The sequence below is a fragment of the Lotus japonicus genome, chromosome 2 (genome assembly GCF_012489685.1).
Source record: "Lotus japonicus ecotype B-129 chromosome 2, LjGifu_v1.2".
NCBI classification, from domain to species: Eukaryota; Viridiplantae; Streptophyta; class Magnoliopsida; order Fabales; family Fabaceae; genus Lotus; species Lotus japonicus.
Window position 1 is genome coordinate 70,580,629 of NC_080042.1, and position 136,074 is coordinate 70,716,702.

At 35.2% G+C, this 136,074-nt stretch overlaps 13 protein-coding genes, 2 long non-coding RNA genes and 1 pseudogene across 16 annotated transcripts; 8 read left to right on the forward strand and 8 right to left on the reverse strand.

Moving 5' to 3' along the window:
- Positions 1–14,566: 14,566 nt before the first annotated feature.
- On the reverse strand, positions 14,567–18,817 carry LOC130739200 (F-box/kelch-repeat protein At3g06240-like). 2 transcript variants are annotated; one of them, XM_057591445.1, is made up of 5 exons: positions 18,509–18,817; positions 17,623–17,675; positions 16,976–17,273; positions 16,534–16,874; positions 14,567–16,006 (listed from the first exon to the last, which is right to left on the reverse strand). In XM_057591445.1, exon 5 carries the CDS (start codon positions 15,885–15,887, stop codon positions 14,733–14,735), a length of 1,155 nt encoding a protein of 384 aa, XP_057447428.1. In that variant the 5' UTR covers positions 15,888–16,006; positions 16,534–16,874; positions 16,976–17,273; positions 17,623–17,675; positions 18,509–18,817; the 3' UTR covers positions 14,567–14,732. The 2 variants fall into 2 exon arrangements, with proteins under 2 accessions (XP_057447428.1, XP_057447429.1); XM_057591446.1 differs by lacking the exon at positions 17,623–17,675.
- A 1,265-nt stretch (positions 18,818–20,082) lies between these two features.
- LOC130735611 (putative germin-like protein 2-1) lies at positions 20,083–21,376 on the forward strand. Its single transcript, XM_057587541.1, has 2 exons — positions 20,083–20,257; positions 20,686–21,376. The coding sequence occupies exons 1-2, from the start codon at positions 20,140–20,142 to the stop codon at positions 21,228–21,230; spliced, it is 663 nt and encodes a 220-aa protein (XP_057443524.1). The 5' UTR covers positions 20,083–20,139; the 3' UTR covers positions 21,231–21,376.
- Positions 21,377–23,915: 2,539 nt separating this feature from the next.
- LOC130735612 (F-box/kelch-repeat protein At3g23880-like) lies at positions 23,916–25,182 on the reverse strand. Its single transcript, XM_057587542.1, has one exon. It carries the CDS (start codon positions 25,093–25,095, stop codon positions 23,938–23,940), a length of 1,158 nt encoding a protein of 385 aa, XP_057443525.1. The 5' UTR covers positions 25,096–25,182; the 3' UTR covers positions 23,916–23,937.
- Positions 25,183–30,931: 5,749 nt separating this feature from the next.
- Positions 30,932–32,301, reverse strand: LOC130735613 (F-box/kelch-repeat protein At3g06240-like). The gene has a single exon (XM_057587543.1). It carries the CDS (start codon positions 32,173–32,175, stop codon positions 31,021–31,023), a length of 1,155 nt encoding a protein of 384 aa, XP_057443526.1. The 5' UTR covers positions 32,176–32,301; the 3' UTR covers positions 30,932–31,020.
- Positions 32,302–32,910: 609 nt separating this feature from the next.
- LOC130735614 (putative germin-like protein 2-1) lies at positions 32,911–34,178 on the forward strand. The gene is made up of 2 exons (XM_057587544.1): positions 32,911–33,098; positions 33,494–34,178. Exons 1-2 carry the CDS (start codon positions 32,981–32,983, stop codon positions 34,036–34,038), a joined length of 663 nt encoding a protein of 220 aa, XP_057443527.1. The 5' UTR covers positions 32,911–32,980; the 3' UTR covers positions 34,039–34,178.
- Positions 34,179–38,322: 4,144 nt separating this feature from the next.
- LOC130735615 (cyclin-dependent protein kinase inhibitor SMR6-like) lies at positions 38,323–39,202 on the forward strand. The gene has a single exon (XM_057587545.1). The coding sequence runs from the start codon at positions 38,549–38,551 to the stop codon at positions 38,867–38,869; it is 321 nt and encodes a 106-aa protein (XP_057443528.1). The 5' UTR covers positions 38,323–38,548; the 3' UTR covers positions 38,870–39,202.
- A 13,171-nt stretch (positions 39,203–52,373) lies between these two features.
- On the reverse strand, positions 52,374–54,286 carry LOC130736963 (uncharacterized). Its single transcript, XM_057588736.1, has 9 exons — positions 54,224–54,286; positions 54,031–54,051; positions 53,613–53,686; positions 53,404–53,525; positions 53,237–53,321; positions 53,024–53,120; positions 52,842–52,928; positions 52,661–52,711; positions 52,374–52,571 (listed from the first exon to the last, which is right to left on the reverse strand). The coding sequence occupies exons 1-9, from the start codon at positions 54,284–54,286 to the stop codon at positions 52,374–52,376; spliced, it is 798 nt and encodes a 265-aa protein (XP_057444719.1).
- A 6,115-nt stretch (positions 54,287–60,401) lies between these two features.
- LOC130736964 (uncharacterized) lies at positions 60,402–61,100 on the forward strand. The gene has a single exon (XM_057588738.1). The coding sequence runs from the start codon at positions 60,402–60,404 to the stop codon at positions 61,098–61,100; it is 699 nt and encodes a 232-aa protein (XP_057444721.1).
- A 17,975-nt stretch (positions 61,101–79,075) lies between these two features.
- LOC130735616 (uncharacterized) lies at positions 79,076–80,037 on the reverse strand (annotated as a pseudogene).
- A 491-nt stretch (positions 80,038–80,528) lies between these two features.
- On the reverse strand, positions 80,529–81,767 carry LOC130735617 (putative germin-like protein 2-1). Its single transcript, XM_057587546.1, has 2 exons — positions 81,598–81,767; positions 80,529–81,260 (listed from the first exon to the last, which is right to left on the reverse strand). Exons 1-2 carry the CDS (start codon positions 81,713–81,715, stop codon positions 80,716–80,718), a joined length of 663 nt encoding a protein of 220 aa, XP_057443529.1. The 5' UTR covers positions 81,716–81,767; the 3' UTR covers positions 80,529–80,715.
- A 1,556-nt stretch (positions 81,768–83,323) lies between these two features.
- Positions 83,324–85,994, forward strand: LOC130735618 (sirohydrochlorin ferrochelatase, chloroplastic). Its single transcript, XM_057587547.1, has 6 exons — positions 83,324–83,441; positions 83,546–83,760; positions 83,943–84,004; positions 84,572–84,682; positions 84,793–84,885; positions 85,577–85,994. Exons 1-6 carry the CDS (start codon positions 83,326–83,328, stop codon positions 85,676–85,678), a joined length of 699 nt encoding a protein of 232 aa, XP_057443530.1. The 5' UTR covers positions 83,324–83,325; the 3' UTR covers positions 85,679–85,994.
- A 1,637-nt stretch (positions 85,995–87,631) lies between these two features.
- On the forward strand, positions 87,632–90,954 carry LOC130739201 (uncharacterized). The gene is made up of 6 exons (XM_057591447.1): positions 87,632–87,800; positions 87,937–88,083; positions 88,403–88,474; positions 88,809–89,041; positions 89,344–89,388; positions 90,373–90,954. The coding sequence occupies exons 1-6, from the start codon at positions 87,677–87,679 to the stop codon at positions 90,583–90,585; spliced, it is 834 nt and encodes a 277-aa protein (XP_057447430.1). The 5' UTR covers positions 87,632–87,676; the 3' UTR covers positions 90,586–90,954.
- Positions 90,955–91,609: 655 nt separating this feature from the next.
- On the forward strand, positions 91,610–94,451 carry LOC130735619 (uncharacterized). The gene is made up of 4 exons (XR_009018515.1): positions 91,610–91,863; positions 92,060–92,150; positions 92,760–92,825; positions 92,922–94,451. It is a non-coding gene; the product is annotated as an uncharacterized LOC130735619 (long non-coding RNA).
- A 3,345-nt stretch (positions 94,452–97,796) lies between these two features.
- Positions 97,797–119,971, reverse strand: LOC130736965 (uncharacterized). The gene is made up of 8 exons (XM_057588739.1): positions 119,868–119,971; positions 115,458–117,948; positions 104,001–104,083; positions 102,995–103,396; positions 99,195–99,245; positions 98,852–98,930; positions 98,228–98,284; positions 97,797–97,874 (listed from the first exon to the last, which is right to left on the reverse strand). The coding sequence occupies exons 1-8, from the start codon at positions 119,969–119,971 to the stop codon at positions 97,797–97,799; spliced, it is 3,345 nt and encodes a 1,114-aa protein (XP_057444722.1).
- Positions 119,972–122,332: 2,361 nt separating this feature from the next.
- LOC130735620 (uncharacterized) lies at positions 122,333–123,483 on the forward strand. The gene is made up of 3 exons (XR_009018516.1): positions 122,333–122,860; positions 122,956–123,010; positions 123,245–123,483. It is a non-coding gene; the product is annotated as an uncharacterized LOC130735620 (long non-coding RNA).
- Positions 123,484–124,106: 623 nt separating this feature from the next.
- On the reverse strand, positions 124,107–134,502 carry LOC130739202 (polyribonucleotide nucleotidyltransferase 2, mitochondrial). Its single transcript, XM_057591448.1, has 16 exons — positions 134,119–134,502; positions 133,840–133,995; positions 133,447–133,617; positions 132,559–132,684; positions 132,320–132,481; positions 132,088–132,207; positions 130,124–130,261; positions 129,836–129,998; positions 128,731–128,856; positions 128,263–128,393; positions 127,606–127,819; positions 127,421–127,504; positions 126,539–126,618; positions 126,110–126,253; positions 125,295–125,975; positions 124,107–124,834 (listed from the first exon to the last, which is right to left on the reverse strand). Exons 1-16 carry the CDS (start codon positions 134,386–134,388, stop codon positions 124,718–124,720), a joined length of 2,883 nt encoding a protein of 960 aa, XP_057447431.1. The 5' UTR covers positions 134,389–134,502; the 3' UTR covers positions 124,107–124,717.
- Positions 134,503–136,074: the final 1,572 nt, after the last annotated feature.

Below are 136,074 nucleotides of genomic sequence, written 5' to 3' on the forward strand. Positions count from 1 at the left end.
ATTGGTATGTTTTGTCCAAAAACAATTGTTGGAACATGTTGCCATGCATTTTGTCAAAACCACAGATTGTCGAAGCAGATGTCGTGGCATCTGTCCTCGTGAAGCTAGGGCATCAATCCTTAGCTTGTGTTTCTGTTGTGGGCCCTCTGAAGATTTACTGAAGATATGTTTTTGAGTTACTTGAGGAGCAAGGAGTTATTCCAGAAGGGTTTTATTTGTTGGGTTGTTATTTGTTGAAACAATCTTTGTTAAAAGATTGATTTCTATCTTTACTTGTGCAATAAGAAACCGAATCTATCAAGATTGCGTTTTTGAATTGTTGTTACTGCAATCTGTTTCTTCAGCCCGTGCCAACCCTAAAGCCCATGCTACCGCTGCTGAAGTCTATAAAAGGATGAAGACCTAAAACATGAAGGGGGTCGAAGCTGATAGAGAGAGATCGAGTGTTTTAGGATTTGTTAATTGTGCTTTGTCCTTTGTTAGTTGTGAATCTGTCTTTGCTCACTGATTCTATAAAGCAAAGAGAGATTCTGTGTGTTTGATTGTGTTCAAACTCTACTTGTTCATTGTGTTCACCAATCACTGTGGCAGTGATTGAGAGAAAGTGAGAGGGGCTCTCATACTTAGGTTGAGATTCTAAGTAGAAATACACTGAGTAGATTAGGAAGTGAACTATGAACTGAGTTGTTCATGAGTGTCTGTAATTCCTGAATCTTGAGATAGTGGATTTCCTTTCTTTGGGTGCAAATCCTCCAGACGTAGGTGAAAGTTTTCACTGAACTGGGTTAACAATTACTGTGTGTTATTGTTTCTGTTGTTAAGTTTTGTTTTATTGATAAGCGATTGTCGAACCTCTTGTCCCAGCATCGTGCAGGACAATCGTATCAGAGGGAACCTGAATTACAATTGGCATCAGAGCAGGCACCCTGTTCTGGTTGGGTGAGCTCCAGGGAGTTTTATTCAAGTTCTCATGGATAACAAGGAGGGAGGATCAGTCAATAGGCCACCCATTATGGATGGTACTAACTATGACTACTGGAAGGTTCGCATGACAGCCTTTCTCAAATCAATTGACAACAAGACTTGGAAAGCTATTGTCAAGGGTTGGAAGCACCCCACTAAGACTGAGGTTGAAGGCACCTCTACTACTGTTGTGGAAAAACCTGAAGAAGAATGGACCAGTGTTGAAGATGAAGCTGCTCTTGGAAATTCAAAGGCTCTAAATGCTATCTTTAATGGAGTTGACAAGAATATGTTTAGGCTGATCAATACGTGTACTGTGGCAAAGGATGCTTGGAAAATTCTGAAAACTGCACATGAAGGAACTACTCGAGTAAGGATGTCAAGGCTTCAGATGCTTACTACTCAATTTGAAAATTTGATGATGACTGAAGAAGAAACTATTTCAGAATTCCACATGCGTGTCCGTGACTTGTCTAATGCTTCATTTGCTTTGGGAGAACCTATGTCAGATGAGAAGCTTATAAGGAAGATCTTGAGATCTCTTCCTCAGAAGTTTGCTATGAAAGTCACTGCAATTGAGGAGGCTCAAGACATTGAGAACATGAAGGTTGATGAACTTATTGGTTCTTTGCAGACATTTGAGTTGAAACTGAGTGGAAAATCTGAGAAGAAGAATAAGAGTATTGCTTTTGTGTCAAACACTAATGAAGGTGATGATGAAGATTGTGAGGGTGAAAATCTTTCTGAGGCTCTGGCCATGCTAGCAAGAAAATTCAACAGAGCATTGAGAAAGATTGACAAAAGAACCAGGCCTAATGTCCAGGACATGAAGTTCGATAACAAACCCAAGTTTTCTAGTTCACAGAGGAAGACCAAAGAAGAAGAAAGATCTGGTCAGAATAAAGGAGTGCAGTGTCATGAATGTGAATGATATGGCCATATCAGGTCTGAATGCGCCACCTATCTAAAGAAGCAGAAGAAAGATATGATGGTAACTTGGTCAGATGAAGACACTGAAGATGAGGAGGAGATATCTGCAAACAAAGTCAATGCTTTCTCTGGAACCATCTATGAGTCTGATACAAGTGATGAGAACATTACAGATGAGGAACTGACTGCGACTTACAAGCTGCTACACATCAAGTGGGAAGAAGCATGTAAACTTGTGAGAGAAAAGCAAAGTGAGATAGAACAACTTGTCTCTCAGAATGAAAGGCTGAAAAAGCTCAGCACAAAGCTGAAGGAAGATCTGGAGGAATGGCAAAGTAAGTTTAATAATGCTGATGTTATGGAAAAGGCTAATCTAGTGTTGATTAATGCAGGACTTCAAGAGGAAGTGGCAACTCTGACAAGAAAGCTTGAAGCTACTCACAAATCTGTTAGAATGCTGAACAGTGGTTCTGATATGCTTGATGAAATTCTGAAAGAAACTAGCAAGCAAGGAGGGAGTTTGAAGGGAATTGGCTTTGACTATAGAACAGCAAACAAAGAAAATCAGAAAGGTTCAAAGAAATTTGTGTCTGCTGCAAAACAAACTGAATTCAAGAAGCCCAGAAATTATCAGTTGTCAGATTCATTGCCTCGACATGTACCTCTGCATGTGAAACCCCAGCTTAAGCTTGACAAAACTGTACCTTGGAAGTGTCACTACTGTGGTAAGAATGGTCATATAAAGCCCTACTGTTACAGGTTATATGGTTATCCTCAGATGCACGATAAAAAGCCTGTTCAGATGAGGAAGCAATGGAAGCCCAAGGGTGGAGTCAGATGTCAGGTAGCCTACACGTCTTTCAGAGCATCATCAAAGGAAGATTGGTATTTTGATAGTGGCTGCTCAAAGCACATGACAGGGAATAAGAGCTTCTTGCAAGACATCAGAAGTCACTCCACCAACTATGTTACTTTTGGAGATGGAGCTAAAGGAAATATCAAGGGAGTAGGAAAACTTGTTAGCACAGAATCTCCTAACTTGAACAATGTGTTACTTGTAAATGGTTTAACAGCCAACCTAATCAGCATAAGTCAACTGTGTGATCAAGGATATGATGTGAAGTTCAATAAGATATAATGTGTTGTGATCACTGATGATGAGAGAGTTGTGATGAGAGGAGTCAGATCAAAAGACAACTGTTATATGTGGACATCAGAAGAAAAAGCTCATGTTTCCAGATGTTTGTTAACTAAAGAAGATGAGGTGAATGTATGGCATCAAAGACTAGGACATCTCAACTACAGGAGCATGCAAAAGATTCTTGCAGATGAAGCAATAAGGGGATTGCCCAATTTGAGCTTGGGAGAAGGAAAACTATGTGGAGAATGTCAGATTGGTAAGCAAACCAAGGTGCCACACAAGATGCTCCAGCATCAGACCACGACAAAGGTTCTAGAATTGCTTCACATGGATCTCATGGGTCCCATGCAGGTTGAAAGCTTGGGAGGAAAAAGGTATGTGTTTGTCTGTGTAGATGATTTTTCAAGGTATACATGGGTTGAATTTTTGAGAGAAAAATCAGATACTTTTGAAATATTCAAGAATCTATGTGTGAGACTTCAGAATGAGAAGGACTGTATGATTGTGAGAATCAGAATTCAAAATTCTTGGAGTTCTGTGGAACAGAAGGTATTAGTCATGAATTTTCTGCCCCCATTACTCCACAGCAGAATGGAATAGTTGAAAGGAAAAATAGAACTCTCCAGGAATCAGCTAGAGTAATGTTACATGCTAAGAAGATTCCACACCAGTTCTGGGCTGAAGCTATGAGTACTGCCTGTTACATACATAATAGAGTCACCATCAGGGCAGGGACATCCTCCACACAGTATAAGCTATGGAAAGGTAGAAAACCGTCTGTAAAATACTTTCACATATTTGGAAGTAAATGTTATATCCTTGCAGATCGTGATCCTAAGAGGAAGCTTGATCCTAGAAGTGATGAAGGAATTTTCATGGGATATTCTATGAACAGCAAAGCTTATAGAGTTTTTAACTCTCGCACAAGGACCATGATGGAATCTGTGAATGTGACTGTTGATGATGAACCAAGCAAGAAGGAAGAAGCGGTTTTGAATGAAGATGATGATGGTGTTGATGTTCCAGCCGATGCTCCAGCAACCGCCCTCGACAATGAGTCAGAAACAAGTGCTGATGAAAAGGAAGACAAAGATATCACATCAAACAAAGCTCCATCAATCAGGGTTCAGAAGAATCATCCTCAAGAAAACATTATTGGTAATCTTCAAGAAGGGGTGACTACCAGATCCAGAAGTATAATTGCTCACAGTTGTTTCATCTCTAAGATAGAACCCAAGAATGTCAATGAAGCTCTCACTGATGAATACTGGATAAATGCTATGCAAGAGGAGCTAGAGCAGTTCAGAAGAAATGAAGTGTGGGAGTTAGTGCCTAGACCTGAAGAAGTAAACATCATTGGCACTAAGTGGATCTTCAAGAACAAATCAGATGAAACTGGAACAGTCACAAAGAATAAAGCAAGGCTAGTTGCTCAAGGATATACTCAGATAGAAGGAGTTGATTTTGATGAAACCTTTGCTCCAGTAGCTAGACTGGAATCTATAAGACTCTTGTTAGGTGTTGCTTGTCTCTTGAAGTTCAGACTTTATCAGATGGATGTGAAGAGTGCTTTTCTGAATGGCTATTTGAGTGAAGAAGTTTATGTTGAACAGCCTAAAGGATTTACAGATCCACATCATCCAGATCATGTGTACAAGTTGAGGAAGGCCTTGTATGGCTTGAAGCAAGCACCTAGGGCTTGGTATGAAAGGTTAACTGAATTCTTTGTAAGCAATGGTTACAGTAAGGGTGGAATTGATAAAACTCTGTTTGTGAAGAATGACAAAGGTAAGCTCATGATAGCACAGATTTATGTGGATGACATTGTCTTTGGAGGAATGTCGAACTCAATGGTGGAGCATTTCGTCCGACAAATGAAATCTGAATTTGAGATGAGCCTAGTTGGTGAATTGAATTATTTTCTAGGACTACAAGTCAAACAAATGGAGGATTATATGTTCATATCACAGAGTAAGTATGCTAAAGGGTTAGTCAAGAAGTTTGGCCTTGAAAAGGCTGGTCACAAGAGAACTCCTGCTGCTACACACATCAAACTTTCCAAGGATGAGAAGGGGGAAGATGTTGATCAAAGTCTCTATAGAAGCATGATTGGAAGCTTGTTGTATCTCACTGCTAGCAGACCAGACATCACATTTGCTGTCGGAGTTTGTGCTAGATATCAGGCAGCTCCTAAAGCCAGTCATCTGCTACAAGTCAAGAGAATTATCAAGTACATCAATGGCACAAGTGACTATGTTATTCTCTATACTCATGATACAAATTCCTCTTTAGTTGGATTCTGTGATGCAGATTGGGCAGGTAGTACAGATGATCGAAATAGCACATCTGGTGGATGTTTCTTCCTAGGGAATAATTTGATTTCATGGTTTAGCAAGAAGCAGAATTGTGTCTCATTGTCTACAGCTGAAGCAGAATATATTGCAGCAGGAAGTAGTTGTACACAACTCATGTGGATTAAGCAAATGCTGAAGGAGTATGATGTTGAACAGGATGTCATGACATTGTACTGCGACAATCTCAGTGCAATTAATATTTCTAAGAATCCCATACAGCATAGCAGGACCAAGCATATTGACATTAGACATCATTTTATTAGAGACTTGGTGGAGGATAAAATTGTTAATTTGGATCATGTTATAACTGACAAGCAATTGGCTGATATTTTCACAAAACCCCTTGATGCAATCACTTTTGAAAAATTAAGATGAAGTCTAGGGATTTGTCTTTCTGATGCATAGCAATTAGCATGCCCCAGTGTGTTAACGGCTAGTTTATTCTTGGTCATCATTAACTGCCGTTGTGACATCAGCAGAGAGAAAGTTACTTCATGGTTCACTTATCCTATAACTACCTCCAACGGGCAAATTGTGTTCTCTCAACTGCTTGTGCATCTATCTTCTTCAAGACTTATCATCTCTCTTTTGCACTTCTGTTTCGTTGTTCTGTACTCTGTTTGTATTTACTCTCAATTCATCATGTCTCAAAGTTCAGGAAAGAAGGAATCTGTCAAGGCCAAGATTGAAAGGACTGCTAAAGGAGTCAAGTGTATAGGTTTGAAGAGTGATTCTTCTCAACCATCTTCTGTGTCCAAGAAAGCTCCCAAGAAGATGAGATCACGAAACCCAACGTGTAAGGTCTACAAATCACAGGTCAAGAATAGCAAAGCCCCAAATGTTCCTATCCTTGAGGATGTTCCTGACGAAGAGGAAATCAATGATGAAGATTCTCCTGTGAAATCGCCCCCTGATGTTGTGCCTGATGTTGAGACATCTGGGTCTATGGAAAGTTCTGCTCAAGAAAAACCTGGAAAGGATTCCACTTCTCATGAAGATTCAGGTGGTGCTACCCAGCCTGATATCTCTGTTTCATCCTCTTCAAAGGATGCTGATCCAAAGAATGATAACTCTGAGGGTATCAATTCTGAAGAGCCAATCCAGGCTCCAGCCTCTGTTCAGAACATCTCTGATGATGATTCTGATGATGTTCCTCTGACCGAGTCCTTTGCTGATAGTGTTGCTGCAAGGATGAAGAAGAAAAGAAGGGGTTCTTCTCCTGAAGTCACTCCTACTCCATCAAAGAAATCCAAGTCTTCACCTATAACCTACAAGTCACGACAGGCCAGTGTGAAGAGTAAGGGGAAGCAAAAGGAAGACAAGACTCCCACTGAGAAGAAGAAGAGGAAGATTCCAGTTGAAGACTCTGAGTCAGATGTTGAAGTCGGTGTCCAGGACATTCGATCTTCTGAGAAAAAGAAGTTTTCTGGTAAGCGTATTCCTCAGAATGTTCCTGTTGTTCCTATTGATAGAGTGTCTTTCCACTTAGAAGAAAATGTTCAGAAGTGGAAGTTTGTTTGCAAGAGGAGAATGACCAAGGAAAGGGAAGTTGGTTCTGATGTTCTTGAATGCAGAGATGTAATTGCACTAATTGAGAAAGCAGGTATGATAAAGACTATTCAGAATGTTGGAAGGTGCTATGAGAAGCTTTGTGAGAGAGTTCTTGGTGAATCTCTCTGTTGATGTGGGACTTCCTGATAGTGCAGAATTCAGGAAAGTCTATGTGCGGGCTGAATGTGTGATGTTCTCACCTGCTGTGGTCAATCAAGCACTTGGAAGAAGTGCTATTGAATTTGTTGATAAAGAAGTGTCCATGGATGATGTTGCCAAGGAGCTTACTGCAGGTCATGTGAAGAAGTGGCCGAGCAAGAAGTTGTTGTCTACTGGAAATCTCAGTGTGAAGTATGCTATTCTTAACAGGATTGGTGCTGTGAATTGGGTTCCTACTCAACATACCTCTGGTGTTTCTGCAACGCTTGCCAAATTGATCTATAGGATTGGCAAGTCTATTGCTTTTGATTTTGGAACTTTTGTGTTTGAGCAGACATTGAAGCATGCTGATACTTGTGCTATGAAGCTGCCTGTTTCATTTCCTTCCCTTCTCTCTGAGATCATTCTTAAGCAGCGTCCTCAGATTCTCAGGGCTGATGATGTGGCTATGTCTCGTGGTGTTCCAATCACTTTGGATCAACGTTTGTTTATGGAGCCACATGTTCTAGACATTGCCTTACCAACCAGCAGGACAACTGTTCCTCCTGTGACTGAATCTGGCACTCAAGCCATAATTGCTGAATTACAGGAAGTTTCCAAGGCTTTGCAGGAGACAATCAGGGTGAGCACTTCCAGGAAGCTCAAAGTTGATGCGTTGCTACACAAGCTTCAAGAAGAAGAACGTCAAGGTGGTGAGCACGGTGCTGCTGCTACAGCTGCTCAGAAAGCGAGTAATGAAGAGGAGGAAGGATCTGAAGAAAGTGCAGAAGGGTCTGGGGAGGAGTCAAGTTCTGAAGACTAGTTTGCTCTGATCTTGTGCTATTTTATTTTGTTTTTTGATGCACCCTTTGCAAATTTGTGCTAAAAAGGGGGAGTAGTTTGAGTTTTTGAGTTTGCGTTGAGATTGAAGATGTTTGAGTTTGCGTTGAGATTGAAGATTATATCTGCTATGTGGTCTGTAATATTTTGTGGTACTGCTGTGAAGACCTATGTTTCTACTGTGAAGTTGCTTCTGCTATGTGTGTTCTGATAGTGTTAGCTTTGGTCTGTTTAATTTGAAGACAAGTTCAAGACAATGGCTATGTTTGTATGTTTCTACTGTGAAGTTGCTTCTGCTATGTGTGTTCTGATAGTGTTAGCTTTGGTCTGTTTAATTTGAAGACAAGTTCAAGACAATGGCTATGTTTGTTTCAAGAGGCATTTTTTTCTGATAGCAGTATTTCTGAAACGTTGCCTCTGATTAGCAGTATTTCTGATAGCTTACGTGTTGCTAACTTCTGATGGCAGTATTTCTGAAACGTTGATGTTTTAAGCTGATCTATTTTGGTGTCATCATATGCTAAGGCCTGATTGTACTTCTGGTTGTGTTTGTGCTGCTAAGTGTTTTGTTCCAACTATGTCTTTTGAAGAATGGTAGTTGGTTGTGTAGTTGCATCAGTTGAGGGGGAGCTCTGACTAAGGGGGAGAATTGTTTCTCTAGTTTTTATCCTCTCTGGTTGTAAGTTGTTTTAGACAAAATTTGACAAAGGGGGAGATTGTTGGAACATGTTGCCATGCATTTTGTCAAAACAACCGATTGTCGAAGCAGATGTCGTGGCATCTGTCCTCGTGAAGCTAGGGCATCAGTCCTCAGCTTGTGTTTCTGTTGTGGGCCCTCTGAAGATTTACTGAAGATATGTTTTTGAGTTACTTGAGGAGCAAGGAGTTATTCCAGAAGGGTTTTATTTGTTGGGTTGTTATTTGTTGAAACAATCTTTGTTAAAAGATTGATTTCTATCTTTACTTGTGCAATAAGAAACCGAATCTATCAAGATTGCGTTTTTGAATTGCTGTTACTGCAATCTGTTTCTTCAGCCCGTGCCAACCCTAAAGCCCATGCTACCGCTGCTGAAGTCTATAAAAGGATGAAGACCTAAAACATGAAGGGGGTCGAAGCTGATAGAGAAAGATCGAGTGTTTTAGGATTTGTTAATTGTGCTTTGTCCTTTGTTAGTTGTGAATCTGTCTTTGCTCACTGATTCTATAAAGCAAAGAGAGATTCTGTGTGTTTGATTGCGTTCAAACTCTACTTGTTCATTGTGTTCACCAATCACTGTGGCAGTGATTGAGAGAAAGTGAGAGGGGCTCTCATACTTAGGTTGAGATTCTAAGTAGAAATACACTGGGTAGATTAGGAAGTGAACTATGAACTGAGTTGTTCATGAGTGTCTGTAATTCCTGAATCTTGAGATAGTGGATTTCCTTTCTTTGGGTGCAAACCCTCCAGACGTAGGTGAAAGTTTTCACTGAACTGGGTTAACAATTACTGTGTGTTATTGTTTCTGTTGTTAAGTTTTGTTTTATTGATAAGCGATTGTCGAACCTCTTGTCCTAGCATTGTGCAGGACAATCGTATCAGAGGGAACCTGAATTACAAAAATCTAACTGATTGCAGCCCACACAAACTAATAAATAACTAAATTTACAATGCGCACTTTGCATGGTAGGTAATTTTACTCTATTTTTTAGTGTAGCAAATGTTGAATTTACATATTTTATTCTCTCATTTTTCTTTTTATTCTCTTTTCATTTTTCCTCGATTTTGAATAATTTTAAAATCATCCCATTTTCTTCCTAACATGTGAGTTGGATGGGGAAGGTCTAGAGATGAATTCCTGGAGGGTGCAATCTATTTTTCTGATGTACCAAAAAAATTATATTTCCTCTTTTATTCTTTCCTCTTATGTTCAACCATGCATCTTCCTCGTCTCTTACATCCTAACAAGCTTTAATTTGAGCCCTTTGATTCTTGCAAATGATTTAGGATTTTGAAATATACACACTTAACTATTTATTCAGTTTCAATTCCACTTCTTCCCATTTCTATGTACTTTTTATATCACCTCACATCATATCTCAAGTTACAATTATTCACACTTTCTCTTCATGTACAGTTCACTTTCTATCTATCTTTTTTTCAATTGTATAGTCCATAACATCTTTTACTTTGTTCTTCTTATTTCCTTTTTCCCCACTCAATTTACTCTTGAAAATTAAAATAGAGTGTGGAATTTTTTCTATCCTCATATCTCTCATTTCCTTGTCATTTATTTACATCTCTTTCATAGGGTGTGAGAGAATACAGTGTGAGTGGATTATTAATGTATTATTAAATATAGTTTTATTTCTCTTCAACGAGGCTTTGTCGCAAAGACGGATTTCATCATAACCAATTAATAGTACTTCTTCCTTGGTTGTGCATACTCATGACTCAAGAGTCAGTTTGTGTTGGAATGTCTAAACCATCATCAGGTTATTTACACACCTCATTAACAAAACTTCACTCCTTAATTTTCCACAAGATGTTCACACTACCACGACAACCAAAACCATTTTTCAAGAGTAGTAACCAAACAAAAGTTAAGAGCTCAAGAGAACCTCCGCAGGCATTTCAAGAATGGTTGATGAGAATCAAGAACCGGTCAATCTAGAGATCCCGGAGGAGCAACAACAACACCTTCATCATGAAAATGGAAGAGGTTGAAAAGAATGAAGAATCGCTTAGAGGGATAAATGAGGAAATGGTGCGATGAAGTGATGTCGGAGGGTGAAGAACAAGAAGAAAAAATCATCATGAAGGAGCTGAAGTTGATAAAGCCTTGTCTCTGGTGTGGATTTGATCCTTCTAGATAAGATTTCATTTTCTTAGCTTAGCTTATGCTTTAGCTCTAATCTCTTTCCATATATTGCATATTATCTATTTTTGTATAGTGCGAGTATATTTCTATAATCAAATCATTTGGAGCTCGTTGTGTTGCCGTCCAAGGATAAGATTATATCATTTGTTCCACTTAAGTAAACTAATTCATAATATAGAAACACAACCTAGCAAAATAGAATTCATATAAATCAACATAAGATCTATTAAGCAAACTAAAAACCAGAAATTAGATTCGAATAACAATAGCACCTGTACTAAGTCACCCTTGTCGTAGCCCTTAATCCTGAATTCAACTTTGGCAAACAAATCCATATCTATACGATGGCTTATAAAAACAAAACAAAACCTAGTAAAATATAACTCAAACAAATTAGCATTCAAAATATGTCATGTGAAATATAACTTACAAAAATTAGATGGCTTATAAAAAAAATCAGATCGGCATACAAACAGATCTAGCGTAAGATAATGGATGCAATGGGAGGGCGACAGTGGAGCGACATGCAGAAATTGGGCGACAATAATGGGGTGGCGCACAAAAGTTGAGCGACGGACTGCAGTGGGAGTGGAACAATGACGAGGAAGTGGGCAAGAGACGCAGTGGTGAGGACATTATTAATTTCAAATGCTTGAGAAAAGAAGGAGATGACTATTGTAACGCCCCGATTTCTCGTGCGTCACGGAAAACCGGATACCCATTTTCACAAAGAATTTTCGTCGTTCAATTAATTATTCTTAATTAATGACAAACCATTCATTATTACGAAAACCTCGAATGTTAAACCTCCTTTGTACTCCAATTGATCGTAATAAATAAATCATGGGCGAAGAATGAAATGAAACGTAGGTTCTATTAGCAGAAGATAAACTGTTTGAACCGGAAATGAAATAAAATAGCAAAATGAGACACTCGCCCATGCGAGGCCAATTATTCAAAATTAAGGGTACTCAAATATCCCCATCCGTTACAAAACTGAGTTGATAAAAAGTAAATAAAATATCTCGGCACGAAGCTCACTCCGCCCCAAGGATACCCTCAACTCTCTTCTTGGCGTCCCTCCCTTCTGGATTGGCAGGGTCTCCATCAGAACCCTCAAGCCACCCATTCCGCTGCTCCTTGGCCGGCGCTTGAGGCTTGGACACTACTTCTTCAGATGGGTCGAGCTCCACAGAAGAGACCCTCGAACCATCATCCTGGGGAATCTGAAATCGTGGAGGTGCGTAGGGCATACGAATGGTTCCTCCATGTACGCGCTGGACCTCCATCACCCCTCCATACACGTCATAACTCGTCAACTCCGCGCCGCCGACATAAATCCTCCGAATCCCGGACGTGTCGGCCATCCAGGCTCGGTCTTCCTCCTCATTGAGGAGTTTCAGCTCCAGAATGTGGACTGACGACTATGAAGTCAGCACCATCTACCCGCCCCCAAGTAAACACATAGCAAGCAAGCAAGGGTCAGGTCTAAAAGGAAAACAACAAGAACATACAGTACAGTGGATATAAATGAACATCATCCGCTATCGAAATAATTCTCTTTCTCTTTAAAGTTTTAGATGTTAGTTAGTCACCTAACGATTCCTCACTTCTCACAACCCGCCAAACACTTCCATGGCCATCTTCGTGCTTCCGCAGAGGCACGGTAATCACGGTGACCGCAGTCAACCAAACACGTGGAGCCGCAATGATCCACAAAAATCACGGGTGACCGCAGTCGACCCAAAATCTCCCTCCCTCGCGTGCAAGCCCATCGTTCTCATGGACCATAGTCTACCCGACCTATGTCCGTAAATTAATTAATTTCACTTGCAAGCGAGTCACAACAATATTAGTTCTTTTTCTCTTTGTTCTTAAGGCTCTAAGTCAGTCACCCTAAGTCTTTAGCTTAACCGCACACATTAAATAGCACCATTCACGATAACAAGGGAATTACAGCTAGGTGAGCGACCCTTGTTACCAATAATCACAACTCATGCACCTTGAATCGTAGAAAGATCATCAAGTGATGTATCTTAAGACTTGTGCATCAAACGGTAGAAAAGAATTTACCGAACCCCCAAAAGTAGGGTTCGGCCGAACCTAAAGGAAGCCCTTAGGGTTTTCAAAAACATTTCTTTTCCTTCCCTTTGATCACATGTGTCCAAGTACAGCCCAAACAACACATTAGTCATACAAGATTTCAGCTTTCATCATCACACAAACATCAAGTTATGGCAAGTACTTCACTTAGCAAATTTTGCAAGCATGCATACAAATTTTCATGGCATCAAGACCTCAACAAGGATTTAAATCCACAATTTCATGCATCATAATTTACCATAAATTGTCCCAACGAGAACTCATACGATATGAACATGAAAACGGAAGAAAAAGTGGTCCAATACCCCTAAATTGGGTTCGGCCAAGCCAAGTTTTAGACCTTAGGGTTTTGCAAATTTTTTTCTTTCTTCCTTTTCATATTCACAAGCATAATATAGTCCCCAAACACCGTCATATTCTCCCAGAAATTCCAGAACTCAAGTTTTCACATTGATCATGTTAGGAACACACATTCCATGAACCAAAAATTAGCAAGTAAGCATGTGATCGTGTCATAGAAACATTGGACAGTAGAAACATGTCAAACAAGGCTTTGGAAGCATGAATTTCACTGCATAAAACGCAGAAACAAAAACACTCAGCCCTAACCTCATGAAATCGCATAGCAAGAATCACAATTTTTCAAGAAAGCTCATGTTATGACCTTATCCTACCCAAAAGATCCTAAGACCAGCCCTTACCTTGGGTTTTGGTCTGGAAAAAGAGGAGAATAATGAAGGTTGAAATAGCTTTCCTTGCTGTCCAAGTCTCCCTCTCTCCCAAACAGCTCTCTCTCGCGCACGGTCCTCTCTCTCTCGCGCACGGTCCGACGGTGGTGGCAAGGCTAGGAGCGGCGGCGGTTCAAGGGTGCAAAGGAAGGCTCTCTCACTCTTTTCTCTCCTGATTTTTTCACGTAAGAGGTATCCAACTTCTGTTTTCAGAACAGAATGAGAAAAGAATTCTTTTCCCCCCCTCCAAACCCTAAGCAGCTCGCGCCCCACCCTCCATCACTTGGGCTAGGGTTTTGTTTTTCCACAAGCCCGACCCAAGTCCAACCTTAACCCACCAGTCTAATTACCTAATCAGACCTGAAACTTACTAAAACCTAAGCCCTCAAAGGTAAATTCATAATTAAATACGGACTTAGAAGAAAAACAATGCAATAATTCTGCTGGCACTGTACAGCCGGAACTACGTTCACTAAAACGGGGATATCTGGAGCTACAGATATCGGATCGACGCGAAACCACTTGGAGAATTTTCTAGACTTGAAGGGCTACAACTCTCATGAAGGAAGTTTTCCCAAATGAAGTCGTTAAGACCCTCTAAAAATTCACACAAGTTGACAGTTCTAATCTGCCAGTTATCAAGCATAGCCAAAAACTTCAATTTTATTCAAACTTCCATAAAATTTGTTCCAAGTTGAACTTAGGGCCTTACAACTATAAGTCTGAACCATTTCTAGGTCAAGAATTTAGTTCAGCATATGAAGTCTACCAGTTTTATCATGCATATGAAGCATATGTGGGTTTTGGAGTCAGAATTGGTCAAGTGTTTGGTTCTAGGAATGATGGATCGATCACCATCCGTCGATGTGTGTGCTCGAAAGAAGGGTTCCAGCACCCTTCAAGAGTTGGTTGTGGGCCTTATTTGAAGATTCAGAGTCAACCATTAGGAAAACTTAAAAGTTATTTTAAAAAAAAGTTAAGAAAACTTAAATTTCATCAATATTGTATATCACAATAATGCAAATAAAAAGAGAAACCTCATTCTAAAGAGGCATACATGATATTACACAACCGCATTCTTCTTGTTTGTTCTTGTCACACATTTTCAGCTTGCTAGTGCTAGTTCTTAATCACCAACAACAGGGAGTGAAAGCAGAGACTCTGTATACATGACTAGGGAAACATAAGGATATTCATCATAAGAGTGATGCTCTAGTAGCTGTCCTTTGTCATTATACTTCACCAGTCCTTTATCACCATCTGTTCCAACAATGTCACCATTTTTTGTAGAGCATATTGGGGAAAAGTATTGAGTGGGAATTTCACTAAAAGATACAACAAGAGTAATAACCCAAGATGACTGAACTTTGTACCTCTCCATCACCCATATATTAATTGTATCATCGTCTTCCTGATGAACACACAAACTTAGAAGCCCTCCAAATACCCACAAATCATAATCTATTGGTTCATGCTCAAAATCATCTGGCAGAGGTATCTCAGAAACTCTCTTTTCAATTAAATCAAATGCAACAATAAGATCCACCAATGTATCATGATGAAAAGCCACCCAATGAATAGAATTATTCAAGAGCGACCCTACTTTAGGATCACCACCACCACCGTTCCAATAAAAACCAGCATTCATATAAGGCAAATGAGTATCCTCAATTTCTTTCCATGTATTAGCTCTCAATGAGAAAAACTCCAAATGGGTCAAAAAATCAGTTGTATTTCTTTCATATGATGCTAGAGCAACCAAATAGTCATCTTGTGACGGGTCATACCCAAAACCATATAGGAAGGCATTCACATTGGATGCAATAGGTGAACAAAGTATTTGATTGTGAACACCGGTGGATGGATTCCAAAGAAATAGATTTGTGTTACAATTCAGAAGCAGAAACCCTCTACACGAACCAACAATGCTAAGACTAAAATAAGATGATGGAGGAAGCTGCAGAAAATTAAGTTTTGCCGTACTGGAAGCAGAAGAATTAAGAGACATTGCATCATGATCTAAGTCTATAGATCGAGTTTCCGGAGCAGAATTTGCTATGAACAAGAGCCTGTGGGTGGGTGTGGTGGCAGCAAGTTTAAAATTTGATTCTGCAAAGTGGGGATCAGAGATTAGTGAAAGCCATGACTTACACACGCACTTGAAGCGCACAAGGGACTTTACTGGCAGCCTCAACAGGATCTGAATTATCAATTCTTCAGGCAGATTGAGGGTCTTTTTCTTCATGTTTACTAGTCCTCTGCTGCTACTGTTTCTCTTCATTTTGGTGCACTTGATCACTTTGTAGCATCAAGGCTGAAATGTTATAGTTTTATATAAAGATAGGAGAAAGAAACGTTGCCTCTTCCTTCTCTTGTACTCTTCCTTCTTTTGCACTCTTCCTATATGGACATGATCAACAGTCAACAATCAATAGTATGAGTCAACAAGCAACCATAAAAAGTTATTCGTAAGTAAAAATAAATTAAATATTCTTCAAATAATGTGTTACATTCGGCACATTCAAATACTCTTGCAGGATGAAGAGTTATATATATATATATATATATATATATATATATATATATATATATATATATATATATATGTCTGGGAGTTAGATGAAGAGCGCAAAGTGAGAAGACAACTCTCTTACTTAACTCTTTACCACCACAATGTGAAGTTTACTATATAAAGGGATAATTATATCTTCACACCTCAATTTTGAGGTGTGGAGAGGTGGAAGAAGAAAGAGATAGGAAGAAAGGAGAGAGAAAGTAAAGATGTGATATGTGATTTGATTGATAAAGAAGAGAGAAATAAATAGAATGAAGGTGGAAAAGAAGTTGAGAGGTGTGTGTATATATCATAACTATTAGCAGGTTTATCACATAGGCAACATCAAACATTGAACTTTTGAAATACTTACTAATTTTTCAATATGGATCGAATATCCCCTTTCAGCATCCAATCCATGAGTCCAATCTGATTTATTTTTTTTGGCTTTGGACCGATTTGAGTAGGACAGGTTGATTAGATTGATCTGACCAGTTTGCACCCCTAGACCCTAACTATCACATAACCAATGTGTAGATTTGAGGTCAGAAACTTCAAGCTTCAGCAGATTGTTGTCACGAGACCTGCCAATGAGGTGGAGGCACAGAAATTGCAACTTTTGCTTGAATCTCACTGTCTTGGCTGAAGTCTAGAGAAGCAGAATGCAATGGGGGTAATAAATGTTAAAAGACTAGGCTGGTGATCCTGTCATCCCTGGATTTCAAAAGAATTGAGGCAAGAACAGTTATGATATGATGCTGTTCAGTAATGATACACACATGTATATGGCAACTGAAAAAGAAGGGATGCACAACCTTGATTATTGATTTACTTTGAAATGTTAGTCCTCATTGTGCTTGAGCTTGCCATGTGACTGAGGTCACAAATTTAAGTCCAGCCTCTTGTGTGAAAAACAGGATAAGGCATACAATAGACCAAGTGGTCGGTCCCTTCCCAGACTTCGCCAATAGCTGGAGCTTTGATGCACTGAGTTGTCTTTTTATTTTGCTTGAGCTTCCATTGTATGATCTATTTATTGCTGACACTGAGGTGTCATTGAATAAATAGAGGGGGCCTTACTAGGATACTATAATCATCTTCCATCTGTCATACCTGCATATTATTTCTCTTGTAATTCTATGGAGATAGGAAGTAATAACCTATGTTTGAAAACCGCACATGTAATTAGATTATCCTTTGTTGGTACATGAACAGAACAACTCTGATTCTGATATTTGTGAAAGCTAGAGCTTTGTAAACTATCTTTCATTTTCTTTCGGAAAAAAAAAATCCATCCAGAGATCCAATTATACACATATCCACGATCCAAGTAGCAACATCATCAAATACATCATAGAGTTTTGCACTGTACAAAATATGACCGCTATATACTCCCTATAGCTGCACGATACCAAAAAGATCAACAAAAGACATCAACATGGACCAATCGAAGGGGGCCTACCAAAAAGAAGTAATTGTACAATCTGTAACTGAAGCAGCCTCCTGCTCAGCTGCCTGTGAATTTGAAATGGAAATAAAGGAAGGGGTAAGTCACAAAGACTTAGTGAGGCCTATCAACCACCATGAACTAGAAAGGGAACATCATAAGCACGAATTGTTTTTATTTAAAACTCAGGAAACATATGATAAATTATCGAATCAAGTAACTCAAATCACTTACAGAAAATCATTTATGTTACGGTAAAAGCATCATGCTTTACTAAGTCAAATAAATGTCGCCTTAACATAGGGAAAACTTAAAGAAAAGAACCAAAGAATGCGGTTAAATCATTTCCAATTTATAAAAACAATCAAAATCCGATAATTCAACACAATAGGGGTCACACATGAGAGAACCAGAATCATAAGGTGGTTCCATCTCGTTGATAGCCCATTCCTCCAACGGGGTGGCCTTTCCCCAGCTCCACCTAACGGATAGTCATTTCCTTTCTCAAGTCACATCGTGTCATCGGGGGAAGCTAATCTCGTTGATAGCTCTTTCCGTACATTGACGGCTCCATCTAACGGATAACTTTCTCCACTCGGAATCAAATAACTACGTGCACCTAGGTCGTTCCCGCTAACAGTTACAGAGTTCTAACACGAATTCCCCAAATCAATCTTTCAAAACCATAATCAAACTCATATCAAAGTTCCAAACATGATTGTTCTCAATAATTAACAAAGCTCATCAAGATGTCATTCTCAATTTCACATGATTCAATAATATTCTAAGTTTGTAACTTCATAGCTTGAAACAAATTATAAACAATCTCAAATTTATTAATTCAAATGCATAACCTTAAATAACTCAATAAAAAAGATAATCATGTGGATTGTGAATATACCTCAACTGAATACTCTTTATTAGATGAGTACTCTTCTCCTCTTTTAGAGCATAAATCCTAGCACCCAAAAATTATCCAAGAGCTTCTTGAAAGAACAAATTTTTCTTCCAATAATTGTAGTTTAAAGGTGGTATTTGAGGTTGTTTTGGGTGAAGAAAGAAAGAAAGATGAAGAAGAGTGTGGGGAAGTGAGAATCGCTGCAGCTGGAAAAAGAAAGGAAGAAGTGGTCGAAGGAATTAGGGAGAAAGAAGGGAATATGAGTTTTTTTTTTTTTTTTGGTAGATGAGCGGGGCTAGGCCCCAAGAAACAACGGGAAGAAAAAGTAGTTTTGTTTTAATTTAATCTGTGTTCTTTTTTAGTAGATTCGAAAATACCAATAAAGTGTAGCACAACTGATAGATAGTTAGACTCGTTAACCATTTAGTTCAAGTGTAGCACAACTGATAGATAGTTAGACTCGTTAACCATTTAGTTCAGGGTTCGATTCCTGGACGGTGGGTATAAAGAAGCATTTGTTGGGAGAAGCTACCCACTTAACGTGATCTCAGAGCCTCGAATGACTAGTCTCATGATTGTCAGCCGTGGGATATTTGGGAAACAAAACAAAAAAATTGATAAAAAGTAGTGAAATTATTTGATTTACTAATATATTTTGTATTTTACGATTGAGTAGATTGGAAAATTGTATCTTTGTAAAAGGGAAGAAGAATTCATTGTACTTCAATTTAATAATAGTTCTTTGTCTATTGGACAAAACCAATTCAAACTTTCTTCTGCTTCCTACGATTCTTGGCATCAACCTGAGTGTTTGTAATTAGGAATGCATTACTAGAACAAGTTTTCTAAAACAATTCCTCGTACTTAACGTAATTGCATACTTAAAATTTGAACTCAAAATCATTGATTAAGCCAGATCAACCCATATTAGTTAATTCATGCGCTCCATGTACATGGACACTAAGTTATGTGGCTGAGAACATTTAATCTTTGTAAAAGTAAGAAAAGTCACTGCATAATTGTGTACAATTGTTTTTCAAGTAAAAAATTATATATGGAACATTTCAAATGTCTTCTGCATATATTCTGCATGCTAATTATAAAATACTAGTACTGCATAACAAATTTGTTACACAACCATAAGAAAACCTCATGTGAACTGTTTTTAGCAACAACATATGCTGCAGAAAAACTCAATTTTCGGGAGAAGAGACAAATTCAACTTCTAACATTAACAAGCTTCATGTTCAATTAGGACTCACCATTAATTATAAATTCAAACTACTAATCTTTAGTTAATTGACTATATCAATCAGTTGATTTTGATCATACAAGTTATAAAAATGTGCGGTGTATCAGGTAATTAATGTTGAGAAAGGAAGAAGAATAAGTAGCCTGCAGTTGTTGAAGAAAAATTGATCCAATGTCCAACTAATTAAAAATTTATTAGGAACCGTATTAACTAAGACTTATTACTAGGTCTTTTAATGTACTATTGTATAAGTAAAAAACATGGACTAGTTCAATGCCTCCTACTTATAAATAGATGTTGTTAGCACTTCTAAGTTCTCATCCCTCATAAACAAACGTACACCAGCAATTATACAACAAAAGAATTGCTTAAACATAACAATATGAAGGCTGGTTTCTTGATCCTTGCTGCCTTATTGGCTTTAACATCTTCTTCCTCTGCCTTTGATCCTAGCCCTCTGCAGGACTTTTGTGTGGCTATCAATGACTCCAAAAGCGGTGGTACGTATAATGTACTTTTAGTATGTTTTGTTCGGTTTCTCTTTTTTCAAAATCAATTTTGAACCAAAAGCTACTCACTAAAGCTTCTCTCCACAATTAATTCTTGATTTAGAATAAATTGTAGAACAATTTCTAAACGTGCATTTATCACTCAATTTATCTTTACATTACAACATATATATGTCCATATTACATGCACATGTGTTGGGCTGAGAGATGCCTAAAATATTGGGCTAAGAGAAAATCACAATAGTGAATTTGAACACAACATTTTTCACTCAAAACTTTAAGACATTAAGTGTATGAATCATTTCACTGATATATATATTGTTCAACACTTTACTTTTTTCCAATGTAAGACTTTCTTACTCACTTTGCATCCCAACAATATGAAAAGTACATGATTTGTCTTATAACTTTGATTGCAGTGTTTGTGAATGGAATGTTTTGCAAGGATCCAACACGTGCTACTCCAAATGATTTTTTCTTCTCAGTGAAAGAGGGAAACACATCCAATCCACTTGGTTCCAAAGTGACTCCTGTTGCTGTCACTGAGATACCTGGACTAAACACTCTTGGCATCTCCCTTGCTCGCATTGATTTTGCACGTAAAGGCTTAAATCCTCCACACTTTCACCCTAGAGGCACTGAGATCCTAATAGTGTTGGAAGGCACTCTGTATGTTGGTTTTGTCACATCCAACCCAGAAAACCGTCTCATCACAAAAGTGCTTAATAAAGGAGATGTGTTTGTGTTCCCAATTGGTCTCATTCACTTCCAATTAAATGTTGGTTATGGAAATGCTGCTGCTATTGCTGGACTTAGCAGCCAGAACCCAGGAGTTACAACAATTGCTAATGCTGTGTTTGGCTCTGATCCAAGCATCTCTTCACAAGTTCTCACCAAGGCTTTCCAAGTAGACAAGAATGTAGTGGATTATCTTCAAAAGCAATTCTGGTGGGATAACAATTAGCATTTATAGCAAGTTGTCATGTTGTGTGCTTGAATAATCACTAAATTTATCTGAATTGTTAGCTTTGTTGTTGCACTTACCACCATATTTGAATATTCACTAATGTTGGATGTACCTTATAATCATACTTGAATAAAAAAGTTTATTTCGCTAGCTGTTTATTTTCTACACACAAAATTAAAAGTTCGCCCTGTACAAATAGAAGCAAAATAATGTTTTTTAAAATGAAGCCAAAGAAGCAAGAGAAGACAAATGTATCTCTACAAAATAGTGATTGATTGATTTTTGTCCCTCAAAAAAGTTTTCCTTGAAATGCATCCTCAATTTCTGAAAATACACCTTGAAAAAAAGTAATTTTGAAGATAGTTTTCTTAGTAATTTTCAGTTATCAAAAATTATATTTTTAGTCATCAAATGATGAATTTTTGAGTAAAATGATGAATTTTCAAATAAGATGATGACTTCCTAAAATTAGGAATAAGATTATAAATCTGTGATTTTTGGGTGGAGGAGAAAATCTAGTTTTATAGCTTAATTAAGATTTTAGTCCTTTTAAAATTATAAAAAATGGTTTTAGTGACTCAAGTGACACGTGACTTATCATGTTAGTATGCATCATAAGCTCCTACCGAACATGTAAGTAAGTCACCAGAGTTTATTTTTCAACGAGGACTAAAACGAAAATATCTCCACAAACATACGTTTTTACTACTTTGCTCTAAAAAGATACAAAAACTAAACTTTACTATTAATACAAGAACCAAAAACATATTAACCCAAAAATTATCATAAAAATAAATTTTATGTATAGTTAAAAATTATTATAAATGAATTGTTTTGATATATTTGAGGGACTAAATAGTAATTATAAATCAAACTTATTTTTTTTATTATTTAATTTTTTATCATCTCTCTTCGTTTTCTCTCATTTCAAATAATTTAGAAATTGTTTCATTTTCCACGAAATGATTCATTCACACCTCATCTTTCATCTCATTTTCAATTATTTTTCTTGCTATCTCTCTACATTTCATGTCACATCACTTAGAGCATCTCCAATGATAAGATCTTATTTTGGGACTTAACTCACTTTTTGTAGGTCCAGACTACCACATAAGATTTAAGACACTCATAAGATCCCCATGCACATTTCACACCAACAAGGCTTTGTCGCAAATACGGATTTCATCATAGCCAATTAATAGTTCTTCCTTGGTTGTGCATGCTGATGACTCAAGAGTCAATTTGTGTTGGAATGTCTAAACCATCATCAAGTTATTTACACACTTTATTCACAAAACTTCACTCCATAATTTTCCACAAGATTTTCACACTACCACGACATCCAAAACCATTTTTCCAAAGTAGTAATCAAACAAAAATTAAGAGTTCAACCGAACCTCCGCAGGCATTTCAAAAATGGTTGATGAGAATCAAGAACCGGTCATTCTAGAGAAACCGGAGGAGCAACAACGGCACCTGCATCATGAAAATGGAAGAGGTAAAGAAGAATGAAGAATCGCTTAGAGGGATAAATGAGGAAATGGTGCGATGAAGTGATGTCGCGGGGTGAAGAACAAGAAGAAAAAATCATCATGAAGGAGATGAAGTTGATAAAGCCTTGTCTCTGGTATGGATTTGATCCTTTCTTGATAAGATTTGCTTTTCTTACCTTAGCTTAGCTTATGTGTTGACTCTAATAATTTTTTCATATATAGCATATTATCCATTTTTGTATAGTGCGAGTATATTTCTATAGTCAAATCATTTGGAGCTCGTTGTGTTGTCGTCCTAGGATGATATTGTATCCTTCATTCCCCTTTAGCAAACTAATTCATCATATAGAAACACAACCTAGAAAAATAGAATTCATATACATCAACATTAGAATCTATTAAGCAAACTTAAAACCACAAATTAGATTCGAATACCAATCGCACTTATGCTAAGTCGCCCTTGTCGTAGCCCTTAATCCTGAATACCACTTTGGCAAACAAATTCATATCTATATGATGCGTCTATTAAAAACAAAACAAACATATCTAGTAAAATAAAGCTCATACAAATTAGCATTCAAAATATGTCATGTGAAATATAACTTACAAATTAGATGGCTTATAAAAAAATATCAAATCGGCATACCAACAGATCTAGCGTAAGATAGTGGATGCAATGGGAGCACGACAGTGGAGCGGCATGCAGAAATTGAGCGACAATAGTGGGCTGACACACAAAAATTGGGCGACAGACTAGAGTGGAAGTGGTACAATGACGAGGAAGTTGGGAAAAGACGCAGTGGTGAGGACAATATTAAATTCAAATGCTTGAGGAAAGAAGGACATGATGGACAATCTAAGTTTGAACCATTTCTTGGTCAAGAGTTTAGTTCAACTCATAAGGTCTACAAGTTTTATCATGCATATGCAACATATGTGGTTTTGGAGTCTGAATTGGTCAAGTGTTTTGTTCTAGGAATGATGGATCGATTACATTCTGCACCCTTTAAGAGTTGGTTGTGGGGCTAATTTGAAGATTAAGAGTCAACCATCAGGAAAACTTAAAAGTTCTTTTAAAAAAAGCTAAGAAAACTTAAATTTCATCAATATTGTATATCACAATAATGCAAATAAAAAGAGAAACATCATTCTAAAAGGCATACATGATATTACACAACTGCATTCTTCTTGTTTGTTCTTGTCACACATTTTCAGCTTGCTAGTTCTCTACCACCAATAACAGGGAGTGAAAGCAGAGACTCTGTATACATGGTCAGGGAAACATAAGGATATTCATCATAAGAGTGATGCTCTAGTAGCTGTCCTTTGTCATTATACTTCACCAGTCCTTTATCACCATCTGTTCCAACAATGTCACCACTTTTTGTAGAGCATATTGGGGAAAAGTATTGAGTGGGAATTTCACTAAAAGATACAACAAGAGTAATAACCCAAGATGACTGCACTTTGTACCTCTCCATCACCCATATATTAACTGTATCATCCTCTTCATGATGAACCCACAGACTTAGAAGCCCTCTAAATACCCACAATTCATAATTTATTGCTTCCTGCTCAAAATCATCTGGCAGTGGTATCTCAGAAACTCTCCTTTCAATTAAATCAAATGCAATAATATGATTCACCACTGTATCATGATGAAAAGCCACCCAATGAATAGCATTATTCAAGAGCGACCCAACTCTAGGATCACATCCGTTCCAATAAAAACCGGCATTCATATAATGGGTATCCTTGATTTCTTTCCATACATTAGCTCTCAATGAGAAAAACTCCAAATGTTTTAACAAATCAGCTGTGTTTCTTTCATAGGATGCTAGAACAACCAAATAGTCATCTTGTGATGGGTCATACCCAAAACCATATAGGTAGGCATGCACATTGGATGCAATAGGTGAACAAGGTATTTGATTGTGAACACCGGTGGATGGATTCCAAAGAAATATATTTGCGTTACAATGCAGAAGCAGAAACCCTCTACACGAACCAACAATGCCAAGACTAGAATAAGATGATGGAGGAAGCTGCAGAAAATTAAGTTTTACTGTAGTGGAAGCAGAAGAATTAAGAGACAGTGCATCATGATCTAAGTCTACAGATCGAGTTCCTGGAGCAGAATTTGCTATGAACAAAAGCTTGTGGGTGGGTGTGGTGGCAGCAAGTTTAAAATTTGATTCTGCAAAGTGGGGATCAGAGATGAGTGAAAGCCATGACTTACAAACGCATTTGAAACGCACAATGGACTTTACTGGCAGCCTCAACAATATCTGAATTATCAATTCCTCAGGCAGATTGAGGGTCCTTTTATTCATGTTTACTAGTCCATTGCTGCTACTGTTTCTCATCATTTTGGTGCACTTGATGACTTTGTAGCTTCAAGTCTGAAATGTTATAACTTTATATAGAGATAGGATAAAGCAACGTTGCCTCTTCAATCTTCCTATATGGACATGATCAACAATCAACATTCAATAGTATTGATCTTTTAAAAGCATTGTCAAAAATTATCTCAGTTATCAAAATAATATATTGTATGATATGTTAACTCCATATTTCCATAAAAGAAATATCCAACAACGCTTGGAAAAAATATGATAAATGCCATAAAATGTGTGGGTTACTAGAATGACAATCTCAACAAGTTTAACAATATTATGTTACACTCTAGATAACTAATTTAACCTTGAATCAAGCATCTCCAAAACATATACTTCATGCTAGTCAAAAGAAAACAAATCCATATACATCAAACATGATCTTTCTAGATTCTCCTAACATTTTCTAAGGACGTACAAACCATCAATAAGTCACAAGAATGAGTGATCATAATTACAACTTTGAGGAAAATCACTCACATGAATTCATAGTTCCAAGGGTAACTTTCTTTGCCATCTTGATTCTTAATTTTGTAAATGTGATTTCTATTCACTTAAATTATAATTGTTATTTTTTTTCGAACGCAAAATATTATATTGATGAGGATAAGATTGTCAGAGATATACAACCCTCATCCAAAATGGATAAAAATCAGCAAAACCCAAAACAACCCGACCTAGCAAAGAATAACCCCCAAAGTCAGGCAAAGAAGAGAATTCCCCATAACCAAAAATCAAAAACCCTAAAGCACCCACCACCACCCACTCCTACCCTAAGAAAAGTATCCGAGCATTGATCAGGAAAGCAATTTGAAAGGCGGCTACCCTAAATTGTAATCACTATAAGAATAAATATCAGGATAAACCACTCATGCAAGATCTACCTGAATAAATTGATTCTAAAAGAATTTGGGGCCATCAAATAACAAATTTGAGTCTAAAAGTCATACATAATGTCTGTGATACCAAATGCAAGATCTAAATGATAATTCATATATGATTATAGAAAACCAAATATATAAAATCTGATTTTGCACCTGTAGAGAATTGAAAATGTGGGGGATCTACGTCGAAAGTCGTCTTGCTTTGATCTCTGAATCTTGCAATAGTGTATAGATAAGGGCTTTCACTGTATGTCTCACTCTCCTTAGGAGAGAGTTGCAGCGCCGTAAGTTTTCATGACCACGAAGGAGAACAATCGAGATAACCCTATCTCCTTCCTTATATGGGCCTATCCTGAATGGATCACTTAAATCGTCAAGTGGGTTTACGTAAGAACCCCTTCCCAAAGTATAACACCCCTAATTTTATACACTATAAAGTAACATATATTTAAATTGACGTGTAAAAAGAAAGAATCATAATTGTGTTGAAATACTTAAATACTAAAAATTGAGTGGACAAATAAATTTATTTTTAATAATTCTTTCAAAACTACATTATCAGAGTCATGAAAATAATTTAAGGACTCCTTATACACGTGGGACCTATATTGTGACCATGATCCGACTACCTGACGTGTCTCTAACTAACTACATATGATCCTGCGTACATGACACATACTCCCGTCTACTATCTGGAATGTCTCAAGCAAGTTGCTTTCTTTTTCTGAAAAAAAAAAAACATGAAAGTAAAGGAATGAGAATTTTACAATTCTCAGTGATAACAATATCCACTCCAAAAACAAGAAAAACTTACATAAACGTAAATTAAGTAGTTATATCAGCGGTAAACATTTCAAAAATAACTACTAGCTTCACCAATGAAAATAACATAGTTAAATCTCTTTCAAATTAAAGGTCATTCTTTAATTCATTGTTATCACTTGTTTTTCTTGGCCCTTCGACCACTTTTGCATATTCCAACTGCGGCTTAGAGCTCTATCCGAATGCAAGGGCGTCCCCTTGCCTAGGAACCTGTGTTCCAGGAACTATGCAACTAGATCACCTCAACTGCTGGAGGATCATTTCACTTAAAGTGTTTTAATTAAACATTTTATACTTAAGTCTTAACACCCAGAATTTGCCTTTCCACTGGAACGACCTTTGAGTATCTAGGTTTACCCTGCAGTATTGTTCTTAAATAACATTCGAGATTTACCTATACTGGTTATCTTAATGTCACCAAGTTTGCCCCGCAATGTTACATGATCTCTTAAATGATATCATATAAGTCAAATTAGGAAAATACAAAGTTTAAAATATGAAACTAAAACAACGGAGAAATCGTCTATGACCATTTTCATTTCAGGTAAAACAATTAAATAGTAATAAACTTAACTTTAAAGTAATCAGAGAGAGGCGGTAGAGCCAACCATTTAAAGGCATAGAAATATAACAACAAGTTATATTCACTAACAAAAGAGAATAAATAGATCAAAATAGTAATTATAAGGTAGACAAAGTTAAATAAAATTGACATGGATAAAAGAGAGTATATGTAATCATAAAATTAAAGTTGAATATACATAATTAAAAATGGCTAGACATACTTATAAAATTATAGAGTAGATTTAATTAAAAGGAGTAGATATAGTTATCACCTTATAATTTATCTTCCCCTTTCTTTCATCTTTTCCCCCTCCTTCTTCTTTTCTTCTTCCTTAACTCTCATTTTCTTTCTTTTACGTGACTCTCTCTCTCATTACTTTTTAACCAACTTGATATCTATTATTTGTTTTCTCTCATCTCTCATTGCACTCACACACCAATATTCTTGTGAGGTTGCTGATGGTATATCCCCCTCCTTCTTAAGCCTATTTATAGGCAAATTTCAAATCATGCACTAAGTCCACGTTTCCTTCTTCAACAATTTATCTAGAGATATTTTTCTAAACTAATGATTATAAGTCACACCCGTCCATCCACGTGGCATCTCATCATTTTCTTTTACTTAAATCAAAGATTTTTATCTTGTAAACCATGCTAAGCTACCCACGTAGCCTAAGAGGCAAGATAATTGTCTAAAGATTCATATTTACCACACCCACGTGGTTCATTAGTTTCATAGAGCTATATGGTGCATACTGCATAGTATACTTCCTCTTCCATCTATTATATTTTTCACTTATTTCTCTTTTATTCCTATATCTCTTATGTGAATGAGGTATATTAATGTGAATTTATTTATCTATTAAAGTTAAGGTTTTCTTTTAAACTAATATTATTTTAATCAAAGATATTTTACAAAACTAGATCTTTCTCTATGAACCCATTACATGTCACAAACGTGGCCTTTTATAAGGTAAAATGTAATATTCTAATCAAAGATAATTTACACACTAAACATATTTTTTTTCATATTAATATTTAACATATTTAGATATTTAATATTTTGTAATTTAATTAAAGGGTTTCTTACTTATTTTTAATTAATTAAAAAATTGTATCATGTTGAGCTAACTTTCAAGACCTAAAAATATAACTATTTAATTAATTTAATGTTAAGGCTTTACATAATCTTTTGAAAGCTATTATTATTATTATCATTATTTTTAAATGGGGATGTTACACAAAGCATGAATTGGTATGTTTTGTCCAAAAAAAATCTAACTGATTGCAGCCCACACAAACTAATAAATAACTAAATTTACAATGCGCACTTTGCATGGTAGGTAATTTTACTCTATTTTTTAGTGTAGCAAATGTTGAATTTACATATTTTATTCTCTCATTTTTCTTTTTATTCTCTTTTCATTTTTCCTCGATTTTGAATAATTTTAAAATCATCCCATTTTCTTCCTAACATGTGAGTTGGATGGGGAAGGTCTAGAGATGAATCCTTGGAGGATGCAATCTATTTTTCCGATGTACCAAAAAATTTATATTTCCTCTTTTATTCTTTCCTCTTATGTTCAACCATGCATCTTCCTCGTCTCTTACATCCTAACAAGCTTTAATTTGAGCCCTTTGATTCTTGCAAATGATTTAGGATTTTGAAATATACACACTTAACTATTTATTCAGTTTCAATTCCACTTCTTCCCATTTCTATGTACTTTTTATATCACCTCACATCATATCTCAAGTTACAATTATTCACACTTTCTCTTCATGTACAGTTCACTTTCTATCTATCTTTTTTTCAATTGTATAGTCCATAACATCTTTTACTTTGTTCTTCTTATCTCCTTTTTCCCCACTCAATTTACTCTTGAAAATTAAAATAGAGTGTGAAATTTTTTCTATCCTCATATCTCTCATTCCTTGTCATTTATTTACATCTCTTTCATGGGGTGTGAGAGAGAATACAGTGTGAGTGGATTATTAATTTATTATTAAATATAGTTTTATTTCTCTTCAACGAGGCTTTGTCGCAAAGACGGATTTCATCATAACCAATTAATAGTACTTCTTCCTTGGTTGTGCATACTCATGACTCAAGAGTCATATTGTGTTGGAATGTCTAAACCATCATCAGGTTATTTACACACCTCATTAACAAAACTTCACTCCTTAATTTTCCACAAGATGTTCACACTACCACGACAACCAAAACCATTTTTCAAGAGTAGTAACCAAACAAAAGTTAAGATCTCGAGAGAACCTCCGCATGCATTTCAAGAATGGTTGATGAGAATCAAGAACCGGTCAATCTAGAGATCCCGGAGGAGCAACAACAACACCTTCATCATGAAAATGGAAGAGGTTGAAAAGAATGAAGAATCGCTTAGAGGGATAAATGAGGAAATGGTGCGATGAAGTGATGTCGGAGGGTGAAGAACAAGAAGAAAAAATCATCATGAAGGAGCTGAAGTTGATAAAGCCTTGTCTCTGATGTGGATTTGATCCTTCTTGATAAGATTTCATTTCCTTAGCTTAGCTTATGCTTTAGCTCTAATCTCTTTCCATATATTGCATATTATCTATTTTTGTATAGTGCGAGTATATTTCTATAATCAAATCATTTGGAGCTCGTTGTGTTGCCGTCCAAGGATAAGATTATATCCTTTGTTCCACTTAAGCAAACTAATTCATAATATAGAAACACAACCTAGCAAAATAGAATTCATATAAATCAACATAAGATCTATTAAGCAAACTAAAAACCAGAAATTAGATTCGAATAACAATAGCACCTGTACTAAGTCACCCTTGTCGTAGCCCTTAATCCTGAATTCCACTTTGGCAAACAAATCCATATCTATACGATGCGTCTATTACAAACAAAACAAACAAAATCTAGTAAACTATAACTCATACAAATTAGCATTCAAAATATGTCATGTGAAATATAACTTACAAAAATTAGATGGCTTATAAAAAAAATCAGATCGGCATACAAACAGATCTAGCGTAAGATAATGGATGCAATGGGATGGCGCGACAGTGGAGCGACATGCAGAAATTGGGCGACAATAATGGGGTGGCGCACAAAAGTTGAGCGAAAGACTGGAGTGTGAGTGGAACAATGACGAGGAAGTGGGCAAGAGACGCAGTGGTGAGGACATTATTAATTTCAAATGCTTGAGAAAAGAAGGAGATGACTATAAGTTTGAACCATTTCTAGGTCAAGAGTTTAGTTCAGCATATGAAGTCTACCAGTTTTATCATGCATATGAAGCATATGTGAGTTTTGGAGTCATAATTGGTCAAGTGTTTGGTTCTAGGAATGATGGATCGATCACCATCCGCCGATGTGTGTGCTCGAAAGAAGGGTTCCAGCACCCTTCAAGAGTTGGTTGTGGGGCTTATTTGAAGATTCAGAGTCAACCATTAGGAAAACTTAAAAGTTATTTAAAAAAAAAAGTTAAGAAAACTTAAATTTCATCAATATTGTATATCACAATAATGCAAATAAAAAGAGAAACCTCATTCTAAAAAGGCATACATGATATTACACAACCGCATTCTTCTTGTTTGTTCTTGTCACACATTTTCAGCTTGCTAGTGCTAGTTCTCAATCACCAACAACAGGGAGTGAAAGCAGAGACTCTGTATACATGACTAGGGAAACATAAGGATATTCATCATAAGAGTGATGCTCTAGTAGCTGTCCTTTGTCATTATACTTCACCAGTCCTTTATCACCATCTGTTCCAACAATGTCACCATTTTTCGTAGAGCATATTGGGGAAAAGTATTGAGTGGGAATTTCACCAAAAGATACAACAAGAGTAATAACCCAAGATGACTGAACTTTGTACCTCTCCATCACCCATATATTAACTGTATCGTCCTCTTCCGGATGAACCCACAGACTTAGAAGCCCTCTAAATACCCACAAATCATAATCTATTGGTTCATGCTCAAAATCATCTGGCAGAGGTATCTCAGAAACTCTCTTTTCAATTAAATCAAATGCAACAATAAGATCCACCAATGTATCATGATGAAAAGCCACCCAATGAATAGAATTATTCAAGAGCGACCCTACTTTAGGATCACCACCACCACCGTTCCAATAAAAACCAGCATTCATATAAGGCAAATGAGTATCCTCAATTTCTTTCCATGTATTAGCTCTCAATGAGAAAAACTCCAAATGGGTCAAAAAATCAGTTGTATTTCTTTCATATGATGCTAGAGCAACCAAATAGTCATCTTGTGACGGGTCATACCCAAAACCATATAGGAAGGCATTCACATTGGATGCAATAGGTGAACAAAGTATTTGATTGTGAACACCGGTGGATGGATTCCAAAGAAATAGATTTGTGTTACAATTCAGAAGCAGAAACCCTCTACACGAACCAACAATGCTAAGACTAAAATAAGATGATGGAGGAAGCTGCAGAAAATTAAGTTTTATCGTAGTGGAAGCAGAAGAATTAAGAGACATTGCATCATGATCTAAGTCTATAGATTGAGTTTCCGGAGCAGAATTTGCTATGAACAAGAGCCTGTGGGTGGGTGTGGTGGCAGCAAGTTTAAAATTTGATTCTGCAAAGTGGGGATCAGAGATTAGTGAAAGCCATGACTTACACACGCACTTGAAGCGCACAAGGGACTTTACTGGCAGCCTCAACAGGATCTGAATTATCAATTCTTCAGGCAGATTGAGGGTCTTTTTCTTCATGTTTACTAGTCCTCTGCTGCTACTGTTTCTCTTCATTTTGGTGCACTTGATCACTTTGTAGCATCAAGGCTGAAATGTTATAGTTTTATATAAAGATAGGAGAAAGAAACGTTGCCTCTTCCTTCTCTTGTACTCTTCCTTCTTTTGCACTCTTCCTATATGGACATGATCAACGGTCAACATTCAATAGTATGAGTCACAAGCATTATATACCATAAAAAGTTATTCGTAAGTCAACAAAAATTAAATATTCTTCAAATAATGTGTTACATTCGGCACATTCAAATACTCTTGCAGGATGAAGAGTTATATATATATATATATATATGTTTGGGAGTTGGATGAAGAGCGCAAAGTGAGAAGATAACTCTCTTACTTAACTCTTTACCACCATAATGTGACGTTTATTATATGAGAAGAGAGAGATTCAACTTCTAACATTAACAAGCTTCATGTTCAATTAGGACTCACCAATTATAAATCCAAACAACTAATCTTTAGTTAATTGACTACATCAATCAGTTGATTTGATCAGACAAGTTATAAAAATGTTCCGTGTATCAGGTAATTAATGTTGAGAAAGGAAGAATAATAGGTAGCCTCTGCAGTTGTTGAAGAAAAATTGATCCGATGTCCAACTAATTAAAAATTTATTAGGAACCGTATTAACTAAGACTTATTACTAGGTCTTTTAATGTACTATTGTATAAGTAAAAAACATGGACTAGTTCAATGCCTCCTACTTATAAATAGATCTTGTTAGCATTTCTAAGTTCTCACCCCTCATAAACAAACGTACACCAGCAATTATACAACAAAAGAGTTACTAAAACATAACAATATGAAGGCTGGTTTCTTGATCCTTGCTGCCTTATTGGCTTTAACATCTTCTTCCTCTGCCTTTGATCCTAGCCCTCTGCAGGACTTTTGTGTGGCTATCAATGACACCAAAAGCGGTGGTACGTATAATGTACTTTTAGCACGTTTTGTTCAGTTTCTCTTTTCTCAAAATCAATTCTGAACCAGAAGCTACTCAATGATGTTTTTCCCCACAATTAGCTCTTGATTTAGAATAAATTGTAGAACAACTTCTAAGCGTGCATTTATCACTCAATCTATTTTTACATTACAACATAAGTCCATATTACATGCATATTGGGCTAAGAGAAAATTACAATAGTGAACTTGAACACAACATTTTTCACTCAAACTTTAAGATATTAAGTGTATGAATCATTTTATTGATATATATACTGTTCAACACTTTACTTTTTTCTAATGTAAGACTTTTTTACTCACTTGGCATCCCAACAATATGAAAAGTACATGATTTGTCTTATAACTTTGATTGCAGTGTTTGTGAATGGAAAGTTTTGCAAGGATCCAACACGTGCTACTCCAAATGATTTTTTCTTCTCAGTGAAAGAGGGAAACACATCCAATCCACTTGGTTCCAAAGTGACTCCTGTTGCTGTCACTGAGATACCTGGACTTAACACTCTTGGCATCTCCCTTGCTCGCGTTGATTTTGCACCTAAAGGCTTAAATCCTCCACACTTTCACCCTAGAGGCACTGAGATCCTAATAGTGTTGGAGGGCACTCTGTATGTTGGTTTTGTCACATCCAACCCAGAAAACCGTCTCATCACAAAAGTGCTCAATAAAGGAGATGTGTTTGTGTTCCCAATTGGTCTCATTCACTTCCAATTGAATGTTGGTTATGGAAATGCTGCTGCTATTGCTGGACTTAGCAGCCAGAACCCCGGAGTTACAACAATTGCTAATGCTGTGTTTGGCTCTGATCCAAGCATCTCTTCACAAGTTCTCACCAAGGCTTTTCAAGTAGACAAGAATGTAGTGGATTATCTTCAAAAGCAATTCTGGTGGGATAACAATTAGAATATATATATATATATAGCAAGTTGTCATGTGTGCTTGAATAATCACTAAAATTATCTGAATTGTTAGCTTTGTTGTTGCATTTAGGACCATATATATTTGAGTAATCACTAATGTTGGATGTACCTTATAATATTCAATTATACATACTTGAATAAAAAAAGTTATTTTTTACATTCTTCTTTATTTTTCGCTGTTTATTTTCTACACACAAAATTAAAAGTTCTCCCCGTACGTTATTGAAATAGAAGCAACAGAACTAAGACAGAGGCATCTCTACAAAATAGTGGTTGATTGATTTTTATCCCTCGAAAAAGTTTTCTATGCATCCTTAAATTCTGAAAATACTCATGCATGTTTGAGTAACTGGAAATACCAATACCTTAAAAAAAAAGTAAATTTTAAGATCACTTTCGGGTGATGAATTTTTTAGTAAAATGATGTATTTTCAGATAATAGGAATAAGATTATGAATTGGTGAATTTTGGGTGGAGAGATAGTTTTATAGGTTAATTAAGTTTTAAGTTACTCTAAAATTAGAAAAAAAAAATGGTTTCAATCACTCAACGGACAACTCACATATCATGTCAGCATGCCTCATAAGCTATGGCCGGGACATGGAGATATTTCTTTATGTTTTTTTTTTAACTCAAATAGCATGATATAAATTAAGCGGGCAAAGATGCCAAACAATCAGAGTCAACAAAACGGATAGCGCCAGGCGGAACCTCCTCCACCCAGACAGATTCGTCATAGGTGGAAGCGTTCCTAGCTAAATAATCCGCCACAGAATTACCTGAGCGTCTAGTAAAAGTAAAAATAGCATAATCAAAATGCAAACTAAGCCTACGACAATCACTAATGATAGTAGTCAAATAGTTCCTCCCAGCTACTCCTGTCCTCCAAGCCTTGAATAGTTGTAAACAATCAACCTCAAAAATCACTTGTCGGAACCCCAAGTCAATAGCTAGTGACATAGCCCAACGGAGACATGAAGCTTCAGCAAGAAGAGACGATAAAACAGAGCAAGAAGATGATGTTGCAGAAGTCATGACCTCCCCACTCGAGTTCCGCGCCACCATGCCTAGATCCACATCCGTTGGAGCTCGAAAGGATGCATCACAATTAATCTTGATCTGGTCCAATGCTGGCCTCTTCCAAACAGCAGCCACCTGACGCGACTGGGGATGAGAAACCACTCCAATCGCAGCACTAGCGAGAGCCCCAACCTTCTGAGTAAGCCGATTGATGCTCACATGTTGCTGGTTAAAAAAACTCCGGTTCCTAGCCTCCCATAGCTGGTATAGCACACACTGGACCATGGCCACCACTTCTTCATCATCAATCCGCAGAATGTCTCCCCAAAACTGATGGAACGCCGGGTACCTCTTCACCCGCAAAGCTAGCGGAGACCCATACCAGACAGCTACAACAATCGGGCAGCGAAGGAAAATATGCTCCACCATTTCCATGTCCTGGCCACAGAACCCGCAAGATGGATCAACATCCATGTGTCTCTGAAAAAGCTTGTCCCGCACTGGAAGAAAGCCACGAATAGCTCGCCACGCTGTCTCTTTGTACCTGGGAATAGCTGGGCTGGCCCAGAACTTCCTCCATAGGCTCGGGCACAAAGAAGAAGAAGTGGAAGAAGAAGGCTCCTTCTCAACAAACAACTCTCGAATCATTGAATAACCTACTTTTGAAGTGTAATGCCCATCAGCAGTGCTTGGCCAAAAGAGATTATCCTGACCTCCTCCCATACTCAACGGAATAGCTAGGATAGCACTAGCTGTAGTAGGATGAAAAACACCCTCAACTATATCTCTATTCCAACGACCCTGTCCAGAAACAAGCAAGTCAGAGACTTTAGATATCCTTGCCTCATGTGTTAGATCCTCTCTATAAATCAGAGGTGAACCCTGTGTCACCCACCTATCTTTCCACACATCAATGCTCTCACCATTTCCCACACGCAACATGGCCCTTTTCTCAAATAACCAGCTTGTTTTGAGAATGCTTGACCAAGCATAGCTTGGGCGATAGCCTCTCTTCACCCCCCAAATAGTACCATTACGGAAGTACACCGATTTATAAATTCTGGCTAGCAAAGACTCAGGCCTGGTGTAAATTCTCCACCAATTCTTCCCCACAAGAGCAATATTAAAAGATTTAAAATCCCGGAAGCCTAGGCCCCCTTGGACCTTGTTATTACACAAATTCTTCCAACTCGTCCAGTGTAAGCCACGCTTCGTGACATCGCCACCCCAGAAAAAACGGGCAATCATGCCATCAATATTTGCACAAAGGCCATCAGGTAAAACAAAGCAGGACATAACATAAGAAGGGATAGCTTGAGCTACAGATTTAATTAAAACCTCCCTTCCTGCCCTTGAAAGAAAACTTTCCTTCCACCCCTTAAGTTTTTTCCAAACTCGTTCCTTAACAAAATTAAATATTTGAGTCTTAGACTTACCAATGACAGTCGGCAGACCCAAGTACTTATCATAGCTTTCCACGGCCTTTACTCCCAATAGTTGTTTAAGCTCAATAAATCTCGGTTCAAGCACATTTCGGCTAACGGAAAGCATGGACTTGTCAAGGTTGACAACTTGCCCAGAAGCTTGCTCAAAGGTGGTAAGAATGTCTTTCAAACACTCTGCCTCAGCTACCTCTGCTCTAGCAAAAAGAATGCTATCATCAGCAAAAAGCAAATGAGATATCACAGGAGCAGACCTGGCAACCTTAATACCTCGAATGCTAGATGCCATAACAGCCTTATTAATTAAAGCAGAAAACACTTCACCACAAAGGATAAATAAATATGGTGACAACGGGTCACCTTGTCTCAATCCTCTTCTTGGGGAGAACACAGGTTGGGGGTTACCGTTCAACATAATTGAAAAAGAGACAGTTGAAACACAACTCATAATTAAGCTTACCCAACTTGTTGGGAATCCCATCTTTTGTAAAACTGCTTCCAGAAAGGACCATTCAATTCGGTCATAGGCTTTGGACATGTCCAATTCAGAGCCATGATGCCATTTCGGCCAGTAATACGCTTTTTCATAAAGTGAAAGCATTCATGTGCAATTAATGCATTATCTGTGATCAACCGCCCTGGAACAAATGCACTCTGGCTCTCACAAATCAGATCAAGTAAAATAATCTTAAGCCTATTCGCAATAGCTTTCGTAACGATTTTAAAGATAACATTGCACAAGCTTATAGACCTAAAGTGTGTAGCATGCTCAGATTTTTTTATTTTCGGAATAAGCATACTACTTTACTCCGATGCGAAATGAAAACTATATTTTATTACAAATACCAAAACGAAAGAAAAATGTATTTAACACAAAAAATTATCCTAAAGGAAACAAAATGTTAATGTATAGTTTAAAAATTATATATGTGAGGGGCTACATCATAATTATACATAACTTATTTTCATATCATCCAATTATGAAAGGTTTGTAATGCTTATATAAAAAATGAAGGCAAATTCTGTGGTACTCTGAATTTTTTTTGGGTACGGTACCTTGATTAGATGAAATTGTGAAATTGAATGACAGAGAAAGAGAGAAGATTAGACTTTTTAACTTTTGTTGGAATCTTAGACGTCATGCAGGTTGTTGTAGCTCTTTTTAAGTCAGAATCTAGTTGTGGAAGTGGAAAAGTATGCGATGTAAGAACAAGAGAGTTATTGACCACTATAAGGGTGAGATATGAAAATTTGTGTCTGGCGAACGACCAGATAATGAGATAATCTACTAAAATGCTCATGAATGATGGTGCTAGAGGCTTTTAGAAGTTAAAAAAAATTGGAGATAAAGAGGTTTTACATCATTTAAGGTACGGTTCCCTCATTTAAATTAAGGTACCACAACAAACACAAAAAATGAAAGGGGTGTAATTCACCGTAATATTATTCAATTATTCATAATAAAGGGGCCCACAGGTAATAAAGGTTCTCAAATTACACGTCATCAGCTGCTTAAACGACGTCGCATGACTTCTTCACTCTCTCCCCTCTCACGCGCCGGTCATCGTGCCCACTGTCTACACCACACCACCACCAACATCACTCCCTAGAAAACTATTCACTTAAACAAATAAATAAAAACTCAAAGGGCAAAACCGGAAATCCACACAACAAAACCAAAGGCGGGAAAAAGAGCCGTTGCAACCCAAAGCACTGAAAATTTGGCGCCAATCTTCTCCCTCTGCCCGTAAAATCACGGGCACCCACCCCTCTCTCTCTCTCTCTCACTTTCTTTTTAATCTTTCTCGGAAAATTTTCCTTTCCATTTTCCCACGAAAACTCAAACTCAAACTCAAAACCCCTTTTACTTCTTCTCTCCTCTCCTTCCTTCCCACCTTCTCACAAAGTTCAAACAACAACCCTTTTCTCTGATTCCTCCTTCTTCCTCTGATTCCATTGATTCTGATCCATACCCACTTTTCCTCTTTGCTGTTTTCATCAACCATAACCAAAACCTGCAAAATTTTCGACATGGGGTTTTCGAAGAAGGCGCAAGCAGAGACTGGTTTGGAATCTGAAGCCAAGAAATGGGTAATTGCTGGAATTTCAGTTCGGTCTCTGAAGCCGATAAACACCAAGCAGAGGGGGAAAGAGAATGACTGCGTTGAAGAGGAGGAGGAGGAGGCAGGGCGTTCGACGACGCCGACGGCGAAGGAGGCTAGGATACCGGAGAAGCTGCGGTGCCCTCCAGCGCCGAGGAAGAGACGACCTTCGAGGTGCAACAATTTCAGTGGTGTGAGGGAGTTCTTCACTCCTCCAGATTTGGAAACTGTGTTCAAGTGCCATGTATGAGTGGCTTTTGTGTGTGAGGAGCTTATTCAACTAACAGAAATTGCAGTGGTTACTTAATCATGGGGTTTTCTTCTGTACTCAGTGTTTGGCTCTCAAGTTCTAATACAAGAACCTGTGTATAGAGGGAAATTTGATACTATTTAGAAGTTAGTTAGAAAGTAGTAGTAGCACTTGAAGTTGTCTTTGTTTTGTTTTTAGTTTAGGGTAGTCTTTGTTTTGAACTTTTGATTTTACTTGTTTACTATGATTAGAGGCTATGTAGTATGTAGTGTTTTTTTTGTAATTTTTTTTCCGATTAATGAGAAGTTTTAGGTATTTTTGGTTTTAGTACTATTCAGAATTTGTCTGCCAATTCATGAGCTTGAGCCATGGCCAATGTGTGGTTTTGGGTTTGTGTGCTTTCTATGTGCAGTAGCAGGGTTAAGTGGTTAACACTTTGTTTTGTGAGCATTCAAAAGTATGATTTTTTTGGTTTCTCGGGTAACGATACTTGAGCAATTTTTAACCTTTTGAAGAACATGTAGTTAGTTTGTGTCATGTGTGCAATTTTTGTTTCCTTTTTTTGAGCTAGCTAGGTTGGTTCTATTGTTGTTACTTGCTCTGCTAGCTGAACACCTAACTGTTAGGTGAACTTGGAGTGTTGATGTTATGAACCAAAGTAGCTTAATCTTATCACCTAATAGTTCTAAGCCTTGTTTGTTTCACTTAGTCATTCACTGATATGAAACTAGCTAGGCATCTGGGCACTCTCACATGGCTGCCAAAGTTCAAGTTCTTAGTTTCACATGGCTACTGAAATTCAAGTTTAATGTTTTTGACAGCTAAAACTTTCAGAGTTAGTTAGCAAATGTAGCAAATTTTGATGAAATTGTGTAATACTCTAACATGCTGTGCTCTGCTCTCACAATCTTTGGAAGCTTTTTTTCTGATTCATTCTTTCTTTGTGTCACAAATTATCTGTACCTCCTATCCTTAGTTGCAGTCAAATCTCGTGATAAATAGCTGCATATTGCATTCACCAAAAAAAATATAGCTGCATATTGAATTTGTTTAAATTTTAAGATTTTTTAGGTTGTGTAAATATTGGGAACTCAATATTGAGTAAAATCACTATAGATTAAGTGGTCAAGTAATATTTTGATATGTGTTTAAGGAAATTTCAGTTCACATGTCAAAATAATTGTGGGTCACTTACGGCTAAGGTGATTTTACATCATATTTACCGAAAGAGATTTAGAAAGAAAGAAAAAAAAAACTTAAAATTTAAACAAATCAAACTAGCATCTCTAGTTACCCACTACCTTCAAAACATGACTTCATATATGCAACTCATTCAACTAAAGTTTCTAGTTACTCACTAGTTTCAAAACATAACTTCGAATATGCAACTCATCCAACTAAAACCTCTTGTTACCCTATAGCTTCAAACCATGACTTCGAGTATGCAAGGGTTGTGCAGGAAGTGAGCACAAAGAATTATAATTTCTTAAATTAACATCTCCAATTTCATTCCGTAGTAGCTTCTAGCATCCATCAACCAAATATGTACCTTGTGTTCACTTTCTCTTTTCTAAGGCAATATTGAATTTGTTTGAAAATCAGTAGCAATTTATTCCAATTTTTTTTATAATTTAAATGTGTTTTTACTCTTAGTATAACTTGTAATATCTTGTTTGTTCTTTGAATTTGAATTTTCATTGCAAAATAATTTAGCGGATTAATAGTCAAATTAGTCCCTGAGGTTGTAAGCGAATTTTATTTTAGTCTCTCTGAAAGAAAATGACATTCAGTGGCGGTTATTTACTTATTTTTACAATTATTGGCGGTTTCTAACCGCCACTAAACATCATTTTTTCTCAGAGTGATTAAAATCAAATTCAGCTTACAAACTCAGGGACTAATCTGACCATTAACCCAAAATTAGCCAAACAACAAATAATTAAAGAAAATGTCAAGGGATTTCCTCTCTCTCCGCGTTAAATTGCATCTTCTTACAATTTCTATCCTCTTCTTGGACCTCCTAGAATATTTTCAACTCAATATTTTTTCTCCACTAAGCCCCATTCCCAAAACACAAGCGTGTTAACACCATGCAGGGGTCAAAATGTTTAGCTAATTAGCCAAAAGTTTCCTTACACTTGTAAAAGAAAAATCTTTTCAATGGCTAAGATGCTGCACAAAGAAAATCTTTTTATTCAAATTAAAGCCGCACTCTCGCTTTAACCTTCTTCCATGCCCCTATGCACCCACCTTTGTTCTGCCTTGCACACTATGGCCAAAGTCAAGCCTCAGATTATTAAAAGAAAAACACTTATTTAGGCCTACTTATCAGAATCCTATGTGATTGCTACTGTTAAAAAAGAAATGGTTTTAATGAGAAAAAGTTTGGTTGTGACTCAAAATACACTAAACACTAGCATAGAGATAAAAATGCAAGAGAAATTTGAGATGAAAATTCAGACCTACTGCTTCAATTTCTCCTGATCATGCAGCCATACAAATATATGTTCATGGTAGCGGAAGCAGAAATTTGAAACTAAGGAGGTCAAAATTAAAGAATATAGTAGCCCTATAATAATTTATAGCTCACAAGTATATGTATACATGTAAAAAAATCAAAATTGAAAAGCTTGGAGCGCCTAGCATGGGTGAGTCCCCTCCCTTCGCCACTTATTATTAACTATTTAACTGGGCAAGTTAATTATTTTTTTATTGATGAGGCTACAAATATATTTGTTGGATTGAGGTAGAAAGAAAAAATGAATGAAAATGAGCTATAACGTATAATTAATGAATCAAAATCTCAACTAACGCCATTGACACTCAGTACATTTTAGGGCTATTGAGTATATTAGTCATTAGATATTCATGTGGATAAGAATTAAGATTTTGTGCATGTTCTTATCATGTACTAGAATTTCAAATAGTTTATGAAGTGGTCAGTATGCATTCTGCAACTTTTCATGACCAGGGGATTGTTTAAGAAAAAAGAGGATGATGATGATGATGATAATAGTGTTCACAGTTTGGTTTCACAGTTTACCTAATCTGTGGCTCTTGTATAATAAGAAAGTTTTCTAGGGATTAGGATCCTTTTAAGAAAGCACACAGTAAAGTTATATAGTAAGCTAAGGTCTTAATTTGTCACATTGTGGTCATTTTAGGATTGGGTAGGCAATGGGTTTGGATTTCTACTATGATGGCCTAAATGGGCACCACTTGATGCACTTTCTGATACGTGGGGAAAAAAATATTAATCTCATAGATATTACTTTTGACTTTGCCATTGCCTCATTCCAGGAAGCAACTTGTTGTTTAATGACATTTTGGTTTCTGCTATTTAGTTAAAAAAATAATTCTTAGTATATATCAAGCCAAATTAGTTAGCATGGCTAAATTTTAAACATTTTTTTTATAGCTTTGCAGCACAAATCGGTTGGCTGCCTGTCAAAATCATTTACCTTCATTTAAATTCCAATTAGGTCTACCAAATAGCTAGTGTCAATAATGTGATAGCAGTCACTGTATCTCTTAAAAGAATAGGCAAAAGCCAACAATTTGTGATTCTTTCCCTATCAAAGAAACATTAATAATTCTCAATTCTGCTTCCTCCATTGGAATCATCTTGTTTTCCAAAATGGAATTGTTAATTAATGGGAAAAAATAATATGCATTTAAATATATAAAGAGCGCGCAAATGCATTATATTGGTTTCATGTTAGATTTAAAAATTAAGTATGAAAATTATTCTCAACCCTTCTTACATTAACAACTTCAATTTGATTGAGTGATTTTGATATATGTACAAGGACGTCATCGGCACCTGCACACATAAACAAATGAACACGCTGCACCTGCCTAGATACTAGTTATTTTTTAAAATAGCTAATGGTCAAAATTAGTCCTTAATTTTATTAATGAATTTAATTTTAGTCATGTGGTAGAAAATAACGTGATGGTAAAAAACAACCCGTAATTATAAAAATGACCTCACTAAATATCATTTTTCGTTAAGAGACTAAATTTAGTCTCATTTATAAAATCGGAGACTAATTTAACTATAAACCTTTTTAAGAATTACACAAGGAATGGTTAATTAGAAATATTGTATATAATTATTTATGTATCTTCCTGAAGTTTGATTGGTTGATTCATTATATGTTTTCAGAAGCTTCTGTGATAAAGTGATTTAGAGTTAGGTCATTCTTGCCCTTGTTTTTCTAGTAAAAAAAGTTAAAGTTTCAAGATAAAATAATACTACTAAAAAATGCTAGTTAGCGCGACCTACAAATTGATGTTGCAGTGGATTTAGCAAGACTTAGCGTCAGCGTCATTAGGGGTGTTCATCGGATTGGATCGATCCAATTAAACCGACGAACCGAACCGAACCAACGCAATTGGATCGGTTTTTTTTGGTATTCGGTTTAAAACCGATCCAAACCAATAAAAACCAATGAAGATTGGTTCGGTTCACGGTTTGAAAAATTAAAATCCAATGAACCGATGAACCTAACCGATGATATATATTTATTTATAAAATTTGTATATATATATTTATTAAAGAAATGTTTTGAAGAAATATTGTTTATGTTAGACTTATTATGTTTTGTTTTCTATTATTAATTGGGTAATGTTTGTGTTTGCAACAAAAGCACCCTCTTATTGATTGAGAACTTTGATTGATTCATAATGGTACTAATATTAAACACTATTTTAAGCATTTCTACATTGTTAAGTACTTACGTTGTTGATTATGGATTTGTGATTAAACTATGATTGAGTTACTAATTTGTCGTTTTTATGCATTGTTAAGTTGTGAATTATATGTGATTGCTATATATTTAAAGTTGTGGTATTGATATTAACAAAAAAGAAGTTGTGAAACCGATGAACCAAACCGATCCAAACCGTTTATCATTGGTTCGGTTCGGTTCGGTTTTGAAAATATTTTAGCTAACAATGGATAGAAACCGAACCAATGAATTTTGATTGAATCAATTTTTGGTTTCACCTAAAACCGGTCCAAACCGAACCGTGAACACCTCTAGTCATGACTTATGTTAAAGGCTCAAAGCTAGCATGTATTGTCAGCCATGAGGACAATGCTATCGACCTTCTATTAGTGCATGTCAGTCTTATAGGTTGACTCTAACCTTAATGATTGGATAAAGTTTCATACACACCTCTCCTTTTAGACTATCTACAATGGTTTCAACATTCAACACCCTCAACACCCCACTTTTCATCTTCTCTCTCCAGTTCAACACTTCATTCAACTTTTACCCACTCCAATGGTTTTTCATTCAACACCCTACCCCCTACCCCACCACTTTTTTTATCTTATATTTTGATTTAATTTTATATTTTTCTTTTTATGATTTCATAAATTTAAAATTTGCAATAAAAATTAAATTAAATAAACGATTATCGATTTGGATGTGGATAATTGTTGGGATTTTGGTGGTTGGAATACTGATTTGGATGTTGATAGTCTGGATTTTGGTTGGAAGAATTCTGGGAGTTGAAATGGCTATTGTTGGGATCCATTTCAAAGCAAAGGTGATAATAGAAAGATAATAAGCTGAATAAGATGATGGAAAACTTGGTTTTTTTTTCTGTGTCCAAATCAAACAAACCAAGTCTCTATTTATAGAGAAAAAAAAATCATGAATTTTGGTATTTTTTTTATATTTTTTTAAATTTTTTTTTTCGAAATAATTGAGTTGGAAAGATTAGGATAAATGAAAATCGCCCGGACCAATCAGAACGAGACACGTGGCATTGGCGGTGCACTCTCTCTCTCCTGTCGCGCGTGCGTGGCACGCATCTGTCGGTGGCCAACCGAAGCGTGCCACGCGTCCCACTACGCAGCCCCCTTACCCCACCCTGACACATAACGCGCCTTGTCTGCACGTGTGTGGCACGCGCCTGGCGGTCACCAACCAGGGCGTGCCACGTGTCTCCGGATACCCCTTTAAACAAGTGTTGAAACTCTTCAACACTTCTCTCTCCCTTTCAACAATAAACTACCCCTTTCAACACCATTATACTACATTTTCAACATTAAACACATCATATTCAACACCATTGTAACCAGTCTTAGGTGGAGAGGTGGAATGAGGAGAGAGATAGGAAGAAAAGAAAAGGTAAGAGAGAGAAAGTATGAGATGTGATAGATGATAAAAAGAGAGAGATAGAAATAAAAAGATGTGAAAATGAAGTGTTTAAAAAAAGAGGTGTGTATATATCATTACTCTGTTTACAATATTTTAACAGTATAAATACCACATTTAACTTACAATCGATATGCATCAATATGAGAATACTCATATAATTCCTCTATATAGTGTTTCCCACTTATGCAAACAAATCATCAAAATATGAGAATATGCTTATAATTCCTATCAATAGTGCTTCCCCATTTGACCAAGAAGACAGTAAATGAGCAACATATGATCGGTAATCGGGCTTCATAATTCTTTATATGTATAATTTGAGAGATGTCATTTTCCAAATATTGCGCATCGTCTCTTTTCATATAGTGTAGAACTGTAGATGCATTTTTATAGCCAAATCATTTAGACCTCTTTGTGTTGTTGTCCAAGGACAAGGTTGTGTCCTTCGTTCCACTTTGACAGACAAATTCATAATATATAAAACTCATAAAAATCAACATTCAAATTATGTTAAGCAAACTAAACTCACAAATCAGATTAAAATACTAGTACTTGTGCTTAGATGCCCTTATCATCGCTCTTGATCATGAATTCCACTTCGGCAAACTAATTCATAACTTATGCTACTTCATACGTCTATCACAAACAGACACAACCTTAGCAAAGTAAAACTCATATAAATCAACATTTAACATATGTTAAGCAAAATAAAGCTCACAAATTAGATGGCTTATATAAAAAAATTGAATCAACATACAAGTCGATCCAACGAAAAGAAGTGGGTGTGTTGGGAGCGTGATAGTGGGACGACGCACGACAATTGGGCCGCAACAAGGGGAGGCGCGTGGAAATAGGCTAGGGTGATGCGTTGGAGTGGGACGACAATGTTTAATTGGGGCAACGACACATATGAAAGAAGGAGGTGAGTCTGGTGGTCGAGGGAAAAGGTGGGTGGCAGAGGAGGGAGGGGCGAAACAGGTGGCGTTGCGGGAGGGAAGGTGAGGGTTAGGAAGAAGTTGAGAGAGTGTGGAAGATAGTGATAGTGATAGAGGAGGAGGGAGAACAGGAGATCATAGCTTAGTCAACAGGAGGGTAAGGGTTGCCGGAGTAGGGTGAAGGGCGATAAAAAAATAGAGTAAATAAAAGGGTGGGACAAATAATAAGAAAAGAAAGAGGGAAAAAGGCTCATATAGAAAATGAGGCGGAGAAGCCCATGATGATTACGCTGACGCTAACTTTTGCGCCCATGAAATTTGTCGTACCCAGTTGAGATTGGCGTCAATGGGAGCCGACACTAAAGTGATCGATGAATGTAGCGTTAGCCTTCAGCCGTTGCTAATTGATGGTGGGCAGACACTACATTAACAAGTGATTTTTGCATTCGTTTGAACCGACGTCAGTTGATTAAAAGTCCAGGCTAAGTGGTGTTAGAGGGGCCCACGATTAGTGCAGACTGAGTTTTTTTTTACTAGTGCTGGTTGAGACAAAATTAGCCTCACCATCAAGGCCGACCCAATTTTGAACTCTAATTCAAACATTCCTTGTAGTGTAAGTGTGTTTGTGCATCGTTCATTTTCCAAGCTTTTAGTAGATTGAATTTTGTTTTTCAGTTAGCATAACTGAGCTATGTGGTGGTCAATAATGAAAAAGCTCTTAGCAAGTTCTTGGAGCAATGTCCTTAATCTATTCTCTTGTGGGGACCGAAGGGAAAGACATCCGAAGAGAAAAATACAAAGTTACAAGCCTCACAGGCACCTGCAATTGTAGAATAAAATCTTGTTCCCAACACGCAAGATAGGACAGACAGAACATCACCGATTGGTGCTTATAAGTCTGTGTCCCCAACGTCTATTGTTCTACAATAGTGGACATGCATGTGTATTGGTGTTTATGAGAAGGATTGGATGTTAATTTTCTCCTAATTAAGATTTCAATAGTGCTTTTGCTCTGGGAACTATTCTGGTTGAGGAAGTTGAAGTTCATCTTGGTTAGCAAATTGTGTGACTGTGTGAGTTTCTACATGTCAGGCTTAAAAGTGATGATTCGAAGAACAACTTTTGGTTCAAATTTGATTGTTCCAGTACAAAGTACTAGTTCAGTTCTAATTTATGTGCATAGTAATTTGCTGGTCTGGGGTTTCTATCATTGTACTGATCTGCAAAAATAAGAAGACAATTAATTTGAGCGCGCAGGTCATGATGCAATCGCAAACAAAAAGTAGTTTCCATCGGTTTTCTCCCATTGCTTTTTGCGTCGCTAGTTAGTAGCATTTCTCGAGTTGATGACTATGATGTTTGGCATCAGAGTGGGTTTATTGGGTGTTTAGCTGCAGCAGACAAAGGATGCTGAGTGCTGACACATAAAACCACTATATGTGTCGTGATGCTTGTTTAAATCATCTTTTAACTATGAGGTTAAACGTTTGATCATTACTCATAAAAATAAAGTATATTTTATAATGAGTTGTTTACTGTGTATAGAGGATTGTAGTTCGGGTTGTTAAACCCGCCCCCATTCATGGAAAAAAAACCTGTGATGGGAAAAAAAATGCTGACACATACTCATGTCATTTAAGGGCATTTATGATTTATGGCTCATGGACCAATTTATGGCTTGTGATTTTTTCTTATTATCTCAAGAATTGATCATTTGATCCAGAACCAGATGGAGAAAGTTTGCAAATTATCTCTTCCTTCCTTCCACATGACTTGCCGTACTTCACAGTTCAATAGCAGTATTCACATATCAGGCCCCACCTGAAGCATACCCTGTTTTTCAGCTGATGTCTCAGTGACTCCTTGTGAGATTGTAATTTTTTCGTTATGACCATACATTTTTTTCACATGAGATGTGAGATGTAATGTTTTGTTTGGTTTAAGAGTGAAGAGAAAGAAAGATCAAAGAAGATGAGAAAAATAATCGATTTTGTAGACTACCGATTGACATGATAGTAAAAAGAGAATGAGAGTTGATATAGTCTTTTTTTTTTGTCAATTTGATCTAGCCAAAAAGTAAATAAAATTTTTACCGGAGCGAAGTTGATAAATTAAGTGTCACACCTCATTCTCATTAATTTGGAGAGACCTAAAAAATATGATGAAACTCATCAACGCATCTCTCTCCACCTCTCTCTTATAAGTTATAATTAAACTCTCTCCATCGTTTTTCTCTCTTCTGAAAGTTATCTCTACCAAACATTGTCAAGCATTTGTCTTAATGGAGTTTAGTAAAATATATTAGAGTAAAAGTTAGTTAAAAGTAAAGTGTTATTAAAATGGAACTTTTGTTGGGCGGTGTTATGAAATTTAGTACACAAAATCTCATAATTAATTATCTTCAATATTGAAGTTACTCTCTTTTATTAAATAAATATGTAACATTTGAATCAACAATTCAAGGTTTGTTTTTCTGTTGGTTCCCTCGACAAAGTCCATTCGCACACATTACAACTTAAAAGGCCCTAGTCAATATATGTGAAATGTTTGATTGAGCAAACATCCTTTTACATTCACCGAACATTAAATATACTCAATTTTTTTCGCCCGATGCCAAAAAAGTAATGTTACATGTGTCATTAAATATCACTAAATAGTGTATACACCTTGGAAACATTTTACTCTCTAACTGTATCTTTTGGTCACATCACAAAATATCTTCAAACACATCTATCATTTATCTCTTCTTTCTTCCTAACTCTTTAATAGTATGTTGTCTACACCCAAACCGTGCACATGAAACAAAAATTGGTGTCAAATATGTATTCACATAGTAAAACAATATGTAGATCACATCTGTATAGTGCAGACATTCAATAAATACCTAAACTGAAAAAAAAAGAGAAGAAAAATAAGTTATTAATGTGATAAATGTATAAATAGGGAGACTACGAGAAAAATAATATGTCGCTTGTGTCTTTAAACTGTTTGTATATTCAAGTAACATTATGTTAAAATTGAAAAAATTATGAATAATTGATTGATAATAGATAAAAAATACTTACCCATATTTATGCTTTTTTTTTTTAAGGAAGAAGAATAGATTCGTAATGCCTTGAGTCTTGAGATATGAAAGCTAATTAATAATCTTAATACTAATTAAATAAATGAGCATATCAATTTAATTAAGAAATAAATTAAATTACCTTAATTACTTTAAGATAATAAAAAGATACTCTACGATAATATTAAAAGATATTTTTTTCATATTTTTTCATAACTTATATCCGGTAGTCATGATATTAATTTCTCGCTCCAAAATTGGTACACTAAACAAAAGAAAACTGATAAATAATTTTTTTCCATTTACATGAAATTATGATATGTTCAAAGGAAAATGTTTTCTTCACACCTCATTTTGAGGTGGAAGGAGGTGGAGGAGGAGAGAGATAGGAAGAAAAGAAAAAGTAAGAGAGAGAACGTATGAGATGTGATAGATGATAAGAGGAGAGAGGTAGAAACAAAAATAGGTGAAAATGAAGTGTTTAAAAGATGAGGTGTGTATATATCATTACTCCATTACTTTTATGTTTGGTTGGGTGGAAGGAAAAAGGGAAGGAAAAAAAAACACAAAAACCGATGAATGAACCATGTTTTATTTCCTTCCCCCTTTCATTCCACCCAACCAAACAAAGCACGGATCTCTCAAAAAAATGTAAAGGTAGATCAGCTGAGATTTGAACGTCCATCCATTGTCACTACGCAAATGTGGAGTTTCATATATTGAAACACATTACTGATTCACATGATGTGAGCTAGCTAGGTAGAGAGATTGAGTGGTATGGGTGAAATTAATGTGCAAGTACAGACCGCTGAAGAGTTTTGACGTAGAGTTGAGTCACTGATTAGCGTTATTGGCAGAATTGCAGGATTCTCAGAGCCCCAATCTACTAGTTTATGCAATGACGTGACTACTCACCCCTGATTGTAGTCTGGTCCTCACTATCAACGCCTTGGATTTTTCCTAGCTACCCTTGCCAGCTTAAAACAAAAATCCACATATGTATAATCACGTACGTACGTAATCAAAATCATACTAATATGCGTATCTCGTAGCAGAATATTACTCTATCAATATATATCTAATATAATCAACAAGTGCTCAATTTCATCTATTAAACTGTAAATGTTGGAATTTTAGCAACCAAAAAAAAAAGTAAATGTTGGAAGTTTTCATAAAAGAATGAGATACCTCATGCAATCCCCAATTCCATCTACATATCAAGTTAGTTCTTATAAATTATAATCAAACAAAAGACTGAACAAATTAATTTTATAGAGACTAACTTAACCGATATTTGAGATAAAAAATATATTTTTTTCCTTAAAAAAATAACTTGATTGCCACATACTTTTCTAGAGGCGAAATTGAGGATCACTTTGTAGTTAAGCAACAAACATTCCACACACCAATTGATCAGCAAACATAGCATGAAAAAGGGGTCATTAATTGGTTTGTGTCCTACTAATTGCTATTTAATTATCTATTTTTCCCTTTAGGTATGAATTTTGAGACAAAACAAGAAAATCAAACCAAAAAAAAAACTCCATGAAAGTCAATGGAATTTACTACTACTGAGCAAAAAAATGGGAGTACTGCACAGTACACACAGCAATTAATTGGCAGCAAAGCTTGTGTGCATCTATATAGAGAAGTATGAAGAAAATAAATAAAGGAGAGTATTAATTAGAGGATGAAATGGAAAGAGATCATAAGTGGGTAAAAGAAGGAAGAGGAATCCAATGTATGAAAGAAAGGAAGAAGTAGAGACACGTACACATGGGGTTCTGAGGAATCCAAAGCATATAAAAGATTCTAAATTTGGAACCCAACCGTGAACTCACTCAAACATGTATCAATGACTCAATGTTATGTTACTCACACAAACAACACACACTCTCTCTCTCTCTCTCTCTCTCTCCCTCTCTCTTTCTGTCTAGTTTTGACTAATTTTTCTTTATTTTTATGACGCGGTTTTGGTCTCTGCCCGAACTGCCCGTGAAATTGGAAAAATTTGGACCAAAGTCGGTTGGCGCCAAAACTTGAAGACAGACACAAACAAAGTTTTGGAGCCCGCGAAATGCGGGGTGTGGCGGCTGTCTAGTATTACAAAAACAAAAAATGTCTATGGCGTGGAGTGAGAATTGACGGAATTGCCCTTTATCCTCTGTCGGTGTGGGTCCCGTGTCCTTTACGTCTTCAGTCTTCACCGTCCAATATTTTTGTGTTACGTCACAAAGCACTTTTGTAAATTCTACTGACAAGAAAACAAATAAAAATGAAAGCACTTTTAATTTGTTCTATCTTTCTCTATTTCACTTTCATATATATCCCTTTAGGTGTAGTGATAAAAATGATTTTCTGAAATGTCATTTGTTAGAAGGATGGCCCTGAACAAATTTAGGACAACATGGACCTAAAACATCTCCCTCTATTTGTTTTTTGTTCGGTCTTTAACCAGGATAATTATCATGTTGTTCTTTGTTAAATATGAAAATATTGAAAAAAAAAATCGCAAAAAGAAATTTTTGACATAATCACTTTTAAGGAAAAATTAGTAGGGATATTTTGTTAGATAGTTTGCATGAAATCAACTTTGCAAGGTAGTTCAAAAAAAAACTTTGCAAAGATTTTAAGCTGCCACATATATTTTATCGGGATTAAAATTTATACTATCATCCTTATAAAGATTTAGCTTACTTACTACTAAACCGACATTTTTCAGTAGGTAACTACATTTTTTTAACATATTGGAAAACTAAATTACATCATCCATGATCTCCTCTCTCCAACCCATACATCATATAACTCTTATTAGTTATTACCACTTGTGTTGTTATTCGGGGACAATTGTTAAATAAGAACTAGGTTTGAGTTCTTATATAAGAAGTTTTACTATTTGAGTTCTTAGCATAAAAAATTAATTTTTTTTCTCTCATTCATTTAATTTAAGTATTGAATTAAATTTCAATTTAAATCAAAATTATATAAAAATAAAAAATATTAATACAATGATATTGTGGGACCGGATGAATAGTGCTAAGAACTCATGGTTGGAGCAAAAACTGTAAAGAGTTGCTTAAGCACATGTGGCGGTACAAACCCACATGAATAGGGATAATAACTACGAATTAAGAACTAACATTAGAGATTCTCCAAAGAATGTAAATATTACTAGTGTTTTTTACCCGTGCGTTGCACGACGATTTAGTTTATTGTGTAAATATATTTGTATAATAGTTGTACAGCAGAGAATATGTTCAAGAATATATGTGAATAGACCAACTTAAAAATTTGAAATAGAAAACGTTGTTTAGCCCACCAATGTCATATTAAGGTAAACTAATTACAGGCAGGAAGGTCATTGCCGCTCTGAATTGATTAATAATTTTTTGATCAGCACAAAGTTTTTTGACACGGTATGATTTCTCAAACTTAGAATGGAAACTATTTGCGACTTCAATCTTGAGTAAAAAGGTTCTGTCAATCAAATTCAGAATTTCCGTGGGAATTGTTAAAGGATCAGAACCCTGCAATTGTGGGAAAAAATATTAAAAACTTGTTAATAATATACACATAAATTCTAAATTGAATCATACGCTACCAAAAATATACATACAGTAGTTTCAAGCAGATATGCACAGAATTTGCCTAGAAGCGCAGTAGCCTCCTGATAAAAATGACAAAGGTAGCAGTATCTTTTGAATCCATCACACGAAGTTGTAGTCTAACTTGTGAGCCGGAGAAACAACGTGACGATTACATTGCTCACATAAATACATTCCGTCAGCAAGATATACCTTCTTGCTACATTTGCACGCAGGGTAACACCAACCCATACCCTCTGCAATATTCTTAACAGTACCAAGAACAACACAATAGGACTTCTGCAAAATTAAATTCGAAGATAAAAACGTGTAATATATGTTGTAACTAAATATGGAATATAAATTATTACTGAATTGTAAACTTAAGAGTATACCTCAGCAAGATCTTTGAGTTGCTCAATGGTTTTTCCATCACTATGTTTTAGGAAATCATCTTCAGGGGTGGATTTTTTTGCCGAGTCCTGCAACGGGCTAATCACATGTGCAACAGTATCATTTGATTCCAAGAATCTGGAAGATAGCCGATTGAACTAATTTGATATGAATAAAAAAAATGAAAGAGATTTAAAAATCAGAATAAAACTCACCGAGCTCGGAAAGGGGCAGCTTCTTGTGTGAGAGGATTAAAAAGAACCCTTGTAGCCCCATAAACATTTTGGAGACTTGTCTTACCTGTAAAAAAAATTAGGATTAAAGAAAAAAACACCACCAACTATATTTTGATTATTCGACACCAGATCAAACTTTTAAATACCTTTAAAGGGCTTGATCTTTGCCCATTGCACAACCACAACAGCATTTGTTGCATCTCTCGATGCAAGATAACCTACGACTTCAGCAACATACTTGCCAAAAAAGGCGCATTCAACCCGAACCCTATTCAAAAAAATGGGAAAATATAAAACCGATTTCATAATAATAAAGATGGATTAAATGTGAATAAGCATTGAACATTAAGTGTACCCATCTTGGTCAAGTTGAATAGTAATTCTCTTCTGTTTTTCCCCATCCTTCTCATTCTTGCTCACCAGTTGCACCTGTGAGAATTCCAATCACATCTGCTAAATCAGAAAAATATTAATCCAACTTTTAGAACGGTAATTTAAAATCAAAAATCTTTGAAAAGAGTATATACTTATAAGAAAAGACGTATAAATGTCCTTAAACATTATATCAGAGAGTGGCACAAAATTGTAAGGGCATAAGTTGATAGCCTTGTTGGGAACAATCACACAAAAGTATGAGTATCAAAGTTGATCTTGAATGGATGCGAGGTTGGACGTAAATCACGACCACTTTCACCAACACCAAAAAACGAAATTTGATACACACGTCCTTCACTTAACAAAGATTGAAATCGGTATATAAGAGTCTTTCTAACCGAAGTGTGAATCTTACAACCCTGAAATTCAATAAACAGATAACATAAGGGATTTACCAACCATTAAAAAAAATAACTTAAAACATGGTGATTATGTGAAAAAGTAATATACATTGTCATCCATAAGAATCATGTCCATGGAAAATGGAAGCTTCGAGCCATATAAGCTCGGACTAAGTCATAAACGGTTCACCTTTGCAATAATAGTCCAGCTCTCCTTTGAGGCATAGAGGGTGGCGAGATCGTCAATTGCCATTAGAACAAAGTATATTTCAAAGCTAATAGTTGGTGAAAAATGGAAGGTCTCATGAAGTTGAATAAATAACTACTCGTGATTTATATAGTAATCAGCTAAGTGGGGCTCACAATGATGAGAGAAAGTGATGATTCTTATTAGAAAACCAAAATTATTTGAATTTGAATTGAATAAGATGACTAAATGAAAATTTGATTCCATTCGAACATATGCTCAAATTTGGATAGCAGTAAATAGAATCAATGCTAATTTGATTTTTCCAATTAAATTTGCGGTTTTTATTTAAGAGAATTAAATCAAATAAATAAATGCAAATCAATACTTTTTTGATTGATTTGCGGTTTTTTTAATCCTGTTTGTATTCCATAGTTGTTTGTTTTAAATGCTACCCATTTCAATTTGTCTTTTTCATTCAAAATATCCGTTTTATTTTTTATAAAAATAAATCAAACAAATAAATGGAATCAATGCTGCTCAATGCCAACGAAGAAATTCATTAATGAGGGGGTCAATTTCAAATTCATTTAAGCATTCAAAATGTTTTCAATAATTGTAAAAAAAAAAAAAACTTTCAATAATGGGTCTCCATACAAAACTCAAATAATTTTTTTAACCATTAATGGGTACACTCAATTTTTTTTAAAAAAATATTAAAAAATAATAATTTGATTATAAAAATAAAGAGTTTAATGGATATGCACTGATAGTGTAAAATAGTTTTACACAGTCATCCAATCAAAGCATGCCACATAGGAGAAATAATTACATTTGACTTTAATTTTAATTAAAAGAATAATATATTTTCTGATTTGGCGGAATTCAATTGGATGTCTGTGTAAACCTATTTTGCACTGTCAGTGCATATCCATTAAACTCAAAAATAAATATCTACATAAGATTTTGATTTAAATAATTTTAACCATTAATGGTTCAATATTTGATGAAATGATGCTTCTCCTAATTTAATCTGTAACGTTATTTAATTATTACTAACTTTGCTAATCAAGTAGATTGCTTAAAATTTTGAAGGAAAATAGGGAGTTCTGAAACCGATCATAAATTGTAGTGTTTTAAAAAAAACGACAATCAATCACTGATTAATCAACCAATGCCAACGGAGAAACCAATTAATGAGTGAGGGTCAATTTCAAATTTGAAATAAGCATTATAGTATAAATTTCGAAATGAAATTGTTTCTCAAAGATGGAAACAATTGAATACAGTAGTCATTGAAATTAATGTGTAACGTTTTTTATTTATTAACATTTTTCAAATTCGAGTTCAATGCTTAAATTATGAAAGGAAAATAGAGAGTTTTAAATATATGGGTCTCCATACAAAATGCAAATGATGATGGGCTTGTAATGTTTTGATTCAAATGAATAGGAGTGTGACACCTGTCATGTAAAGAGGGAGTTGGATGAGAGTCATTCTTAAAGTGCCATATCATCTAAGTGGGGCTTACAACCTTCCTTTTTTCTAAAGTATATAGATGTCAAAGTCATTATTATGACGTGGCTTGTCCTGCACTCCCATCCACGTTCAACCAACCGGCAACATGAGGAAATGAAGCCCAAAGGCCCAAACTTTGTAGTCCGAAGTAAAGTTGGATGTGATTTTTGTACACACTTAATGGGCTTATAGTTGGCCAGTAAAATCTAATACTATATAGTTTAAGACTCATCAGAATCCTACGTGTCAATCATATAGAGCTTCATCTTGAATGGACACGTGTCAATCAATCAAAATTCAACAAATAATCAATATGGAACTTAGATTAATCATACACTAAACCTATTCTTTTTGAAAATTTGAAAATTCATAACTATTTGAAATTCAAAATAATAAAATACATAACAACCATCAAGAATGATTTTTTTAACTTCGGTGGTCAAAAGTTTTGAATTTTGAATAAAAAATCTGAAAATATAATATTATATTTTGAATTTAAATGTCTTACTTTCCGGTAAAAAATATTTGAATTTAATTCCTTTGATATTGTTTAGAGCCTAACGTGATAGGCATGTTTTCCAAAAGAGAATATATGTACATATATATATATATATATATTTATTTATAATATATATATATATAACTTGATATATGTACCAAAAAAAAACTTGATATGATGATTAAAAAAAAACAAAACTTGATATGCATACGTAAGGATGGTTACGTAAGATCAGTTTAAAAAAAAAAAAAACTTACGTCAGATAATTAATTGATAAAAGAGAGATTAATATTTTTTTGCATTAGGAGTATTTGGTTTCAAAAAAATATTTTTTTATTATTTGAGAGTTCAAAAAATATTTTTGTATTGTACTTTCGAAAAAAAAAATTGTATTGAAGAATTTTATTTTGAACGTTAAATTTACTAACTTTTTTTTTGACAAATAAAAATATACTAACTGAAACAATCCAATCTGGTAGGCTGTAAATAATACAAAAGGAATTTGAATTCAACTTTTTTTCATATTAAAATTAATTTAAGTTTTAACCATAGACAATATTATTGTTCAAAAAAAAAAACTATAGACAATATTAATTTCAAAAAAAAAAAACTATAGAGAATATTCTATTAGAATCTTAAAATATGAGGTTAAGTTGTTAGGAGAAGTGGAATGTAGATTTGGAGTAAAAATAGAGCTAAGTTTATTTTAACAAACCGACAAAATGAGGACTTCAATGGACGAATCTGGTCACACATTGTCCCTTCCCCCATTAGATTAGTTATAATATTAAACTAATAATAATATAATATTAGATCATTAAAAAGGTGTGCGACGGTTTTAATTACTAAGTAAAATAAAAATAAATTTTCAAACCATTTAATAAACAATTTTTTTGCATTTACTAACTTAAAATAATCCAAGTGAGTACTTAACAGATTTTAAATCAATATGTTAGGCTCTAAACAATATCAAAGGAATTTAAATTCAAATATGTTTTTTTTACGGGAAAGTAAGACATTTAAATTCAAAAAATTTGAATTTTGAATAAAAAAACTGATACTATAATATTATATTTTGAATTAAAAATCTCACAATTTAAGGTTTCCGATGCACCTGGTCAAGAATATAAAGCTTCATCACAAAAAGTACAGGTGTCTAATTTTTTTTTTGAACGTACAGATGTCTAATTTTAAACAACCTCAATCTTCCATTCTAAGACCATCCACAATGGATGGTTGAATTGTTTGTTGAAGTGTGTTGAATTTTGTTGAAGGGGTTTAGTGGTTGTTGAAGTTGGTTGAAAGGGAAGAGAGAGAAGGAAATTGTTGAAGATATTCAACAAAATTAAAGAGCCTGTGGTGTGCCACGTGGCGCGAGGCCAGTGGCCACCATAGGCGCGTGGACCACACGCGCAGACAAGGCGCGTGTCTGCAGGAAAGGGAAAGTTTTTTTTTTCTCCTGCCACGTGGCTTCCTTTGATTGGTTGCTCCAGATTTCGTTTTTACTTATCTTTTGAACTCAATTATTTCATCAAAAAAAATATTTTCTGAAAAAAAAAGTTATACCAAAATTCATGATTTTTCTCTCTCTATAAATAGAGACTTGGTTCGTTTGATTTGGACACAGAAAAAAAAACCAAGTTTTTTCACTCTCTTATTAAGTGTTTATTGTTTTAATTTAATTTAAATCGATAATTGTAATTTTATGTAATTATAAAAATAAAAATATAAAATTAAATAAAAATGTGAAATAAAAAAGTGGTGGGGTAGGGTGAGTGGTGAGTGGTGAGTGGTGGGGTAGGGTGTTGAGAGTTAAGTAAAACCATTGGAGTGAGTAATTGTTGAGAGTTTGTTGAATTGGAGAGAGAAGATGATGTGGAGTGTTGAGAAGAGAAAAAGTGGGGTAGGAAAGGGTTAAACAAAACATTTTTTGTTTAACCATTGTATATGGTCTAATAATTTGAGATTATAATATAATTGCAATATTCTACATTCTACAATATATACCAACGTGAAAAAAAAAAAAACTTGAAACATCCTCTCATTTAATTTTAGTGGATTTTATTTATGTTCTATGAATCTGGTCACAATTTTAAAAGGTTTTTATAAACAAAAATTTGATGTTGATATATGGAATGTGGGAGAGAAATTCTTTTGATCTATCAATTTTGAATTTAAAACTTTCTTATTTTTAAAAAAATTCAAATGCGCTATCTTTCAATTTTCAAGGGTTAAATTGGTTATTAAAAATTGATCACAATCACATTTGAGATACCACGTACTGCTAACTCTTTCTCCCTTCTCCCCATGTCAGACCATACTCTCTTCCCCTTTTATACTTTTCCATTGAATTTGAGGAGGAAAGTTGAAGACTTTTGTAGTGTTGAAAAGTGTTTTGTATTCCTTTTCCTGAATCTATTTATCGGAGAATGGGGTATAAGAAAACTAAATCTCATCCCCAAATTAAGAAAATATATTAGGTAATTAGTAACATATTATCAAATTTAGAATATATGGCAACTTATATTGCTTGATATGAGAATTGATATATAGTAGTATGATACGAAACATAAGAACTAAAATTGAATGCTCTGTTCTTTTTTTAAAAAGGAAATATATAATTAAAAAATAAAATTGTAATGAGATGTTTTTGACAGAAATCAAACAGAACTTCTGTTCTCATGCTTCGTGGCACCTATCCTTGGTAACAAAAAGCATTCTCATTTCTCATTTAATTTGATAGTATCTATCAAATTAAATGAGGAAACATATATTTGTAATTTTTTTTTTGGTTACATATGGAAAATTTATATATATATATATATATATATTTGTAATTTGATACTATATTATTAATTACATGTTTTCTTAATTACTTAATATATATATATATATATATATATTTAATATTGGTATACAGATTTAGTTTCTTTTATATCCAGATTCTCAAATACTGCAGTTGTAATTTTCTCCACTACCAAATTGTTAAAAATTTCAACATTGGTTAAAAATTGATTCTATAAATATTTTATTTTTTTTACATTTAAAAAAAATCGACAATGAATATCCCTTTTCTCATCTCACCAAACCGAAACCTCCATCCACAATGAGTTGCATCACAGTTTTATCTTTCTCCCTACTTTTCTATTCTTGTTTTTCAGAGTTATGTTCTTTAGTTGATTGGTGGTTTTTCTAATTAGGGAGATCTTTTTTTTTGTCAATAATTAGGGAGATCTATGTTTCATAATAACTTCAATTACCTATAGATTTGATTGATATAAAAATAAATAACCCCATTGATTTGGGCTGATTTGATTTTCGTAAAAAATATAATAGATAAACTCCCCATATGTTTAATTATAGTAATTTAAAATAAAATTAACGTAGATTTGTTTTTTTTTTTAGTGGGATTGAGACAATTTATATACATTGATCATGATATTGCATACATGTAGTTTAATTATAGTAAATTGAGACAAAATATATTTAGATTGATCATAATATTGCATGGAGTTTAATAATAGTAATTTGTGACAAAATTTATTTAGATTGATTATGATATGGATTTTTTTTATTAGAACTCTATAAATTGTGTGAAGCAAACAAAGTTCAATACACCGAGGAAGGAAAAAACAGAGTAATACTAAAAGAAGGAGAGGGTAAAACTATTTTTGTTTTGTTTCATAGCTTTCTGGTTGTTTTATTATTCTCTGCTATCATTGACTGCTCTCAATGTATTAATATGGCTTGTGTTGTCAATTTCCTCATAGGTGCATGACTTTGGGTCTGCTTTATTATTGTTAATTTGTTATGGTGCGGTTCAGGTTTCTTTGTTAGGATGTTTCCTTTGTTTGGATCTTTAATTACTAGTACTTTTTTGTTTTGAGTAAGTTATGTTCTTTTTATATTTCACCTTTGTATCACTACTTTGTTTGTTGATCTTTTGTGGTCTTTACCTTAATCTTCTATTGTTGCATTATATATATATATAAGTAAAGATGTTTCAATAGTCAATATACAACATGTTTTAATGCTATTTTTCATCAAGCCCTTATGTCTACTTAATTTTGTAGTACTATTTGTGTTAAGTTGTATATGCTATATTATTTGATGTTCATGATTAAATTTGGCTATCGCATGCAGAATTCAATCTTAAAAGACCCGATGGGAGCAAAATCAAAGATTAAAAAGTTGTTCGGGTTTGGAAAGAAAGGTGCTAGTTCTTCTAGGGATGATACACAAGTTTCACAAGTTTCATCGGAGGACGGCGACTATGAAACCAGGGATCAACGAGTAATATGCGCTTATCCAACACCTCATATTCAAAGCTCTACACATATTCATAGAGAAGAAACAGGGATAGTATATGCATATTCCCCTCCTCAAGAAGGAAACCCTCAAGGAATGGACTCTTCGTACAATCCCTATCTTGATCCATACTATGCTCAAGAAAGAGCTTCTTCATACTATCCTCAACCAAACTATCCTCAAGGAGGAAGCTCTTCATACTATCCCCATGAAGGAACGTCATCATACAATCCTCAACCATACTATCCTCAAGGTGGAAGCTCTTCGTACTATCCTCAAGAAGGAAGCTCTTCGTACTATCCTCAAGAAGGAAGCTCTTCGTATGGAAACTATCATCAAGAAGGAAGCTATCCTCAAGATGGAAGCTCTTCGTATGGAAGCTATCCTCAAGATGGAAGCTCTTCGTATGGAAACTATCCTCAAGATGGAAACTATCCTCAAGATGGAAGCTATCCTCAAGATGGAAGCTCTTCATACTATCCTTACCAAGGAACTTCTTCAAACTATGGAACCTCTTCACACGATGAAAACACAAATGGTTGTTCCATCATGTGATTTGCCAATGTTAGGTTTATGAATAATTGCACTACTTTTGACAATTTTATCTTAGTTTCCTATTATTATTATTATTATTATTTTCAAGGCTTAGTTAGGTATGAGTTCTCTATAAAATAGAGTTTTTTTTTTGGTACCTACTACATTTCTATTTTATGAGTCCTTAGTTGCAAAGAAAATAGTGGTTTTCTAGTCTTAGGTTGTTAAGAGGGTGTTTTTCCTTGTGGTTTTCCCAACATGAGAGGGTTGTTCTCATGGTTTATTATCTATCATTAATAATATCTTTCTCTTTTAGGAAAAAAATAGTGGTTTTTGTTCCCTTCCAAAATTAATTCAATCCCTCACCCCTCCCATTTAAAAACCCAACCATGTCTTGGTAACCAGTGAGGAGTTTCGCCAGTTCCTTGTCCTCATCTGAAACAAAAATTCTAGTGGTGAAATTTGAGCTAGTTGTTAAATAATAAGCCCATAAAATTTAAAAGTTGATTATGAACCTGGAATTGCTTTGACAGATAGCAAGGTATGCATAAAGGTGATCAATTGCTAATGAGGACAGATAGCAAGGTATACAAAAATTCTAGGCAGCAAGCATGGTGAAGACATGAAATCATTAGCAATCATATATCAGCAGCAAGCATCAGACATCTTCCACTCACTCACACAATGAAAGCAAAGGTATATCAGTAGAAAAAGCGAACCAGATCAAATGCATCAATTCAGTGCAGAAACAGAAAACCTCCAGTAGCAGAATTGATAAATAAACCTCTGCAGTCCAACCACCTTTAGCACGTCTTATAGGGCCAGTGGTCCTCCTTGTACATAAAATTATTCACATGAGAAAAATCAATATATAAACATCACACTGAAGATTTGTCAAAATAGATAAATTTTCCACTAGTATAATGGGAGTTAGCTACTATTGAAGAATGGGAAATTAAGCCAATGCCAGATAGGCATAAAACATGCAGTCAAGCAAACTTCCCTCAAGGTTTAACAAGATGATCACATTTCTAAGTTAAGGCTCCATAGCACTGATGCAAATTCACATCAGTCTACAAAATTGACCTGAGAGAAGCTTGATTTGCAGGAGCTCATATATATAGAAAAGAAACACAGATAGATTAGTTTTAAAGATATTACCATGTTTTCCATCCTATGCATCTTAAAATCCTTAAGCTCGCTTTCCAAATCCAGCAAGTGACTGCTAAAAAATAGAATACTCCTTTCTCTCCAAATCCCTTCTTGATCCTTGATGCCACATTTTAGAGTGAACTTTGATATTAAAATAGTGAAACATATAATCTTTCAAAAACTAGGTTTGATTAATAATAAAAAAGGATGGAAGAAGGAGAAATCATCCATACATCTTTTGTATCAATGCGCTCAAGACTCAAGAGAACTACTTGACTATCTTGATCACCTGTAGTAAGATGATCACCAAACTTGTCAAATTAAATAGCAAGTGGGTGTTAAGAGGAGACTTTCTCAATACAGTAAAGTGCATCAGTATAGAGATTTTGAAATACTCAATTCTCAGCACAATACAGAAACCTACTGATGTCATAATTACACACAACTATTTAAATTTCTACTACCGAAAAAAGATCCATGATAACTGATAAGTCCTAGCTCTACAGAAAGAATTACACTAAAATACTGAGAAGATAATAATAAATGAGATAATAATAAATACTGAGCATTTTTTTATTGCAACTGAAATAATTACACTAAAAATAAAATTTAGAAAAATGATTCCCCTAATGATTTTTCTTAAATAAAATAAAATAAAATAAATACGGGAAAAATTATTCATTAAGAACAAAGTGAGTTATTTTTCTGTGAACTAACCGAGTTTATTTTTAGCTTAATTACACTTTTTATCCCTATAATTTCATAAATGCGCTGTATACTTTCAATTGCTCTATTTAAGTCATATACTTAACCATATGCATAAACTTTCTCTATTTTCACATTTGTTCTTTGTGGACTGCTTTGGATTCGTGGTTTTGAAAACTAAATACCCGTGCCTTGCACGGGTACAAAATACTAGTATATCATCATTTTCATGTATCATTTTTTTAGGCCCACCTACCTAATTTTCCACCCTACTTTCTTTTTAAAATCCCAAAATTATCCTCTTTTTCTTTCACTTTCATCCCTCACCCCTCATAGTCTCATTTATCGGGTATTCACAACTGAGTATGTTGAAAATATGTTATTGGATTTTTAAAAATCCAGTATGTTCTGTCGGTATGTTTAAATTTTTGAATTCTTTACAAGTTAGATTGCTAAATACATAACGGTTTTAAAACTCAAGCTAGACACAAAAACTTCATGCGAAAAATGTCGAGTTATAAAAATTGGAGTTCTTATCTCTAAACAATACTGAGCCCCCGAAAGCATTTGATTTTGTATTCCAGAAATAGAAAATTCGTAACACATGTTTCAGTTTACTTTCGGGCTTTTCAAATCTCGGAACATATATCTTTTTATACCTGTTTTATATTGCTGGTTTTATTTTCTAGAACCACACGTTTTGACTAAGAGCATTATAGTATAGTATTTTACTACATTAAAGAGGGTGGAAAATTGAGTGAAAAATTGTTGAGAATTTAGTGCGGAGTTGAAGTCTCATATGTCTATCTCTATGTTACATATGGTGTAGGGTTCACCTCACAACTTAGGCCATTCCATGTCTCACTCCCAATGTCTATTAGATGAAACCTATGAATGGTTTCGTTCGAGAATGTTGGTTATTATTATTAAAGCTTGTCTTGCAAAGTTCTATGGACTTGCACTGAGGTACAAGACTGAAGATATAGCATATGGCAAATCACAGACACAATATATTTCAGTTTCTTTTTATCTTTTTGCTATGGATATTATTTTTACACGAATGGCAAGGTCCATACATTGTACCTTTCAAGGATTGTAATCATGTTTGCTATCATAGGATATGTTCACGTAAGATGAAGTGAATAAGAACAGAAATACTTAAAAAAATTAATATAATCACTTAAGTAAGGGGTGATTTATGTTGTGCCTGATTTCTCTTAAATAAAGTCACATATATGAGTTATGTGAATGAAAATGGGTTCGCTAGAAGAATCAGCCTCAACCTGATATAAATGTTATTAGCTCGAACATGATCGAATGTTTAATAAATTGTGTAAAATATTGGAATTAATTGAAAAAAAGTAAATCAAACTAGCTTTTTAATTTCAAGATGATGAATGCTTTCGCTTTAATTAAGTACTTTCTTACTTTTATTTCGTTAATCAATACTTTAAAAACACTCCTTAATCTTACAACAAGTTTAGTTCAAATGTGAATCCTCTATGTTGATTCCAACATAATTTAATATCTTCAGTACACCATAGTTGACCTGATGTATGGTATTTTGGCCAAATACCTTGAATCCTTTAAATGTTTAGAATGGGATAAGGAATGTTTGGTGATTGCTGATGGAAAATTATCTCCTAATCTATATTGTGCTCTGTTTAGGTGCAACGAAAAGCATAATGTTGCAACAATATACAAAACGCATGTGACAATCACATAAATCAAGAAAAATAATATCAGACTAAACTAGGTTTTGCAGAACTTATTTGCTAAACAAGTTCTTATCACAAGCTCTACAATGCAGAATAGTTTTTGGCAGTGCTCTGTTTAAACAAGGTCTCAACATGCGTGATCTTGACAATGCTTTGTTTAAGTGTGTGCTTGCAATTTTGTATTTACGTTCAAAGCACATTCGCTCAAAAGACATAAATCTATATATATATGTAAAGGAGACTTGAGGTTTTGCATGTATTAAATGCATTAAACCATAAAGCTCCGATACATTTATATTAAATATATTAAAAAATAACAAAAAATATTAAATATATTAAAAACTGAAAAAAATTTATATAATAAAAAACTATTCAACTACTTATATTAAATAATAACATCCATAAACTTAAAATTGACTTGAGCTTTGCATTTTACAAATATTAAAAATTAAAATTAATAATAAATAATTTATATAATATACTTTTAAATCTATCTATCTATCTATCTATCTTATATATATATATATATAAATATATGTAAAGCTCACTTCAGCTATAAGTATTAAATGCATTAAAGAATGAAAGTTAAACAAATTTCTATTCAACTTTCAATATACATCAACTTATTATTAATTATTAATTAGTGATTGTTAAACTTTTCAATTTCTCATATTTTAGATTAAATATTAATATTATTTAAATTATAATTATTAATTACTACATGAGGGAAATTTTAAGTAATAATAATAAATGAAATTGACTAACTTTACATTAATAAAAATATTAGATTCATTTCTACTTCCTAAATTTGTTTATTTCTGCTTCCTAAAAAACAATATTAGATAGTTAATAGTAATTTTTTATACTTTTTTTAATTGTAAAACTTTCTAATTTGTTATATATTAAAATTAAAATTAATTTTATAATAATTATTCATCATAAGTTGAGGAAATTTTAAAAAATAACAAATAAAACTTATTACTATTTTTATGCTACCTACTAAAATGTAAAGGTTACTTTGAACCTTTGTATTAACATTTTCCTTTGTATTAAATAAATTAAATTAAAATATTAAAAATAAATAAATTTGTGTAAGTTATTAGCTATTGAACTACTTACTAAAATGTATAACTCAATTGAAATTTTGTTATAAATAGACCACAAAACAAAAACAAAAAATTATTTGTATTATATACATTAAACTAAACTAAAAACTGATCAATAATTTTTTTAGATCAATTAGTTATTCAACTACCAACTAATTTTCATGTTTGTTTTATAAGGTAGAACAATACATAACAAAAGACCCTTGAAACATAACACTTTAGTTCTCTATAAAAGAGCGAAAAAAATGAAACAAAAACTCAAATAAACAAACACTACACTTTTATTTGAGGTAGGAAGGTTAATACGCGTTAATATAATGATTTAATAAAATATTTAATTAGATACAAAAATATTTTAAAAATATATAAATGCCAGTCATTTATTTTTTAATTGAACTATCATAAAAAATTTCATTAAATATATTAAGCAGTAAAATCTCCCTACCTTTGCATTAAAATAAAGGAAGCAATATATAGATAATTTATTTGTAATTAATATATTAAATAAAAAAATGAAAGAAATTGTATTGTCAAAAGTAATTCAACTACCTGAATTGAATAATAATATTCATAAACATAAAAATTGACTTGAATTTTGCATTAAGAAAAAATAACTAAAATTAAAGCTGATTAATGACAAAATTAAATAACGTTAGAAATAAATAATTTAGATAACAAATATTTAAATTTAAAAATGAAACTATAAGGTATTTACTATTAACTATAATGTATGTGTGTTTTATTTGACGAAAAAAATTTCAATATAATTTTATGATCTTATTATGAATTAGGAAAAATAATTTTGAGCAAGGTTAATAGATAAGTTATGACCAAGGTTGAATAAATATAAATTTAATATATAATAATTAATCTATTTAATTTATATCTTATTATAGTTGAAAAAGATGATATTACTCTATTTTTCTCAATTTTAACATGTGTAAACATGTTTGGGAAATTGTGTCCCAAAAAATGACTTTCTCGGTAAAAAGTAAAAAAAATGGTAAACAACTTTTTTTATGGCATTAAATACTTATCGCTTAATTTTTTTTTTTTTCAAATGAACTGTATTATTTTTCACATTATTAAATAAATAAATAATATTTTTTTAAAATGATCCAATGCTGATTATTTAATATTAATTATTAAATTTGAGTAAAATTAATTTATTTACATAGAAAATTATTATTTATTTTTAAATGAAAAATATTTTAATATTTATGTAAGAATTTAAACTATAATCATTGTTATTTAATGTTAAAATTTTTGTAAAGAATTCCGTGCAACGCACGGGTATAATATCTAGTTAGATGTATATTGAAACTACATTGGAATGTGCAACAACAAAAATATAAATACACCGGTCTTTCACATTTTCCGGTCAAAAATTAGTTTCCATAAAAACCAAATAAAGAATGTGATACGGTATGAGATGTATCATATATCACAACATGTAAACGTCACAAAACACTTTTGTAAATTCTACTGACAAGAAAACAAATAAAAATGAAAGCACTTTTAATTTGTTCTATCTTTCTCTATTTCACTTTCATATATATCCCTTTATGCTACGAGGTGTAGTGATAAAAATGATTTTCTGAAAATGTCATTTGTTAGAAGGATGGCCCTGAACAAATTTAGGACAACATGGACCTAAAAAAATGTCCATCTCCCTCTACTTGTTTTTAGTTCGGTCTTTAACCAGGATAATTATCATGTTGTTCTTTGTTAAATATGAAAATCTTGAAAAAAAAAACTCGCAAAGAAATTTTTGACATAATCACTTTTAGGGAAAAATTAGTAGGGATATTTTGTTAGAAAATTTGCATGAAATCAACTTTGCAAGGTAGTTCAAAAAAAAAACTTTGCAAGGATTTTAAACCGCCAAAGATGATTTTATTAGGATTAAAATTTGTACTCTCATCCTTATAAGGATTTAGTTTACTTGCCACTAAACCGACATCTTTCAGTAGGTAACTACATTTTTTTAATACCTTGGAAAGCTAAATTACATCATTAAGAGATTGATCCATGGATCTCCTCTCTCCAACCCATACATCAACTCTTATTACCTCTTGTGCTATTATTCGGGGACAACTGTCAAAAATGGTAAATCTATATATATATATATATATATATATATATATAAGTAAAACACACTTGAACCATTACATTAAATACATTAGTAAAGATTGCATGTATTATAATTTATTAAGTAATAAAAAATTATCTTTGTAATAAATATATTAAATAATAAGATTAAAAACTGAAAAAAAAAATTTATATTGTCAAAAGCTATTCAACTACATACATTAAATATTCAAGAAAATACATATGTTAAATAATATAGTTATAACTTTAAAAAATAACTTGAATTGACAAATATAAAGAATTAAAATTAATTGATTAGAAATAATATTTATAATTAATTAATTTAGAAAAAATATATTTAAAATTAATAATTATTTTTATTAAATAATTATTGATAGTTAAAATTATCATAGAGTAACTTTTGTATTTAACTACATATATGATGACAAATAAATTAAATATATTAAAAACTAAGTTAATTAAATTAGGAGATATATATTAAATATGTTATGCATGTCATGTTTGTTACCAAAGATAATAGAATAGCTTAATTAAATTTATTTGTCAAAATAGTTTAATTTTAAATTTTTTGTCGATTATAGTTATAATTTTGATTTCAAATATGTTTTCTACTAATATTTAATATGAGTTTATAACCTCCTATGAGGTTTATTATTGTTGTACAATAGACTAAAAATGTAGTATACGATGAAGTATTTAATAAACCTTTTAAATAAAATTATATTTGATATAGCTACAATATTTCTTCTCAAGTGTTAACTAAGTCCTTATAAGTACTAAGCAATGTAATATCCAATATTTGATGTAGTATGCAATGTAGTATATTTCATGTAGTATGCAATATTTCTTCTTAGGAATCTTTTTAACTAAGACCTTATAATTTATTTGTGTTAATCACATGTATTCTCTACTGAGGCAATCATGTACTACTCAAGTGTAGTGAAAGTTAAAGGTCTATCATAAAGTGCATTCCTTAATAACGGAATCTCAGGTTGATCGATTTGTGTTTTCAAATTGTCTTATGAAGTTTTATAATTTTTTACTTTCTATAAAACTATAAAAATTTATGGAATAAGATAAATTATTATCTTAATTCATAATTAAGTTAAAAAATATATGCTCTTACAAACAATATATTAACTAATTAAATACTCATTATGCAATAAATAGTATAATTTTTATATATGTTTCGACATTAAACTCTTATTAGCACACTTCCCATAAAGTTTCAACTGAAAACACTACTTTCATGGCTAAATTATGAAAGTAAGAGATAAATATCACTTTATAAAAGTCATTTTTACCTTTATAGATGATTTTACACAAACACATACTAAATTATTCAGCTCTAATTATATATTTTCATCATTTTACTTAATATTGACAGTGCATCACTATTTAAACATATAATCACCAAATAAATTGAAAATAATTTTTATTAAAGAAACATAAAATATAAAAAATGTGCTTTAATATACTAAAAATTAACCCAAGTGGGGTGAGGAGCTTAGTTGGCAACGCAGGCTGAGTGTGGGTGAAGAGCTATCGGGTTCGATCCTCACACAATACACTCTGGGGAGGGATGAGAAGTCTTAATTGTGACTAAATCTCAAATCTGTAGGTATATCTAAAGGGTGACCGGTACCAAATGTTTATACAAAAAAATACTAAAAAATTAGTGTACAATTCTTTATTGAGTTTCATTAATGTAAGTACATTACATATGTTTATCATATTCTTAATTATCTACTATTCAATAATTTTTCATATTACCTAAATTATTTTTCCAAATATTAGACATATACTTAAAAATAAACCCGTGCAACAATTTCTAGTATAAGGTATGGAAAGAGTATGTCCAAGTCATTATTATGACGTGGCTTATCCCGCACTCCCATCCACGTTCAACCAACCGGCAACATGAGGAAATGAAGCCCAAAGGCCCAAACTTTGTAGTCCGAAGTAAAGTTGGATGTGATTTTTGTACACACTTAATGGTCTTAGTTGGCCAGTAAAATATATCATCATTTTCGTGTATCATTTTTTTTAGGCCCACCAACCTAATTTTCCACTCTACTTTCTTTTTAAAATTCCAAAATTATCCTCTTTTTCTTTCACTTTCATCCCTCACCCCTCATAGTCTCATTTATCAGGTCTTCAAAACTGGGTATGTTGAAAACATGTTATTGGATTTTTAAAAATCCAGTATGTTCTGTCGGTATGTTTAAATTTTTGAATTCTTTACAAGTTAGATTGCTAAATACATAACGGTTTTAAAACTCAAGACACAAAAACTTCATGCGAAAAATGTCGAGTTATAAAAATTGGAGTTCTTATTCCTAACACTTTGTTTGGTAGAGAAGAGAGAGATAAAGAAGAGAGAGTAGAGAAAAAAGAAGATGAGTAGAGAGAAAGAGGTGAGAAATAGAGTAGATTTATAAGTTGTTTGGTATGATAGAGATGTAGAAGAGAAATATGAGAAATAATGATGCGGAATCTCTCTCCTTTCGTTTGGTTAAATAGAAACAGAGAAGAGAGAGTATTACTATTGTATAAAATGACATATTTACCCTAAATGTAAAATATTAAAACTCAATTATAGGTATATTTGGTATAAATATATTTATATGAAATATTTATTATAAAATAATTTGTATGGTATTTATTATAAATATATTTTTTAATTATTTCTTTCAAATATTTTTTATAATATTTTTTGTATTGTATATTGGAAGAAGTTTGAATGAAATTAAACTGAAATGTAAAAAAAAAAAAAAACAGTTGAACGGTTCAAGAAAGGAGGGTGGGTATAAATGGAACAAACAAGAAAATGGCTTTCCTCTCTTCAATCTCTTCTCAAAATGGAGGGACTCCAAAAAGTAGATATGGCCCACCATTTTACTCTCTCTCCCCCTCTCTTTGATCAAACCAAATAAGATTACTTTATAATCTCCACTCTAACTCTCTCTACTCTATCTCTCTCTCTCTCACCATTCCACCCTCTACCAAGCATAGTGTAAATGTCGAGTTATAACACATGTTTCAGTTTACTTCCAGGCTTTTCAGATCTCGGAACATAATATGTATCTTTTTATAGTTGTTTTATATTGCTGGTTTTATTTTCTAGAACCACATGTTTTGACTAAGAGCATTATAGTATTTTACTACATTAAAGAGGGTGGAAAATTGAGTGGAAAATTGTTGAGAATTCAAGTGCGGAGTTGAAGTCTCATATGTCTATCTCTATGTTACATATGGTGCAGGGTTCACCTCACAACTTAGGCCATTCCATGTCTCACTCCCAATGTCTATTGAATGAAACCTATGAATGGTTTCGTTCAAGAAGGTCGGTTATTATTATTAAAGCTTGTCTTGCAACGTTCTATGGACTTGCAGTGAGGTACAAGACTGAAGAAATGGCAAATGGCAAATCACAGACACAATATATTTCAGTTTCTTTTTGTCCTTTTGCTATGGATATTATTTTTACACGAATGGCAAGGTCCATACATTGTTCCTTTCAAGGATTGTAATCATGTTTACTATCATAGGATATGTTACGTGAGATGAAGTGAATAAGAACAGAAATACTTAAAAAAATTAATAGAATCACTCAAGTAAGGGGCGATTTATGTTGTGCCTGATTTCGCTTAAATAAAGTCACATATATGAGTTTTGTGAATGAAAATGTGTTCACTAGAAGAATGAGCCTCAACATGATATAAATGTTATTAGCTCGAACATGATCGAGAAATGTTTAATAAATTGTGTAAAATATTGGAATTAATTGAAAAAAAAAGTAAATCAAACTAGCTTTTTAATTTCAAGATGATGAATGCTTTCGCTTTAATTAAGTACTTTCTTACTTTTATTTCGTTAATCAATACTTTAAAAACACTCCTTAATCTTACAAGTTTAGTTCAAATGTGAATCCTCTATGTTGCTTCCGACATAATTTGATATCTTCAGTACACCATAGTTAACCTGATGTATGGTATTTTGGCCAAATACCTTGAATCCTTTAAATGTTTAAAATGAGATAATGAATGTTCGGTGATTGCTGATGGAAAATTATCTCATAATCCATATTGTGCTCTGTTTAGGTGCAACGAAAAGCATAATGTTGCAATAATATACATAACGCATGTGACAATCACATAAATCAAGAAAAATAATATCGGACTAAACTAGGTTTTGCAGAACTTATTTGCTAAACAAGTTCTTATCACAAGCTATACAATGCAGAATAGTTTTTGGCAGTGCTCTGTCTAAACAAGGTCTCAACACGTGTGATCTTGACAATGCTTTGTTTAAGTGTGTGCTTGCAATTTTGTATTTACGTTCAAAGCACATCCGCTCAAAAGACATAAATTAGATGAATATTCAAACTGCATTGAAATGTGCAATAACAAAAATACAAATACACCGGTCTTTCACATTTGCCGGTCAAAAATTAGTTTCCATAAAAATCAAATAAAGAATGTGATACGATATAAGATGTATCATATATCACAACTTGTAAATTCATAGGTTGTGGGGTAGTTTAGGGTCACACGAAATCCACACTCATTTCATAGCTAAGTTTCATACTCATTTTAGATTATTTTATAGTGTTTTGGTTGGCCAAAATGACTATATAGCCCATTATCGTCCTGGTCAGCCCAAAGACTACACGATCAAGTGATCGTCAAGCTGGTCAATCGAACGACCAAACACATAACTCTCACTTTCTAAGTTACCGACTTAACAAAAGGCTAAGTTGATAGAATTGATAGTCAAGTTCACCTAAAGTGACTTGAAGGTCAAGTTCTCCTACACCATGTTGATTTAATGGTCAAAGTGTCTTAAAGTTACCAATGACCGGACAAAGATGCAAAATGATAGTCAAACATTCAGATGTGTAGAGAATAGCTTTTATTAATATTATCTAAATTGAATTTCATAAATATATGTATATATATTTTTGAAACTTTCATTAATATACACACACACACACTTATATTGTTTAACTAGTTTTACACAAATAAATAATGGAGTTGCTGCCATAAAACATTACATCTATTCTGTCTCTTACCACTCCAAAGGATGCTTGTAGGCTCTCCCTCGTTTCCAAGAATTTATGTTCTACTGCTGATCCCGACACTGTTTGGGATCGTGTTCTCCCTCTCGATTCTCATTCCATCGTTTCTCAATCTCCTTCCATTTCCAACGCTCCTTCCAAGGAAGCTCTCTACCTCACTCTCTCTGATCACTCTATCATCATCGAAGAGGGTAAAAAGGTACGTACTTTCATCATCAATCTCATCTGATTGTTCAATTTCTCATATTAGGGGTTTTCAATCGAAGTATCAATTGACATTAGAGTGTTCTCTGATTAATGTCTGAAATGCATGTAGAGCTTTCAATTGGACAGAAAGAGTTGGAAGAAGCGTTACATGCTTGGTACTGGAGATCTACCCATTGGTTTGGTTGACGATGAGCGTCACTGGCGTTGGACAACGCTCCTAGTGTCAAGGTCATATTTTGGATACATTGTAATTGTTTTAACTTAATTCAATGAAAAGGGAACTAGGTTAATTAGTTGATTCAACAACCTCATGAATAGTGAAAAATTTACAATTAGAGTTTTTTTGTTAAGCTTGTCGTTCTTTCTTTGATTCAACACCCTCTTGAAATGGTTGGTCAGTGGCGGATCCTGTAAGTTGGAGATTTTCACCTGCCGAAACCGATGATTTCCGCCCGAAACAAACCGAACCTGTCTGGGGGACATGCCTAGTGTCATCATCGACAAGGGTAAAAAGGTATGTACTTTCATCATCAATCTCATTTGATTGTTCAATTTCTCATATTAGGGGTTTTCAATCGAAGTATCAATTGACATTTGGGTAAGTTGGAAGAAGCGTTACATGCTTGGTGCCAGAGATCTATCCATTGGTTTGGTTGACGATGCGTCGCTGGCGTTGGACAACGCTCCCAGAGTCAAGGTCAGATTTTAGATACATTGTAATTGTTTTAACTTAATTTAATGAACTGGGAACCAAGTTACTTTGTTGATTCAACAACCTCTTGAATAGTGAAAATTTTACAATTAGTTTTTTTTTTCATCTTGTTGTTCTATCTTTGATTCAACCCCCTCTTAAAAACTTTGGAGTATATTAAAGTTGGGTAATAGTTGATGATGTTGCTGCAATTGCCATTTCCATTTTATTCCTTAGTACTCTTAGATTAGAATTCAGGTTATTGCTTATTACTCTGCCTAAATAAGCTAGTTGTGACCCTTTATAAGAATTTATTTAGCAATACCTCTAGATAATGTTTGACCTTAATGAACTATCTTAAATTCATTTGTCATGTGGCAATTTCCGTATCATTGAAATTCGCATATTCAATTTGATTTGTTGATGTTTATATAAATGACTTCTTCTTTTTCTTCTTCCCCTATTGCAATATTTGGTTCTAATATTATTACATACTTGTGAAATATTTAATTTTAAATGCATCAGTAATCTGATAAGATAGAATACTATCAAAAGAGTAGTATTGAAGTTATTATTCTTTTACTGAGCTATTGTTAGTTAACATTACCCTAGAAATACTCATTTAGTGCTATTGACATTCTTTCCTATATCCTTAACTTTTCAACGTGTGCAAAATTTTGGACAGGTTTCCTGAAGTTATTGCACTTTTGCATACGTGGTGGCTTGTAATTATTGGGAAGATAACAAAAATTCCTTGACCCCAAATATTCAGTATGAAGCTTTTCTTGTGTTCAAGATTTTCAGTATCTTTAAATTTTATTCTCTGGTGTTATCAGTCGACATCGTATGTGGTTATAACATCAGCAAAAATGTCAATTTGTATCTTGACTCATTGGAAGGTGAGGCGCACGACCAAGTAGAGAGATTACTAATTCAAGTGTGAGAAGTGATGAGTGGTTGGAGATTGAGATGAAGAGCTCTTCAATTAAGGCCTAGAAGATGAAGTCGTCGAGATGTGTGTTATTGAGATTAATGATTTTATTAAGAGCAGTCTCATTATTGAAGGAATAGAAGTTAGACCTATGGAGGACAATTAAGCAACCAAATTTATTTCACTGAACTATGCATGCATGGGTCTTGCGTCTTGGATGACATATAGTGCTCGCAGATTTAAAGCTTCATGTTTTGAACATGTCATGTGCATGTTATGAGTTCTAGTGTCATGCTATATTGCTTATCATAATTTTTATGACATGATTATGTTTATGTATCCTTGGATAATTATGTGTTTTGGGTATTATCCTCGGGTGAAAGAACTTTTGATACGAGTTAAAAATTTAGTTCAATCTAAAGTTCATTCACCTGAGGCTAATATCCAAAACACATAATTATCCAAGGATTCATAAACATAATCATGTCATAAAAATTATGATAAGCAATATAGCATGGCACAAGAACAAATAACATGCACATGGCATGTTCAAAAACATGAAGCTTTAAATATGTGAGCATTATATGTCATCCAAGACGCAAGACTCATGCATGCATAGTTCAGTGAAATAAATTTGGTGGCTTAATTGTCTTCCTTAGGTCCAACTTCTATTCCTTCAATAGTGAGACTGCTCTTAATAAAATCATTAATCTCTATAGCACACATCTCGACGACTTTATCTTCTAAGCCTTAATCGAAGAACTCCCCCACCTTAATCTCCAACCACGCTTATCACTTCTCACACTTGGACTGGTAATCTCTCTACTTGGTCGGGCGCCTCACCTTCCAATGAGTCAAGATACAAATTGACACTTTTGCTGATGCTATAACCACCTATGATGCTGATTGATAACACTAGAGGATAATCATACAATTTAAAGCCACTGACAATCTTGAACACAAGAAAATTTTGATCTTCCTAATAATTACAAGCCACCACGTATACAGAAGCACAATAACTTTATAAAACCTGTCCAAAATTTTGCACACGTTGAAAAGTTAAGGATATAAGAAAAAATGTCAAGAGCACTGAAGGAGTATTTTTAGGGTAATGTTAACTAACAATAGCTCAGTAAAATAATAATAACTCCAATACTACTCTTTTGATAATATTCTATCTTATCAGATTACTGATGCATTTAAAATTAAATATTTCACATCTATGTAATTACATTAGAACCAAATATTACAACAAGGGAAGAAGAAAAAGAAGAAGTCATTTCTATAAACATCAACAAATCAAATTGAATTTGCGAATTTCAAGGATACGAAAATTGTCACATGACAAATGAATTTAAGAGAGTTCATTAATGTCTCACATTATCTAGAGGTATTGCTAAATAAATTATTATAAAGGGTCACAACTAGCTTATTTAGGCAGAGTAGTTAGCAATAGCTTGAATTATTTTCAAAAAAAAAAAAACTTAAATTCTAATTCTAAGAGTACTAAGGATAAACTGACAATGGAAATTGCAGCAACATCATCAACTATTACCCAACTTTAATATACTCCAAAGTTTTTAAGAGGGGGTTGAATCAAAGATAGAACAACAAGATGAAATAAAAAAACTAATTGTAAAATTTTCACTATTCAAGAGGTTGTTGAATCAACAAAGTAACTTGGTTCCCAGTTCATTAAATTAAGTTAAAACAATTACAATGTATCTAAAATCTGACCTTGACTCTGGGAGCGTTGTCCAACGCCAGCGACGCATCGTCAACCAAACCAATGGATAGATCTCTGGCACCAAGCATGTAACGCTTCTTCCAACTTACCCAAATGTCAATTGATACTTCGATTGAAAACCCCTAATATGAGAAATTGAACAATCAAATGAGATTGATGATGAAAGTACATACCTTTTTACCCTTGTCGATGATGACACTAGGCATGTCCCCCAGACAGGTTCGGTTTGTTTCGGGCGGAAATCATCGGTTTCGGCAGGTGAAAATCTCCAACTTACAGGATCCGCCACTGACCAACCATTTCCCTTGGGTTGTTCGGATTCGGTTTTGAAGGATCTCCGTTTCAACGGGTGGGATTTTCCTATTCAACGTCAAAGAAAAAAAGAATGAAGATGAGGAGAATGACTTCCAGTAGTTCAACATCAAAGAAAAAATCAAAAAAATGAAGATGAGGATGATGACTTCTAATAGTAACAGAAAAATCGTAACATAAAGGCCATTACGGAAACAAAAGATGCATACATTAAATTGAAATCGAGATTCAATCTCCTAAAATCACCATTCTCGAATTTCTTACAAGATTAGTATCATGACATATATTGAAAATTTTCATATTAAATGTTACATAAATGTATCAAATTATTCAGATCTGTATCATGAATTAGTGAGGCAAACCGTTGGAATAAACTGAATTTGGTGAATCTTCGTGACTTCATCTTCTCATCTTCACGCTCGTCTATCCTCGTCGAGATCAGACACTGGTGCAACAGATCTGAGGTCAATGCTAGTGCAACATATGGAAGAAACCTGACTCTCAATCTCGTGACTGCATCTTCAACATTTAGATCTAAGAAAGATCAAAAGAAGAGAGGTAACGACAACACATGTCTATATCAATCTCGTGACTCATCACCAAATTCGTAGCTAGAGCCCCTCCACAACAACAAATTCATAGCTACGAATTTACCCAAACCAACACGAGATTTAGATCTGGTGTGATCCGTTGCAACGAAAGGAATAGAGAAGTGGTGGAGATCGCGATAGCTCATGGGGTCGATGGCGACAACAAGAAGAGGGAAGAAATGGTGTCTATGTCTTAGAGGAGAAAGGAGAGAATAGTAGGCTGTTGTGGTGGCTGGCACGATTAGGATGTACATGGTAGTGGTGGGGTGAGCGGCTGCTAGGGTTTGTTGTGGTGAGATTGGCAGCTGCAGAGTGTTAGGGTGGTGATAATGATATAATTTATATGATAGGGCTAGGATTTTATGTAGATTGGGCCTGGGCTTTTTTTTTTAATATTTAAAACTGGTTCGGTCGGTCTGGAGCACAAACCAGAACTAACCGGACCAAACCACTAGGAACCGTTTTTACCGAAAAACCTGTTTTCCGGTCTGACCGGTCTGATTTTTCCAAAATTGACTCGGCTTTCGTGGGTCTCGTTCGGGCCGGTTCATGTTGGACAACCCTAGATAACAGAGTGATACGAGAGAGCGAGGTAAAGAGCTTTCTTTGTAGGAGCGTTGGGAAGGGAAGGAGATTGGGAAACGATGAAATGAGGATCATAAGGGAGAAAACGATCCCAGACAGTGTCAGAATCAGCAGCAGAACAGAAGTTATTGGAAACTAGGGAGAGCCTGCAAGCATCCTTTAGAGTGGTACGAGATAGAATAGATGCAATGCACCATTCTGATAGCAACTCCATTGTTTAATTGTGTAAAACTAATTAAACAATATAAGTGTGTGTATATATATTAATGAAAGTTTCAAAAATATATATACATATATTTATGAAATTCAATTTAGATAATATTAATAAAAATTATTCTCTACACATCTGAATGTCTGACTATCATTATGTTTCTTCGTCTGATTTTTGGTAACTTTAAGACACTTTGACCATCAAGTCAACATGGTGTAGGAGAACTTGACCATCAAGTAAACATTTCTATTACATTTCACTCCAACAACTATATATTCATATTTGTAAGCTAAGCATTGCTCACAATTGCTTTTATATTTCTCTAGACTTAGAGAATTTACTCTTCAATCAATTGACTTCAGTGTTAGAGTCCCTTCTGCAAGTACCTCCCACACTGTGGATTCTCAATGCACTACAGTGCTCTTAGCCATCCACACCATCGTGCACCACCTCGAACTAAGAATGTTTCTGCTCAGATTCTAGAAAAACACATAGGTACTCATTGAGCTTGTATCCAATTGATATCCCTAGTTGGGATTTCAAATTTGACAGGGTTTTATTATGCGAAATAATTTTGGGGGCCTTAATTTTGAGAGGACCATTACACTAAATCAGCTGCCATGGTCAAACAAGTAGAGTATCAGAAAGCAATATATGGAACTATGATATTACTTATTTTCCTTGCAACTCTGGCAAAAAATTGTTCCTTTTACTATGATGCTTCTCTTTAAAAGCCTAAACGTTAATGGTTACTCGACTTTGCTTATCAGTATTGTACTTAGATAGACAACATAATAGATGAAAACACATGGTCTTTAAAGAAAAGGAAAGTTGAAAAATCCCCAAATATAGAGTATAAACTTGTCATTGTATTTGATTGTATAACTATGGAATTGTATACATGTACAAAAATGAATTGAGACAAAAAATTTCATTCCTCAGTAGATCCCTAAATTATTGTGTCATTATGTTCAAAAGTGAGACTCTTGTTTTAACCAAGTGCCTAAAGACACTCTCCAAACCATTTTCTAGGATTTCAATGGCATTCTTCAAAGCCTCCATTCTTTCATGTGCAGCTTGCATCTTCTCAGCATTAGAACCTTCACTTACAAGGCTGCTTAAAGTTGATTCCACCGAATGCAACTCATTGGAATTCTCTAAGTTCTCTTCACAAGATAACACCCCTTTATGGATCAGTTTTGCCACCAGCAACCATTTCTTTGTTTTTAAAGCAGGCCCAGCCAAGAATGACAAAAGGGATTGGAAGATAGACATGTTCACTATGATGACCTTCCTAAGAACTCTTACCACTCTAGCAAGGTCTTGATCTTGATTCAAGAGTGATGATGCTCCAAATTTACTTTCCATCTGCTTTAAAGATGTGACCATCTTTCTGGCATTCTTCTTCATCTTTTTAATGAAGAAGTTATATTTGGCTACACTTGTTTCAATGCTTGAATCCCCCTTTCTCCTTCTAAGAGCAGAATGAAGTTCTTGAACATGTTCCTTAATTTGTAACATGGTGTCCTTTGTGATGCCACAAATGTCCAAGAGTCTCACTGAGCCATCCATAAGTTCTTCCACAAACCTCTCACCTTGATGGTGAGAAATCGCCTTTTGGGTTGAAGCCATGTAGAGAAGATCTTCCAAGCTAATGGACAAATCTTCAAGCAAGGATAGGCCAGATTCAATTGAGTTAGATGTGGATGTGGCTTCCCAAGACTTGATTTTGTTTAGCTCTTCCTCTATTCTAATGGAACTTTGAATCCAGAAGGTAGACTATTTGAACGAACATGGTAATTGTTTGCCATATTGCTCTTTTGTTGTATGTTCTTGTTTTCTTTTTCAGAGGAAGCTCAATGTTTGTTTCTGTGCTCTTACAAAGTCATGGACCCTCTCTTTATATAAGAGCCATTCATGATTGATTGATAATTCATCCCAACGTGTAGAGAGTCACATTAGTTAAGTTTAGGTGAGGAGAAGACTTTATAAGGGATGTGACCTATAAATCTAATGCCTTAAGGTTTTAGGTTAAGGTGTGACATCGATATCTCTTGATGTCTTGCTCCTCAGCCCATAGGCTCCCCTGTCTCCCCCAACAAAAATTTAATTCCCATCTATATACGTTGTGTTTACTAAAGATCTTAGTTAAGGAGAAACTTTATTTATAAGTTAATCTCAAAAACTTGTGAAAATACGTTACTTTGTCTATCTTTACTCTTGAGCTTAAAATCTTTTTCCTGCTTTAATTTTTGTGTGTAGAAAGTAAACAAATAAAATATCGATCCCTGCTCACAAGAAGAATACAAAAATAAATTTTTTATTCAAATATGATTCTAACTTCTAAGGTAGTACATCCAACATTAGTGATTATTCAAATATATATGATCGTAAATGCAACAACAGAACTAACAATTCAGATGATGTTAGTGATTATTCAAGCACACAACATGACAAGCCTGGCCTAAGAAACTAATGTTGGAGATGCTCTAATTGTTATCCCACCAGAATTGTTTCTGAAGATTGTCCACTACTTTCTTGTCCACTTGAAATGCCTTGGTGAGAACTTCTGAAGAGATGCTTGGATCAGAGCCAAAAACAGCATTAGCTATGGTTGTAACTCCTGGGTTCTGGCTGCTAAGTCCAGCAATAGCAGCAGCATTTCCATAACCAACATTCAATTGGAAGTGAATGAGACCAATTGGGAACACAAACACATCTCCTTTATTAAGCACTTTTGTGATGAGACGGTTTTCTGGGTTGGATGTGACAAAACCAACATACAGAGTGCCCTCCAACACTATTAGGATCTCAGTGCCTCTAGGGTGAAAGTGTGGAGGATTTAAGCCTTTACGTGCAAAATCAATGCGAGCAAGGGAGATGCCAAGAGTGTTTAGTCCAGGTATCTCAGTAACAGCAACAGGAGTCACTTTGGAACCAAGTGGATTGGATGTGTTTCCTTCTTTCACTGTGAAGAAGAAATCATTTGGAGTAGCACGTGTTGGATCCTTGCAAAACTTTCCATTCACAAACACTGCAATCAAAGTTATAAGACAAATCATGTACTGTTCATATTGTTAGGATAGTAGATACCAAAGAAAGTCAACATTGAAAAAAAATGAAAGTGTGAGCTTATACTCAATTCCTTAAGATTTTGAATGAAAGATGTGTTATTTATATAAGTTCACTATTGTGATTTGCTCTTGGCCCAATATTTTAGGCATCTCTCGGCCCATGCATGTAATATGCTAAAGATAAATTGTGTGATAAATGCATGTTAAGAAATTATTTCCGGGGAGAAGCTTCTAGTTCATAATTGTCTGAAAAATGAGAAGCTGATCTAATCATGATAAAAAGTACATTATGCATACCTCCGTTCTTGGTGTCATTGATAGCCACACAAAAGTCCTGTAGAGGGCTAGGATCAAAGGCAGAGGAAGAAGATGTTAAAGCCAATAAGGCAGCAAGGATCAAGAAACCAGCCTTCATATTGTTATGTTTAAGCAACTCTTTTGTTGTATAATTGCTAATGTGTTTGTTTATGAGTGGAGAACTTAGAAATGTAAACAGCATCTATTTATAAGTTGGAGGCAATATTGAACTAGTCCATATTTTTTACTTGCACAATACATTTGAAGACCTAGTAATAAGTCTTAGGTAATACGGTTCCTAATAAATTTTTAATTAGTTGGGACATTGGATCAATTTTTCTTCAACAACTGCAGAGGCTACCTATTCTTCTTCCTTTCTCAACATTAATTACCTGATACACGGAACATTTTTATAACTTGTCTGATCAAATCAACTGATTGATATAGTCAATTAAAGATTAGTACTATGAATTTAGAATTGGTGAGTGCTAATTGAACATGAAGCTTGTTAATGTTAGAAGTTGAATCTGTCTCTTTTCTTGAAATTCCAGCTTTTCTGCATCATATGTTGTTGCTAGGTTTTCTTTTGGTTGTGTACCTAATTTGTAATGAAGCACAAGTATTTTATAAAAAGCGTGAAGAATAATATGTAGCAGAAGGCATTTGAAATGGTCCATAATTTCTTACTTGAATTTAACAATCGTACATAAGTAGCCAAATGATAGCTCAAGTGGTAAGGAGCTAGGGGACATATGAGTTGAGGATGAGAGGTATAGAGTTCAATCTCTGAACGTTGTAATTTATCTTTTCGATGTACCAATTTTTTTTGGCACAAACACCTAATTAGTCTAATCAATGCGGCAGTTAACTTTTTCATTAGTTAAAAATTAGATAAAGCATGCTTGCAAAATTATGCAATGACTTTTCTTACTTTCACAAGATTAAATGTTCTCATCCACAAAACTCTCTACTGATTTACATGGAATGTGTGAATTAACTCATATGGGTAGTTTATTTAGCTTAATGAATGGTTTTGAGTTCGAATTTTAGATATGCAACTACATTAAATACTCAAAGAGAGAACTTTAAAACTTATAATAGTCTCAATCAATTCAAGAAGAGTTGTCTTAGAATAGTACGTGGCCATGTACCGTCAAAATGTCAAAATAAACACGCATACACCCTTCTTCACGCTCTCTTCTTGACTACTAGCATTCTGCTACAATATTTCTCTCGGGCAAAAAGGTAAAAGACCTCCTTGCACTCTATTTCTTCTTTTGGGTAGTTATTTTGTAAATACTCCAAAAACAGTTGATTATGAAATATGTTATATTCTCATGAGCAAGGTTTAAACCTTCAACCTCATAGTTAAGAGATGATGTGAGCAATCACCACACTATAACTTATGGTTACTAACACTTTAAATAACAATATTTTAGTGAGAATAATTTATTTTATTAAATTAATCATCTTTTATTCTTTTTACATATGAGCATTACCTTCAAAGACATATAATATGAGATTGAGGAGTATTATAAAATTAGGGTAAAATATGTTTTTAATCTCTATAATGGTTAATAATTTCGCGGGACTAAAACCATTAGTCACCACAAAAACTATAATTGCCAATAAATTTCTCAATTCAATTTATGATCATAACTTTTTTAATAAAATAATTTATAAAATCCATTATAAAAACATAAAAAAAAGGTAAAATACTAAAATTCTATGAAGAAGAACAGAAACCTCGTCTATCTCTTGCAAGCAGCACTGCTGTTAACTCTCTTCTCTTCAACAATCATGCTGATGAAGTCTCTCTCGCTTCATTCCCATGCTTTCCCAAGGTACTTCCAATTTCTGGGTACCCTTGTTCTTCCTCATTGCACACTCCATCTCAGTTTCGTTTCCATAACTTTTTTGATTGGTGGTGTTCTCATTGATTTCACAGTTTTTCTAGCGATATCGGTGTAAACTCGAAATGGGTACCCTTCAAATCCTCTAATTTTCTCAGTTGTACCTCAAAGCCTCGAGTTTTACAGAGGTTTTTGTGTCTGAGCACTCAAAACGGTGGCATTGTGGGAAGCACTGGTGGGGTTGGTCGTGGAGATGCAGTGATTATTGTGGATCATGGGTCTCGTCGTCAAGAGTCCAATCTCATGCTTAGTAAGCTTAACTTAGCTGTTACTGTGTTTGACTTTGTTTATTTTGAATTACCTACAAGAATTTTTTTCTCTTTTTTTCGGTTTGTTTTGTTTTGTTTTTAAATTGGAGTTTCCTGAAATTGGTTATGTAGTTGGGAATGCTTTTATGTGATGCCTGAAGTGTTGTTTTGTTTTGAATGCTAGATGAGTTTGTGGAGATGTTTAAACACAAGACTGGATACGAGATTGTGGAGCCTGCTCATATGGTAATGTTTTGCAATCTGTTGAGTTTTTTCACATGTTAAGTACATAAAGGCAAGATTAAGATAGAATATGAAATGTGAACGATGGTAGATAGATACTTCACGGTGAAGTCAAAATCACAGTGGACAGCCGCATAACTAAGGGAAGTTGATTCTGTCTACTGTGATTTTTCACTATGTATCCAAACGTGCATCGGTCATAGCTTGGTTTAAGGTTTCTTTTAATTGGCAATTTTCTGTCTCAGTTTATGGTAAAACTTACTTGCTTTTCTTTTTTCTTTTAATCCTGCAAGCATGCAACCTAACTTGGCATCATTTTAGGATTCTTAGCATTTCCTTTTGATTGTATGGCATGTGCAATAGAACATGGTTTTCCTTCATGAGGACATAGAGTTAGCCTTCTTACCCTTTCTTTTATGTTCCGATCTTGAAGCTAGATTTGGCTCATTGAAACGACAGTAGCAATAAAGAATTTTCTTTGTGCATCTGGCCATGTCTTTGCTTTTGCATTTTATGACAATTGCAGCCAGAGCAAATTCTTGATGCTTCATAATGTTTATACATTTTCAGGAATTAGCAGAGCCATCAATTGGAGATGCTTTTGGATCCTGTGTTCAGCAAGGTGCACACCGCATTATTATCAGTCCATTTTTCCTCTCTCCTGGAAGGCATTGGAGTCAGGTAGGTCTGCTTAGAACTCTGTCCTACCTTTCTATAAAATGTCAATGTGATTTTTTGACTTGATAAAGATAGAAAGTGGCAAAAATTTCAAACTCCATTATGTTATGCAGGATATTCCTTCCTTGAGTGCAGAGGCAGCAAAGCAGCACCCAGGTGTGCCATATATAGTAACTGCACCCCTTGGACTGCATGAACTACTTGTGGTATGAATTCTCTTACATTTGTTTTATTTTACACTAACTATCATGGGTTGAATTAGTTAAAGCACTCGCTGAAAGTTGTTCTGTCTCCAAATTTAAGTTTGAGTGTATCAAAAAGGATTTTATTTCAAATAACCTTTTGTGAACCAAATGGAGTTGGAGATGATTATCTCTTTACTATTCTTGATTATATCACAACAAGGCATGAATTTAAATCCCTTTTGGTATTAGGTTATTGCTTCAAAATGAATTTAAGTTTTGCCAAGTGCTCTCTCGTCTTTAGGAATCTGGTTAGTTTTCTAAGGAATCAAGCTTGGTGTACTTTCTTGAGGAATAACCCGAGCCTTATGGCAGATTTCAAATCCAAGGGTACAACACTAACATTATGTTGGAACACAAATAAAAGGGAATGAAATGTGATGAAACAGGGAGATTAATTCACGTCTCCTTGGTTCCATCTCTTAGTAAAACCAAGATGTGTCATTTTTGTTACTCCATTTCCTATTTTTTCACCCCTTGTCCGATTATGTTTTATTTAATTTCAAAATGCACTAAACATAAAGTATAAGTTATAACCATATGCCTTGCTGTGCCCCATTCTTACACATCTACCCAACACACTCTAAATGACCAAATAATGGATCTGTTATGCATCATATCTGCCATTTTGAACTTGAGCAATCTTGTGCTGCAGGATGTTGTGAATGATAGAATCGAGCATTGCTTAAAGCATGTTGCTGGAGATGCAGATGAGTGTTTAGTTTGTGCCGGAACTGGTAAATGCAGACTTCATTAATCTATGAAAGTATATTCTTTTGGGTGCTCTATACAAGGTAGATGAGGCTGAAAGCCAAAGGAGTATGTAAATAAGTTTCATATGTTTGGAAGCCATGACTTCAAGATGTAGATGGAATGTTGCAAATTTGCAAATTGCAATGGACATTTGTGTTCATAGTCGTCAATGGCCATTTTCAGAAGAAAGATTCAAGATGAACTGTATAATCTGAGTTGACACTTGAAGTTAGCCCTTGTATACTAAATTGTAGTCCTTATTCTTATTTCTTAAATTTCACATCAAAACACGGATTAAATAAATATTAAATATTTGTCAACAGTTATTGGGTCGAACTCGAATGTGTCCCTTTTTTTAAAGGACCACTTTTGGAACCATAACCTTAATCATTTGGTTTATTTCAAATGCAGTTTATAAATGATTCAAAAAGTTTTATTAGCAATTTTTTTCTTGAGTGGATCGTTTTCTTTCTCAATCGCAAAAACAAAACCCTTCATGCATCGCACGGACACACACGCCACTATATAATAAAATCAGTTCGAGTTCTTACCTACCATGTGCTAAAATTCAACTTTTTATTAGAAAAAATAGGGCGACAATAATCGAACTCTAGACTACTTAGTTACAGAGGCTTTGATACCATATCAATAACTAATCCCAAAAGCTTAAGCTATTGAGTAAAGCACTTTGAATGATTTTATATTATATTTCTAACATTACAAACTAGACAAATATTTCAAAATTTAAATATAAATGTGAGTGAATGTTGTTTCAACGGAAATTTTTTCATTGAGATTTCACAAATTAAAAAGAATTTAATGTACATTCACCTTTTTTTTTCCTGATGAATGAGGCAGACAAAAACGCTCGAGAAAGCATATACCTTGTGCTCTCCCTCTCTGCAAGGAGTTGGTTTGATGTGGGTGTCTAAAAGTCTAGCAAGCTTGCTCAGCTTTGTGTGTGTGGATTTGGAGGAAGCTTGCTCGTTCTGTCAAGAGACCCAAAAACTATTTAGCATGTGTTATTGTTTTGTCCTATGGTTTCGAGGTGGTGGTTTGCCTATCCGTCAGGATTTCGCCTAGGGGAAGAGTGCGAGTTCCATGATTATGCAGGCCCTGTTTCCGAACCATGTTTTTTTTGTTGTCATAGAGGTTTTTGTGCTGTGGTATACGATTTGGGAGGTGCGAAACTACTTCTTCTTTCGCGAGCTGACTCCCTATTGCGATACTATACTAGCGCGGGGTGCTATGCTGGCTATGTCGAGCTTGGTGACGTCCAATGTGGTTCAAAGGCTGTTGCCCTCCTACTGGCAGAGATCAGCGATTGGGTCATTAAAGTGAACTTCGACGCATCTTTCACAGCCTCAAAGGGTTGCAAGCTTTGGCTTCACAATGCGTAATCATAATGGTGACGTTATGGTCGCTATTGTTGCGTGCCCAGTGGATACCCTTTCTCCCTTGCTCGCGAAGGCTTCTGCTTTCAAATGGGCTCTCTCCATGGCCTCAAAGTTTTACTTCTGTCATGTCCGCTTTGAAACTGATTGCTTGCAGTTGTTTGAGGCTTTGAGGAGTTATTCAGATGGTAGTTCTTATTTGTTTTCAATTTTTAGCGATCATAGAGACTTGTTCTCGTCTTTTGTTTCTTTTGATTTCACGTTTGTTCGTATAACTGATAATATTGTGGCAAATCATCTATCTAGGAATTATAGGGTATTCCCTAATACCTTTAACATTGAGGAGGTTCCCCTCGACCCTGCATGCTATTGCTCTGAATGATGTAACGACCTCCAGGTCAACTTGATTTGGCCTTGAATGCATTCCTCTTTTTTTTGGTAAGTAGGAAAATAATGCATTCCTCTTTTAAAAAAATAAAAGTAATTATTTACTCAAGAAATAATTTTAAATTTAAATTAAAAATTATGAAGAGAGAGAGTTATTAATTACAAAGTTAATGAATGGGGGCAAGTGAGGGAAGAAAGCAAGAGCAAAGAGTTGAAGAAAAATGAAGCTGGGTGATGCAGCAAACGCCACAAAGTTTGTTCATCTTTTCAGATTCAAAATTTCTTCACTCTCTTCTTCTTCTTCTTCTTCAACCTCTCGTTTCAACGCCTTCACTTCCACTACCAGTACCCTTCTTCTTCTTCTTCTTCTTCTTCTTCTTCTTCTTCTTCTTCTTCTTCTTCTTCTTCCATCATCAAATTTCACCTTCAACCACTGTGTTTTCCTCTTCTGTAACAATTTCTCATTCTTTTCCCTTTTCAGATTGCATCAAATGGAAACCCGATTCCGTGCTAAGAACACTACTGAAATCGAAGACTCTCCATCTTCCATTCTCGCCACGCTGCTCCTTCAATTTCCAAACCCATCTTACCGCTACTGCTAGCTACCTTCGTAATTTCCGATTTTCTGGTGAGATTAACTGATTCTGGTCCTTTCCTTTGAAATGCCAATGAAAATTAGGGTTTTTATGTTTGTGCTAGCATAGTTTTTGTTACTTGAGGCTAACATTTAGGCATGTGAAGGTTTTAGCTTTTAATTTTGACAAATTTCTTGTGTGGCAATGTGGCATGGTGCTAGAATGGAAATGCAAGTATTTCATGTTGAAGTTTTACTCAAATGAAATGTGCTGGTTTTGAAAGTTGACATATCCCTTTGATTATTTTATCTGTAGCAATTAGCATTATCATTTTTTTTTATGTAACATGGGTTTTCTCGGTTCGCATTACAGGCGGTGGAAGCATAGTCTTAGGTCTGACAGTTGCATCTGCATCTGCAGCAACTGTAGCTCATGCCATGGATGGTGAGATGCATATCTGATTGGTATTATGTACTTTAGCTTTTCTATCTATTTTGTTAGTACCAAATTTGGCTCCACAAAATTAGGGTCTTGCTTTAGAATGAAAAGTAAGGTATCTCAATCTGATGGGAAAACCAATGCTTAATATGTTAATACATCTATGAATTGTTAGACATGTGCGTGTAATTTATTCAGCTAATTTCCTCATCAATGGTAGAGATACCTTGCTTTTTTTTTCTCTAAAGTAAGTTACTCACTTTAGAGGAGCAAAATTCATTAGTACCTATCATCCTTACCTGCTTTCAGTAACTTGAGCGTTTTTATTTTCAACAAGTAGCTGGGGATGCTTTCGTGGATGATCCTCGTAATGACTCGCAGGACCCTTCAAAAGAGGAAGAAAATGGGGACCAATTGTGGAATTTGACTAGGAAATTTTGGCTGCCTGTTCTTTTCTTTCTTACAGTGTTGTCGAACTTGGAAGATCCATTTACAATATTGTTCATTAAACTTACCTTATTCCTCCTCAGCACAAAGCCCAATCCTTTCTCTGTCTATATTTTTGTTGATCAGGTGAGGTACTGCATTAATAATTTGACAAGTTAATTACAAAATATAGCTAAATATCTTTGTTGCCTTTTCCCCTCAACCACATAAGATTTTTCTGCTTGGTTTTTCTCAATATATTTCACTGAATACTGCTTGAATTTTCTTTACATGTCAGAAATCATTTTTCCGAGTATGTTTGTGACCGTATTTTTACCATGTCTCTTTTGTTTTGAATAATTTTTTTTTTGCACAAACAACATTGCTTATGTGATTTAGTTTAAGTAACTTGACAATATGCATGCTGATTACAATTTCTTATCTTGCAGTTGTGCCAACAATATGTGCACCAAGGTCATCAATTTTTAAAAAAGGTACATGACCATCTCTTATAACTTCGTTTGTATTGCATGTATATCTAATATCACTTTATAATAAGCTGATAGAAGAACTTCAAAAAAAAAAAAAACTGATAGAAAGGTTGAATTTCCTTGCCCTTCCCGTCACACTTGATTATATTAATTGTACATACCACTATAATATAATTAAGGCAGTACGGACTGTACAAAGAAGGTATATGGAGGTACCGGTGAAAAAGGTTGATAACATGGTTTTTAGTCTCGTGAAGAGGGGTAAAGGGTGGCCAAAAAGAACATTGGAAGATTTTGTTAAAAACGACCTCATTGTCAATAATATCTCAGAAAAATTGGTTTTTGATCGTGTACACTTGCGTTGTGTGATCCATATAGCCTACCTCACTTAGTAAAATAAGGCTTTTGCTGTTGTAGATACCACTGCCGGCGTTGTTATTTAGATTCAGCCTTATGAAGATAAATTGGGGAACCAGTAGTTTAGCACCACATAAATGTTCCAGCATACTTACTTTTCATGTCAAAAGTACTATAATATATTATTAGTGTCCTTTGTAGCTCCAGGACACCGAGTCATAGTCTCTTGTTCATCTGTTCCTCTCTTTAGCTTAAACTTAAAGTTTCTAATATTCTCCAATGTGGCAGTAGCTGGTGGGTACAGTTTTTTAAAATATACGAAATTGCTGTGCTTGTTTATTCTATTATATGGTTTCTGCTTGAAAAGTTTTTTCCTACTAGAGATTTTATAAAGTTGTCTAAAAATACAATGTCAGATACTCAGATGTAATAATGTCTGGATTACTTCTGCTGTTTTGGTGGAAGAAACATCATATTTTGACTGTGAATTTGTAATGTGGTATACATTCAAGTTCGGGTTCTTAACGTCGTATATATGCTCTAAATACCACTGATTTCTGACAAGTATCAAACCCTTGCTTTTGTTGGGTGACTATTGCCTTTGACATCTGGTAATCCTTTTATAAACAGTCAGTGTATGCCAGCAAAGTTGAAGTGCAGGACTATACGCTTTTGTGCCTGGCTGCTGTTGAAATAGGAGATCAGAAGTTCACATTGGTTGGAATTCTCGGTGCCTGGTGGACTTTGCCATCTTTATTATCTCGGGAAACATTCTCTTTGGTTAGAAACAGACTTGTAAGCATCTTGGGGAAAACGACTGAACAAGGCATGCTGCAAAGTTAGAATTAGCAGTCGGGTTCTGAACTGAAGTGGCCGTCGCTTTAGCTTCCCCTTCCAGGTCTTCTCTTGTGATCAGCAAGTTAATCATGCTATTTTTAGAAGGGCAAATATCTGCAGGTGTAATCCGTGATTGTTTTCTTGTTTTTCAAAAGGGTTTCTCTTCCCAAGTCTTTTGTTGTGACTTGTGATCAATCAGTTGATCAGTCTAACTATAGAGTTTGGAATCAGGTTAACCCCTGTTGGTTTAGTCCTCTTGGAAGCTGTTCGATAAATTATGTTTATCATATAGGACTGATACTTCTTATTAAACTAGCCTATCTCATAGAAATTGTACATATCTGATGGAACATTAACAAAACGTTGTTTTCCTCCCTCGTATCTCCGATCATGCAGAAAATCTCTTTTGCAGTATTTAGTAGTACTTCGCATTAGCGTTTCACATTCATATGATATAAACATGAGACAATGAGTTGCACATAAAGAGACATGATAAGATAACATAAACGATATCTTATCGTAATCCATTGTTTGTTACGCAAATATAATATAATAACACAGTCATGTCCATTATCATATCATCTTCATCATGTGTAAAACTTATTTTTTTTTTAAGTTTAAGTGTATAACTTATCTTAAAGGGAGGTTGGGCCAGAACACTACAGAATAGTATAACAGTTCCACAACGCAATTAAATTTATTTCGATATTTATACTATAAAGTTAGATAGAATAGATTAGATTGTATCATTGTACATATCTACCAAAAAAAAAAGATTAGATTGTACATGATGTTCCCTTTCTCTATCTTTTTTTTTTGGTCCAACCCTTTCTCTATCTTGTCGCACACCACCTTAGCCTATAAATCTATAATAATAACTCTAGGAGTACTAACCGAAGAAGCTTAAAAGTTAAATGTAACATGTTAAGATATCTTGATAGTGATAGTAAGTTTGTTAGGATTTTATTTTCAAATTAATACCTCGATCAGCATTGCTGTATATATATACGTATAACACACACCCATGTAACTCAAGCTTCTTCAAGTTTCTATAATAACCACCTTAACAATTTATCTCGTGCTACAATTGCACCCAATATATCAGCACCTAACAAACAACCTTCTACACCCCTGCACCTAACCTTCTCCCTGGTGAACCACACGACGCGAACAGACTCTTGCACGGTGGTTTCCGGCAGAAAAGAGATGGTGACGAGAGACAGAACTGAAGATTTCAAAGATGTAGTGTGCCAGAGTGCTGATCGCTCTCTTGGCTGTGATGAGGTATATCATTCACTATCCCCCAATTTATTTTCTTCCCAAATTCCCTTTTCACTCTTTTCTTCTTCACAATTCAAATCACTATTTTTTTAATCAAACTTTATGGTACTTCATTGTCTTGCATGTGGATACTGTTTTGTTTCCATTAATTTTCGGTCTGTATTTACTATTCTGATCAACCTTTCCACTCCTATTGCAGATAAGGTTGTAGTTGTTTCATACAATATACTTGGTGTTGACAATGCATCTAAGCATCGGATTTATATTCTAACATTCCACATAGTTTCCAGGTAGTTTATTAATCCTTCACTGTTTCTTATCTTGTTACAAACTTACAACCATTTTACATTTAACATATGTGCATCTTTATTGAGGTTAGAAGGGTAGAAAAAGAAGACTTAAGGATATTAATTTTACTAACTTGTGTTTTAATTTAAATATAGCTAGACTCTTGATTACTTGTGAATCGTGTAACGAAGGGTATTATGTATTCATAGGCTTTCATGAGATATGTATGTTGATATATTATGCCTTATATGTCAGTTAGCACGAACATTTTGATTTTACCTAATTAGTTTTTTTTTTTCAAATAAAAACCTAATTAGTTTTTATTCTCTTTTGTAAGTTAACATCATGTGTCCTTGAATTTGTCAAAGTGAGAGAATAAAGTGATCGGTTCTCATCTACGGACATGGTCAATTAATTGTAACAAATAATCTGTTATTTATCGATAGTTAAATTCAATTTTAACTATTGTTTACTGAGAACCACCAGAATAGCTAGTTTATAGGAGTTAAGTTAGCTACAATTGTGTATAAATGATCGATAATCATATACAAAATTCATTTACTTCTCCTTATTGCTTTCTATTTGTTTTCTCATAAATCCTGTGGCTGTAGGAGGTTGATCATCTTAATGATTTGGATGGTCTTTTCCAGAACAATGACTTTAAAGGTGTTTACAAGGTAAATTATATTGATATTTGAAATTTCATACAAATTTTTGAAGTCCCAATATTTAATAAATTTCCTTACTTGGGTTATTACTATCATTCATTGCAGGATCGCACTGGGGAAGCACGTGATGGATGTGCTATATTTTGGAAAGACAAATTGTACGTTTCCATTGCCCCTAACTCATTTAAAAAATTGAGTTTTTCTATCCATTGTTGTTAGATTGTTTTATTATCTTCAATTCTTATCCTTTCATAATGCAGTAGATGCCTAAGTATTCCGAATACATTTAGAAGTGAATTTCTAGGGTAAAAGTATTAAATTACTCCCTTCCTAATTATAAGACATAATTTTTCATTTTTCATATTCCTAAATATAAGGCATTTTTACAATAATTCAATAAAAAAATATTGCATTTTTCCATATATACCCCTTACATTAATTGGGTGTTTTCATTTTCAAAATTTTAATTACAACCTACCATTAATGCAATGATTACTAGTAAGAGAAAATGACAATGGGTAAATATGAAAGAATGTATGCATTTTTTTAAAATCAATACACTAATTAGATACATTTAATGCTTTCTTAATAAGTGTAATTTTTTGTATTAGGTCTTATAATTAGGAACGAAGGGAGTATTAGTTTTGTAATCACATTGGTACCACTGGATAATAAATTACTTTATTTTAAATAAATAAAAACATTTGAAATAAGTATTGATATTATCAACATTGTTTGAATCAACTTCTAGTTCATTCTCATAACATGAGCTTTTTTTTTTTTTTTGAAATTAACATGAGCTTCTTAGTATAATTGGTTCTGACTTTAGAATTAATTATATGAAAATGTCCAAAAATACACATACAAAAACATTTTTCTACTTAGGCAAGAAATTTACTATGTCTGTTGTTGCTTGGATGATCCTCACCGATAAAGTGAAAATAAATGCTATCTATCTCTGAAAAAATCAGGGATCCCCACCATGGAAGTTGGAGTTGGGCTTGTTAAGACCTTAACAAGAAATCAAGGCTATGATGGTCATTAGGACCAAAATAATGACAAATCACGATTGCGGGACTTTTCTTCATTATTCTTGTGTGAACATCTTTTTTTAGATAATTATTTTGTTTTGCTCCACATTTGAAAAATAATTCTTTTAAATATATAGTTAACTGGATAATTAGGTGACTCATTAAACAAAAAATAGAATACAATATAGAATAAATCAAGGGACATAAGTTTAAACTTATGGTCTATTTAACTACCTTTTTTAAAACGATTCTTTCTTTTAAAAAGATAAAAACACATTATTTAAAAAATTGAGAAATGAATCGAATGAAAACTTACTTGCCATGGAAGAGGACGACATATGAGATGATGGCAGTGAAAGCTGCAAAGCCCAATTGGTAGCTAATTGCAATGGACAAACTTAGATAAACCTTACTGTAGTTTTTGTAACTATCCCTGTCCATTCTAAAAGTTTTGGGTTTCAATATTTTTGAAACATTGTATATCTCACATGTTGAATGTTAGGACTGACCAATGGAAATTTGATGTTATCATAGAAGTTGTTCCAATATATAATGAGAATTATAAAATAGAGGAAAATGACATATCCAACTAGAATAGTTGATACAGGAACATAGGAACATATAGAGGACTTCCTAAGGAGTTAACAATAGCTTTCCAGTCCAGGCTAAATAAGTCAATGCCAAGGCCTTACTGCACACCGGGTGGGGTCAGGCCTTTTGGCCTTGGCATTGACTCATTTGGCCTTGATTGCAAAACTGTTGTTAGCTCCTTATGAAGTCTTCTGCATGTTTGTGGATCAGCTATTCTTAGTGTTATAATTGGATATCTCGTTTCACTCTATTTTATAATTATTATTATGTATTGAAACAATTTCTATGATGTGAAAAAATTTACAGCGGTTAGTCGTAACACATGATTTGACAGGTGAGATGCACAATGTTTTAAGTATATTGAAACACATAACTTTTGAAAGAATAATGATAGTTACAAAAAGTACAGCAGGGTTCATCTCAATTTGACCTTTGCAAATTAGCTATCAGTTGGGTTTTGCAGCTCTCACTGCCACCATCTCACATGTTGTCATCTTCCATCGAGAGTAAGAGATCATTTGATTCATTTCTCTATTTCTTAAATGATGTGTTTTTCACTTTTTAAGAACTGAATCGTTTTACAAAACGGTAATTAAATTGACCATAAGTTTCTTTATATGACTTGATTTGTAATTCTATATTGTATTCCATTTTGTTAGATAAGCCATCTAATTATCCTTTTAATTATATATTTAAAAGAATGAGTCTTCAAGTGTGGAACAAGACAAAAAGTGATCTAAAAGGAGATGTGCACATAAGAATCATGAAGAAGATGAATTCCCACAAATTATTACAATCATGGTTTGTCAGCATTTTGGTCCCAATGACCATCATAGCCTATATGTTGTGAACACCTTCACAAGCTGCATTTTGGTTCCAACTTCCATGGCGGGAAGTCTTGATTTCTTTAGGGATGACATTTGTTTTCATTTTACCCATGAGGATCATTCACACAACAAAAGAGGTAATAAGTTACTTGTTCAAGTAGAAAAATGTTCTCGTATGTGTATGTTTGGACATTTTCATGCAATTGATTCTAAAGTTAATCAATTATAGGAAGAAGCTCACGTTATTAGCTTCTGTGTTTAAGAATTGATTCTATCGAACTATAAGTTGATTCAAACATGCTTGAAAACAACATTTAAAGCAATTTTTTATGTAACTAACATGGGGTTTCTCGGTTCGCATTCCATACGAATAATTATATCTTCACACCTAAAAAATGAGGTGTGGAGAGGTAGAGGAAGAGAAAGATAGGAAGAAAGGTGAGAGAAAGTAAAGATGTGATACTTGATTTATTTGATAGAGAAAAGAGAAATAGATAGAAATAAATGTGGAAAAGAAGTGGAGAGATGTGTATATATCATAACTCCGTTCCATACACGGGAAGCATAATCTGCAGCAACCGTAACTCATGCCATGGATGGTGAGATGCATGTCTGATTGGTATTATGTACTTTAGCTTTTCTATCTATTTTGTTAGTTGTAGCACCAAATTGGCTCCTCAAAACTACGGTCTCGCGCTTTAAAATGAAAAAGTAAGTTATCTCAATTTGATGGGAAAAGCAATGCTTAATATGTTAATAAATCTATGAATTGTTATACATGTACGTGTAATTTCTTCAGCTGATTTCCCCATCAATGGTAGAGATGCCTTGCTTTTTTTTTTCTCTAAAGTCAGTTACTCACTTTAGAGGAGCCAAATTCATTAGTACTTATCATCTTTACCTGCTTTCAGTAACTTGAGCGTTTTTATTTTCAACAAGTAGCTGGGGATGCTTTTGTGGATGATCCTCGTAATGACTCGTAGGACCCTTCAAAAGAGGAAGAGAATGAGGACCAATTGTGAAATTCAACTGTGTTGACGAACTTGGATGATCCATTATATTTACAATATTATTCATTAAACTTACCTTTTTTCTCCTCAGCACTAAGCCCAATCATTTCTCTGTATATATTTTTGTTGATCAGGTGAGATACTGTATTAATAATTTGACAAGTTAATTACAAAATACAGCTGAATATCTTTGTTGCCTTTTTCTCCCAACCACATAAGATTTTTCTACTTGGTTTTTCTCAATATATTTCACTTGATACAGCTTGAATTTTCTTTACACGTCAGAAATCATTATTGTGAGTATGTTTGTGTCTCATTTGTTTTGAATAAATATTTTTTTGCTCAAACAATATTGCTCATGTGATTTAGTTAATTAACTTGACAATGTGCTGCTTAGAATTTCTTATATTTGCAGTTGTGCCAACAATATGTGCACCAAGAACCTCAATTTTTTAAAAAGGTACATGACCATCTCTTATAACTCCGTTTATATTGCTTTTTTTTTGAAAACTGAAGTCAATATTATTGATAAAAGAAAGCTTGGGTACAACTTAGAAGGCTTACACAAGTAGCCAAAATAGAAACAAAACAGAGAACAGCAAAAGCAACTAAAAAAAAGATAGCCACAAGACACCAGCAGCAGGAAACGAAAACAGAACAAAGGGGACAGCCACAACAAGCTAGCTATACAGGATCTTTTACAGCAGTCACCCGAGGCAAATGAGGCAAGGGGGAACAACCAGGGCCGTAGTGAACAGAGACAGGAGAAAAAAAACCAGCAGGAAAAGAAGATTCAGCAGCAGAAATAGCTTAGGCAGCCCACTCCCATGCACAACGGCGGCAACGACCTTTCACATAATATCACTTTATGATAAGCTGATAGAGAGATTGGATTTCGTTGCCCTTCTCGTCACTCTTGATTATATTATTGTGTACATGTCACTATAATATAATTAAGGCACTACAGACATGTACAATTAAAAAAGGCATATGGAGGCACCAATGAAAATGGTTGAACTGAAGTGCCTGTCACTCGAGTTGCCTCACAGATTAAGATTTGTTTGAATGTTTCAACCATTTATCGGGGTTTTTTTTTGCATTTAGTGGGGGTTTTCAACCCCCGCGAGTTACTTAGCGGGGGTTTTGAAAAATCCCGAAGTTACACTCCCCACAAATTATTAGCGGCGTTTTTCAGCAAACCCTGGTACTGCATATGCATTTAGCGGCGGTTTTTGGCGGGGGTTTTAAACCTCCCTTATCTGCAAGCTTTTTTTAACGGGAGTTTTCAACCTCCCTTAAATGCAAGAGATTATTTACGGCTTTAAACCTCCCTTGGCTACCGAAATTTATTCTAGGGGTCATTTTAACATCATTTAATTGTGGAGTTTACTTATTAACCATTTAAAGAGGTTTTCTAAACATCCTACAAAAAATTGCTCTTGATAAAAGTAACAATACTGCATAAAGAAAGAAATACCAAAAGATATTTGATTGACTCTACTAGTAAAGATAGCAGCCACCTTAGAATCTTGCTTCTCTTCCCTTCCTTTTGCGCAGCTCCTGTTTGCTTTCCTGCAAATCATTCTCATGAATTTCAATCTGCTTCATAATATGTAAAGTTACTAAAAATGAGATTCAAGGAGAACATTTCATTCTGCAACTCCCAAAATTATCCTCAGTACATGGAAAACAAATTTCATAGCTTACTTATTCATGATCTCATAGGAAGAAAAAAAAATACAAAAGCTCACTTCTCCCACCCCTTGTGCAGAATTAGTAGCATAACCTCAAGACATTCAAACAAAAATTGACATATAGCAAGAAAAATGTGAGGAAAAAATGAACTAGCAATAGATTGAAAATCAAATCATACAAATTTGTAAACCGTAATCGGCACATATTTCCCGTATAAAACAAAATTCATGAAATTCCCAAGTTAAGATTATTCTTACCTCACTAGCTTCAAACCAGACATGATAATTCAATGTTTCTGGATATTGATAGTAAGCCTGAAATCAAAGGCCATGTTTGAATTAGTTCATAAAACATCATGCAAGAATGAATGAAAGGTTTAGAGAGAAACAAGAGGCAGGGACTTTGGGCTTGGGAATCATTGACGTAATAATCTATCTCTGACGTAATCAAATGTATTAGATGAACTCACCTAGATGATCCTTGGTAAGAAATATGTTGGAACACTGTCAGCAGAGTTGACAAAATTAAACTTAGTATATTTTCAAATGGAAGAGTAAGGGGCAAAAAAGGACCATATAGTTTGTTTGATCTAGGTGTAAAACAAAATTTGAATGTAGGTATTCTACTGCCAACAGTAATTGAGTAATCCACTTGCAGAGTTTCTGAGCAATGCCAAACACTTCCAAAGTGAGCAAGCAAAACATTTAACAAAAATCCAAGATTTAGGAAAATCAATTATATTTGCACACACCTCCTCTGGAAAGTAAGCCCCATTTGACTTTTTCGTCAAGGCAGCCCTGTTAAAGATTTGAAGAGAAAACAAACATAAGAAAGATTTTAAACATATAGGCATATAAAATTCATGAACTTTTACACAATACTGGGAGTCCACAGGTATTAACATGAGACTCACATATCTCCACTTTCACAATATCCAGTAACAATGCAGACAAAACAGCCCTACAAAACAAGTGAAACGTTATTAGCTGAAAAGAAAACAGCTGCCCAAAAACCAAGAAAATTATGCAGCACAAACAGCATACCACACCACCTCTTAACCAATAGCACTTCCACACATGTTTTCAAGCTCTCTTCCTGGAATCTAAGAACCAGCTAGATATAAGTTGCTTACTACATGAAACATAGGCTAGTTAGTTATATATTGTGAAATATGAATTATTTTGTCTCTAAATTGCGCAAACACAAACAATGGAAAACAATAACCTTAACAAGGAAGCATAGTATATTACTTCATAGTCAACACAAAATTCATCCCTGCAAATTATATACACAAACAATTTATCCATACAAAAGTTCACCAAGAGTTAAATTGAATTTGCCCCTCAAAGCACAAACTGTTAAACATATTCCAGTCGAAATCACCTTAGCGAAGTTCACATCAAAAGCAGCCATAATAGCAAATTGTAGAAGAACAAACAAACGCCGCAGAGCTTGATAGTCCTGAACCTGAAAAAAATAGATATTGTCCTTTTAATTTAATCCCATCAACAAACAAATGACATGACTCTGTCATCTCTACTCTAGTCCAAAGATAAAGATCTACATTCACTTAAGAGGTAAATTTGGAAGCACCATTCTAATTTAAAACCAATCATGGAAACCTTTGTACCTACATAAAACATATAATTAATCAATACCAAATCAAACAACAATGCTATGAATTTATCTCATTTGCCCAAAAACAGAAAATTGCACACATCTATCCATGAGCTTCCTCATCCATATATAGAATTTCACTCTGTAAAGAGTAAATATACCATATAAATAACTAGCTAGTCCCTATTTCAAACCAAAACGCAACTGGTACGCATATTAGGTGCATCCGGGATTAATTCTCCAAATGAAATTCTATAAGGTTCATTATTTAAGGAGAGTAAAACATAGCCTCATACATCTGCCTAAACTTGTGGTCATACCTTGAAAGCGACCAAACAATAATAAGTGGCAAGAGACATTTGAAATGGACTCACCCACAAATAAAGTAATGGCCCCATTTGTGATTCTTCAAGTCAAATTGTATGTACATATCAGACTATAGAATGCAGCTTTCAACCCCTCCTCCATTAATGCCATTAAAAAATGAAAGACAATTGTACTTTCATGATCAACACCTGAAGCTGAAAATCCATCTTATAATAGACTAGTTCAGATATTAGAAACCAGAATACGGTGCTTCTGGTTAAATAACTCCATCTTCAAATCCAAACAACTAAACCTCAAACAAGAAATAAGCACACTGTTCAACCCCTCTCTCTTTCAAAAACTAAGATAAGAGCTAGTTACTGAAAATTCCAGAACATAACATAATCATAGTATAAAACAAACACTTACAGAGGAAACTTGAAATTACGAGAAGCACAAGTGATGCATGGAAGAGGACGAATGTAGGAGCAAGAAGAACACATCTTTTAATACTGTTACATTCAATTTCCTTTCATTCTGTTAAGTGAAGTCAATATGGTACATATACAACTTTGATTGGGATTCATAGCTACCAGCCAAGGAATGTGATTCATAGCTAAATCACACTAAATTTTAACCACAAGAACACATCATATTTTCCGGTATGTATTTCTATAAATTAACCAATTTAAAAAGTAGCACAAGTCACATAGCCTTTGAATTCGGAATGTGTCTAGGCTTGTATCTTGGAGAATGAATAAAATATTTTTACTTTGTACTAATTAGAAACTGAAAATATTTGGATTATAAAAAGAAAGAAAATATAAAAAGTACCACATGAGTCATGATATAATATTATTCTAGCATATCATTCTATCAACAATCAAGGCAAGTTATCTCTATTACATATCATCAGAAGCATATCATTCTATCAACAATCAAGGCATTTTATTTGTTTACTAGCTGACAGTTCTTGTATGTGCAAGTTTTATCTGTGTAATTAGCTCTTCAAGGGCATTATTGACTAACCTAACATGCCTAAAAATCTGTTCATCTTACTGTTTTGGCAAAAAGGAAGAACCAGATAACAATTGGCAAACACACGAGGGCAACAAACCTAAGATGAACAAACTCCTCAAACCAGTAACAACTACCCACTTAATCTGACTTGCAAACCAGCATTTTGAAGACCAAACCAGACCCAATTTACCAAATCAACTAATGAAAACCTAATTTAGAAATATGAATAGGTTAATTAAGAAAAAATCGGTACCAGAGAATGCAGCATGCGACGGAGTAGAGGTTGTTGAGTCTCTGAGCGATGGATCCATGAGAAAATCGCAGAGAGAACTGCGAATGAAGAAGAAGAAACGGTTAGTCAGCTTTTGAAGCAAAGAAAAGCAAAGGTGAAAAACGAGATCAAATCGGTGGAAAATGAGGTCATACCGACGGCGGAGGAGGCTGTTGCTACGGCGGCGTGCGGTGGTTGAAATTTGTGGAGGTTGAAATCGGTGGGAATCAAGTTGCAATCGGTGGAAATCGGTGGAAAACGAGATCAATAGGTGCAAAACGAGATCAAATCGATGGAAATCGCTTGAAATCGTGAGCTTCCATGGTTGAACGAGAACGAGACTGAGAACGAGTTCTGAGAGTGAGAGTGCAAGAGCGAGAGTGAGAGGGTTAATTAATAAAACATTTGCGGGGGTTATTAAAACCCCCCTTAACTATTAAAAATTACCCACATTTGCGGGGGTTATCAAAACCCTCGCTAAATAACCCCCACTAAATAACATTTTTTTTGTAGTGAAATAAGACCAGCAACAACCTTTTCACGTGCAAATCAGAAGTCTAATTCAAAGTTTCTAGTCCGATTGTGAATTAGAGATCAATTGCACAGCCCCTTTGTTATCACAATAAATGGTTGGAGGAGAAGGTGAGGAAATGTTTAATTCTTGCCAAAGATACTTGATTCACATGAGCCAGGTAATGGTAGCTTTAACCCATGTATTCAACCTCATGCTAGAAGACTCACAACTGGTTGCTCACGTGAGGACCAGCTGATGAGATTGCCACCAAACAAAAAACCCTGAAGTAAGAACCCCAAATAGAACCAAAATATTGAATCAGATGAAAATTGGGAGAAGGCCTGAAGTGAAGACCAAAGGAAAGTTCACCACTTAAGTACAGGCCGGAGAATACGCTTAACAGCCTTCCAATGTGTATCCAGAGTCTGATGCAGAAATTGGCTTCATTTTCTTTCTGAAAATGCAATATCAAGAGGTGTTATTGTAGCACATCAATGGATCGATATAGAGAAGGATCATGAAAATCAGTGTCATCTCTATCAATAAGTTTTTGTCCTGATATCATGGGAGTAGGGAGAGTTACAAGAGTTCATCATTGCTTACTCAAGTGAATCAATGATATAATTGGCTTGAGATAAATGGAGATTGCCATCAGTAGATCGAGTGGCCTCAATGCCCAGAAAATAATTAAATGTCTCATCTAAATTGTACTTAGTCTCCTAATTAAGACCCACTTACAAGTCAAAGTGTTATTTTTTAACAAAGCATTGTATGCATCATTCATGGCTTGATGCCAATGTGGTTGAGAAATAGCTTGTGTTGTAGTGAAAGATTCAAAAAGGACTTTAACGCTCAACAAAACTATGGTTTGCAAGATAAAGAGACATGATAAGATAACATAAGCATATCATATCTTATTGTTTTTTTTTAAGCAAAATTGTATTATAGAGGTACTAGGGGTACCTCAACCCATGGTATATACAAAGAAATAAATAGATGAAGGAACAAAAGAAAAAAGAAGAGGAGTCTAAAACAGAGTACATAAACAGGGTATTCAACATCCCAGGCGCACACACACGAAAACCAGGGCAGCTAATAGCCTAATACTCTTCAGACCAGCTGCAATCAACAAAACTATACCTTCTCATATGAATTCATCAACCCAAAACAGTGCTGCAATGAGATCAGCAAAGATAACATATGCCAATCTACATCTCAGTACAGTAGAAACAGAACTCCCACTGGCCACATCAAGAAAAAGAGAATGTCTTCAGAGAAAACCAATGCGCGCAGTACCTCGGATTGGATATACAATCATACATAGAGCAGCGGGAATCTTTGTTCCCAGCTCCGCTGCATAGCACACAAGCCAAGGAAGCTTCATCTGTAATTATTCTCCTTCTATACAGGTTGCTCTTGGATTGGATTCTTCCCCAAAGTGTCTTCCATATAAAGGCAAGGACATTTGAAGGAGCACATCCTTTCCACAGCAAGTCAAAAGCAGGCTTTGATTCCTCCAACTCCACTCCTTGCATAAGGAAGTATGCCGACTTCACCGTATAAACAGCTTCACTGTCCTCTTCCCACAGCCACTTATCATCCTTCCCTTCATGCAAATTTACTTGTTGCGAGGCAGTTAGAAGTTCCTCCAATCTTAGCTCATCACGAGATAGGAGCGGAAGGTCCAATGCCAAGAACCTATATCATATCTTATTGTAATCTGTTGTTGGTTAAGCCAATATAATATGATAACACAGTCATGTCCCTTATCATATTATCTTCATCATGTGTAGAACTTATCTTTTTTTGAAGTTAAAGTGTAAAACTTATCTTAAAGGAAGGTTGGGCTATAACTATACATGATAGTATAACAGTTTTATTATCTTTTCCCTCGCACCCAGTTAAATTTATTTCAATATTTATATTTACTATAATTTATAATATAATATTAGATAGATTAGATTAGATTTTACATGATGCTCTCTTATCTATCTTGTGTCACACCACCTCAGCATCAATGATCACACACTATTAACCGTAGGAGTACTAACAGAAGAACCTTAAAATTTAAATGTAACATGTTAAGATATCTTGTTGTTAGTGATAGTAAGTTTGTTAGGATTTTATTTTCAAATTAATACCTCGATCAGCATTGCTGTATATATATACGTATAACACACAGCCATGTAATTCAAGCTTCTCAAATACAAAATCATTGTCTTCAAGTTTCTATACTTCTACAATTCCATCCAATATATCAGCACCTAACAAACAAACTTCTACACCCTTTCCTGCACCTAACCTTCTCCCTGGTGAACCACACGACGCAACAGACTCTTGCACGATGGTTTCCGCCAGAAAAAAGATGGCGAAGGCCAGACAGAACTGAAGATTTCAAAGATGCAGTGTGCCAGAGTGCTCGCTCTCTTGCATGTGGATACTGTTTTGTTTCCAATGATTTTCAGTCTGTGTTTACTATTCTGATCAACCTTTCCCCTCTTATTGCAAATAAGGTTGTAGTTGTTTCATACAATATATTTGGTGTTGACAATGCATCTAAGCATCGGATTTGTATTCTAACATTCTACATATTTTCCAGGTATTTTATTAATCCTTCTCTGTTTCTTATCTTGTTACAAACTTACAACCATTTTACATTTAACATATGTGCATCTTTATTGAGGTTTGAAGGGTAGAAAAAGAAGACTCAACTTAAGGTGTGATTTAATTTTAATATAGCTAGACTCTTGATTACTTGTGAAAAGTGTAACTTTCATAGGCTTTCATGAGATCAAAAAAAAAAAGGCTTTCATGAGATATGTATGTTGATATATTATGCCTAATATGTCAGTTAGCACGAACATCTTAATTTTACCTATTTTTTTTTTCAAATAAAAACCTAATTAGTTTTTACTCGCATCTTCAAATTGTATCTTCAAACCTAATTAGCACGTACATGCCTACTACCTTTGATCGATAATCATTTAAAAAGTACATTTACTTCTCCTTATTGCTTTCTATCTGTCAAGAATTGTGTTCTCATAAATCCTGTGTTGATCATCTTAATGATTTGGATGGTCTTTTTCCAGAACAATGGCTTAAAAGGTGTTTAGAAGGTAAATTATATTAATATTTGAAATTTCATACAAGTTTTTGAAGTCCCAATATTTAATAAATTTCCTTACTTGGGTTATTACTATCATTCATTGCAGGATCGCACAGGGGAAGCACGTACATGATGGTTGTGCTATATTTTGAAAGACAAATGGTAGGTTTTCATTGCCCCTAACTCATTTCGAAAATTGAGTTTTTGTATCCATTGTTAGATTGTTTAATATCTCCAATTCTTATCCTTTCATAATGAGTAGATGCCTATGTATTTCTTGATACAAAAGAATACCAATAGCTCAGTGATGTACTAACCATTGAACATAGCAATTGAGAAAATAGAGTTCCAAATTTGGCCCGAACACAATATATTCTGAAATTTTAATGCCAATTTGATCTTTTGCATCAAGAAAATATATAGTTCCAAAGATTTGACCTGCGTAACAATGTAGCCCAGCTTTGCTATACAAAGCTTTGTTCTCTTTTTTTAGAAAAGGATTATGATCCTTGATGATTTTTTTACCCTAAGTCATAACGTGTTTTTTTTTTCAATTAAACCAATTACATTGGGTATTAATTTTATATGTTATGGTACTCTTTATTTTATTATCTATTTACAGGTGAACCATGACACACTAGAGTCTGACACATCTGAATTAACAATCGTGTAAGTTTTTTATGTCTATGTCTATGTCTAAAATGGGTTATATGAACATAATTATTTGTTGTCATTGGCATATCTTTTTGTGTAACACTTGGGATATTTTTATGAGTTTAATTTTGATGCACCGACGGTGTAAAGTTTTTTTACACCATCAACCAATCAGATTTTAAGGATGTGACATGTTAATTAAAGAAATTAAATGAAAAGAGAGATTTTCTCACATCCTTGAAATCTGATTGGTTGACGGTGTAAAAAAAACTTTACACCGTCGGTGCATCAAACTTTTTCTCTATTTTTATTCTAATAATCCTGGAATACTTACTAATATACGTTAAATTATGGCATACTAACATATTACTAGATACTATTATAGATACTATTATTTTTTAAACCTTTATTTCATTTTCATGCTGTAGCAAAGCAAGTTGAAAACTAGTGAAAGTTTTAAAAAGAATAATGTATACACACATGGTGCCAATTTCATGACCGTAAATTTTTTATAATTTCTGCTTAATAACTGATTTGATGTACATCTATAGGGCGCCACCTTACCGTAAAAAAAAATGTGCTGTTCAACCCAAATCGTGGTGATATCAAATTGGGTAACATATTTTGAATGTGTATTGTGTAGGCACATATATTGTTATATTTTGATTTGTAAAAAACAGTTTTTTATTTTATTTTCAATTTTTAAAACTAAAGTCTAAAAAAGGTGTAGAGATGTTTTTTGTTTATATTTCTACTTTTTCAGCCACATGTATCTTAACTAGGCAAATCTCATTAAAATTATTCTTCACTTTTTTATCATGATAAAAAAAGTTTTAAAAATTAATTTTTAAAACAACTTTTAAAAACAAAAAAAATTAATAAGGGAATCAAACGTGTTATAAGGCTTGACATGTTGCCAACCACACAAAAATGATGCATCCACATCTTACCTGTATGATGAACAACTCTCTTAGAATTTTTCATGTAGTGACTCAATTTGAAGTGACTAAGAAGTCCTAGTGCTTATGACATGACATACCCATGGTCCCATATGTCTTGAAGGATAGATTTATAAGGATATTTTCAGGGTAAAAGTATCCAATTATTAGTTCTAGATTAAGATTGATTCAAATTTGCTGCATAACAAATTACTTTATGTTAAATAAAAGCAACATGTGAAATAAATATAGATATTTTTAACATGTTTGAATCAATTTCTAGTTCATCATAATCAATTCTTCTGGTGAATTATAAGTTGATGCAGATATGCTCATAATATCTATATTTGTTTCAAATGTTGTTTTTATTTAACAAAAAGTAATTTGCTATGCAGCAAGTTAGTATCAATTTTATTCCAGAACTAATAATTGGATACTTTTACCTTGGAAATGCCCTTATAAATGTATCCTTTAAGATTTATGGGTACATGAGCATGTCACAAGCCTTGGGACCTCTTAGTAACTTCAAATTGGGTCACTAAATGAAAATCTCTCCAAGAGAGTTGTTCATCGTATGAGTAAGATGTTGATGCATCATTCATGCGTGGTAAGGAACATGTCAAGCTCCTAGACATTTTTAATTCCTTTATCAATTTTTTTCAAAGGTTTTTAAAAACTCAATTTCTTTTTTGACAATCAACTCCTCATATATTAAACTGGAATAAAAGTAAGTACATATGCAATTAAAAACTCAATTTTTAAAACTTGTTTTATCATAATAATAAAAAAGTGAAGCAAAATTTGAATGACATGCTTTGCTTAGCTTAAGTACTTGTGGCTGAAAAATTAAAAAAATAAAGAAAAAAAAAATATCTACAAATTTTTTGGTCTTTAGTTTTAAAAATTGAAAAATTGCTTTTTTCAACTTTTTTAATTTATATTTTTAATTAATCTTGGCTAGGCAAATCTCATTAAAATTATTCTCTACTTCTTTAATTCGGATAAAACATGTTTTTAAAATTGATTTTTAAAACAACTTTTAAAAACAAAATATTGATAAGGGAATCAAACATGTTATAAGGGCTTGACAAGTTGCCAACCACACAAAAATGATGCATCTACATCTTACCTGTATGATGAACAACTCTCTTAGAATTTTTCATGTAGTGACTCAATTTGAAGTGACTAAGAAGTTCTAGTGCTTATGACATGACATACCCATGGTCCCATGTGTGTTGAAGGATAGATTTATAAGGAGATTTCTAGGGTAAAAGTATCCAATTATTAGTTATAGATTAAGATTGATTCGAATTTGCTGCATAACAAATTACTTTATGTTAAATAAAAGCAACATGTGAAATAAATATAGATATTATTAACATGTTTGAATCAATTTCTAGTTCATCATAATCAATTCTTCTGGTGAATTAGAAGTTGATGCAGATATGCTCATAATATCTATATTTGTTTCAAATGTTGTTTTTATTTAACAAAAAGTAATTTGCTATGCAGCAAGTTAGTATCAATTTTATTCCAGAACTAATAATTGGATACTTTTACCTTGGAAATGCCCTTATAAATGTATCCTTTAAGATTTATGGGTACATGAGCATGTCACAAGCCTTGGGACCTCTTAGTAACTTCAAATTGGGTCACTAAATGAAAATCTCTCCAAGAGAGTTGTTCATCGTATGAGTAAGATGTTGATGCATCATTCATGCGTGGTAAGGAACATGTCAAGCTCCTAGACATTTTTAATTCCTTTATCAATTTTTTTCAAAGGTTTTTAAAAACTCAATTTCTTTTTTGACAATCAACTCCTCATATATTAAACTGGAATAAAAGTAAGTACATATGCAATTAAAAACTCAATTTTTAAAACTTGTTTTATCATAATAATAAAAAAGTGAAGCAAAATTTGAATGACATGCTTTGCTTAGCTTAAGTACTTGTGGCTGAAAAATTAAAAAAATAAAGAAAAAAAAATATCTACAAATTTTTTGGTCTTTAGTTTTAAAAATTGAAAAACTGCTTTTTTCAACTTTTTTAATTTATATTTTTAATTAATCTTAGCTAGGCAAATCTCATTAAAATTATTCTCTACTTCTTTAATTCGGATAAAACATGTTTTTAAAATTGATTTTTAAAACAACTTTTAAAAACAAAATATTGATAAGGGAATCAAACATGTTATAAGGGCTTGACAAGTTGCCAACCACACAAAAATGATGCATCTACATCTTACCTGTATGATGAACAACTCTCTTAGAATTTTTCATGTAGTGGCTCAATTTGAAGTGACTAAGAAGTTCTAGTGCTTATGACATGACATACCCATGGTCCCATGTGTGTTGAAGGATAGATTTATAAGGAGATTTCTAGGGTAAAAGTATCCAATTATTAGTTATAGATTAAGATTGATTCGAATTTGCTGCATAACAAATTACTTTATGTTAAATAAAAGCAACATGTGAAATAAATATAGATATTATTAACATGTTTGAATCAATTTCTAGTTCATCATAATCAATTCTTCTGGTGAATTAGAAGTTGATGCAGATATGCTCATAATATCTATATTTGTTTCAAATGTTGTTTTTATTTAACAAAAAGTAATTTGTTATGCAGCAAGTTGGTATCAATTTTATTCCAGAACTAATAATTGGATACTTTTACCTTGGAAATGCTCTTATAAATGTATCTTTTAAGATTTATGGGTACATGAGCTTGTCACAAGCCTTGGGACCTCTTAGTAACTTCAAATTGGGTCACTAAATGAAAATCTCTCCAAGAGAGTTGTTCATCGTACGAGTAATATGTTGATGCACCATTCATGCGTGGTAATGAACATGTCAACCTCTTAGAGCATTGTTAATTCCCTTATCAGTTTTTTTGTTTTTAAAAGTTGTTTAAAAACTCAATTTTTAATACTTGTTTTATCATAATAAAAAGAGTGAAGCATAATTTTAATGACATGTTTTGCCTAGATGAAATACATGTGGCTGAAAAATGAAAAATATAAACGAAAAAATTTCTACAACTTTTTTGGACTTTAGTTTTAAAAATTGAAAAACAAAATAAAAATCTATTTTTAAAAAATTAAACAAGGTTTTTTTTGAAACTCAAAATTGTTTTACAAATCCACATATCTCACTTGTGGCCATTTATTTCGGTTTATTTTTTCCAACGGTAGGAACTCTAGTTTCTTCAAGTGTCTGTTTTGACACATCAGCAGTATACCTTGATATGTGGCAACTCTAGTTGCCTTTCTTCGTCGTTTTTTTTTCAGACGGTAGGAACTCTAGTTTCATCTAAGATTACGATGAACTAATAAGCTGGAGCATGATAACATATTTTGGATATAGGTATCTGTTCTGTACTAGGGCAAGCTTACGTAAGAGAAAGACAAAAAGTAAACCCTAGCAGAGCACTAAAATAGCAAAACTACCATAAAAGGAATATTCTCATTAATGCTGAAAAAGTTGGTTTCGTACAAGTGGGTGACCTCCCCTTTTATAGAGGGGGTGGTCATGATATGGATCTTTCCTATATTTGGGCCTGACAATCAGGGCCCAAATCCTGGTACATATAAGACAAATCCAAAGGAATCTTCCAGCTGGCTTGTGGGTCCATCATCTAAGGGGGGGGCAATGAAGCTCGTCGTGTCGCCTTTCCCGCCATGGCTATCTTCAATGGTTATTTGTTCATTTTGGGCGGGACATAATCTTCTTTATGTCCCGCCCAGTCCACATGCCCCCAAGACATGAGACTCGAGTAATTGAGTCGAAGTGTCTTCATCATGTTACCCAATAGTTCGCCTCTATTGTTTATTCGTTCATCGCCATTTTACTTTCGTTGTTTCATCGCCATTTTCACGCTTCGCCACCTTTGTTGCCGTTTCAAAGATATGTCGCCATTAGTTATAACCGTCAATCACGTCTTTTCAACTGACGCACGTATCCTTATTTTCCGGGATTTCGTCATCATTTGTTATAAATGCAATTTTCAGTTGTGCGTCTCGAGGAGTTATGTCTTTTCGCTTCCTACCTTTTCGAATTTCAAATCCCACGATCCCACGATCTTCCCCCATTCATTCTCTCTCCTCCTTTCTCTCTATAAAAACCCATTTTCACTTTTCATTTTTTCACTTTCTTAAAACTTTTGTTCTGAAAACCTTTTCACCGCAGCTTTCATTCCCTCTTTTGAACTCCGGTGAACCTTTTCTTCCTCCGGCCGTCGTCATTGCGCGGTGCTCCCCTATCTCCGACGTTCTCCTTTCTCAAATCCACAGTTCTTCCCCTGGTTAGTTTTTCTCTTTCCTGAGATTCTTCGTTTACTTCTTTTTTCTCTGACTCTGTTCATCTTCTTTCTTCTTTTGACTCTGTTCATCTTCTTTTTACTTTTAGTTTGTTCGTCTTCTTTCTTCTTTTTATGAAACTGCCTCGCATGTCTTTACCAAACGCTAGCCTTTCTTCCCTAGAACTTTCTTCACCCTCCACGGAGGAGGAAGTTGTCGCCCCCTCTATAATTGAAATTCATTCCTCGCCTTCTACCCATGATGATTCCGGTCCCGCCGGCTCTGTAGACTCAATTCTCTCCTCTAATGGAGATTTGTCTTCACCTGAATGGCGCTCTGACGTGCATTTAGTTGAAGATAAATGTCTGTTGCATTCTATCTGGAGCAGCGTTGGGAGCATTAGTTCGCTTCGAATATCTGCTCAAAGGTTCACGAAGATAGATCCCGCCACCTCGAATAATGAAGATCATCTGTTGAATGTCCTCCCATGTGGCGAAGATGACTGTGTTCTGTTGCGTAAAGAACCAGCCGATGAATCGCCCGATTTTTTCTTTGTTTATGGCTATTTCTTCTTAGACTTGAACATCAAACTTCCTTTCTCGCCGTTTATATGTCACGTTCTATCTTTTCTGAATGTGGCGCCTTGCCAACTCCAGCCCAACGCCTGGGGTTTTCTCCGCTGCTTTGAAATTCTTTGTGAACACTTGAGTTTCACTCCAACCTATCCTTTGTTCTTCCTTTTCTATAAATCAGTCACCACTAAACCTACTTCTGTGAAATGGGTTCCACTATTAGCCCGTAAGAACATGAGTCGGTTCACCGCCCTTAAAAGCCATTACAAAGTATGGCAGAAGAAATACTTTAAAGTTGTGGAGTCGCCCGAAATAAAGAACTTGTTCCGAGATTCTGACAATAACCCTCTCTTCCCTTTTTACTGGACAAAGAACCCTCGCCGAAAAATATCCGTTTCATACGACGCCTTGGATGAATCTGAACAAGGCGTCGCCGATTACCTCCGCACACTACCAGTAATTTCCGGTCACGACTTGATTGAGGCGTCGAAATCCGGCACTTTAAATCAATTTTTTAGTAAGTTTATAATCTTTGTACGTAACTTCTTTTTCTTTTTGTTCATGTATCTCGTCTAATTGGTGTTTTCCGTACAGCTACGATGGGAAAAGGCAAGGTTGACGCGAACCCACTCAAGATGAAGGAGTACCTCGCCCAGTCTGCTGCGGCGGCGAAGAAGAGGGCCGCCGAAACTGAGCAGAAGAAGAAGAATGAAGGTACCTCGGGTTCTGACAACGTCAGGGACCCTAAACGTCAAAAAACTTCAGGTGCTGCTGGTGGTAAGCCTCTCCACCAATCGACTCTTGATTCAAAAAGTCATCCAGCTGAGAAAAAGAAGGGACATGACAATGTCCCGCCCCCTCAACAAGATTCAAGCTCGCTGATCAACCGCCCATCAACTCCATTTGGCCAGGCTGGCCCTAGTTCAGCCACTGGTGGCGAGGCTCCTCCCCCCTTGCTGAGCTTGTCGGATCCTCTCTTCAATGGGCTGGAATTCATGACCCGTACTTTTGACAACCGGATTCACAAGGACATTTCCGGTCAAGGTCCCCCCAACATTGCTTCCATGGCGATCCATCACGCGCTTTCTGCCGCCAGTACTGTGGCGGGAATGGCTCAGTGCGTGAAGGAGTTGATCTCAGCCAAGAACCGTTTTGAGAAGAAGGCAGCTGATTACAAGACAGCCTATGAGCGGGCTAAAACTGATGCTGAGACTGCCAACAAAAAGCTGAAATCTGCTGAGGAGAAGTGTGCTAAGTTAACTGAAGACTTAGCTGCTTCGGACCTGCTTCTTCAAAAGACCAAGTCTCTTAAAGAAGCCATAAATGACAAGCACACTGCCATTCAAGCCAAATATCAAAAGTTGGAAAAGAAATATGATCGCCTGAATGCTTCCATCATAGGGCGTGCTTCTCTCCAATATGCTCAAGGCTTTCTGGCGGCCAAAGAGCAGATCAGTGTGGTTGAGCCGGGCTTTGATCTTTCCCGCATTGGGTGGCTGAAGGAGATCAAGGATGGTCAAGTAGTTGGTGATGATGACATTAGCCTCGACCTCCTTCCCCAATTCGATGATGAGAGTGAGCCTGAAGAAGATGGCGAGGATGGGAATGAGCAGCACAGGAATGAGGATCAAGAGAAGGAAGATCCCAAAGCTGGGACAAGCCAGGGCAACAACGCCAACAACGAGAACCTGGCTTGAATTTGTTTTTATTTTATGAAGTTGAAATTTTTCTTTGGGCATTGCCCTGTCTTTTATTTTCATTCCAAATCATGTATGGGCGTCGCCCTCTTTTCCCTACTTTAAATGGATATCATTTTAAGTTCATTCGTTGTTTTAGTTGTTTCCAACTTTCGTTGTTATTTTGGTTTACATACCTTAGCCGATTTTTCGACGAGGCTTGGTTTCTAGTGGCCACTAGAATTGCCAAGGCTTTTAACTTTTGAAGGCGATACTTTCTTATTCCGAAAGGTTTACTCGCGGTATTGCATACCTTGATACGATTTGCATTGCATGAACTCGTAATAAAAATTAAAAAAAATATATACGATTCTGTTGAAATGATCTTTTCATTAATTTTCTTTCGTATGGGAACAATTGTCCCTTCATTACAAATGTCGCCTCATTAAAAACCTTTCCAAAGAAAGGGAAAAAGAGTGCGACTTCATTTACATTTGTTGTTTCTACTAACTAAAATACTGCTTTAGATGAGAGGCGTTCCATGTTCGTGGAACCTTTTGACCGCTTAGTTGTTCCAACTTATAAGCTCCTCCTCCAACATCGCCAATAATCCTGTAAGGCCCGCCCCAGTTGGGTGAAAGTTTGTTGTGTTTATCGGGTATTGTATTTTTTCGGAGCACTAAGTCTCCTACCCTCATTTTTCTTGGCACTACTTTTGTTGAGAACTTTCTTGCCACCTTCACTTTTCCCGCCTCATTTCTTATGTGAGCCTCTCGTTGTTCCTCGGGCAGCATGATTAGATTTGCTATTAAGTTTTCTCCGTTGTCATTTTCATTAAACCGAGCCACTCGCCAACTTTGGTTTTCAATTTCCACTGGGAGCATGGCGTCAGTTCCATAAGTTAGACGATACGGGGTTTCCTTTGTGCTTGACTGTTCCGTGGTGTTGTATGCCCAAAGAACGCCTGGTAGTTCCTCCGCCCAAAGCCCTTTTGCTTCATCCAGTTTCTTCTTTAAACCTTTCAGGATAACTTTGTTAGCCGATTCAGCCTGCCCATTGGTCTATGGATGTTCTACAGAGGCAAATCGCATCTCGATTCCCATTTCTGTACAAAATTCTCGGGTAACACTACTTGTGAATTGTGTTCCGTTATCCATTACTAATGCCATGGGGACCCCAAATCTACAAACAATCCTTCGCCACAAGAAGCTCCTGACCTTGGCGGCCGTGATAGTTGCCACTGCCTCAGCTTCTATCCACTTAGTGAAGTAATCAACCGCCACGATGATGTACTTCATTTGTGCCTTCGCCACAGGGAATGGTCCTAAGATATCAGTCCCCCACATGGCGAACGGCCAAGGCGCCATCATGGTTGTTAATTCTTCTGGTGGAGCCTTGTGTAGGTCAGAAAAGACTTGACATTTTTCACATTTCTTAACATACTCCAAACAATCCTTCTTCATCGTTGGCCAATAGAATCCTGCTCTTATCACCTTAACTGCCAAGGATCGCCCGCCGATATGACTAGAACACACACCTTCGTGGACTTCCGCCATTATTCCGAGGGCGTCCTTGATATCGACACATTTGAGCATAGGAGACATGATTCCTCGCCGATACAACTCACCACCCACCAGTGTGTAGAAACTGGCTTCCCTGCGTTTTGTTCTCGTGTTCAAATCATCCTCCTTTGGTGGGTTCTCTAAGAAGGTCTTAATCGATTCCATCCAAGATATCTCGCCCTCACTGACTGACTTTACAGCTTTCAACTTTATTTCTACCAAATCAATGCTCGGGCGAGGCAGGGTTTCTTGAATGACTGTTTGGTAGTTGCCCAATCTCCCTGTGCTTGCCAACTTCGCCAACACATCAGCCCTCTCATTTTGTCCCCTCGGGACATGTTCTATTTTGATTTCTTTGACCTCCATCATCAATCTGCGCACCACTTCCAAATATTTGGACAGTTGCGGATCCTTCACCTGGTACTCGCCTTTCACTTGTTTAACCACTAACTGCGAATCTCCTTTGATAAATAACTTCTGGACTCCCAACTCAATGGCCAACCTTAAGCCGGCAATCAGAGCCTCGTACTCAGATTGATTATTGCTCGTCTTGAACTCGAACTTGAGAGACTGTTCAATGATCATTTTATCTGGACTTTCGATTGTTATTCCCGCCCCACTTCCAGTGTTATTAGAGGATCCATCCACAGACAGGACCCATTCTCCTTGAGTCTTCTCTCCTTCAGTGGGCGTTAATTCCGCCACAAAGTCAATTAAACTCTGGACTGTGACTTGGCCCCTTGGCTCATATTGTATGTCATATTCTGATAGCTCAACTGACCAGCTAACCAATCGCCCTGATAAATCAGGCTTCTGAAGTACTTGCCTTAAGGGAACATTAGTTTTAACTTTGACTTGGAAACTTTGGAAGTAAGGTCTGAGGCGCCTTGCAGTTTTCAGAATCGCCAAAGCCGCCTTTTCAATTTTTTGGTACCACAATTCTGCCCCCTGTAAAGTATGGCTCACGAAATATATAACTTTCTGCTTTTTTCCTTCTTCCTGGAGCAACACCGTACTTACCGCCTTGTCAGTAACCGCTAAATAGAGCACTAATGGAACGCCTGGTGTTGGCTTGGAGAGTACCGGTAGTGTGGCCAATGTTTCTTTCAATTTGGTAAAAGCTTGTTCGCATTCCTCTGTCCACTGAAACTTTGAATTCTTTTTTAAACATGTGAAGAACGGGGCCGCTTTGTCACCCGCCATTGGCAAGAAACGTGACAAGGCGGCCATTCGCCCTGTCAAACGCTGAACCTCCTTTACACTTGTTGGGCTTTTCATCTCCAAGATCGCCCTTCCCTTATCTGGGTTCACTTCTATTCCTCTTGATGTTAACATAAATCCCAAGAACTTTCCTCCCTGGATCCCAAAAGAACACTTCTCAGGATTCAACTTCATTTGATATGTTCTTAACTGATCAAACGCTTCTTTAAGGTCGCCACCATGATCACTAGCCCTGGCGGATTTTACAATCATGTCATCCACATACACCTCCATATTCCTGCCTACTTGCTTTGAAAAAATTTTGTCCATGAGCCGTTGGTACGTAGCTCCTGCATTCTTCAAACCAAAAGGCATTGTCTTGTAACAATAGTTCGCCTGATTGGTCATAAATGTTGTACTTTCCTCATCCGAGGGATGCATCATAATCTGATTATAGCCCGAATAAGCGTCCATGAGACTTAAAAGTTCATTCCCTGAAGCTCCATCCACAAGCTTATCAACATTGGGAAGTGGGTACGAATCTTTGGGACACACTTTGTTCAGGCTTGTGTAGTCCGTGCACATTCGCCATTTCCCATTGGCCTTCTTGACCATTACAACATTGGCGAGCCACGTTGGGTACTGTACCTCACGGATGAAGCGGGCCTTGATCAATTTTTCAGTCTCTAATTGTACAGCCTTGTTCTTTTCTTCACTCATTCTTCGCCTTGGTTGGATGACCGGGGTCGCCCCTGGTCGTATGGCTAGTTTGTGAGTGATCACCTTGGGATCAATCCCTGGTACATCATTGATGGTCCATGCGAAGAGATCTAGATTATCACCCAGAAGGGTGATTAGTCTGTCCTCTTGTTCTGTTGTCAAACCACTGCCAATCTTTAGAAACTTGTCCTTGACTTGCACCTGCTTGGTTTCTTCCAGCGGTTGTGGGCGAAAATCATCAGCATCATCTCTTGGGTCCAAGCTAAATCCTTCTTGTGGGAAGATTTCTGTAATTCGATGGCTCTCCTTGGCGGCCTTTCGCCCATAGAGCGCCACGCTTCTCAAATAGCATTCCCTTGCTGCATTCTGGTCTACACGCAATATCCCGACCTTCCCGTTGCAGGCGGGATATTTAACAGTTAAATGAGCAGTTGAGATGACCGCGCAGACCTTGTTGAGGGTGTCTCGCCCCAAGAGTACGTTGTAATTGGCTCTACACGCCAATACTAAGTACTTTACTTGAAACTTCTTGACAAACTCTCCTTCTCCAAAGGCAGTCGGAATTTCGACGTATCCCCGCACACTGACACGGTCTCCTGTGAATCCCACCAAAGTTCCCCTGTATGGTTTCAAATCTGATTCCTTTAGTCCCAGGCGATCAAAGGCGTCTCCATAGATGATATCCGCCGAAGATCCCTGGTCTAAGAATACTTTCTTTGTCACATAATTGTTAACCCTAATTGTTACCACAATTGGATCGTTGTCATGGGGAATTACATGCGCGAAATCCTGAGGGGTAAATATAATAGGGGAATGATTCACCCAACACTCGCCTTCGTTCGACTCCTGTACTGAGTGTACTGCCGCCACGTAGCGTTTTCTAGCCTTACTTGAAATTGCACCCCCGCCAAATCCTCCTGCAATAGATGAGCATTCCCCAACAGGATCGCCCAACTCTTCAACTATCTCTTTACCTTTGCCTTTGTCCCCTTGAGTGATTTTAGCTACCTCCGGCGCTGCTGTGTCTTTAACAAAGTTTGCCAAATGGCCAGCTTTAATCAAGCGATCAATTTCCCGCCTTAAATTCCAGCAATTATCTGTCGTATGCCCCAACGCCTTGTGGTACTCGCACCACCTATTGGTGTCCACGTTAGCTGGCGGCCGCCGTGGGGGTGGTGGGTACTGCACAACGTTGGTCTGCCCAACCGCCCTTAAAATGGTACTTAAGGGTGCATTCAACTTAGTAAGTGGGACTGGCGTTGGCGAAGCACCAGGCTGACCAGCTGTGGCAGCAGTGGGACCTTGTGAATTTCTGTGCCATGTATTTTGAAAGCCAGGTTTAGAGTTTTGGTATGGTCCCGGTCTTGGTACACGGGGGGTTTGCGCTATCCTGGTTTCCTTCCCCGCCTTGGATTTGTCCTGTGAAACACCGCCAGATTGAGACTGCTTGCGTCCTTCCTCTCTTTCTTGTTTCTTCTGATCATCTTGCTCGATCAATATGAACTCTTGAACACGAGCGCGAAGATCCATCATATCTTTCGCCGGTCGCCTTGTTAAGTCTCTATTCAAATCTCCCGCCCGAAGGCCATTTTTGAATGACGCCAAACAGACATCTGGATTTTCATCCTCCAACTGCACCGCCATCTTGCTGAAGCGTGCCATGTAGGTTTTTAATTTCTCGCCTGGTTGCTGATGTATGCTGATAAGATCAAACATTGTTGCTTTTGTGGTTTTATTGGCGGAAAATTGAGTCAGAAACTTAGTGGACAGATCAGTGAAATTATCAATGGAGAAGGGCGGTTGTCGAATGAACCACTGCATCGCCATGCCCTTGAACGTGGAAGGCAATAATCGACATTTTACCGCATCCGTCGCCCCGCCGATCACCATTTTGGTATTGAAGTATCTAAGATGCTCCATAGGATCAGATTCGCCCGAAAAGGCGTCTAATGCCATGGTTTGCAGGTGCTTTGGAATGTCCACCCTAGTGATGGCTGGAACAAAAGGTTGGAATTCAACTACATCCTCCGCCTCCAGGCGTTGTTCTTGCTTAAAATCCTGTCGCTGAGTAAGATACTCAACTTGGGCTTGCAACTGCTCGTTTTGAGACTGCACCTTCTGCAAGGTATCTAACATTTGTTGCAAAGCCGCAGGCGTGATACCTATCACTGCCTCTTGCGCTCTCCGTGGAGCAGTGGTTTTAAGATCTTCCAAATTCACGTAGTCAGGCGGCGTTGAACGCCGCCGAACACCTGGATCTGATTTAGCGATCAGATCTGAAGGTCTTCCCGGAACTGCATTCACCAATGACGCTGGCGACGGCGCCACTGAGTGGACCCCCTCCGAGGAAGCTTCCTGCTCTTGCTCGTCCAGTACGGGACGGTTGTTGTTTCGTCCGCCGGCGCGACCGCCGTGTCGACCACCACCGCGCCGGCGATGATCGCGTCGACCTACGCCGCATGAACGAGTCTCCATGGCTCGCGATTCCTCCTTCTGTCACCGGAAGAGCTAAGTCAGAGCCACAGACGGCGCCAATGTTCTGTACTAGGGCAAGCTTACGTAAGAGAAAGACAAAAAGTAAACCCTAGCAGAGCACTAAAATAGCAAAACTACCATAAAAGGAATATTCTCATTAATGCTGAAAAAGTTGGTTTCGTACAAGTGGGTGACCTCCCCTTTTATAGAGGGGGTGGTCATGATATGGATCTTTCCTATATTTGGGCCTGACAATCAGGGCCCAAATCCTGGTACATATAAGACAAATCCAAAGGAATCTTCCAGCTGGCTTGTGGGTCCATCATCTAAGGGGGGGCAATGAAGCTCGTCGTGTCGCCTTTCCCGCCATGGCTATCTTCAATGGTTATTTGTTCATTTTGGGCGGGACATAATCTTCTTTATGTCCCGCCCATTCCAGTATCAATGCTCTAGTCGGTCTTTCAAGATTCATTTTGCAGGTATTACTAGGTGCCTTTCTTCTCAACTAATTAGCAAATCTCGATAACATGGTATACTGCTTATTAACAGCGCCTTCAACCTCTTAAGTAAGCAACTTTCTATCTTTCCAGGCACTACATCTATATATACCAATTCCATGGTTAACCCTAAAGTCATCAACTATTTCATTCATGCTGATGTGGTCCACTATTCTGACCTTGTTCACAAGTTTGCTAGCCACTCACCTTGGACTTGCAGACTTGTTTTGGTAAACCCTAGCACATATGAATAAGTCTTATTCTCTCCTACTTTTCTGCATAAGATGACAAATCATAGTCTTCATTTTTGCAAACAACTCTACATCTTCTTGCATCATTTTTCTTGTACATAAATTTCCTCCCTTAATTACTGAATGTTTAGTAATTGCATATTTAAACTGCTGAATTGATGCAAAGTCTATTCTTAAAGTGGATTTGAAATCCTTGCACATATATATCCTCTGGATAGAACTTGGGGAAATGGCTCCGCTGACTCTCCACCTCACTATCACTTGTCACACTATCCAGATCTTCACTAGGATAGCCAGTCTCAAAGTCAGATTCACCCCCTCCCATCTCTTGTCAAGTTGGCCTCATTTTCACATCCTCCTTCACGCATTTGTTTTATCCACTCATTCAGTAATGCTTCTACCTCCCCCATAACTTGGTTTTCAAAGCCATCATCAACAATTAACTCCCTTTCATCTTCGTTGTCATCACTTTTAGAATTGATCCATCTAATTCTTCCTCATTGCTAGTACCATGGGCAACCCTTACTACATTTACAATCTCCTGATCAACCACCATATTAGCCACCTCCAATTCAATATTTTCAGTCACCAAGGCATGAGCAGCCGCCTTAGCATGAGCACCATGAGAAATAACCACGACATGTGTGGTGCCCCTATTTTGTGAGGGCCTAACAATGGCTTTAAGCAGTTGACCTCCTAACAGGTGCTTTATTCCTCTGAGAAAGTTAAGGCATCAACGCGACACCAAAAAACACCATTGATATAATAATTAAAAATTTGAATGGTTATGATCGTAGAAGTGCAACTATGAAAATACTTTAAATCTTCTCATCTTCCCATCCGTCCCCCTTGAAACCTATCTTCCTTGGCTTCAATCGTTGTTGTGTGATTGACCCCTTTTTTCTCTTTCTTATATCCTGTCTTTTTTTTTTTTTTCAAAGCAACATTGCTCGACCTAAACCCCACCATTGAGGACTCGCCACTATGCATGCAACCATCCCCACAAGAGATCATTCTCCCCCTATTTCTCCATGAAAATTGTATGAGATTCAAATATGTGATTCAGAACCACAAAAACAAGACACTGAAGAGCGGTTATTTTATCATGCATAAAATTTGATTTTGCATTTTATCTTTCAATAGCATAAGGGTCAATGATTAGCCAACGAGAAAACTCCAAATCAATTTTAGTGATTATTTGTTTGTGTTGGAGAAGTTTTAATTACCTGAAAAAATAGGGTTTCTGACAATCGCAGAGATGTTTTATCTCATGATGATGACTCAGATCTCCTTGGTTCCATAGCTAACGGTGTAAGGAAATTGTGGAACTCCATTGTTTGTTGAAAGCAAGTCGTAGAAATGATGCATGCATGCCACACTGGCTCGATGAATATCAGTAGTGTATTTATAATTTAAGATTAATTTAAAAGTACAAAAAAAATTGAGATTTCAATTTCAAATTTTTTTATGCAAAAGTGACTTTTCATGTCTCGATTTGATTTCAAGTTTTATGTTTTAATTTTATACCATGAGGATCATGATTGATCAAGGAGAAAACCTTCAAATCACTTATAATAAATTGTTTATTTGTGTAGGAGATATTTGACGTAGGGATATTTAATAATTCATTGTTAAATTTGGCTAGGGATATTTAATAATGCATTGTTAAACCATCATCAGCAAAAACAATTGAATAGTTCATTGTTGTCAAGGAGCGCCTTAATCTCCAGAATGTGATGATACAATTTTGTTTGGATTTCAAATCAGAGTGGTGGAAATGGATGATTAGAATACAAATAGTGTTGAGAAGGAAAATGAACTTGAAAGTGGTAAGAGTAAGCTTGTTATTGTTGGGTTTCACAGTGAAAAATTGTATGGTACGTATGCAGGGAACAGTGGAATTATTGGAAAGCAATATTGAGGAAGAACAAGATTGTACGAATCACATTTTGGAGATTAAGGTGCTCCATGACAACAATGAAAATTCAATTTTGTGTTGGTGATGGTTCGATCTGTTTTTTTTTATGAGTTGAAGAAATAAAATTATGTGCCCTGGATAAACATTTTAGACATTATTCCAAGCATTGAACAACTATATCGAAAATGAACCTAGAATAATTAAAATCTTGTATATGAAATTAACTCACTTTTTCGTCGAATTTTTAAAAATTGATGGCAAATTATGTGATGGGTTTAATGGTTTTTCAATTTTCTAGCGAGCTATTCATCGATTATTGTTTGTGGTCGTTGGTAAACTAAGGAACATGCAATGTGACCTACATAACCATGATTGAACCATTACCAAAACCCGAACTCAACGATCACTTAACCGCAACATCCAACCTCCACCTTGACCAATTTTTTTGTGAGAAAGGAAAGAATGCAGTAATTAACTTGGCTACTGATGTGATGAGAAAATGAAGGCTATTTGAAGTGCTAGTTCTGGTATGGTGAAAAATGTTGGAGAATCTAATGGGCGAGCGAACTTTTATGAAGAAAATGATGATCATGGGGGCCATGTGGGCGGGGAGAATGGTGAAAGTAAAAGATGGTGGTTATTTTTTGCACAATGTTGGAAAAAAAATGGTCCCGGTGATGGTGGAGGTTTGGGATTATCAAAGAATGATCGTATGGTACTAATAAAAACTACCTTAAAGAAAGGAACAACCATTATTTTACTATTCATAATATGTAATTGTTTGCTGATGTGAACCAAAGTCTTATTGTTTGTCGTTGTGAAGCAAAGTCCACTCGACATTATGGTTCCTTCCACTTATAGTATGTTAAACATGGACGACAATTTTCACTCTATAATGGAAATTCTTGATGGCCTATTGGGTTACTATCATATTTTGAATTTGTGATCTTGGTGCTCATAGTGAAACTCGAAGGACCAAGAGTACCATCTACTGGCTAATCAGACATTTCGGAGATGAATGAGGAGTTAAGACTATAAGGAAATTCCATACTAGCTAAGTATAGTTTTTTTTTTTTTTTGAATGGACTAAGTATAGCTAGTTTATAGGAGATAATTAAGTTATCTACAATTGTGTATAAAACCTGTGTACCTTTGATCGATAATCATTTACTTCTCCTTATTGCTTTCTATCTATCAAGAATTGTTTTCTCATAAATCTTGTAGCTGTAGGAGGTTGATCATCTTAATGATTTGGATGGTCTTTTCCAGAACAATGGCTTTAAAGGTGTTTACAAGGTAAATTATATTAATATTTGAAATTTCATTCAAGTTTTTGAAGTCCCAATATTTAATAAATTTCCTTACATAGTTATTACTATCATTCATTGCAGGATCGCACAGGGGAAGCACGTGATGGATGTGCTATATTTTGGAAAAAGACAAATTGTAGGTTTCCATTGCCCCTAACTAACTCATTTTAAAAACTGGGTTTTCCTATCCATTGCTAGATTGTTTTATATCTTGAATTCTTATCCTTTCATAATGAGTAGATGCTTAAGTATTCCTTGATACAAAAGAATACCAATAGCTCAATGATGTACTAACCATTGAACATAGCAAATTGAGAAAATAGAGTCCCAAATTTGGCCTGGCACATTATATTTTGAAATTGTAATGCAGATTTGACCTTTTGCATCAAGAATATAGAGTTTCAGATATTTGGCCTGCGATGTAGCCTCGCTTTGTGTTTTTGAGGTATTTAGGGCTTGTTTTCTATTTTTCTTATTGTTTCCTACCTATGTTTTATATTTGCTTTGTTCTCCTTTTTTCGAAAGGATTATGATCCTTGATGATTTTTTTTACCCTATGTCATAAATTCCTTTTTATGTAAATGTGTTTTTTCTTCGTTCAATTGAACCGATTACTTTGGATACAGACCGAATATGACACACTCGAACTTAACATCTAACATCAACGCAAAAGTATAGCTAATAAGTCATTACATAAAAAGACCCCACACCTCAAGACCTAATCCAAGTCTAAAATTGCTCTTTGGATCCATTTGTTTGGGTAGGTGAAAATTTCCACGTAGACACTCAACACATTATTGAATGATTTAATATTGAAAATAATGAATGTTACGATAAAGAGACAATAAATAAAGAAAAACAACTATGAAATCATACATTAATTGTGTAATTTTGATTTTATATTACAAAAACTAAGCAACAGCTTAAGTGATTTCGTATTGTTCTCATTTTGCAATGTTTCGTAACAGCTGAAGTAGCTTTTAATAGTATTTGCAGGATATTTTCACGTATCATTCATACGTTCTCCCGAATAGAGATTATAATTGCAATTATATTTCCCCATGATAAATAAGATGCCTCCTCTCAAACAATGTAAGCAAAAACGTAATACGGATTAACAGAAAGAAAACTTGAATCATAACTTTGTTAGCCAAAATTTAAGACTTAGATGAGTCCAATACACTAGAGTGTTATCGTTGCCAATAACCGAAAATGACGAGACAATTGACAGAAGTCAAATAAATCATTTATAAATGGAGATTTCAACATGCTGGTGGTTGTTCTGCATCCTTCAGATTCAAGCACTGCTAAGAAAGTCACAACACCATTTTAACAAAAGCCAGGAAGGAAGCAATAAGCTAGCAATTTGGATAATGCTTGAACTACATACAATCAATTTGGGTGTGAAAACTGAAAACCCAACATGAATCAATTAAAGCATAATCCTTATACATTAATCAGATACCAAGGATAATTAACGACCAAGTATACAAAGTTGTTTACCATTCAATCTCTAATAAAAAATCTTCAGTCAAAATTGGCAAAACTTGCATCGACCGTCTCTAATCCCCATTTTGAAACAGCTTTCTCAAACTCCATACTGTTCAGCAGTGTAAAGGTTCCCAAATGTACATTAAGGATTCCCAGTGGCAACAATAATTAAGCATTATCCAACTGAGGTCAGTTATACGCATCGCAGAGATTGATCTGATCTTATTATGAGGCTTACCAGATTTTCAATAAAATAATCGATCTAGCTTACTTACACTGGAAGAATTTCTTCCGAGCGAGCCATCAACTTGGTATTATACATCGATGGGCTCTCTCATGAAAGGAATGACCACTAGGAAGTTTGTTTATTATTATCCAAAGCAGACAATACAGGAATTCCCTTGCTGGAAAAGCTTGAGCACACAACTTGCATCTCTTCACCTATCTTGAAGTCCTTTTTAGCATCTTCCTGCATGACAAAACAAGACAGGTCAGCAAGTGAATTGGATGGTTCATGCTGCGGACAAAAATTGGTTTGGTGAATCAAAGAGGAAGAGAATAATACAATTTAAAAATAGTGCACCGCAGATATATGGATTTTAGAAGTTAAAGAAATTCTTGAGTTCATCAGTGTAGTGATGCAACATTGAAATTAATAGTTACAGAAATGGAAAAGAGGAACGAGAAAGTGTGTAAACTTATGAATGATCAGCTAAGCAATCCCATCAAGAAACAGAGATAATGCACGAACATGCATCATCACGGGCACAGAATGACTTAGTGTGATAAATGGAAAAACAATGCTAGTTGACTCCAGAATATCGCCTCAATAAATCATGAGAAAAGCTGGCAAAAAGGTTGAATACGAGGAACAACATTCTCATTCTAATAAAAACTGTCAGATAGGAGACAAAGAAGACGAATCCTACCTCAAACCGGTACATTCCTCGTAGTCCTCCACCCAAATCCAATACTAACCCATGCGCACGGATTTGATGGACTTTGGCAGTAACTTCTGTTCCAACTTTCAGATCTTTTTCAGCTCCGCTCTCCTCCCTCTCTGGCCTTTGAATATCAGATTTTGATTCTTTTTTAGTTGCAAATTCTGGCTTCTTAGCATTTGTATATGGCAAGGGACCTGAATGAGATGGAGAATCATTTGTATGAGATCGACGAGATTTTTTTTTCTGTGGAGATTTTGACTTGCGACCCAATTGCACCCCATTCTCTATAGGAGGACCCTTTGAAGACAGGTTCAAATTGGTAGATTTTTCCTCCTCATCACATTCTTCAGCACTACGTATTAAAATTACTGGTGTTTGGGAGGTTGGGGGTTTTGCTTCCTCCACCTCCTCATTTATGCCTATAGGAAACTGAGAAGCAGAATTTTGTTGTTCTTGAGTACTAGATGCATCCCAAACTGGTGCCCAAATGTTGGCTGTTTCTTTTGCAGATGTAGCAGATCCTTCAACTACATCATTAGTCTGCAACCCTCCAGGACGAGGCAAAGATGCTTTAAGAGATAATTTAATGTTACCATGAACATCTTGGCCAATGCACATCAAAGAAAGCTGTTGGCCAATTGAAACCACATCTGAAACTCGGGAAACCTAAGGATAGACAAAATTATTATAGACAAACGAATATATAAAAATTTGTATACCTGTTGGTAGAAGATATGATTATGACATATGGTTATTAATGACAAGCAATTAAAATAGTTAAAACTTAAAACCATACATACCGGTTCATGTGACAATTCAGAAATGTGGAGAAGGCCCTGCTGGCCGCCATTAAACTCAATAAAAGCTCCATATTCTTTTATAGAGGTGACATTACCTTTGTAGATACCCCCAACTTCAATTTGACGGCCAACAATAAAATCAATCTGATAAAAAAGGTTGCACTTCAAAATGACAGCCACAAAGAAAAAGGACAAAGGATGCCTACTCACCATTTGCGTGCTCTTTTCTTATGTATATGCGTATCAACAAAATTAAAAAGGGTCTACAGCAGAAATCTATAAGTAAAACATTGCTGTACAACATTATCAGTACATGAGTTCCTGACATAGGAATCGGACATTTTTCTCACTCAGGACATCAAGAATGCAATTTCAGATAAAAACATGATTAGATCAAACTAAATAGTTCAACAAAATGGATGGAACTACCTTTTCTAATATTTTGTCCATTACAGATTGATTCTTAGCAACTATTGTCAGTGTTCCATCACCTACAGATATCCGTGCACCTGATTGTCATAAATAATAACATATTCAGTAGGCATAAACACAAAAGTGTTCTATTTCACATACATAAAACAGCGTGCAAATTTTCATTGCAATATTCAGAAGCCAAAAAGCGAAAGCATTTTAGTACATAATTTAAAAAGAAATTAAATATGAACATTGCAGTAAATTGTATTAACTGTCAAAACAAGATCAAGGATGATCAAAACTAGCAGGTTAAAATATATATAAATGAACTTTTTTCCTCAAAAATCATGTCAGAAGCAAGAGAAAACTTCATACCTTCAGAATATATTCCACCAAAAGGTGAAGGAAGATGAGATCAAATGTTAAAAAACAAACAGGTAAATCATAATCTAAGAATACTAAAGAAAATTCATTTATAAGTGAAGTGCAAGGAAATACTAAAGAAACCTTTTACTTTTAAGAAAAAAATTTAAGGGACGGAAGGCCACCCTATTCCAAGGCCAAGGCATGTAACACGCCTCAGCAAGAGATTACTCTGATATTTACATATCTTTCACCAAGGGAATTGCTGGCAATAAGAATCAAACTAAGTCCTTAAACTTTCAAGCAAAGTACTTCGGTCCTAGTCAGTTGAACTGACCCCCTTGGCGAACCACATACCAAATATACTGTTTTACATCATTAACTGAAAATTTTCCTAGGACTAGACATGTGAAACATCAAGCAAAATACAGTAGAATGAAAAAAATGATTCTCAAAAAACTACATTTATTGGTAAACAATCAAGAGAGTAAAAAATTGTTAAATTTTTTTCCAGACATTCAAAATTTTGTTGACCTGTTTCATCTTCCATTTTTTTCTTCAGAGCACCCATGGGCCCAATCAGGCGACGAATAGAGTCGTTGGGGTACTTTAAGGTGACTGCACAACAATAAAAAATTCAAACTTTAGGCTATCCTAAAATATCAAGAACCTAGCCAAACAAAAAAATGGAAAGGAAAAAGGAAGTTAAATATCTAAACCTAGTCGTAGACTGTTATCCTTATTACGAGGCGCATTAATCGCCTGCTCCATAAGATCAAGAATTTGAAGACGGGCTTTGTGCGCAGGTTCTAAACATTCACAAATGATATCTAGAGGAATTCCAGCTGGTTTCATATCCAACTGAATAGCAGTAACTCCTTTTCGAGTTCCAGCAATCTTGAAGTCTATGTCACCCAAATGGTCTTCCAAACCCTTAGAGAAATTTAAAAAAAAACCAAAAAATCAATATTCTTGCATGAAATCAATAATCTCTGTTTGATGACTAATATGATATAGAAACACTGAATCAGGACATCATGAAAAGCAGAGGCCAAGAGAGTTGATAAAACAAATCTATGATAGATAGTCAAAAGTAGGGAAACAGAGTATCATCACGTGTCTATATAAAATTAACTTTCAATCTCAATTAATATAAAACAAAATGAATGGTTTATTTATTTAACATCACTATTTATGTACTTACAATATATCATTAAAAATAAAAATATAAAAAATAAAAAAATTGACAAAGTTATTGCAAAACATCCTGAGTAATGAGTCCAGGGTAAGCAGTTGATAAATTAGGAAGTCAATTTTTTTAATTAGATACTACCTAAACAAACATTTGACATAATAAAAAAAGTTCGGGAAAATACCAAAATATCAGTCAGTATACGATAATCCGTTATTTCACCAGTGCATGGATCAAGTTCAGTAACAAGACCCACAGAAACACCAGCAACATGCTCACGTATTGGGATGCCAGCATCCATCAAAGCTATGCTACCTACAAACAGAAAGATCCACAGTGAATTTTCTCGCTATTTTGTACACAAACACAGGACTGCAATTTGCCATTGATCAAATTACACTAAATTCCATATCTTTTTTGTCACTATTATGAGCTTGCACACCTGGTTACAACTTACAATATACTTGCATTTCTTTTTCCCTTTTCTAGTAATAGTTCATCTTTTATTAAGAGGGGAAAAAACATGACACCTATCAATTAAAACTTCATCAGCATGAAAATATCAGAAAAATATTCAATCCTCCAAAACTTAGATGTGAAATAAGATCATAAAAATGGAATACAAATGCTATCACTATGGCTGAAAGAGCACCTCCACATACGGTTGCCATTGATGTTGAACCATCTGATGCCATGACTTCTGAGTTGACACGAAATGTATACGGAAAGTCATCTTCAGGAGGCAGAACAGCAAGAAGTGCTTTCTCAGCAAGTGTTCCTACAAAAAGTCAACCTATGTAAGTAATGAAGCTTTGCGAACCCAAACTCCAATTACTTAACGTTATTAAGAGGAGCACCCTTGTTTCCTTCAAGTTGCCATTATAAACACCGTTATCCTTCCATCTATTATTACTAAATAGCTAAAGCTTATAAAACAAGCCTAAACCTAGAGAAGTCAGTAGTTGTGAAGTAACTTCGTTCTTGTATGTAAATTAACATTTTCGTATCTTTCGATAATTTCAGAGCCCCCTTTCATCTTAAAATGATAGACCCAGGCTGAAATGTTCAACCACTTTTCAAGCCATTTATACCCAATACTTCCATATTATAAGCGACATCAAATTTCAAACCACAAGGCCTTCAGAAATCATTCCTTTAATCATCTGGAAGAAAACTAATTTGATCTTTAATGTCGTGTATAATCTTGTTGGGAAAGATTTCAATTGGAGAGTATGCAACCCTACTTTTGTGCATGATAATATGCTTTTCCATCTCCTAAAACAAGTATTAGTAATTAAAAAATTGAAGCTAAAGCTTTACCCTCTGAATTTGCTTCCCCTAGACCATACCCCCATGCAAACTCTAGTATCTTCTACATGCCCTCCCAACATGACCACTTAGGTACCGCTTAGAAAAGTCTTTGCTCCTAATGGTATCAATAAAACATCTAAACCTACTAAATCATGCTAAAACTTTATCTTGTGGTGGTCTTCTAACCCTACTTGGGTGGCACATATGCACTGATAACATTAGAAGTGTCATATTCCACCATTAAATCTAGAGTTATGATCTTATTTCTTAACATTTTGACATCAACAACATCATTTGTTCAACACTTAATGTTTAAGAAAAAAGATAGCATAATCATGGAGATCATAAACATTTTGCAAATATGGAAGATCTCTATAACATACCCAAAAATGTATTAACAACAGTCAAAAAATATCATGGATAGTCTTAGCAAGTAACTCATTTACCATGACCAACTTCACGCCTATTCAGACCACCACGTTTGCCAACTTCATTAATGCAGAAGGGAGGAAAACTATAGTGAAGCATAAATCGCTTTGTCGGAGGACCCACTAATGAGTCTAAGCGTTGAGCATCTGTAGGTGCTCCAAGTGTTACAGTACATAGGACCTGTCCATAACATCAATCCACATGACCTCAGATGAAAATTGAAACCACGTGGAAGAAAATACATGCCACATCACAATTATCTTACTTTCAGCAACCAATAGCAGAAAAAATAAAATATACTTTACCTGTGTTTCGCCTCGGGAAAAAACTGCAGATCCATGCAAATTGGATATATATCCAGCTTCACAATACAAAGGCCTTACTTCATCTAGCTGTCTTCCGTCAACCCTGGATCCTTCTGCAATAATTCTTTTACGGACCACCTATTATTTGAAAATATAAATAACAATCTTCAATAAGTAGTACATCCAAAATTAACATGACAAGGAGACATATAACTTAGAAAAGCACAAATTTGATGCACCACGTTACAGATACAAGTATGTGGCAGTATTACGAAAAAAAAGGAACAAGGACAAAACAAAAAAATATGATTCTATATGGTCAGGATACATGAATACATCTACAAAATAAATGCTAAGAATTAAAACATTTAGAGACAACATCATTTGCTACACTCTTAATAACAGACAGCATGATCATAAATTTCTTACATATCATAGTGGATAATTATTACACCGCAAGTGAGCGCAAAATTTGGAAACCCACAAAAGGATTCATGCTCCCGTTTGAGCAGTATGGCTAGCTTATGTTTGGGCTATGAATATTACCACATCTCTTTGGAGCACAAACATCCACATGAGGAGAAGAAGAATCAATATTGGAGCTTCATAGATTTCTATGTAAATGATAATACCAGACAAGATGATGGAAAGAAGACACAATAACATGATCGTCGTCGGTTTCATGACAACGATCCTCTCAATTAACCAACCCTTCCTTCCTCCCAATGTCATCCCAACGTACCAGCCCGAAGGGAATATTTTCAAGCCTCGACTGTCTCCAATGTAACAGAACTACCTCTTTAACAAATGCTGCGGCGATTTCTAGGTTAATCGCCGCAGCATTTGTTAAAGAGGCGGATCTATTACATTGGAGACAGATCGAGGCTTAACAATATTCTTCAATCGGACTGGTACGTTGGGATGGCATTGGGAGCAAGGAAGGGTTGGCTAATTGAGAGGATCGTTGTCATGAAACCGACGACGATCATGTTATTGTGTCTTCTTTCCATCATCTTGTCTAGTATTATCATTTATTTAGAAATCTATAAAACTCCCAATATTGATTCTTCTTCTCATGTGGATGCCAGACTCCTAAGAGTTGTGGTAATATTCATGCCCAAACATAAGCTACTCATACTGGCTCAAAGAGGAGCATGAATCCTTTTGTGGGTTCCCAAATTTTGCGCTCACTTGCGGTGTAATAATTATCCACTATGATATGTAAGAAAAATATATAAGCAAATAATTTTCCTTCCTCATTCATTTTCACATTTAGCACTCAAAACTTCATGACAACAGTAGTTTTTACTTCTTTATTTCTTTGGAAATTTTAAAAGATGATGAAATTTTTGAGATCACAATTCACAGTTGCCATGAGAAATGGCATTATAGACCTTATAAAGGCTTGAGCAATCCTCACCTCATGAGCTAGCTTTTGGGGGTTGAGTAAGGACCAATCCAAACACTACTATACTAAATCTGATATAGGGCAACTCACCGCTAGGCGCAATTCAAAAATCAACATGGTCAAGCAGATTTCATATAATCTCCACACACAAGATGTCCAATTCTAGCGTGATAGAGTGTGTTGATCCCACATAGACTAGAGATATGACCAAAGCATAACTCAGAGGTTTAGGTAATCCTAACCTCATGACCTTAATTTTGAGGTCCGGTTAAGCCCAATCAAAATTCTACAAGAACTAAACTAATATTCCACTACAAGGAATATTGAATTAGTACGCCCGCAATGGTCCAAGTGAACACTTCTATACCCTTTGGCATTAGTTGCCCTACTCAGCTATCTGAGGTATCATATAAAAGGCAAATCTTTCGATAAACCAGCTGAGGTATCATATAAAAAGGAAAATCTTTCTATTAAGAAGGGATAATATATTTGTTTATTGAGGGGAAAAACACATCAGTGTCTCAATTTGTAATTAACTTCTCAAAATGCTTGGTACCTTCTTCCTCACTGTATCTACCACCTTCGGCAAAAAATTTAAGCTTTCTTCATCACCTTCTTCTTCAAGCACTCTCTTCACATCTTGTGTAATATTGTCTAATGCTTCTCCACGTTCAAACTGGAAGTAATTGTGACAGAAAATACATAAATATAATGAGAGTAAATCTGTAAAACATCAAACTTTCAGACCACATGATAAACAAGAAAAATGAGAGGGAGAATATGAGAACCTTTCCATAGGAAGGATCAGTAAAAACAGCCTTGATAGGTGCTTCTGCCATGCTAGTAACTTTTTCCATTGTACTTTCAGATAGCATCGACAATTTGTATTCCTTCTTAGATTTACCCGCTTTAGCAGCAAGTCTAATTTGAGGTTCAATATACTTAACTGCCTGAACAATCAGATGAACACATCTCAACAACATTCAATTACCGAATGAATCAGATAAGTAACCAATTTCAAAGTCACCTCCGGATGAGCTAGTCTTAACCCAGCTTCAAGATCTTTATCAGATATGTCACGAGCTTGTACATCAATCATCAAAGTTTTGTCCTTTGTACAGGCATACACCAAGTTGAGATCACTTAATTTGAGCTGCAATTGCGCAAGAAGAAGCAATGAGATAATGTGAAAGAGTGCGAACCAACCAATCAAGTTTACTGAGAACAAATTCACATCTACTGCCTTTCACCATAAAGAATAATACTTAAGAACAAACAGTGGTCCAAAACCAACTTCCAACACCGAAATAATTCAGACTTCAGAATATAATCACTTCCAATAAAATATAAACAGTCAGACTTCAAATTTAAAAGTCAAGACAAGATAAATAAGGAAACCAATCACCGATACTGGAAATTTTTATTTCCCTTCTTTTCTCTTAGTCTATGATATGAACGAGTCGCACATACACCCTAGTACAAGTTCCTCGGTGCTGAGGGCATCCCCAGAGAGCAGGGGATTTGTAGGATACTACCCGTAATAACATACTTGCAAAATGAATATGTTTATCATAAAGGGATTTGTTGTTCCTGATCCATTATGATGAAATTCTTGAAGATTGACTTGCTAATTTTTATTGTACATGAAATAGAAAAAAGCGATTCCAAAGTAGTAGAACTGATTCATACAAAAAAGGGTTTGATAAAGATAAACTATGAAACAGAGAACATCTGTTACCTATCAAACTACTATTAAATTTTGAATCTCCAACACACCTACCGGGAAAAAAAAAAGTCATAAATTTGACAAACACAAGCAAAGTAAGCACAAGAAAGATCATATTAGCGAAACTGCATAGGTGCAACAAAAAATACTCACAAATCCAAAGCGAAACTAAAAGATGTTAAGAATTACCTCATCCATTGTAGGATTTACAACAAACTGCCCGCAAATCCTACCAATTCGAATCATTCCTATGGGGCCACCCCAAGGAATATCCGATAACATAAGCGCAGCTGAAGTGGCATTAGCTGCCAACACATCCGGGTCTTGTTTTCCATCAGAGGAAAGAACACTCGCCATCACCTAACAATAAATCAACAAATTAATCACCAATGGAAAATCACAGTCCAGCCATTCAGGCCGCAGTATCATGGTTTAGAAGGTACCGTTACCGTGACCATATCAGAATCGTGGCTGCATTTATTCACAATTTATAACAACTTCGACTCAACACAACTACAACCTCAATTAAAAACCTCGGAACAAACAAATAAACAAACAAACTTCAAACTTAGCTTGATATACCTGAACCTCATGGTAAAATCCAGGAGGAAACAAAGGGCGAATCGGACGATCAATGATTCTTCCGACCAAGAGTTCCCGTTCCTTGGGAGCACCTTCCCTCCGCGTGTACGTCGACGGAATCATGCCTTGTGCAAATTGCTTCTCTTGATAATCAACCTATTTCAACAACAAAATATATATATATATATATATATATATGTGCATTTTGAGAAAGCTTCAATTTCTAGAATTGCAGATACTGGTATATGAACAAAGAGAAGAGAGAGTGCAGTAGTTTACAGTGAGCGGTAAGAAATCGCGAGAGCCGTCGGTTTTGGCGGAGGTGACAGTGGCGAGGACCTTGGTATCTTCCATGGACAACACGACGGCGCCGTTGGCGAAGCGAGCGATCTTGCCGTTCTCGAGGGTGATGATGCGTGAGCCTATTTCGAATTCCTCCGTGAAATTCTCCAGAACCTTGGTTCCAGAACTGCCGGAGCAAATGGCGCGGACGCGGTGGCTCCGCCATGACGCCGGCAGCGTGCGGAGGATTGGCTTCGCCCTCCACATCGGCAATGGTTTAAGGTAATTCAGCAGTCAGCAGAAGCAACAGGGTAGAGCAGAGTGAAGAAGAGTTGCAGTGAAAATGAACCCAAACATGGTATATCACATACTAGGGTTTAGGGTTTTAGCTTCACAAGTCACAACACTAAATTTACAACTATTATTATTTTGAAACATAATTATTATTATTGTATAATAAAACAAAATTATATATTATATGAATAATGTTTCATTGTGCTGTAAAAAAATGTTTGATTGGCACTTCATACACACTTCCACTTAATGAGACAAAGAAGTATAGAGATAGAAAGAGAAGATTGGTGAAAATGAGAAGGAAGGGAAAATGGAGTTTGAATAAATTAAACTAATACTAATTATATATGTGTTACATAAGAGGATGAATATAAATATGTGATAGGGATGTCAATGGTACGGGTGGACATGGATAGTATATACCCATCACCCGCTTCACATGTAAAAGTTTATACTCGTACCCGCTTCATACCCACATGGATATCCATTAAATAGGTTTTAACCGAATTTTAAAATATCTGTAGATATTCATGGGCACCCGACACTCATTGACATAAATGAATTCACATGTATTTGTTCAAAATAAAATTATATTAAAAGTAAAATTTAAGATTAGACTTTACAGCCAATCAATGTGTGAAGGAAAATACTTATTTTCTACCATCTTCTAAGTTTAAGGGCTTTTTTACACTATTGTCATTGTATAAGTGTACTTGAAGGAGAACTATAACTCAAACACAAATTCACTAGACATTAGACTTAATAGATGTATATATATAAAGATATTATAGTATTTTATATATCGGGTGAGTATCCATGAGTACCCGCGCCCATTAACAAATGGATAGTGAAACATCCATTAAATAAATTCATGGATACCCGTGGGCGCGGGTAATTTTACCCATAGCGAGTTTTTATCCGCGGGTATCCACGGGGGTGTGGGTAATTTTGACATCCCTAGATGTGAGGGTATTTTATAGGTTAATATTTTCATCTTAAGAAAAGGAAAGGGTCGGGTACCTATTGAATGAGTATGCATAAGGGAGTGGCTTCCCTAGCATGTCACTAGTCTTGTAGTTTATAGGTGTTTTATCTCTATTCTACCAGTTTTGTAACAACAAAATGGCCTCAAAAGCCAAGACAACCCAAAACCAATAAAAAAAGCCCCAAAAGCTAACAAAATCAATAAAACGACGCAAAATTGTCACGAACCCACAAGCCAAATATCTCTAAGTTTCTCCACTGGACCACGAATGGCCTCTTCATCATTGTCGGAGAATTTCAAGCCTGCAAATTTTCCTAAAACCCAAACCTTCTTAGAACGCGTGAAGTAGGGGCCAAAGGGAGAATGGGGGTCAACCGGCGGAGAGCCGCTCACAACCTCCTCACCATCAGATTTCTTTGGTCAACCTCTAGGCTTACTAGGAGACCCCTTCAAGCCACGCTTCATCCAACATTTACATATTTTATCTTCTCTTCTACTTCTTTCCACCATAATTTTCCCTTGCTTTTCCACTCAAACAAATGATACATGTTATTTTCTTTGGTAGAAAGAGTGAAAAGAAATATAAATGACTGAAATTAAGAAGAATATGCAATATCAATTATGTGGGAAGCATGCAAATAAAGAGGAAATTAAATATATATCTTTTATAGAGT

What these genes read in the sequence shown, in the direction of transcription:
- LOC130735617 (XM_057587546.1), bottom strand. Translation starts at nt 81,715, where the DNA reads ATGAAGGCTGGTTTCTTGATCCTTGCTGCCTTATTGGCTTTAACATCT. An exon ending in CAATGACACCAAGAACGGAG is followed by an intron (nt 81,261 to 81,597) that starts GTATGCATAATG and finishes CTTTGATTGCAG; the next exon opens with TGTTTGTGAATGGAAAGTTT.
- LOC130736963 (XM_057588736.1), bottom strand. Translation starts at nt 54,286, where the DNA reads ATGGCAATTGACGATCTCGCCACCCTCTATGCCTCAAAGGAGAGCTGG. An exon ending in CGTGCAAATGTAGCAAGAAG is followed by an intron (nt 52,712 to 52,841) that starts GTATATCTTGCT and finishes CATTTTTATCAG; the next exon opens with GAGGCTACTGCGCTTCTAGG. An exon ending in CATATCTGCTTGAAACTACT is followed by an intron (nt 52,572 to 52,660) that starts GTATGTATATTT and finishes CCACAATTGCAG; the next exon opens with GGTTCTGATCCTTTAACAAT.
- LOC130739201 (XM_057591447.1), top strand. Translation starts at nt 87,677, where the DNA reads ATGAAGCTGGGTGATGCAGCAAACGCCACAAAGTTTGTTCATCTTTTC. An exon ending in CGCCTTCACTTCCACTACCA is followed by an intron (nt 87,801 to 87,936) that starts GTACCCTTCTTC and finishes TTCCCTTTTCAG; the next exon opens with ATTGCATCAAATGGAAACCC. An exon ending in GTCATCAATTTTTAAAAAAG is followed by an intron (nt 89,389 to 90,372) that starts GTACATGACCAT and finishes TTTTATAAACAG; the next exon opens with TCAGTGTATGCCAGCAAAGT.
- LOC130736965 (XM_057588739.1), bottom strand. Translation starts at nt 119,971, where the DNA reads ATGGGAGGGGGTGAATCTGACTTTGAGACTGGCTATCCTAGTGAAGAT. An exon ending in TGTGGTTCACCAGGGAGAAG is followed by an intron (nt 103,397 to 104,000) that starts GTTAGGTGCAGG and finishes GATATGATATAG; the next exon opens with GTTCTTGGCATTGGACCTTC. An exon ending in TACTATGCTTCCTTGTTAAG is followed by an intron (nt 98,931 to 99,194) that starts GTTATTGTTTTC and finishes CTTGTTTTGTAG; the next exon opens with GGCTGTTTTGTCTGCATTGT.
- LOC130735615 (XM_057587545.1), top strand. Translation starts at nt 38,549, where the DNA reads ATGGGGTTTTCGAAGAAGGCGCAAGCAGAGACTGGTTTGGAATCTGAA.
- LOC130735611 (XM_057587541.1), top strand. Translation starts at nt 20,140, where the DNA reads ATGAAGGCTGGTTTCTTGATCCTTGCTGCCTTATTGGCTTTAACATCT. An exon ending in CAATGACTCCAAAAGCGGTG is followed by an intron (nt 20,258 to 20,685) that starts GTACGTATAATG and finishes CTTTGATTGCAG; the next exon opens with TGTTTGTGAATGGAATGTTT.
- LOC130735618 (XM_057587547.1), top strand. Translation starts at nt 83,326, where the DNA reads ATGAAGAAGAACAGAAACCTCGTCTATCTCTTGCAAGCAGCACTGCTG. An exon ending in AGAGTCCAATCTCATGCTTA is followed by an intron (nt 83,761 to 83,942) that starts GTAAGCTTAACT and finishes TTTGAATGCTAG; the next exon opens with ATGAGTTTGTGGAGATGTTT. An exon ending in GACTGCATGAACTACTTGTG is followed by an intron (nt 84,886 to 85,576) that starts GTATGAATTCTC and finishes CTTGTGCTGCAG; the next exon opens with GATGTTGTGAATGATAGAAT.
- LOC130739202 (XM_057591448.1), bottom strand. Translation starts at nt 134,388, where the DNA reads ATGTGGAGGGCGAAGCCAATCCTCCGCACGCTGCCGGCGTCATGGCGG. An exon ending in AATGGCAACCGTATGTGGAG is followed by an intron (nt 128,394 to 128,730) that starts GTGCTCTTTCAG and finishes TTCTGTTTGTAG; the next exon opens with GTAGCATAGCTTTGATGGAT. An exon ending in GAGGAATGTACCGGTTTGAG is followed by an intron (nt 124,835 to 125,294) that starts GTAGGATTCGTC and finishes TTTGTCATGCAG; the next exon opens with GAAGATGCTAAAAAGGACTT.
- LOC130736964 (XM_057588738.1), top strand. Translation starts at nt 60,402, where the DNA reads ATGGGAGCAAAATCAAAGATTAAAAAGTTGTTCGGGTTTGGAAAGAAA.
- LOC130739200 (XM_057591446.1), bottom strand. Translation starts at nt 15,887, where the DNA reads ATGAAGAGAAACAGTAGCAGCAGAGGACTAGTAAACATGAAGAAAAAG.
- LOC130735613 (XM_057587543.1), bottom strand. Translation starts at nt 32,175, where the DNA reads ATGAAGAGAAACAGTAGCAGCAGAGGACTAGTAAACATGAAGAAAAAG.
- LOC130735612 (XM_057587542.1), bottom strand. Translation starts at nt 25,095, where the DNA reads ATGATGAGAAACAGTAGCAGCAATGGACTAGTAAACATGAATAAAAGG.
- LOC130735614 (XM_057587544.1), top strand. Translation starts at nt 32,981, where the DNA reads ATGAAGGCTGGTTTCTTGATCCTTGCTGCCTTATTGGCTTTAACATCT. An exon ending in CAATGACACCAAAAGCGGTG is followed by an intron (nt 33,099 to 33,493) that starts GTACGTATAATG and finishes CTTTGATTGCAG; the next exon opens with TGTTTGTGAATGGAAAGTTT.